This window comes from Phyllobates terribilis, unplaced genomic scaffold (genome assembly GCF_046119375.1).
Source record: "Phyllobates terribilis strain yellow unplaced genomic scaffold, ASM4611937v1 Scaffold_1__5_contigs__length_1240528914, whole genome shotgun sequence".
Lineage (NCBI taxonomy): Eukaryota > Metazoa > Chordata > Amphibia > Anura > Dendrobatidae > Phyllobates > Phyllobates terribilis.
Genome location: NW_027362761.1, coordinates 596,675,232 through 596,819,410, shown reverse-complemented (window position 1 = coordinate 596,819,410; position 144,179 = coordinate 596,675,232). Strand labels below are relative to the sequence as shown.

The 144,179-nt window shown below is 48.4% G+C and overlaps 1 protein-coding gene across 1 annotated transcript; it reads right to left on the bottom strand.

Moving 5' to 3' along the window:
- Positions 1–33,027: 33,027 nt before the first annotated feature.
- LOC141273325 (uncharacterized) lies at positions 33,028–111,124 on the bottom strand. The gene is made up of 7 exons (XM_073685029.1): positions 111,041–111,124; positions 47,711–47,859; positions 42,077–42,256; positions 41,872–41,995; positions 41,726–41,790; positions 41,409–41,511; positions 33,028–34,829 (listed from the first exon to the last, which is right to left on the bottom strand). The coding sequence occupies exons 2-7, from the start codon at positions 47,804–47,806 to the stop codon at positions 33,895–33,897; spliced, it is 1,503 nt and encodes a 500-aa protein (XP_073541130.1). The 5' UTR covers positions 47,807–47,859; positions 111,041–111,124; the 3' UTR covers positions 33,028–33,894.
- Positions 111,125–144,179: the final 33,055 nt, after the last annotated feature.

Below are 144,179 nucleotides of genomic sequence, written 5' to 3'. Positions count from 1 at the left end.
TTCAAAAGTTGAATATCTTAAAGAGACAGTACACTTTCATATAAAATGGCCGAAAATAACCTTGTACCATTACCCACTGCGATTACACCACAAAGACCCGAGTAAGATGAAAATAACCATTATTGACCACATTGTGGATAATGGACCAGAACGATTGAGTACACTTATAAAGAAAGAAAGTTTTTGGATGTACAAAATGGGCACTTTGTACCCTGAGGGTTTGAACCTTACGATTGAAAACACATCAAACCATTAAATCTGAGAAGGTTTAATGTTGTCCCTCTCATATCTTTCCCGGGTTGCCATCAGCCGTTTAATGATGGCTTGCGGGGCTTCCTGCACAGGATTATGGTATGGTATGACGTAGCATAGCAGGAGATTTGCTTGCCCTTTCGGGCTGGTATTTAGTTCATTTTTCCTATTGTCGTCAGTTACTTAGTTTACTGGAAGCATAGGTTCCGATCATGATAATGGATAGCATTGGGTTTTATGAGTTTTATAATAGTAGTGGGCAATTGTACAAGGTTATTTTCGGCTATTTTATATGAAAGTGTACTGTCTCTTTAAGAAACTTAACTTTTGAATTGGGGGTTGGTAATCGTAGTATAGCATTGTCAGGACACTCTGGTAAGGTTCCCAGGGTGTTTTTAAACATTTATGGGGTTTATAATCACAGTGGGTAATGGTACAAGGTTATTTTCGGCCATTTTATATGAAAGTGTACTGTCTCTTTAAGAAATTCAACTTTTGAATTGGGGGCTGGAAACTGCAGTATAGCATTGTCAGGACACTCTGGTAAGGTTCCCAGGGTGTTTTTAAACATTTATGGGGTTTATAATCGCAGTGGGTAATGGTACAAGGTTATTTTCGGCCATTTTATATGAAAGTGTACTGTCTCTTTAAGATATTCAACTTTTGAATTGGGGGCTGGAAACTGCAGTATAGCACTGTCAAGACACCCCAAGAAGGTCCCCAGGATGATTTTAATAATTTTTAATAGTTGGTAATAAATATATTTAAAAAAAAAGAAAAAAAAGAAAAAAAAAAGTTATTTATTTTTTTAAACACAAATAGGAAGTTTTTACTAAGAATTGTGATTTTAAGAATCCATGTAGGGATTTTTTAGTGCACAATGCTGTTTCCAGGGGAAATAAGAGGTTAAGAATGCATTATATGGAGTTTTTCAATGAAAGGGTTAATTGATTACAACACGTGGTCTAAATTATGTAAAATGCCACCCCTTTATAAAGCTGTCATTGTAACATTCCCCTTTACCCCACCTGATGAAGACGGCTTAGACCGTTGAAACGCGTTGTGGCAGTGGTATTGGAGGAAGAATAAAAGTCGGTTGCCATCTATTAAATTGTCCAGTATTCCTTTGGCGCTCCCTGAGACCGCTGCACCATTGTTTACTTGTGAAATATCTCCATACGGAGCCAAAGCGGCAGGAGCAGCCTGGTCTATTTGGATGTTTGAGGACCTGCGGTTATCCAGCCACCGGGTTAAACTACTGAGGACCTGCGGTGACGTGGTATCTGGTCCGGCAGGATCGTGTGACCACTTGAGGAGCACGGAGTTGCGAGGCAAACACCGACAGGACGGTACTACAAATAGAGGCGACCCGGAGCCTCATTAATCACACGCTTAATCTTGGTTGTGTAGACGTACACAACCATCACAGGTGAGTGTACTGGCACTTTTTGAAATTAATTAAACAGCCCTGTGAATCTACACATGCGCCCTTTCTTTTCTTTTCCATGTTTTGGTGGTCACCCCGTCTTATATCGGGGCTTCCTAAATCAGTGCATGCTGCACTTTGAACTCCAGGCACATCAGTTCTCCTCTGATCAGGCCAAGGTGGCATTCATCATGTCTCACCTCACCCGGGAGGCATTGGCATGGCTAAACCCTCTGTGGGAAAGAGGGGATCCCCTGGTATCCGATCTTCTGGCTTTCCTCACTGCCTTCCGGAAGGTCTTCAATGAGCCCGGACGAAAATCTTCTACTGCCTCCTCACTTCTCCGTCTCCGCCAAGGGAGTCTCACCGTGGGCCAGTATGCCATACGTTTCCGAACTCTCGCATCTGAGCTTGCCTGGAACAACGAGGCCCTGGTGTCCACCTTCTGGGAAGGTCTTTCCATTCGGATCAAGGATGAGCTAGCCGGTCGTGACATCCCTTCCACCCTGGACGACCTGATATCATTAGCTACCTAGATTGACATCCGTTTTCTGGAACGTACTAAGGAGACTACTGGGGAGAGAAGATTTCCGCGTCTCGCTCCTGAATTCCAAAAGCCTGCCTCTCAACCAGCAATTCCCCGGGCATGTTCGCCTGAGCCCATGCAAATTGACCAAACCAAGATGGTCAGGTCTCGCCAGGAGACACGCCGAGCCGAGGGGAGTTGCTTCTACTGTGGCAGTAAAGAGCATCTGATTCGTTCCTGCCCAGTGAGGCCGGGAAACTCCAGTGTCTAAGACCGCACGGGGAGGTCGTCCTAGGCAAGAGTAAATTCTCTCCGTCCTTGACTCTGTCTGTTTCTATTTCCAGTGGTGAGACAGGCTTCTTCAAGATTGCCCATCTGGATTCCGGAGCCACTGGGAATCTCATTCAACAGGCTCTTGTGAAGCGGTATCAGATTCCTACTGTACGTCTGGCTGAACCGTTGGCGGTTGCCTCCGTGGATGGGAGGCTTCTTCCGGAGACCATCTTACTCGTCAAAGAGCCTGTAACCCTTCAGGTGGGAATGCTGTACTCGGAGAGGATCTCCTTTCATGTGCTGTCCGGTCTCTCTCACCCCCTCTTGCTTGGTCTACCATGGTTAGAAAGACATGAGCCCGTCCTGAATTGGAGATCTGGTGAAGTGCTCCATTGGGGTCAGGAATGCCATGAGTCCTGTCTGGTTCCGGTTCGTCCAGCTCGACCCCCGTCTACTCCGGATGTCTTCAACAAAAAGGAAGCAGAGACACTACCACCTCATAGGCCGTATGATTGCCCCATCGACCTGGTACCTGGTGCTTCTCTTCCCCGCGGGCATATCTACCCCTTGTCGCTGGCTGAGACCTGGGCCATGTCTGAGTACATAGAGGAGAATCTTGCTAGGGGATTTATCTAGAAATCCACCTCTCCGGCTGGAGCAGGATTCTTCTTCATCAGGAAGAAAGACGGCTCCCTACTTCCCTGTATCGATTACAGGGGTCTTAACTATATTACCATCAAAAATAAGTACCCCCTGCCTCTCATCTCGGAGCAGTTTGACCGCCTTAAAGGCGTGAAGATCTTCACTAAGCTCGATCTTCGTGGGGCGTAGAATTTGATCCGGATCCGCCAGGGAGGCGAGTGGAAGATGGCATTCAACACCCAGGATGGTCACTACGAATACCGCATGATGCCCTTTGGTCTCTGTAATGCTCCAGCTGTCTGTAATGCTCCAGCTGGTTAACGACATCTTCCGTGATCTTCTGTATTCTTGCGTGGTGGTGTACCTGGAAGATACCTTGGTCTTCTCTCCAGATCTGCCCTCACACCGGAGGGATGTTCGTCAGGTTCTGCTAAGGCTCCGGCAGAATCGCCTATATGCTAAGTTCGAGAAATGCCTCTTTGAGCAGACCTCGCTACCGTTCCTGGGCTATATTATCTCTGAGACTGGTCTGCGTATGGATCCCGAGAAGGTCTCTGCCGTCTTAAAGTGGCCCCGACAGGAGGGGTTGAAGGCGATTCAGCGATTCCTGGGCTTCGCAAATTATTACCGCCTCTTCATTCCTCATTTCTCCTTCCGGACTGCTCCCATCTCCGCGCTCACCCGTAAAGGAGCAAATCCCAGGGAATGGATTTCCAAAGCGGAGGAGGCCTTCGTCTCCCTTAAACAAACCTTCTCCTCTGCTCCTTTGCTACACCATCCAGATTGCAACAAGCAGTTATTCCTGGAGGTCGATGCATCCTCCTCGGGAGTCGGAGCGGTGCTCACCCAGAAATCCTCGTCCGGGAGAACGGTAACCTGCGGCTTCTTCTCCAAGCTCTTCTCATCGTCCGAGCGCAAATACTCCTTAGGAGATCGTAAGCTGCTGGCCATCTAATTAGCACTGGAGGAGTAGCTCTACTTGCTGGAGGGGGCCTGCACCCAGTGGTCATCTACACTGACCACAAAAACCTCGCTTATTTACAGAATGCCCAAAGACTAAATCCGCGCCAGGCCAGGTGGTCTCTATTCTTTGCCCGATTCTGCTTCACTCTGCATTACCGCCCAGCGGACAAGAACATTAAAGCTGATGCTCTATCCCGCTCATTCCTGTCTTCCGACCAAGAGGAGTAGCCTCTACATATCATTGACCCCTCCAAAGTAATGACTGTGGCTCCATTTGACCTGTCTCATCTTCCACCCGGTAAGACCTTTGTAGCGGTTCCGGATCGTAAGAAGGTTCTACTCTGGGGCCATTCATCCAAACTAGCCGATCATGCTGGCCAGAGGAAGACCTTTCTGTTCATCGCCCGACATTACTGGTGGCCTTCCCTGCGCAAGGATGTTGCGGACTTCTTCGTCGCGGTTTGTTCCTCCTGTGCCCGTAACAAGGTTCCCAGGCACCTTCCATCCGGCCGTCTCCTTCCTCTTCCCGTGCCTTCCGCTTCATGGCAACATATTGCGATGGACTGCATTACGGATCTCCCTGTTTCTGCCGGTTGTACTGTCATTTGGGTCGTCACTGACTGCTTTTCTAAAATGGCCCACTTCATCCCTCTGCCTGGTCTTCCGTCTGCATCTGGGCTGGCTAAGGACTTCATCCATCTCATCTTCCGTCTTCACGGCCTACCCCTCCACATTGTGTCTGATCGAGGGGTTCAGTTCACTTCGCGCTTCTGGAGAGCTACGTGTAAGCTGCTAGATGTCTCCTTGGACTTCTCCTCTGCTTATCATCCACAGTCCAATGGTCAAGTGGAGCGTATCAACCGGATCCTTACCAGCTTTCATCGGCACTTTGTCAACGCTCACCATATCGATTGGGTGGAGCTCCTACCTTGGGCTGAGTTCTCCTACAACCATGAGAGCGAATCTTCTTCCAAGTCCCCGTTCTTTGTGGTCTACGGTCAACATCCCCGGATTCCGTTTCCCATTTCCTCTTCTGTGGACAACCCGGCCGCGGCGTCTCTGGTCAGCGAATTTTCCACTATTTGGGAGGACACTAGATCCGCACTTCTTCAATCCTCCGAGCGGATGAAGAAGCATGCTGATAAGAGACGTCTGGATCCACCTCAATTCCATCCGGGAGGCAAGGTTTGGCTCTCCTCCAAACACGTTCGTCTCAAAATACCGTCCTATAAGTTGGGCCCATGGTTCATCGGCCCATTTGAGATCCTCAAGCAAATCAACCCAGTAGCCTACAAGTTAAAACTCCCGTCCGCCTTACGGATTCCCAACTCCTTCCACGTATCTCTCCTCAAACCAGTTATGCTTAATTCTTTTTCCAACAATCCAGGTACCTCCCCAGCTCCGATCTCCGCTGAGGACGTCTATGAGGTAGAGAACATTCTGGCCACCAAGAGGGTAAGAGGAAAAACTTTTTTTGGGTGGATTGGAAGGGGTTTGGCCCAGAGAAGAGAACTTGGGAACCCAGGGAGAACATCCACGCCCCGCTTCTCCTTAAAAAAATTCTTGCTGGCCTGAAAAAGAGAGGGCGTACTGTAGCATCGGCATCTCTGCCTCCTGCCTGGCAGAGACGCCGTCCCCCTTACCGCCGCGGTCCTGCCCCGGCGTCTTCTGGCCTTCCTGCAGCTGCTGCTGGTGCACCCCGCTTCCCTGGCCCTGTGCTTAGGGCGCATGCGCGCTCCCGCCCTCTTAAAGGGGCCACGCGCGCCGTCCTAAGAAGACCTCGGCCAATGGCTGGAGGACTTCCCCTATAAAAGGCACCTCCTCCAATATGGAGGTGCCCGTGCTAGGTTGTTGCTCTGTATGCTAAACTCTGCTTCAGCCCACAGGTCCCGCTGCCTGTCTGATTACCAGTCTAGTCCGTCTGACTATCAGTCCAGTCTGCCAGCCTGATTACCAGTCCAGCCCGACTGTCTGTTTACAGCCCAGTCCGCTAGTCTGTCTATGGGCTTGGCCAGTCCGCTTATCCGGAGCCTCCACCTGCTACCTGTCTCTGCCTGCCAAGGACACACTCCAGCCCAACGGTCTGCCTCCGGTCAAACCCGCCAGTCTGTCAATAAGCTAGGCTAGCCTGCCTACTTGGAGTACTTGCCTGTTACCTGGAGGCTCCTGCCCACACCTGCCGTGCATACCTGACAGCCTACCTAGAGGCTCCCGCCCGTCACTCGCCGTGACCACCTGACAGCCTACCTAGAGGCTCCTGCTCGTCACTTGCCGTGACCACCTGACAGCCTACCTAGAGGCTCCTGCCTGCACCTGCCGTGTATACCTGACAGCCTACCTAGAGGCTCCTGCTAGTTTCCTGCCGTGTCTGCCAGCCCTTCTGCCTGGATCTCTCATCAGCCTGCCTGAAGTGCTCATCTGTTGTACCGGTCAGTCTCTGCCTTCTGACCCGTGGGAGTCACCTGCTCTCATACAAGGTCGGTCCCCAGAGTAGCACCTGGTCCCCCTGCTCGGTCCTTCCCTGGTCATGGAGTCGATTGAGCTGCCGTACGGTTTTGGTCGGTCCGAGTTGATAGCTAGTTACGCCCCTCTGGTCCCTCCTTGCACCGCAGCATAGAGGTTGCACCTTCCTGATCCTTAACATAGAGATGTGTCTGCTGCTAGAACTCTGCGTGGCATTGACCTGGTCTCTAATCTGAGCTGCTGTTAACCTGCGATTTCTGAGGCTGGTGACTCAGATAAACTTATCCTCAGAAGCAGAGGTGACTCTTGGTCTTCCTTTCCTGGGGCGGTCCTCATGTGAGCCAGTTTCTTTGTAACGCTTGATGGTTTTTGCAACTGCACTTGGGGACACTTTCAAAGTTTGCCCAATTTTTCGGATTGACTGACCTTCATTTCTTAAAGTAATGATGGCCACTCGTTTTTCTTTACTTAGCTGCTTTTTTCTTGCCATAATACAAATTCTAACAGTCTATTCAGTAGGACTATCAGTTGTGTATCCACCTGACTTCTGCACAACACAACTGATGGCCCCAACCCAATTTATAAGGCAAGAAATCCCACTTATTAAACCTGACAGGGCACACCTGTGAAGTGAAGACCATTTCCGGTGACTACCTCTTGAAGCTCATCAAGAGAATGCCAAGAGTGTGCAAAGCAGTCATCAAAGCAAAAGGTGGCTACTTTGAAGAACCTAGAATATAAGACATATTTTCAGTTGTTTCACACTTTTTTGTTAAGTATATAATTCCACATGTGTTAATTCATAGTTTTGATGCCTTCAGTGTGAGTGTACAGTTTTCATAGTCATGAAAATACAGAAAAATCTTTAAATGAGGTGTGTCCAAACTTTTGGTCTGTACTGTACATACAGAGACATGTTGTATGCACAGATCACGTTCATACACAGATCACATACATATACATACACTATAAAATACTTACCAGTCTCATCTTCTTCAGTTCTTCTAAACTCCCGCACAGTACAGGACCTCTGTGATGTGATGTCACCAAAGGTCCTTAAGCAGTCTCAACATCGGAAAATATATTGATAATGCAGATCTATCAATATAATTTTTTCTGTAGAAGCTGGAGGGCCGTGGGGAACTGGGAGCCCCGGGCAAATATCATCCCAGTCTGTGAGATGCATGTGGAGCGGATCTGTGTGTTAATTATATATTTTTATTTTAGAAATAATCTAATCAGTTACACTACATGGAAGAAAGTATGTGAACACATGTCTTAATCACTCAATTCCAATTTCTCATCTGGCCCCTTTGCCCTGGTGTATAACATTCAGTCCCATTGTGCCCCTGGTGATTACCATCCGGTCCAATTGCCCCTGTTCTGTAATATCCGGACCCATTGTTCCTGGAGTATAACATCACCCTCCATCTGTCCCCAGCTGAAACATACGTCCCTCTTCACCCTATTGCCCTGGGGTAAAACATCCGGGCCCATTGTCCCCGGTATATGACTTCCGGCCTCATTGTCCCCCGGTGTATAACTTCAGACCCATTGTCCACCCCGTGTGTAACATCTGGCCCCTGCCGGGAGCTTCATGGCCAAGCAGCTGTGCATGCAGCCGTACATCACCAAGCACGATACCGAGTGTCGGATGGAGTGGTGTTAAAACCGCCACCAGTGGACTCTGAAGGAGACGTGTTCTGTGCAGTGACGGATCGCACTTCTATATCTGCATCTGACGGACGAGTCTGGGATTGGTGTGATATGGAAAAATAATTCTGTAAAACCTACTCTATATATCTATCTATATAGATAAGCACCTCCCCCTGCACAGCTGCGATTATCTATAGTGTTAACAGGAAATCACTTATAGACTTTGTAGCCACAAAGGGGATACAGATTCCAGGCAGACTCCGAGAATGATTTATATAATGAAGTAGAAAAACTTTAGCTGCTACTGGCGAGAATAAATCAATTCTGCGGCTATAGAGTGAGAACTATTCTGAAAGGGTACTGTCTATGTACATGGGACTGTATCTATATTATCAATGACTATGTAAATAAGATGTACGTCACTCTGTATAAAAATATGGTGCCAGGATAGGATCCTACTCCATATACTAAGTGAAGAAAAAATCTGGCACTCACAGAGTTGCAGAAAAAAAATCAGATTTATTAGTAAAGCAATCCAAAAAACAGTGACGTTTCGGTCTAAAGGACCTTCTTCAGACAGATTGCACATGGTTCACTGCATGTAACAGCGCTGTGGGGAATAGAGGTTCAATGCCCATGACAAGAATAAAGATTGAACGTTAGCTGAATACACTGACAGAATGAAAGGAACTAATTGCCTCTGTGGGATCCCTGAGAAGGCCGCTGTATCACCAGGAGCCATGTTTGTAGGAATATACATGACCGGGTTACATTAGGTCATGCAGAATAAGGTTGTGATAAAGGAACCCACCCATAAACTTGTTTACAGAAACCAAGCACCTGCCGCTACGAACAGGTCCCATAAGCACACATGCATTTCTTCTCAGCGATACAATAATTACCATGTAATTTATTGGGGTGATATTTACTCTGCAAATTCAATTATGTTATACAGTTAAAAGATCCCCATAAAAGTTGCCTCATCGTTCCTCATGACTGTTAATCCTCCTGACACAGTACTAGATACAGTACTAGAATTTATTATAGACTTGCTAGTCCGACTTAGGACCAGTGACAACACTTTTGCTCATAGCAAAGAGAATTGCGCTTTTACCATGGAAACAGATGCTTTGTCTGCTCCTGTTTGTACAGGACGTATCTCAGCAAGCCTCTACTTTGAAGTTCTCTCAGACCTCCGGTCAGCATGCCTCTACTTTGAAGTTCTCTCAGACCTCCGGTCAGCATGCCTCTACTCTGAAGTTCTCTCAGATCTCCAGTCAGTATGCCTCTACTCTGAAGTTCTCTCACATCTCCGGTCAGCATGCCTCTACTCTGAAGTTCTCTCAGATCTCCGGTCAGCATGCCTCTACTCTGAAGTTCTCTCAGACCTTCGGTCAGCATGCCTTTACTCTGAAGTTCTCTCAGACCTCCGGTCAGCATGCTTCTACTCTGAAGTTCTCTCAGACCTTCGGTCAGCATGCCTTTACTCTGAAGTTCTCTCAGACCTCCGGTCAGCATGCTTCTACTCTGAAGTTCTCTCAGACCTTCGGTCAGCATGCCTTTACTCTGAAGTTCTCTCAGACCTCCAGTCAGCAAAGCCTCTACTCTGAAGTTCTCTCAGACCTCCGGTCAGCATGCCTCTACTCTGAAGTTCTCTCAGACCTCTGGTCAGCAAGCCTCTACTCTGAAGTTCTCTCAGACCTCCTGTCAGCATTCCTCTACTCTGAAGTTCTCTCAGACCTCTGGTCAGCATGCTTCTACTCTGAAGTTTCTCAGACCTCTGGTCAGCATGCCTCTATGCTGAATTTCTCTCAGACCTCTGGTCAGCATGCTTCTACTCTGAAGTTCTCTCAGATCTCTGGTCAGCATGCTTCTACTCTGAAGTTCTCTCAGACCTCTGGTCAGCATGCTTCTACTCTGAAGTTCTCTCAGACCTCCTGTCAGCATTCCTCTACTCTGAAGTTCTCTCAGACCTCCGGTCAGCATGCTTCTACTCTGAAGTTCTCTCAGACCTCTGGTCAGCATGCCTCTGCTCTGAAGTTCTCTCAGACCTCTGGTCAGCATGCTTCTACTCTGAAGTTTCTCAGACCTCTGGTCAGCATGCCTCTATGCTGAATTTCTCTCAGACCTCTGGTCAGCATGCTTCTACTCTGAAGTTCTCTCAGATCTCTGGTCAGCATGCTTCTACTCTGAAGTTCTCTCAGACCTCTGGTCAGCATGCTTCTACTCTGAAGTTCTCTCAGACCTCCTGTCAGCATTCCTCTACTCTGAAGTTCTCTCAGACCTCTGGTCAGCATGCTTCTACTCTGAAGTTTCTCAGACCTCTGGTCAGCATGCCTCTATGCTGAATTTCTCTCAGACCTCTGGTCAGCATGCTTCTACTCTGAAGTTCTCTCAGATCTCTGGTCAGCATGCTTCTACTCTGAAGTTCTCTCAGACCTCCGGTCAGCATGCTTCTACTCTGAAGTTCTCTCAGACCTCCTGTCAGCATTCCTCTACTCTGAAGTTCTCTCAGACCTCCGGTCAGCATGCTTCTACTCTGAAGTTCTCTCAGACCTCTGGTCAGCATGCCTCTGCTCTGAAGTTCTCTCAGACCTCTGGTCAGCATGCTTCTACTCTCAAGTTCTCTCAGATCTCCGGTCAGCATGCCTCTACTTTGAAGTTTTCTCAGACCTCTGGTCAGCATGCCTCTACTCTGAATTTCTCTCAGATCTCTGGTCAGCATGCCTCTGTTTTAAGGTTCTCTCAAATCTCCGGTCATCTGCATCAGCAGGTGAGCACAGATCCTAGTAGAAGGAAGGGTGTTCCCCCTTCAGACTTGGTCGGGGTAGCAATAGAAGACATTACTATGGGCATTTGGTGGCACCCAGAACCTTTTTTCCTTACCTGGCTGCTATTTCAGATGGCATGACACACTTCTCAAAACGAGTGATGACTGAATTGATGCAGCATCAATGCTATGTTGCTGGATTCACCTCAGTTGTAGTTACCTATTGGTAATCCTGCCTATCTTGACTAAAATTCAATGGTGGAAAAATTTGGAAAAGTTCCTTATAAACCAGGAGTCCTCAAACTTTTTAAACAGGGGGCCAGTTCACGGTCCCTCAGACCTTTGGAGGGCCGGAATATAGTTTTTTAAAAAAAACTATGAACAAATTCCTATGCACACTGCACATATCTTATTTTGTAGTAAAAAAAACAATACAGGAACAAATACAATATTTAAAATGAAGAACAAGTAAAGTTAAATCAACCGGTATTTCAATAGGTAGGTAACTGTACCCAATAGGCAGCATAGGTCCTCAATAGGCAGGTAAATGTCCCCAATAGGCAGGTAAATATCCCCAATAGGCAGGTAAATGTTCCCAATAGGCAGCATCGGTCCTCAATAGGCAGGTAAATATCCCCAATAGGCAGCATCGGTCCCCAATAGGCAGGTAAATGTCCCCAATAGGCAGGTAAATATCCCCAATAGGCAGCATAGGTCCCCAATAGGCAGGTAAATGTCCCCAATAGGCAGGTAAATGTCCCCAATAGGCAGGTAAATATCCCCAATAGGCAGGTAAATATCCCCAATAGGCAGGTAAATGTCCCCAATAGGCAGCATCGGTCCTCAATAGGCAGGTAAATATCCCCAATAGGCAGCATCGGTCCCCAATAGGCAGGTAAATGTCCCCAATAGGCAGGTAAATATCCCCAATAGGCAGCATAGGTCCCCAATAGGCAGGTAAATGTCCCCAATAGGCAGGTAAATGTCCCCAATAGGCTGGTAAATATCCCCAATAGGCAGCATAGGTCCTCAATGGGCAGGTAAATGTTCCCAATAGGCAGGCTGTTTCCCCCTTATAATGTCATATGCAGGCTGTTCCACCCCTTATAATGCCCCATGCAGGCTGTTCCCCCCTTATAATGCCCCATGCTGGATGCCACCCCCCATATACTGCCCCATGCAGCATGTCACCCCCCCATATAATGCCCCATGCAGCCTGTCACCCCCTCCATATTATACCCCATGCAGCATGTCACCCCCCCATATTATGCCCCATGCAGCATGTCACCCCTGCCCCATATTATGCCCCATGCAGGATGTCCCTTTCCCCCCATATAATGCCCCATGCAGGATGTCACCCCCCATATACTGCCCCATGCAGGATGTCACCCCCCATATAATGCCCCATGCAGGATATCACTCCCCTGTCTTTATAATGCCCCATGCAGCATGTCACCCCCCCATATAATGCCCCATGCAGCATGTCACCCCCCCATATAATGCCCCATGCAGCATATCACCCCCCCATATAATGCCCCATGCAGGATGTCACCCCCCATATCATGCCCCATGCAGGATGTCACCCCCCCCATATAATGCCCCATGCAGCATGTCACCCCCCCATATTATGCCCCATGCAGCATGTCACCCCCCCATATAATGCCACATGCAGCATGTCACCCCCCCATATAATGCCACATGCAGCATGTCACCCCCCCATATAATGCCACATGCAGCATGTCACCCCCCATATAATGCCCCATGCAGGATGTCACCCCCCATATCATGCCCCATGCAGGATGTCACCCCCCCCATATTATACCCCTTGCAGGATGTCACCCCCCCCATATAATGACCTATGCCTCCATACATTAAAAAAAAAAAATCTAATACTCACCTCTCTTCTCACCTGCTGCCGCTACTCTACTCTGGTCTGGACTCCAGCGTCGCGGCGGCGGCGTCCCGCTCTGCGCTGCCTGTGACGGCACTCGGGAGGGCGCGGTGTAAAGACGTCACCGCACCCTCTGACCTGAGACGTTACAGGAAGCGCAGAGCAGGAAGACAGCGGATCTGTGGAGGCACGGGGAGAGATAAGTATCCGCCTGCCGGGGCCCTGAGCAAGCGGGGGAGAAGGGTGGGCGCTAACACCGCTCTCCTCTCCTCCGCCCATAGCTCGGCGGGCCGGATGAAAGTCCTCCGCGGGCCGCAGTTTGAGGACCCCTGTTATAAACATTTGCCAAAAACACTGTCACAGATTGATTTAGTATAAAGTGTGAATGGCAGGAGTATGTGTGTGTGGAGGTTTTTCCAGGGTGGATACAAGTTACTGCAGAAACTGTTTGTAGATTTGGCGTACCAGAGGAAATTTATGGTGACCAAGCTACAGAAAATGCAGATATGGTAATTAGAGATTTGGATCTTTTCCAACCCATAGTAAGCGGTTAGTTTAAATGTCATAATTTCATTCTGAAAAACGAAATTACTAAGTCTGTGAACAAGCAGGATTAACAAAACTGGACTCAAGCTTTGAGCTTGGCACCGATATCTATGCAGCACAAACCCCGGGAACTTGTTCCATGCTGAGATAATAATCTTTTCTAAGACTGGATTGTATCTTACTCATAACTCAAAATTGTCATTGGCACGTAGAACTTTGACTGATTACATTGTGTAGTTATATTGTAATGCCGGTGTCCATGTATGCCCCCCCTCTTCCCTCCCAACAGGGCCGCCATTATGATCACTGCCCTGGCCACCCAGCTGCTTCCTCTGCTCCAGTTCCAATGTCCCTGGACCTGCGCACACCATGCAGATCTCCTGGCAGGGCGCTTAGGGTGGGCGCGTTCTCCCTGATAGCGTGGGCGCCCCTGATGTGCCTCTAGCCAATAGTTGGGAGGCACTTAGTATTTAAGGCACCTTCACCTGTTGGAAGGTGCCTGAGCAACTTTAGTACATTGTCAGTTTTTACTTTCTTCCATGTTGTTAGGTCTCTGAGTTCTTCCTGACTGAACCTGTACATGTACCTGACCTGCCAATACGTGAAACTGCCTTATCCGGTCCTGTCTTGTATAGTCCGGTGTTTGTTTTACTCCCAGACCCTATCTTTATTCTGCCTTCGTCTGGTGATTGGGTGTTGGTTAAAAAAACACCTGGATCTCAGCAGCTTAGATGGGAATCAGCTTACTGGGTACGCAACCTGATCAAGCCAAAAAACAAGACCACCTGGATCCAGCCCTCACACTGAAGAAAGGTGCGCACCCTCTCTACCCAAATACCTCCTCAGACTAGGAATCTGCTCTAAGGAAAATGTATTGAGAATAGTCAACCAGAGTTACTTAGATGAACACCTAGCCTGTTTATATAGAGAGCTAGCTAGGTGCACTAAAGCCTGCAGAGCTAGGATTTAACCCTAGCTGAAATTGCATTTTTCATTCATGAGCAGCCAGACCTTTGGACTATTCGTACCCAGGGAAAATATCCAATACACCTCCCTTTGTAATCATTTCTTTTTTATTTGTTTTACATCGGTTTTATGAATTTAAAATACCTGTTTTCAGGATCGGTGAAGGGTGTCACAGGGTTCGTTTTAAGGAAGGAAGAAGAGTGGGATTGTGTGCTTGAGGAAGGAGAGGAATCCCCGAAACTTTGGGAACATTACCATGTTCAGAAAAAATATTTCTTATACTGGAAATGAAAACTGACGTTTTATAAATGAAGCAGTGAAGAAAGTTCAAGTGTGTTTTACCGTTTTTCTATATTCGACACCACATGCAGTATACAGGATAATATATGATTGGCATATGATCAATTTGTTACTATAGAACAGCAGATATACTGTATACCATCTGATGTCACAGTCCGAAATAATGGGCATATTTCATAATCCAATCTATGTCATGCACCAGCCAATTTCATAGGAAGCCAGTTAATTTGTCTAAGAGGCATGCTGGGAGTTGTAGTTTTTTTGCAACCACTGGAAAGCGGTAAACAAAACAAATGAACATCATCTGTCCGGGCATTATGCAGGCATATACCAGTTTTTTACCACCAGAGGGCGACAGTAGTAACAAAATAATTGATACATTATATCTATTTTCTGATGCACTTTGGTTGTGAGTTGTGTATTATAAAGTGATATATATGGATCAGGAAAAAAATGTGCAAATTAATTATTGCTTACAGTGACAAATACAGTGTATAATGCAATACTTATATATTTGTGAGAGGGGTTTACTGGTGGTGAATAGAAATGCAGTTGTCAAACATTTAGGTAAAATCCAAAAAGAAAAGTAGGAATGCAGTCAAAGACTTGCAGAGGTTAAAAGTTTCACCAAGATGACACCATGATGGTAGGTGGGGGCGACATTACAGATTTTGTATTTTTGTATTGGCGACCAAGAGATACAAGTTACACCTGTGGGTGTTATGCACACGCCCGGGCTAAGCGGCGTGTGCGTGTGATTGGTAGTGATTCCACTGGACCGTGCCGGAGAGTGAATGCCTGGAGGGGCGTGACTAAGTATTCACCCGATCCGACCAGGGTCGCACGACGGCATACGACGCCAGTGCACCAAGGAGGAACCGAGCAGAGGGACCAGGTGCTACTCCAGGACAGACCCCGGACACGGCTGTTGACCCACACAGGGGAATACAGGAACAGGCTGGTAGGCTGGCACACAGACTGGTGGGTATAGGCAGGCACGACTGGTATGCAGGCAGGCGGGTACGCAGGCAGGGGGGTAAAGACAAGCACAGCTAGAGTGCAGACAGGGAGGCACTAGCAGGTAGGAACACAGGCGGGATAGGACCCAGTACACACCGGGACTCAGGAACAATACAGGCAGAGGGTTACAGGCAAGCACAGCTAGAGTGCAGACAAGGCTGAGCAGGGAGGACAGGGCTCTGTTCACACGGAACAGACAGGAAGGGAAAGACAGAGCCAGATACTCACACAGTACTTGCAGAGACAACAAGCAGGAGTTAGGTACGAGTTCAGACTCTGCAGAAAAAGGAAGGGAACGGACATAGAGGCAAAACAGGTAAAGGACAGGAGAGAGTTCAGACTGGAACTGAGTGTACGGAGGAGACCGACACTGCAGAGGGATACAGGAGCGGGTCTGGGAATACGGCCCCCAGAGAGGCGGAACGAACAGGCAAGGAGCGTGTTCAGACAGGTCAGAAAAGATACAGGAATGGGTCTAGGTAATCGGCCCCTAGAAGGCAGGAGGAACAGGCTAGGAGCGTGTTCAGACAGGTCAGACAAGATACAGGAACGGGTCTAGGTAATCGGCCCCTAGAAGGCAGGAGGAACAGGCTAGGAGCGTGTTCAGACAGGACAGACAAGAGAACACAGAAAGGACTCAGTTCAGACACGGGAACTAATACCGAAAAGCAGGAGACATACAGGACTCAGTTCAGACACGGGAGCTGATACCGAAAAGCAGGAGACATACAGGACTCAGTTCAGACACGGAAACTGATACAAAAAGCAGGAGACATACAGGACTAAGTTCAGACAGGCCTGGAAATACAGCCTCCAGGAAAGGCAGACAAGGAAACAAAGACGGGACCTGGCACCTTCAGAGTGCAAGCACACACTGAAGGAAAACACTATGCTCAGGCGGGATAGAAGGGAGCTGCTGAGCTATATACCAAGTGTCAGACAGCAATAGGCTGAGGACGCACAAGGGGTGTGACCCACAGCAGGTACAAAAGGCAGGAAGTGATCGGGCGCCGCCCTTAAGCAGCAGAAACAGACACAAACAGACAGCATGGAGGGAAGCCAGAGAGACATTCTGGACAGGAGATCAAGTGCGCCCTCTTGCACAGTGGGAGATGGACCACCATGCAAGGACGCCGCCAGGTATGTTACAGTACCTCCCCCCTTACGCCCCCTCTTCTTCAGGCCTGCCAGAATCTTCCGCAGGGAATTCGAGGACCAGTCGTTCACTGGGTTGGAGGGGGACAGAGACTTAAGGGTAATCTCTGCTTCGAGGTACATCTTGTCAAGCTCACAGGAAGAAATAGACGGGTTATCAGGTACATAATGAGGAAAAGTCACTGTCTCTTTGTTATCTGTTGGTATCCCGGAGGATTCAGGAAACAACTGGAGGTCCTCCGCCGGGTCAGAAGAGTGCAGAGGCTCAGAGAAAACAACTGCTTCAGAGTACACTAGGTCGGACTCACTGGAGGAAGCAGGCGAGGTATCGGGTACCGAGTATAGGAAAGTCACTGTCCATTCACCACCAGGTGGCACCCCGAAGGGTTCTGGAGACAGCTGGCGGTCCTCCGCCTGGTCAGAGGGGTGTAGAGACTCACGGGTAACCTCTGCTTCAGAGTACACTAGGTCGGACTCACTGGACGAAGCAAGCGAGGTATCAGATCCAGGATATAGGAAAGTCTCTGTCCATTCACCACCAGGTGGCACCCTGAAGGATTCTGAACACAACTGGAGGTCCTCCGCCTGGTCGGAGGGGTGTAGAGACTCAGGAGTAACCTCTGCTTCAGAGTACACTAAGTTGGACTCACTGGACGAAGCGAGCGAGGTATCAGGTACAGAGTATAGGAGAGTCTCTGTCCTTTCGCTACCAGGTAGCACCCCGAAGGGTTCAGGAGACAACTGGAGATCCTCCGCCTGGTCGGAGGGGTGTAGAGACTCGGAGGTAACTACCACTTTGGGGTACCCATTGTCAGGCTCACAGGACGAAGCGGACGAGGTATCAGGTACAGAGTATAGGAGAGTCTCTGTCCTTTCGTTACCAGGTAGCACCCCGAAGGGTTCAGGAGACAACTGGAGATCCTCCGCCTGGTCGGAGGGGTGTAGAGACTCGGAGGTAACTACCACTTTGGGGTACCCATTGTCAGGCTCACAGGACGAAGCGGACAAAGTATTGAGTACCGGGTGTAGAGAAGTCTCTCTCCATTTGTCATCGAGTGGTATCCCGGAGGATTCAGGAGGCAACAGGGGATCCTCCGCCAGGTAGTAGAGGTGCACAGACTCAGAGGTAACCACAGCTTTGGAGCATCCTTGGACATGCACACCGGTTAAAGAGAGAGAAGCATCTGATGCCGGGTGCAGGAAGTTCTCCTGTGTGGAGTCTGGATGGGCAGAAGTCTCTTCGGGCAGGAGAACTGGTGCACTACCCACGCACATTACCCATTGGGGTTTCTCCGGGATACAGGGAGATGAAGCTTCAGTAGGGACTTCAAGGTTGGGGTCAGGAGGTCTCAGGGAGGACAGACCCTGGCGTGACGGCTTGCCTCTACGTCTAGCACGTCTGGACTGCCTCTTGAGGTTGAGAGAAGTATTCCGGAAAGCGTAGTCACCCTGTGAGGATTCTGGGTGGGCAGTAGTCTCATTGGGCTGGAGGACTATTGCGCTACCCACACACATTACCCATCGGGGCTGCTCCGGGATATTGGGAGGTGAAGCTTCAGCAGGAGCCTCCGGGTTAGGATCATCGAAGACCATTAGAAAGGCCACCAGGAAGGCCATTAGGTCCCGGAGGATCGGATCCTGTGTTTCATATAGGGGGTTGATCCATTCCAAGGCATCACCCGCCAGGTAAGACATCATAAAGGCCACTTTAGCCCAATCGGAAGGAAAGTAGAGAGGGTAGGCCTTAAAGTGTAGCATGCATTGCTCCACAAATGCACGACACTGTCTTGGATCCCCATAGTAACGTGGCGGATCCGCAGGAACGAGAGCTGATAGATCCATCTGGACGGTGCGTAATTTCGCCTGGAACTCAGCTAAGAGAAAAAAAAATTTATTTATTTATTTTAATGCATATATTCGCTGGAAAACTTCTCAGAGGGCGAAGGCCGTGGGGCTCAACGGGAACCATGGCCTGAGCATGCTGTTATGCACACGCCCGGGCTAAGCGGCGTGTGCGTGTGATTGGTAGTGATTCCACTGGACCGTGCCGGAGAGTGAATGCCTGGAGGGGCGTGACTAAGTATTCACCCGATCCGACCAGGGTCGCACGACGGCATACGACGCCAGTGCACCAAGGAGGAACCGAGCAGAGGGACCAGGTGCTACTCCAGGACAGACCCCGGACACGGCTGTTGACCCACACAGGGGAATACAGGAACAGGCTGGTAGGCTGGCACACAGACTGGTGGGTATAGGCAGGCACGACTGGTATGCAGGCAGGCGGGTACGCAGGCAGGGGGGTAAAGACAAGCACAGCTAGAGTGCAGACAGGGAGGCACTAGCAGGTAGGAACACAGGCGGGATAGGACCCAGTACACACCGGGACTCAGGAACAATACAGGCAGAGGGTTACAGGCAAGCACAGCTAGAGTGCAGACAAGGCTGAGCAGGGAGGACAGGGCTCTGTTCACACGGAACAGACAGGAAGGGAAAGACAGAGCCAGATACTCACACAGTACTTGCAGAGACAACAAGCAGGAGTTAGGTACGAGTTCAGACTCTGCAGAAAAAGGAAGGGAACGGACATAGAGGCAAAACAGGTAAAGGACAGGAGAGAGTTCAGACTGGAACTGAGTGTACGGAGGAGACCGACACTGCAGAGGGATACAGGAGCGGGTCTGGGAATACGGCCCCCAGAGAGGCGGAACGAACAGGCAAGGAGCGTGTTCAGACAGGTCAGAAAAGATACAGGAATGGGTCTAGGTAATCGGCCCCTAGAAGGCAGGAGGAACAGGCTAGGAGCGTGTTCAGACAGGTCAGACAAGATACAGGAACGGGTCTAGGTAATCGGCCCCTAGAAGGCAGGAGGAACAGGCTAGGAGCGTGTTCAGACAGGACAGACAAGAGAACACAGAAAGGACTCAGTTCAGACACGGGAACTAATACCGAAAAGCAGGAGACATACAGGACTCAGTTCAGACACGGGAGCTGATACCGAAAAGCAGGAGACATACAGGACTCAGTTCAGACACGGAAACTGATACAAAAAGCAGGAGACATACAGGACTAAGTTCAGACAGGCCTGGAAATACAGCCTCCAGGAAAGGCAGACAAGGAAACAAAGACGGGACCTGGCACCTTCAGAGTGCAAGCACACACTGAAGGAAAACACTATGCTCAGGCGGGATAGAAGGGAGCTGCTGAGCTATATACCAAGTGACAGACAGCAATAGGCTGAGGACGCACAAGGGGTGTGACCCACAGCAGGTACAAAAGGCAGGAAGTGATCGGGCGCCGCCCTTAAGCAGCAGAAACAGACACAAACAGACAGCATGGAGGGAAGCCAGAGAGACATTCTGGACAGGAGATCAAGTGCGCCCTCTTGCACAGTGGGAGATGGACCACCATGCAAGGACGCCGCCAGGTATGTTACACTGGGGAAGAGGACTGATTACCAATGAAGTTCTTGCTCCCCAGCTTTTCTAGACTCCTGGTTGGTACATAGTCCAAGTCATACTTCTTATTTCTGTACAGCAAGGGCAATTCTCTATTCAGACCTCTAGCTATGCTGGCTGAATAGCCTGATGGGTGATGTAGTGACTGCTATGGTCAGATCAGAGGGGTAACGCAAAGCTCCTGTTACAAATTTTGCAGCACCATTTTCCTCCAAAACAATGAGCCATTAATAATACTGGTGTCTTCTGATGTGGCTGCAAAACCCTTTACACTCCTATCAGCACCCCCTGAAGAAGGCAGCGGCGAAACACGTGTAGGGGCTGATGCCACCACAGTGACAAGATGTTCTACAGGTATCAGATCTCTTGTGCTTGTGATTACTATGTTCATGTAGTAGCACTAGGCACTTTGTTACACTCCCTATAGACTTGTGGTTTATTTAATACTATAGGTATATATACTATATATACTATTTTTTCTCCATTGGAATATAGATACCAGACATATACTAATCTGTGTAGTGCATGTGCTATACTATGTGCACATATTTATTTTACTCATTTAGATAGAGCCATTAATTCCACAGTGCGTCACAGACATTATTGGCACTGTCCCCATTGGGGCTCACAATCTAAATTCCCTATCAGTATGTGTTTGGAGTGTGGGAGGAAACCAGAGAACCCGGAGGAAACCCACGCAAACACGGGGAGAACATACAAACTCCTTGCAGATGTTATCCTTGGTGGTAATTGGAACCCACAACCCTAGCGCTGCTTGTCCCCTTTCTGATTTCTTATTCTTTTGCATGTTTGTCACAATTAAATGTTTCAGATCACAAAACAAATTTAAATATTAGATAAAGATAACACAAGTGAACACAAAATGCAGTTTTTAAATGAAGGTCTTTATTATTAAGGGAAAAAGAAATCCAAACCTATATGGCCCTGTGTGAAAAAGTGATTGCCCCCTAAACCTAATAACTGGTTGAACCACCCTTAGCAGCAACAACTGCAATCAAGCGTTTGCGATAACTGTCAATGAGTCTTTTACAACGCTCTGGAGGTATTTTGGCCAGTCATATTTGCAAAATTGTTGTCATTCAGTCACATTGGAGGATTTCCGAGCATGAGCCGCCTTTTTAAGGTCATGCCACAGCATCTCAATCGGATTAAGGTCAGGACTTTGACTAGGCCACTCCCAAGTCTTAATTTTGTTTTTCTTAAGCCATTCAAAGGTGGACTTGCTGGTGTGTTTTGGATCATTGTCCTGATGCATAACCCAAGTGCGCTTCAGCTTAAAGTCACGACTCACGAACAGATGGCCGGACATTCTACTTCAGGATATTTTGGTAGACAGCAGATTTCATGGTTCCATTTACCACAGAAAGTCTTTCAGGTCCAGATGCAGCAAAACAGACCATTACACTACCACCACCATATTTTACTGTTGGTATGATGTTCCTTTTCTGAAATGCTGTCTTCCTTCCACGCCAGATTTAATGGGACATACACCTTCCAAAAAGTTCAACTTTTGTCTCATCAGTCCACAGAGTATTCTCCCAAAGGTCTTGGCGATCATCAATATGTTTTATGGCAAAAATGAGATGAGCCTTTATGTTCTTTTTGCTCAGCAGTGGTTTTGTCTTGGAACTCTGCCATGCATGCCATTTTTGCCCAGTCTCTTTCTTATGGTGGAGTCATGAACCCTGACCTTAACTGAGGTAAGTGATGCCTGCAGTTCTTTGGATATTGTTATTGGGTCTTATGTGACCTCTTGGATGAGTTGTCGCTGTGCTTTTGGGGTAATTTTGGTCGGCCGGCCACTCCTGGGAAGGTTCACCACTGTTCCATGTTTTTGCCATTTGTGGGTAATGGCTCTCACTGTGGTTTGCTGGAGTCCCAAAGCTTTAGGAATGGCTTTATAACCTTTTCCAGACTGATAGATCTCAATTAGTTTTTTTCTCATTTGTTCTTGAATTTCTTTGGATCGCAGCATGATGTCTAGCTTTTGAGGATCTTTTGGTGTACTTCACTTTCTCAGGCAGGTCCTATTTAAATGATTTTTTGATTGAGAACAGGTGTGACAGTAATCAGGCCTGTATGTGGCTAGGGAAATTGAAATCAACTTCCCAAAGATGTGATAAACCACAGGTAATATCCTTTTTATGAGGGAGGGTGTTATGCACACGCCCGGGCTAAGCGGCGTGTGCGTGTGATTGGTAGTGATTCCACTGGACCGTGCCGGAGAGTGAATGCCTGGAGGGGCGTGACTAAGTATTCACCCGATCCGACCAGGGTCGCACGACGGCATACGACGCCAGTGCACCAAGGAGGAACCGAGCAGAGGGACCAGGTGCTACTCCAGGACAGACCCCGGACACGGCTGTTGACCCACACAGGGGAATACAGGAACAGGCTGGTAGGCTGGCACACAGACTGGAGGGTATAGGCAGGCACGACTGGTATGCAGGCAGGCGGGTATGCAGGCAGGGGGGTAAAGGCAAGCACAGCTAGAGTGCAGACAGGAAGGCACTGGCAGGTAGGAACACAGGCGGGATAGGACCCAGTACACACCGGGACTCAGGAACAATACAGGCAGAGGGTTACAGGCAAGCACAGCTAGAGTGCAGACAAGGCTGAGCAGGGAAGACAGGGCTCTGTTCACACGGAACAGACAGGAAGGGAAAGACAGAGCCAGATACTCACACAGTACTTGCAGAGACAACAAGCAGGAGTTAGGTACGAGTTCAGACTCTGCAGAAAAAGGAAGGGAACGGACATAGAGGCAAAACAGGTAAAGGACAGGAGAGAGTTCAGACTGGAACTGAGTGTACGGAGGAGACCGACACTGCAGAGGGATACAGGAGCGGGTCTGGGAATACGGCCCCCAGAGAGGCGGAACGAACAGGCAAGGAGCGTGTTCAGACAGGACAGACCAGACACAGGAGCGGGTCTAGGAAATCGGCCACTAGAAGGCGGAACGAACAGGCAAGGAGCGTGTTCAGACAGGACAGACCAGACACAGGAGCGGGTCTAGGAAATCGGCCACTAAAAGGCGGAACGAACAGGCAAGGAGCGTGTTCACACAGGACAGACCAGACACAGGAGCGGGTCTAGGAAATCGGCCACTAGAAGGCGAGAGGAACAGGCTAGGAGCGAGTTCAGACAGGTCAGACAAGATACAGGAACGGGTCTAGGTAATCGGCCCCTAGAAGGCAGGAGGAACAGGCTAGGAGCGTGTTCAGACAAGACAGACAAGAGAACACAGAAAGGACTCAGTTCAGACACGGGAGCTGATACCGCAAAGCAGGAGACATACAGGACTCAGTTCAGACACGGGAACTGATACAAAAAGCAGGAGACAAGAGACGGGACCTGGCACCTTCAGAGTGCAAGCACACACTGAAGGAAACACTATGCTCAGGCAGGGATAGAAGGGAGCTGCTGAGCTATATACCAAGTGACAGACAGCAATAGGCTGAGGACGCACAAGGGGTGTGACCCACAGCAGGTACAAAAGGCAGGAAGTGATCGGGCGCCGCCCTTAAGCAGCAGAAACAGACACAAACAGACAGCATGGAGGGAAGCCAGAGAGACATTCTGGACAGGAGATCAAGTGCGCCCTCTTGCACAGTGGGAGATGGACCACCATGCAAGGACGCCGCCAGGTATGTTACAGAGGGTAATCATTTTTTCACACAGGGCCCTGTAGGTTTGGATTTCATTTTCACTTAATAATGAAGACCTTCATTTAAAAATGTGTAATCTTTGTCTAATATTTAAATTTGTTTTGTGATCTGAAATATTTAAGTGACAAACATGCAAAAGAATAAAAAATCAGGAAGGTGGCAATCACTTTTTCACACCACTGTATGTGCATATATGTACTGGACTGATCACATCTGGACCTGGCTACAGGTCACACATTACAATGAATGGCACTGTATATGACATATAATGTATGATGTCTTGTAGGCTCAGGAGCAGTCAGTGCAGGATGATTCTGTATACTGGTGTCTGAGGTCACTTTGAGGCTCACTGTGAGCTATTGCTGCAGCTTGAACTTTCCTGCCGAACGGGTGACTCTGATACTGCTACCTCCCACTGACAGTGCGACCCCGATCTATGTGGAAGTTGAAGCTGGTGCAATAAATCTCACCATGTCTCAGATTTAAAGTACAGTGCCAGAAGCTGTTTGCTAAAGCAGCAGACTGCTGGGTGGTCCAAAACTGCTGCTGATGGACGGACCAGCCTGGGGGAGGAAGGAGGGCCACTCGTACCACTGCACCTCACCCCCACCCCCTGGCCCGGTCTGCTCCTAGCGGCAAAGATTTTAATCCCCACACATTGGAAGTTTGAAAGCCAGCCCTCTTTTTGGAATGGAAACTCTAGGTTAAGCTAGTCTATAACTTAGAACAGACCTGGGCAAAGTGTGGCCTGCAGGCCACATCCGGCCCTTTGGCTGTTCCCATTCGGCCCGGACCGAGACAGTGGCTCATGTGCCGCACCGTGCCCTCACCCTCCTGTCCGCCGCCGCCCACTGTCACCGCTATGTGCATCCTTGGGATGCAGACTGTTAGAACCTTGCTGTTAGGTTTTTTTTCCTTTGCTGGTCACATGACCTTGTTGGCCTATTTAATCCTGCTCCGCCCTTCTGGCTTTGCTGGACTTCATTGTATATCTACTTTCTAGCTAGCCTGTGCTCTGTATCTAACTCTGTTAGTTTGCTTGGTCTACGGACCTCTAGGTTCTATCTATTTTGTTTGTTCGTCTGTCTGCTGCTATTTCTGTTAGGAGGTGTCCCATATTCCTCCCAGTCCTTAGTACTTGTAGGGATTCCCTCCCCAAATCTATAGGTCTCCGTACAGACTAGATTAGGACTTTAGCAGGTCTGATCGCAGGATCAGGTTCCCTGTTACATCGTAGGGATTCAGCTGAGTCTTATAGTAGGGACAGATCTCCTCTCTTTCCTTAGCTTTGGTAGCAGAACATAACAGTAAGTCCAGCCTGTAAATTCTCTAAGGAAAGATTTTTTTTTGTTCCATCATGGTGTCGGTTCAGGATTTGGCTAAACACCTGCAGGGACTCTCTCTGGAAGTGGCCGAGCTCCGTCAGCACGTGAGTAACTGTCCTGGAGCATATTTCTTGGAGCCTAAGGTATGTTTGCCGGATTTATTTTTTGGTGAACATCAAGAATTTTTTTCATTTAAAAATGCTTGCTTATTGTATTTTCGTTTGAGACCCAAGTCCTCTGGGGATGAATCCCAGCGCGTAGGGTTCATAATGTCACTTTTGCGCAAAGAGCCTCAGGAGTGGGCCTTTTCTTTGCAACCTAGTGATACATGCTTCAGATCAGTGGATAGTTTTTTTTCTGCTTTAGGACTATTATATGATGATCCTGACCGTGTGGCATCAGCTGAGACTGAGTTGAGACGTTTAAAACAAGGATCAGGTAATATGGAAAAATATTGTACACATTTTCGTCGTTGGTCCACTCAAACAGGGTGGAACGATTCTGCTCTGAAAAGTCTATTTCTTGCTGGGCTCAGTGAAAAGGTTAAAGACCTGCTAATTGCTTATCCTACACCTGAGGATTTGCAACAGGCTATGCAATTAGCTATACGGGTGGACAGAAGACTGCGTGCTAGGGTTAATGAGAGCAAATCCTCTGCTATGTCAGTTTCTGGTTATGATAATGTGTGTACTAACAGTGGTGAACCGATGGAGATTGGATCGGTGGCACCTCACTCTCAAGAAAAACACCGTCGTTTTTCAGAAGGCTTGTGTTTCTATTGTGGAAAATCTGGTCATTTGATTAAAGGCTGTGAGCTTCGTATGAAGAAAGAAAAAAAAATGGTCAGTCACGCCCGTATTGCCTGTTTAAATTCCAAGGGTATATTTTTAGCTGCTTCCACGATTGCTCAGGAAAAATTAATGGAATTTCGGGTGTTTGTTGATTGCGGGTCTACACTGAATGTTATTGATGGGGGATTCGTGGAAAAACTCAATTTAAAACCTGAACCTTTATCATCCCCCATTGCTGTGGTTTCTGTGGATGGCTCCCCTTTGAAGAATATTACTCTCAAGGTCAGTGAATTTCCTCTCACTATTAATGGTGTTCACCATGAGAAATTGGATTTGGTAGTGTTGAATAACTTGCCTTCTCCAGTAATATTGGGTTTGCCCTGGTTAAAATTTCACAATCCTGTACTGGATTGGTCTACCAGTGAAATTAAATCCTGGAGCCATAAATGTTATGACAAGTGTTGTAACGGGCGTATTGCAGCTTTGGATAGGGGAGAATTGCCTGTTCCTATTCAGGATTTTTGGAGAGTTTTTTCTGAGAAAGAATCGCAGGTTTTGCCTCCCCATAGAGACTATGATTGTTCTATTGAATTTGTCCCTGGAGCGACTCTTCCTAAAAGTCGTTTATTTAACCTTACTATTCCTGAGAGGAAGGCTTTGGAGGAATACATACAGACAAGTTTGGCCGCCGGTCACATTAGGCCCTCTAAGTCTCCTGTGGCGGTTGGATTTTTTTTTGTAAAAAAAAAGGACGGCGGTTTACGTCCTTGTCTGGATTTTCGTGAGATTAACAAAATTACGGTACGCAATCCTTACCCACTGCCATTGATTCCTGATCTGTTTAACCAGTTATTGGGGGCCAAGTGGTTCTCTAAAATTGACCTTAAGGGGGCATACAATCTGTTGCGCATGAAGGAGGGTGATGAATGGAAGACTGCTTTTAACACTCCTGTGGGTCATTTTGAGAATCTGGTTATGCCTTTTGGTCTTACTAATGCTCCTGCATTTTTTCAGAATCTGATTAATGACATCCTTAGACCTTTGATCGGTAAAAATGTGGTTGTGTATTTGGATGACATTTTGATTTATTCGCCAGATCTGGAGTCTCATTGGCGGAGCGTGCGTGAGGTATTACAGTTATTAATGGACAATTCGCTTTTTGCTAAGCTGAAGAAATGTGAGTTCGCTGTACAGAGAATTAGTTTTTTGGGCTACATTATCTCCAGCAAAGGTTTTGAGATGGATCCGGTTAAGGTTCAGGCTGTGCAGGAATGGCCTAGGCCTATTGGTTTGAAATCAATACAGAGGTTTTTGGGTTTCGCCAATTACTATAGAAAATTCATAAAAAATTTTTCTAGTATTGTCAAACCTCTGACTGATCTCACCAGGAAAGGTGCTGATGCGGTTCAGTGGTCTTCTGAGGCCATTGAAGCTTTTGTGTATCTCAAGGAGAGGTTCACCTCTGCTCCCATCCTTATGCAGCCTGATGTTACTAGGCCGTTTTTGGTTGAGGTTGATGCTTCCTCTGTGGGGGTTGGCGCAGTATTGTCTCAGGATAACGGGGATGGATTACATCCCTGTGCATTTTTTTCAAAAAAATTTTCGGAGACTGAATTGAATTACGATATTGGTAATCGGGAATTATTGGCTATTAAACTCGCATTTGAACACTGGCGCCACTTCTTGGAAGGTGCGGAATTTCCCGTTCAGGTTCTTACGGATCATAAAAATCTGATATATCTTGACGCTGCCAAGCGCCTGAATGCCCGTCAGGCTAGGTGGGCACTGTTTTTCTCGCGGTTTAATTTCTCCGTTACTTACATCCCTGGTACTAAGAATGTTAAGGCGGATGCCTTGTCTCGCAGTTTTTCTCCCATAGTCGGTGCTGAGAAAGAGGAAAACATTTTACAAGAAGGTGTTGTGATAGCTGCTTTAGACTCCGTTTTGGAAGATGAGATTCTTAAAGCTCAGGAGAATGCCCCATCTAACACTCCTCATGGGAGGTTGTTTGTGCCTAGGACCTTTAGGAGAGATTTGTTTGTTGAGTGTCACGAATCTCGGTTGGCAGGTCATCCCGGAATCTCTGAGACCAAGAGACTGGTGGGTCGCAGTTTTTGGTGGCCTGGATGGCAGAAGGAAGTCATTAAGTGGGTGCGCCAATGTACTATATGTGCTAGATCTAAGTCCTCACATACTCCTGCTGCGGGGTTGCTTTGTCCTTTGGAGGTCCCCAGTGCTCCTTGGACACATTTGGCTATGGACTTTATAACTGACCTTCCCCCCTCTGAGGGTTTTACTGTCATCTGGGTGGTCGTGGACCGTTTTAGCAAGATGTGTCACTTGGTTCCCTTCGTCAAACTGCCCTGCGCTAAAACTCTCGCTAAGGCCTTTGTCAAGGAAATTGTCAGACTTCATGGCGTTCCTACTGACATTGTTTCTGATAGGGGTCCTCAGTTCGTGGCTCGTTTTTGGCGTGCCTTTTGTGACAGGTTGGGAATTCATTTGTCGTTTTCGTCCGGATATCATCCTGAATCTAATGGCCAGACAGAAAGGAAAAACCAGGATGTTGAGCAGTTCTTGCGTTGTTTTGTGGCAGACAATCAAGAGGGGTGGTCTGAGTTTCTGCCACTTGCCGAATTTGCTCTGAACAATCATACATCTTCTTCTGCTGGTTGTTCGCCTTTTTTTTGTTGTTCTGGGAGACATCCGTCGTTTGGGTCGTTCTCCAAGTTGGGATCTGCCGTGCCTGAGGAGGAGAATTTTTCCGGTGATTTGGAAAGAGTTTGGACGGATGTGCGTGGTAATCTTCAGGAGGCCAACAGAAAATCTAAAGACTACTTTGATAGGAAACGACAGGAGGTTTTGTTCGCTGTTGGTGACATGGTTTGGTTGTCCTCTAGGAATCTGCGGTTGAGGATTCCTTCTAAGAAATTGGGTCCCAAGTTTGTAGGGCCCTTTAAGGTGCTTCAGGTTGTCAACCAATCTGCTGTTAGGTTGGAGGTTCCTACCTCCTGGAGAATTAATCCGGTCTTTCATGTCTCTCTGTTAAAAAAAGCTGTTGTGTCGGATGGTGACGCCTCTGCCTCTGTTCCTCCGGTGGTGGAGGACGGGGAATATGAAATTTCTCGCATCCTTGACTCTAGACGGTATAGAGGTAGTTTGCAGTATCTTGTGGCCTGGAAAGGTTTCGGACCCGAGGATAACTCTTGGGTGAGGTCAGATGATGTTTCCGCGTCCAGACTTATCAGAGCGTTTCACAGGAGATTTCCTGATAAGCCTGGTCCTAGGGGATCCGGAGGATCCTCTTAGAAGGGGGGGTACTGTTAGAACCTTGCTGTTAGGTTTTTTTTCCTTTGCTGGTCACATGACCTTGTTGGCCTATTTAATCCTGCTCCGCCCTTCTGGCTTTGCTGGACTTCATTGTATATCTACTTTCTAGCTAGCCTGTGCTCTGTATCTAACTCTGTTAGTTTGCTTGGTCTACGGACCTCTAGGTTCTATCTATTTTGTTTGTTCGTCTGTCTGCTGCTATTTCTGTTAGGAGGTGTCCCATATTCCTCCCAGTCCTTAGTACTTGTAGGGATTCCCTCCCCAAATCTATAGGTCTCCGTACAGACTAGATTAGGACTTTAGCAGGTCTGATCGCAGGATCAGGTTCCCTGTTACATCGTAGGGATTCAGCTGAGTCTTATAGTAGGGACAGATCTCCTCTCTTTCCTTAGCTTTGGTAGCAGAACATAACACAGACAGCGATGAATGCATTTGGTGGAAGATGGCGCTGCTGGCCCCTTCTTCCACCAATCATCGTGTGAGACAGCGTGTGAGACTGAGAGTCAGTGCACCAAAGACAGGAGTAGAGGCAGACCACTGGGGGAATGGGAGTGAGGTTAGTATGTGGTGGTTTTTTTTTTCATGTGTACAGGATGCTTGGTTGGACATGGGGAGGCTGTGGGGTTCTTATGCTGGATATGGGGAAGCTATGGGGCTCTCATGCTGAATATAGGCAGGCTATGGGGCTCTCATGCTGGACATGGGGGTCTATGGTGTTCTCATGCTGGACATGGGGAGGCTATGGGGTTCTCATGCTGGACATGGGGAGGCTATGTGGGGCACTCATGATGAACATGGGGAGGCTGTGGGGCTCTCATGCTGGACAGGGAGAGGCTATGTGGGGCTCTCATACTGTACATGGGGAGGCTATGTGGGACTCTCATGTTGGACATTGAGAGGCTATGTGGGGCTCTCATGCTGGACATGGGGAGGCTATGTGGGGCTATTATGCTGGACATGGGGAAGCTGTGGGGCTCCCATGCTAGAGATGGGGAGGCTATGTGTGGCTCTCATACTGTACATTGGGAGGCTGTGGAGCTCTCATGCTCGACTTGGGGAGGCTATGTGGGGATCTCATACCGGATGTGGGGAGGCTATGTGGGTCTCACATGATGGACATGGGGAGGCTATGTGGGGCTCTCATGTGCGACATGGGGAGGCTATGTGGGGCTCTCATGTGCGACATGGGGAGGCTATGTGGGGCTCTCATGCTGGACATGGGGTGGCTATGTGTGGCTCTCATGCTGTACATGGGGAGGCTATGGAGCTCTCATGCTCGACTTGGGGAGGCTATGTGGGGCTCTCATACTGGACATGGGGAGGCTATGTGGGGCTTACATGATGGACATGAGGAGGTTATGTGGGGCTCTCATGTTCGACATGGGGAGGTTATGAGGGGTTCTCATGCTGGACATGGGGAGGCTATGTGGGGCTCTCACCCTGGACATGGGGAGACTATGTGGGACTCTCATGCTGGACATGGGGAGGCTATGTGGGTCTCTCATGCTGGACATGGGGAGGCTATGTGGGGCTCTCATGACAGACATGGGGAGCCTATGTGGGGCTCTCATGCCGGACATGGGAAGGCTATGTGGGGCTCTCATGCTGGACATGGGGAAGCTATGTGGGGCTCTCATGCTGAACATGGGGAGGCTATGTGGGGCTCTCATGACAGACATGGGGAGCCTATGTGGGGCTCTCATGCCGGACATGGGAAGGCTATGTGGGGCTCTCATGCTGGACATGGGTAAGCTATGTGGGGCTCTCATGCTGAACATGGAGAGGCTATGTGGGGCTCTCATGCTGGACATGGGGAGGCTATGTGGGGCTCTCATGCTGGACATGGGGAGGTTATGTGGTGCTCTCACTCTGGACATGGGGAGGCTATGTGGGGCTCTCATGCCAGACATGGGGAGGCTATATGGGGCTCTCATGCCGGACGTGGGAAGGCTACGTGGGGCTCTCATGCTGGACATGGGAAGGCTATGTGGGGCTCTCATCATTGAAATGGTGAGGCTATGTGGGGCTCTCATGCAGGAGATGGGGAGGCTATATGGGGCTCTCATGCTGGACACTGGGAGGCTATGTGGGGCTCTCATGCTGGACATGTGGAGGCTATATTGGGCTCTCATGCTGGACATTGGGAAGCTATGTGGGACTCTCAGAGATGGGGAGGTTATATGGGGCTCTCAAGCTGGACATTGGAAGGTTATGTGGGGCACTCATGCTGGACATTGGGAGGCTATGTGGGGGTCTCATGCTGGATATTTGGAGGCTAAGGTGCTCTGTGCGGACTCAAAGGTATATAGAGGGATGTCAGCATATTTAATTCTGCTCAATATTAAGTTATACAATTAATATGTTAATATTAATATTGAGCAGAATTAATTTCAGCCTATTGGTTCGGCCTCCACAACAGTCACGGTCTCTCATGTGGGCCCTCTGGAAAATTAATTGCCCACCCTTGGCTTAGAAGAACTAGTGAGTTGGGTGGTTCAAGAGACATGCACAGTTTAATAAAGTTTAGTCACCTTTGTCTCTCTTAAAAAACATGGTAGTACCCTATAAATAGGCAAAAACTGGTCCTAATTAGAGAACACATGAAGCAACTGCACATAGTTAACCATATGAGATGGCTGATCCTGACATGATACCCTTCTAAAGAAATATAGTAGCAATAAGCGCTTCCTTTAATAAAAAAAGCTGGACAAGGTCTTCAAATCCTTGGAAATGAAGAAATGGGTCTTACATAGTTTGGTCTTTTCTTTGGTAACATACGGATGTGAAATCCGGACTGTAAGGCAGCTACTGGACATATAGTTGATGGGAGGTATGTGTCACAGAGATGGTTGTCATCTGTGATGTAATCCTGGAGTGTTGCTCTAGAGCACATAGCACTAAGAGGTTTGTTTGATGCATCCGGGACCAGGTTATGGGCAGCAATGAAATATGGGCAGGTCTGGCTGCCCACATACCTCATCTCTGGGTGTGGTTAAGAGGTTAAAATGGAGTCCTTTGTTTGACACATAGTCTGTGTATGGAGGGAGAAGGCCTCCCTTGTGTTGTTATCACCCCCAGACGAAGGCTTCAGCCGAAACGCGTGTCGGGGTGGGCGCCATCGCAGACCAGCTACATACCATCCACGTGTGAGTAAGCTCATTTTGCCACCATGATAGCTCCAGCTCATGAATATGTTTGTTTTTCCACGCAACACTAGCGTCTTTCTACCTAATGTATTTGGAGCCGTGCATGCTCTCAGGTTAATTGGGTGCTGTTTATGACGGTGTTCACATTTGTTCATATACTCTATTTACATATTCTACCTATATGGTAATAATTCTAATAAACATCAATATTGTGAACGGTGTCATGAGCTAGCACTATGGTGTTTAATCTGCATGGTATACTATATTTTTTTAAGATACATGAGTATTAACTGATATGCAGTATAAGCTTTTGAGCAAGGTATACATCAGTGCGCAGGAATTTTTTAAGCAAACAATGTAACTTTGGCTTTACTATTGATACGACAAATATATAATTGAGCATTTCCCACGTATGGGTCTGCTGTGGCGCCCTCTTGCTTGTGTGTTGTTTTTATTCCAATTCTTGTTCACGTATTACATTGTGTCAATCGTGTTATTTTGAACAAATAAAGTTTGTCTTTGTCATAATGGACCTGTATTCGAAGTTTTTTCTTGTTTTTTCTTGTGTTGTTAACTGCAGACTGAGCCAGTGTACTGGATGCTATCCAGCCTGTGTGCCCACAGGACTGGCTAACCAGAGATTCTGCCTAAAGGACTGTTTACTTTGTTTTGCCTGCACTAAAGGCTGTTTGTTTTCCTTTTGCTTATGCACAGTTTATGAGGTAATAAACAGACACGGACATTTAAATTAAAATGCTTCCTGTTTGCCTACCGACGCACCCAAGTGAGTAGAAACTCTACAGGACGATAAAGAAACAAGACAGAAAAAGAATCACCGCCTTTGAAATGTGATCCTTGAGAAGGATGTTATCAATACCATGGATGGCAAAAATAACGAATCAATTTTGGAACAAATGAAGCCAGACACGTCACTTGAAGCAAGGATCTCCAAGCTATGACTTGCCTACTTTGAGCATATCATAAAAAGAGAACAATCACTGGAGAAGGACATCATGGTTGGAAGAATAGAAGGAACAAGGAGAAGAGGAAGACCAGCAACCTGATGGCTTGATAGACTAATCGAGACAATCTATCGCTGACGTAAGAGACTCTTATGGACGCTGATTTCTGTCTCTCTCTTTATGGTTTTCTGATTTACTGCCATACAATATTGAATACCTTGATGTAATAAGTCAAAAAGTTGTTTTCTGCTGACATTTATTCATCAAGACTATGCTCAATGCGTCAGTTTCATATTTTGTTGTTCTGTGTTTATTAAGCTTGAAAGTCATTAAATTTATAAACAAGTTTAAAAAATAAGTGCCTTCTTCCTAATGTGACCCCTCTGATGTTCGAAAAGACTTGTTTTCCTTGTGAAGCATTTCCCACATTCTGAACATAAAAATGGCTTCTCCCCAGTGTGACTCTTCTCATGTTGAGCAAGGGTTGCTTTCCTTGAGAAACACTTCCCACATTCTGAACATGAAAATGGTTTCTCCCCAGTGTGAGTTTTATGATGTGCAATAAGTGTTGATTTCTGAGTAAAACACTTTCCACATTCTCGGCATGAGAATGGCTTCTCCCCTGTGTGAGTTCTTTGATGTTCAATAAGAGATGATTGAACGGTATAACGTTTCCCACATTCTGAGCAAGAAAACAGCTTCTCTCCTGTGTGAGTTATCTGATGTTTGACAAGATGTGTTTTTTGAGTAAAACATTTCCCACATTCTGAACATAAAAATGGCTTCACTCCTGTGTGAGTGTTTTGATGTTGAGCAAGATTTGATTTCCGAGCAAAACATTTCCCACATTCTGGACATAAGTATGGCTTCTCCCCTGTGTGAGTTTTTTGATGTTCTACAAGAGTCGATTGAACACTGTAACATTTCTCACATTGTGAACATGAATACGGCTTCTCCCCTGTGTGAATTCTCAGATGATTAACAAGATGTGATTTCTGACTGAAGCATTTTTCACATTCTGTGCATAAGTACGTCTTCTCCAATGCGCGAACTTTTCGATGAACACCTCTTCTGTGACTTTTGTTTTGCATATCACTCTTTGATGAATCATACGATAGGACCTGTTGTAAAGTATCAGATGGACTTTTACTGTAAAGGACTGAGAGTACATCTAGGAAAATGGCATTCTCTTCATATGTGTCTTTATCTTGTGGAACACCACGATCATCTGCTTTAATATCTGATGTTGGCAGATGTCCAGCTGAGCTCTTGGTACAGCCATCTGTCGAGAATAAAATGCATTTGACAATTGATGTTTATAAAAATTTCTGTATGAAAGATTTGAATCAATTTTCTAAGCATATAGTAAATTTCAATAAGCGGCCGATACAGAGTTGTCATTTATACCGTAGTCTTGCTAAGTGAAGGACCTGTTAGTCAGAATTATTAGGTGGTATCTGTCTCACACACTCCCTAACGGTGAAGGATAACGCCGTCCAAACTTCACAATATCTGGAATCTGCCAACAATCTAATGTGTATGGGGGGGCCTGATGACTCTCCTATGGCAGACGATGTCGGGGGGCCAAAAGGATTTACGATGGCCAATCCTTTTGTTCTCTGGGAGATAAGTCACTACCAGAGGAGTCTCTCTCTCAGAGAACACTGTAGCGCAGAGCAGAGTTGAGCAGTTCAGTGTATGGGGGGCTCAGAAGAAAAAGTTGTCGGCCTTACGATCATTTATCCAATAGCTATCTAATGCTGATTGTGAGGTTTACAATGCATGAAGGAAGAGCAGAATGGTAATGTACAAGAAGAAATGTATTTTCTTATTTAAAATTGACATAATATACTCTGGTCTTAATAAAATCCTGCTGGAATAAGATGCAAAAAGAGGAGCATACAAATTTGAAGCAATGTCCTCTATAGGCCATGACTGCCTTTCTCTGTACATTATCTACCTTAACCTACATAAAAAGAATATTTCATATAGAAAATGTCTTGCCATTTCCACAGCAAGATTCAGTTATGTTTTTCATGTGTAGGAAGCCACCAGACTCTACTCTACTAGCAGATATATGACAATTGCAGAAATGTTTGCAAAAAAATATGCTGCATATGAATTCACCTTTACAATCTCGATTGCTTGTGCAGGACCTTTCAAATTGGTTTGAAGGCATGTCGAATGAAGAGCTTGGCTAATGCCCATTGGAGATGTTCTGTACCTGCTCTATGCTTCAAAATTTATGAATCACTATCGTTTGGACAACTTTTCTCACGAGCTTTCAGACTTTGGGAAAAAAAGGAGTTCATGAAAAATTAGCAACTTTTTCCATCACTCTTTTCGCCCCCACATACACTTCTAATCAGATTTCAATGCCAGACAAAGACTGGAAGGAATAGAACTAAGCAACAGCATGTGTGAAAAAGACTTGGGTATACAGATAGATCACAGAGTGCACATGAGTCAACAGTGTGATGCAGCTGCAAAAAAGGAAAACACAATTCTGGGATGTATTAAGAGTAGTGATGGGCGAGCACTAAAATGCTCGGGTGCTCGATGCTCGGGTCGAGCACATTGGAATACTCGGGTGCTCGACCCAAGCAACGAGCCCAATGTAAGTCTATGTGAAACTCAAGCATTTTTCCGGCGGCCTGCCCGGCGGTCTGCAGAGGGCCTAAAAATTGCTCAAATCGATAGGAACAGTGCTCAAATGGCATGGGAACAGCATGGGGAAGACCCCTGGAAGCATTTCTGACTCCCAGGTCACTGCTGTCAACAACGTTGTCAGAGGTATTACGCCACCCTGGTGATATGGTGGTGGAGGATGAGGATGAGGAGAAGGAGGAGGACAATAGCCAAAATCAGGAAGCATATACCCATGTCTGGGTGTGAAGATGTGCATGGGAATACACCTCCCAAAAAAAGACACTGGATTTGAGTTTATGTTACGCTGCTATCATTCGGTGGTGTTGAGAAGTCTGGTCCAATCCAGCCCTTGTTCATTTTTATAAGAGTCAGCCTGTCAGCATTTTCAGTTGACAGGCGGATGCGCTTATCAGTTATAATTCCACCAGCGGCACTAAAACCCCGCTCTGATAAAACGCTGGCGGCAGGACAGGCCAGGACCTCCAAGGCGTAGAAAGCCAATTCATTCCACGTATCCAGCTTGGATACCCAATAATTTTAAGGCACAGAGGAATCACGGAGGACGTTGGTACGGTCGGCAAGGTACTCCCTCAGCATCTTCCCAAACTTTGCACTCCTCCTCAGGGCCTGTGCGATGGGAGGGGCTGAGAAAACTCTGTCAGAACTTTGACAGTGTTCCCCTGCCTCTGCTGGATTGGAGTTGTGTCTCTCTCGGCTGTACTCCTTGGTTTTCCAATGAACTGTGACCTCTGCCACCAGTGTTTTCAAATGGGAATTTTTTTTAATAGTTCCGCAACAAGGGCCTTCTGGTACTGCCCCATTTTTGTAGACCTGTCCGCCTCTGGAATAAGAGATATAAAGTTCTCCTTGTAGCGTGGGTCTAGAAGTGTCACCAACCGGTAATGACTGTCACCCAAAATTTTGAGAACGCGAGGGTCACGGGAAAGGCAGCGTAACATAAACTCAGCCATGCGTGCCAGACTGCTAACAGGGAAGACTTCCGTGTCCTCACCAAGAGGACGACTGACCATGGTCTACTTCTCCCCCTCCTCCTCCTCCCTGTCCTCAGGCCATCCATGCTGAACAGATGGTATGACAGTCGTGCAGGTAGTACCGTCTATAGTGCATGAAACTAGCTCCTGTTCTTCCTCCTCTTCCTCATTGTCACCCAATCCACGTTGGGATGAGATGAGGCTTGGTTGTGTGTAATCATCCTGTATGGTTCCTTGCTCCATCTCATCGTGCTCCGCCTGCAATGCATCCTCTTTGATTGTGAGCAGAGAGCGTTTCAGAAGACGGAGAAGCACAATGGTGATGCTAATTATGGCGTCATCGCCACTCACCATCTTGGTGGAGTCCTCAAAGTTTTGGAGGATGGTACAGATGTCTGACATCCATGTCCACTCCTGAGATCTTATGTGTGGAGTCTGAATACCGACAGCCTTGTTGATGCTGGTACTCAACAACTGCCCTCTTCTGCTCACAAATCCTTCCCAACATCTGCAGAGTTCCAATGCATGGGGACATCACACATCAGTTGGTGATCCGAAAGGTGCAAAAGCTGCTGAAGCATGGCAAGGGCGACGGAAGCTGTAGCTGACTTTCTAAAATGGGTACACAGGCGGCGTAATTTGACAAGCAGATCCGGAAGCTCCAAGTAGCTTTTGAGAAACCGCTGAACCACGAGGTTAAGCACATGGGCCAGGCATGGTACATATGTGAGCTCGCCTTGCCTCAGTGCCGCCACCAGGTTCCGGCCATTGTCATACACGACCATGCCTGGCTGTAGGTTCAGCGGTGTGAGCCACAGATCTGCCTGCTCTTTCAGAGCTGTTCACAGCTCTTCAGCATTATGCGGTTTGTCACCTAAGCATATCAGCTTCAGCACAGCCTGTTGCCACTTGGCCGAGGCAGTGCGGCAGTGCTTCCAGCTTGTGACTGATGTGGTCATTTCGGAGATGGAATCTGAAGAGGAGGAGGAGGCTGAGGAGGATGAGGTGCAGGAGCTGTAGACTGTGGGGTAACCCTGATTGACCTATGGCCTGCAATCCTAGGCGTCAGGAGGATGTGTTCTGTCCCAAGGTCCGACTGGGTCCCGGTTTCCACTATGTTACCCAGTGTGCCGTCAGATAGATGTACCGTCCCTGCCCAGAAGCACTTGTCCACGTGTCCGTGGAAGGTGGACTTTCCCTGTAACTGCATTGTTGAGGGCACGGCTAATGTTGTGGGACACATGCTTGTGTAATGCAGGGACGGAACACCGGGAGAAATAGAGGCGGCTGGGGACCGAGTACCAAGGGATGGCCGCCGCCATCAGGTTGCGGAAAGCTTCCGTCTCCACGAGCCTAAAAGGCAACATTTCGAGTGTCTGTGGGGCGCTGGCTGCGTATTTGCACTTGCGTTCCAAGGACTGGGGTAGGGACAACTGAACGCTGCACTGGAACAAGGACGTGTTTGCTGATGGTGCTAGTTGAGAGTGTGCAATGATAGGTGCAGGGCAGGAGGCATCTTCGCATGCACTATAGACAGGGGATTGACTTGCATGCACAACAGTGGAAGAAGCAATGATGCCACCTGCAGACACTGTTACTGGACCCTGGGGTTCGGCCCACAAAGTTGGGTGCTTTGCTGCCATATGCCTGATCATACTGGTGGTGGTCAGGATGGTAGTTTTGCTACCCCTGATGATGCTGGCTTGGCAGGTGGTGTAAATGGCCTTTTTGGGGTTATTGACAGAGTCTTTAAAAAACAATCAGACTCGGGAAGACCTAACAGTTGTACTGCCAACTTCCGTCGTGTTGGAGTTACGGGGAACGGTTGCCCGCCTTCTGTCTGCAGCCACCACACTGCTTCTTCCTGCCTGTTGGGGTGCTCAGCCTCCCTCCCCCTGTGTGCTGCTGTCCTCACTCTGCATGTCCTCCTGCCAGGTTGGGTAAGTTACTATATCATCCACCACCTCGTCTTCCACTTCCACACCCTGGTCCTCCTCCTGACTTTCTGGCAATTGTTTCTCATCATCGTCCACCTCTTGTGACACTTTCCCACCATCGCCTTTGTATGACCGTGGCTGCTCAAATACTTGGGCATCGCTACATGCAATCTCCTCTTGCCCCGCTTCAAGTGGACCAGGCGAGAGGCCCGAATCTATAAATGGAAAAGTGAACAGCTCTTCGGAGTGTCCAAGTGTGGGATCAGTTGTCTCTGGGCACTCGGCATGGTGGGAGGAAGGAGGATCAGGGTGAGGAATATGTGGTCCAGACTCACGGCTACTGAGACTTGACCGTGTGGAAGACAGGGTGGTGGCTAAGTGACTGGAAGCATTATCTGCTATCCAACCAACAACCAATAACCTTTTCACACTGCTCTGGGTTCAATAGTGGTGTGCTGCGGTCCCCTATTAATTGGGACAGGAAGGTCAAGCGAGAACATGTGGGTGTTTGTTGTGGCACAATTTCAGCTTGCCCACAGCCTCGGCCTCTGCATGCACCATCACCATCATGTCCAGTTCCCCATCCCTTGCCACGTGCCTTGCCCATTTTAAATGGAGGACAGTATCTTCCACGCTCACTACAAATGGCTGAATTTGGAGCGAACTTATATGTGATCCGTGTGACGGACAAACCACAATTTTAAATAGCTGGCCTGTAGGTAACTATTTTTAACAGCGCTGACCTCTTATCAATAAGTTCACTGACACACTGAAACAAAATTTCAATGGAGGCCAGAAATGGCAATATTTTCAGCGCAATTATATGTGATCCATGTGACGGACAAATCACAGTTTTAATTAGCTGGATTTTTAGCGCTGTAATATGGCAAGGACCTGGCTGTATTCTGCAGTGCCAACAAGCAAATGGTGCAGAAAAACGGTGTTCTCTGGATTGCTTTTTAAGCAAATAATGAGGATTAAGATCCAAAAAAAAATTATTCCTGGCCCCTGAGACCTGGGCCCATTTCTAGAAATATCTGTAAAAGCACCACCAGACAGAACTGGAATGGACCCTCTTGCTATGTGCACTGTAGTCTGCAATATACCCTGCCTGCCTAGAATTGATATCTCTGCAGCTGGATTAGTCCTCAGAAGGACTGTTAGTTGAGATTGATATGTGTCTCTAATATAGTCTGGTATACCTACACTAACTAGAAACAAGCAAATCTCTCCCTAGCTCAGCAGCACCTCTGTCTACACTGTCTGATTCCGGAGTGACTGTGATGAGCATGGCGGCGCCCGGTCTGATATAGACCTGATGACACTGTGCGGCCAGCCAATCACTGTAATGCCACAACCAACATGGCTGCGGCATTACAGTGTGTGGCAGACTATCCCTGCATGTTGATTGGCGCTCTAAAGAGCGACCAAACATGTGGGGAGGGGACCCGAGCTCCCGCCGAGCAACCCCGGAAATACTCGCCGAGCTTGTCGAGCACCGTGATGCTCGGGTGACTACCGAGTAGTGGCAAGCACGTTCGCTCGTCACTAATTAAGAGAAGTATAGAGTCTAGATCACGTAAAATAATTATACCCTTCTACTCCTACTTGGTCAGGCCTCATCTGGAATACTGTGTCCAGTACTGGGCACCACATTTTAAAAAAGACATTGAAAAACTGGAGCAAGTTCAGAGAAGAGTTACCAGGATGGTGAGTAGACTGCAAACTATGACCTACAAGGAACAGTTAAAGGATCTGGAAGAGGAGACTTAATAGCTGTCTACAAATATCTGAAGGGATGTCACAGTGTAGAGGGATCACCCTTATTCTCATTTTCACATGGAAACACGAGAATCAATGGAATGAAACTGAAAGGGAAAAGATACAGACTAGATATTAGAAAAAAACTTTTTGACAGTGAGGGTGATCAATGAGTGGAACAGGCGGCCATGAGAGGTGGTGACTTCTCCTTCAAAGGAAGTCTTCAAACAGAGACTGGATCTCTCTGAGATGGTTTAGTGACTCCTGCATTGAGCAGGGAGGTGGACCAGATGACCCTGGGGATCTTCTATGATTCTATGCAATAAAACAATAGCAGATAGAAGATAGAGTTCTTGTTTCTTTCATATACATATTCTGGCTGTACTTTGCAACCATATTTAATTTGTGTCTTGTCTGAATGAAGAATATATAACTAAAAATGAACAGAACACAAACAGTAAACACAGTCGGTGATTGAGAGGAATCTGTAACTTCTCTTCTTATTCCGCGGTCACCATTCACCTGGGCGGTTATCTGTAGGAGTCTCCTCTTTACACCGCTGATCGCCCCTCACATTTCTCTCTGGAGCATTAATATTGTTCAGATCTTTATCCGGATCCAAAAGCTGCAAAACAAATATTGTAAAAGTCCCCGATGATTGGAGAAGTCCCCGGGAATAATGGTGAGAAGATCCGGACATGTCTGTGGTCAGCTGTGATCCTGCCGTCTCCACCGCTCTCATTACACAAGTATAAAACATCTAATACTGGAGGAGAAGACAAGACTGAACACAAGGAGGTCACAGCCGTCTACACATCATAAGGGAGATCTCTATCTACCTGATGGTCCTGTGCAGGAGGAGGAGCGGGACATCTCTCTGGGGTTGTCCTCTTACTGGAGAGACCTGCAGGAGACACAGACAGGACTGACATCATTATTACATACAGAGAATTATAGGCCGTGTGGATTTAGTCCTGTCTATTACCTGGTGATGTGCGGGGCCGGTGCTCCTCCATCATCACCTCCTTGTACCGATCCTTGTGTCCTTCTAGATACTCCCACTCCTCCATGGAGAAATAGACCGTGACATCCTGACACCTTATAGGAACCTGACACACAATGATACCGTCATCACCCAGAATCCTCCAGTGCTGTCCTGTATAATGTCCCAGCATTCCCAGCAGTGTCACCTCTCCAGTCAGCAGCTCAATCATCTTGTTGGTGAGTTCTAGGATCTTCTGGTCATTGACGTCCTCATGTATCCAGGGGTGAGGTGGAGGCCCCGGGATTGGGCTCAGGGTTCCTCCCCGTCCTTCAGACACAGGGTCCTGACAGCGATCACTAGAGGTCTTCTTCACTACTGTGTAATCCTGAGTGTGCAGACATTAATAATATCACTACAGACATTTCCAGAGACCATCACCTCATATCACCTGTTATTCCCATAGATAATGATGTCATGTGATGACATCAGAACCTCTCACCTCTCCTGTCATGTCATCTGTTATTCCCATAATCTGGTGGCTAACGGACACATAGTTGATGGGAGGTATGTATCACAGAGATGGCTGTCCTCTGTGATGTAATCTGGAATGTTGCTCTAGTTCACGTAAGCACTAAGAGGACTGTTTGGTGCATCTGGGACTGGTTTACGGGTAGTTGGAGAGATGGGCGGGTCTAGCTACCCACATACCTCATCTCTGGGTGTGGTTAACCTATAAAATGGAGGCCGTTGTTTGGCACATGGTCTGTGTTTGGAGGGAGAAGGCCTCCTGTGTGTTGCTGTCTCCAGACTGAGCCAGTGAACTGGATGCTATCCAGCCTGTGTGCCCACAGGACTGGCTAACTAGAGACTTTGCCTAAAGGACTGCTTACTTTGTTTTGCCTGAACTAAAGGCTGTTTGTTTTCCTTTTGTTTTGAGCGGTTTATGAAGCAATAATCCAACATGAACATTTAAACGAAAATGCTTCCTGTTTGCCTCCCGATGCACCCAAGTGAATAGAAATCTCACAATTTGTGGAGAATGCTTGCAGCGCTCCCAGCAGTTACGTGTGACTGCTACAAGACGTACTGCATGTCCTGGGTGAAGTCTGCCACAAGCCAACAAGTGACGCCAGACAAAATGGAGGACCTGCTGAAACATTTAGTGCAGGTGCAGCAGGCACAACACCAGCAGCACCAGAAATTATTACAGCAGCAACAATTGGCGCAACAAGAGTCCACTAAGCTGCTGATGCAGCAGATCCAGGTCCAGAAGCAGCAGCAACAGGATCAGCATCGTCAACAACAGCAGCAGATCGAGTTATTTGCTGAGGCGATTCGTGGCACGGCGACAGCTCCGACAAGGTCAGTGGACGATTTTTCCATCCAGAAGGCGGTAAGGAGAGCCCTGCAGAAAATGACCCCTGGGGATGACATTGAGGCCTTCCTGACTGTGTTTGAAAGGGTAGCCGAGAGGGAGAAACTTCCGCCAGAGCAGTGGTGCTGGCCCCATACTTGACGGGGGAGCCCCATAAAGCTTACTATGACTTAGCTTTGCAGGACGCCAAGGAGTATGGCAAACTCAAAGCCAAAATTCTGGCGCACTTGGGGGTGACAATGACTGTCAGGTCGCAGCGGGTCCACTGCTGGGCGTATTACCGTGACAAACCCCCTCGCTTCCAAATGTTTGACCTTTTGCACCTGGTCCAAAAATGGCTGCAGCCAGAGTCCTCTATGCCCGCGCAGATGGTAGAGTGAGTAGTGATGGACCGGTTTGTTCATTCCCTGCAAGGCCAATACAGACTTGGGTTGCCCAGGGTGATCCCCGGAACGCTGATGAACTGATCGGACTGGTAGAGAGATAACAGGGGTTTGAGGTTTCCTTGGGAAGGCAGCCCACTCTATACTGGGGATCCCAAAAGGGGGCGGAGGCCCAAAAGGGGGTGGGGCATCCAAGGTCCAAAGAGGCGAGGGAGGTAATGCCCAAGGTCTCTACGGGTGATATCATTTGCTGGAAGTGCCACTGCCCAGGCTATATAGCCGCCCGCCTGTTGTCCCCTGACCCCCGAGCAAATGGACTGCAGCCTGGGACGCCGCTGTTCATACTATGCATATCCGGCCTGCAGTGTGAACTGTCCACCCAGCAAGGGGCCACAAGCTTGTCCTGTGAAGTTAAATGGCTGGCAGGTAACTGGACTGCTAGACTCCGGGCCACACTTCCTCTCCAACTGATCCCAGGGAAGAAGGTTGGCATACATGGTGATTCATGGTGATGCTAAAGACTACCCCGTAGCCAGAGTGATCATTGAAACAGCACACGGTACCGAGTCCCACAAGGTCGGTGTCGTCCAGGACTTGTTGCACCCCATTATTATAGGCCGGGACTTTTGTTTGTTTTGGGATCTGTGGGAGAAGGGTTCAGGGTTCTGTGTCTCAGATATGAAACCAGTTAACCCTGAAGAGGTATCACCACACCCAGAGTCAGACAGGTTTCACTTCTGCGTTCTTGTAGGGGATGAGAAGGTAGTGTCCCCGGAGACTGACATTCCTGAATTAGGGGTGACCAGCGAGAATTTTGTGTCCACCCAACATTGGGACCTAACTTTGAGGGAAGCCTTTAACAATGTTACTGTCATAAATGGTGTTGCACAGGAGCCGGGGGCTGACACAAGATTTCCCTATTTTATGTTGAGTGGGGAGTTCTTGTACCGGGTTACAAAAGTGAGGGAAGAGCTTGTAGAACAGTTATTGGTGCCGGGGCTGGAGGGTGTTGGACATGGCCCATTCACATGTCTTGGGTGGTCATTTGGGAGTGGAAAAAAAGCAGGAACAGATCGTGCAGAGGTTCTATTGGCCTGGATGTCACCAGGACATCTTAAAGTATTGCAGGTCCTGCCCTACGTGCCAGTTAACCACCCCCACCTCTCACTTTCGAAGTCCCCTCATGCCATTGCCCATTATTGAAGTGCCATTCGAGAGAACTGCTATGGACTTGGTCGGTCCCCTGGTTAGACCTGCTCATGGGCATCAATATATATTGGTCATCTTGGACTATGCCACCCCCTATCCTGAAGCGATCCCTCTGAGAAACTCCTCTGCCAAGAGTATAGCTCGCAAATTGGTCCATGTTTTCTCCCGGACAGGTTTACCAAGGGAGATCCTGACCGACCAGGGGACACGCTTTATGAGTAAGGTGATGAGGGAATTGTGTAAGGTTCTGCAAATCTCCCAACTGAGAACATCAGTATACCATCCTCAGACAGATGGCCTCATGGAGAGGTTCAACAAGACTCTGAAGAGTATGCTGAGGAAAGGACGGTAGAGTCTGGGACTACCTCCGGCCATATTTGTTGTTCTCTATCCGAGAGGTTCCACAGGCCTCTACTGGTTTCTCGCCATTTGAAATCCTGTATGGCCGACATCCACGGGGTCTCCTGGATGTAGCAAAGGAAACCTGGAAAGCTGAAGTCACGCCCAACAGTAGCGTCATCGAGCACATCGCCCTGATGCAGGAGAGGATTGCAAAGGTGATGCCCATCCTAAAAGAATATCTCCTCCAGGCACAAGAGGCTCAGGCCAGAGACTACAAACGGTCACCCAGAGTGCGGCAGTTCAATCCTGGTGACCGAGTCCTCATGCTAATTCCTACCATGGAGAGTAAATTCTTGGCCAAGTGGCAAGGGCCGTATGAGGTGGTGGAGAAGCTTGGTGAAGTGAACTATAAGATTCATCAACCAGGAAGACGTAAACCATACCAAATCTACCATGTCAATCTCATCAAGCCGTAGCAAGACAGAGAGACTGTTGAAACTCTCTGCTTGCTGGGCAAGCCAGAAGGCGAGGTTGGAGGAGTCGCAATAGTGGAGACGCTGTCGAAGGCCCAAAAAACAACAGTGTCGGGAACTGCTGCAGAAGAACAGGGACCTGTTCTCGGAATTGCCTGGGTGCACAAAGGTCATAGAACACGGGGTTCTGACGGAGTGACATGTGCAGGTGAACTTGAAGCCCTATTGAATTCCTGAGGCTCAACGAGAATTGATCTCCAAAGAAGTGAGCGTATGTTGAAACTTGGGGTCATTGAGGAATCCAAGAGCGGATGGTTGAGCCCTATTGTTCTGGTTCCAAAACTTGATGGCGAATGGAGATTCTGCAATGACTATAGGAAGTTGAATGAGGTCTCCAAATTCATTGCATATCCGATGCCGCGGGTCGATGAGTTGATCGAGAGACTTGGACCAGCAAAGTACATAATTACCTTGGATTTAACAAAGGGATATAGACAGATCCTCATGTCACAAGGAGCCAAGGAGAAGACTGCGTTTTCTACACTGGACTGATGCTTCCAATTTGTCCAGATGCCATTTGGACTGCAGGGGGCCCCTGCCACCTTCCAGAGAGCCATGAATCGAATCCTTATGCCCCATAAAAAATACGCCGCGGCATACCTGGGCAATATTGTAATCTTCAGCCCAGACTGGGAAATAAATCTGGAAAAGGTCCAGGCAGTGTTTGATGCTCTAAGGAAGGCGGGTTTTCAATAAATCCAAAAAAATGTGCCTTGAGGACAGAAGAATCTAAATACCTGGGATATGTAGTGGGTGGAGGCGAGATCAAACCCCAAATCGCTAAAGTGGAAGCAATCCAAACATGGCCGAGACCGCTGTCGAAGAAGCAAGTTAGAGCTTTTCTGGGAATCGTGGGATACTACAGGAGGTTCATCCCAAACTTCGCCATGATGGCCGCACCCCTGACTGACCTCCTTAAAGGGACAAAATCAGCCATAGCCAAGTGGACTGCAGAGGCGGAGACGGCTTTTCAAGAAATGAAAGTGTCTCTGTGTGGGCAACCAGTTCTGGTTGCCCCCAACTTCAAAAAGGAGTTTATACTCCAAACACATGCCTCAGATGTCGGGTTAGGAGCAGTCCTTTCCCAGGAGATACACGGGAAGGAGCACCCTGTTCTCTACCTGAGTAGGAAACTGTCCTCATGCGAGAAAAATTATTCTGTCATAAAAGGAGTGCTTGGCCATAAAATGGACGGTGGACACGTTACGGTACTATTTGTTAGGACGAAAGTTTAGATTGGTATCTGACCATGCCCCACTCAGATGGATGATGGAAAAAAAGGGAAAAATACTAGGGTCACCTGCTGGTTTAAGCCTTACAGGATTTCAACTTCCATGTAGAACATAAAGCAGGGAAGCTACATGGTAATGCCGATGCCCTCTCGAGAATCCCCTGTCTAGCAGTAGAAGGTTTCAAGCTTCAAGGCTTTAGGCAGAGGGGGGGTATGTAAGGTGGCTAACGAGATGGCTGTCCTCTGTGATGTTATCCGGAATGTTGCTCTAGTGCACGTAAGCACTAAGAGGACTGTTTGGTGCATCTGGGACTGGGTTACGAGTAGTTGGAGAGATGGGCGGATCTAGCTACCCACATACCTCATCTCTGGGTGTGCTTAACCTATAAAATGGAGGTTGTTGTTTGTCACATGGTCTGTGTTTGGAAGGAGAACGTCTCCTGTGTGCTGCTGTCTCCAGACTGAGCCAGTGAACTGAATGCTATCCAGCCTGTGTGTCCACAAGACTGGCTAACTAGAGACTTTGCCTAAAGGACTGCTTACTTTGTTTTACCTGAACTAAAGGCTGTTTGATTTCCTTTTGTTTTGAGCGGTTTATGAAGCAATAAACCGACATGGACATTTAAAAAAATGCTTCCTGTTTCCTCCCGACGCACCCATAGATAATGATGTCATGTGATGACATCAGAACCTTTCACCTATCCGGTCATATCATCTGTTATTCCCATAGATAATGATGTCATTTGGTGATATCAGAACCTCTCACCTCTCCAGTAAGCTGTAAGATTATCTCTAGGGTGAGATTTAATATCCTCTCCGCCATCTTCTTCCTCTCACTATCCATCCTTGGTGGGTGAACCATTATATTATTTCATATAGAAAGAAGCAACAGAGAGGATTGTACATTGCAAGAACCTGAATCGAAAAAAGATGAGCTAATATAAAAACACACACACGAAATATTATGGAAAAATTACAATCACTGGAGATAATAAGGGGAAAAATAAAATGTCAGTGTGGTATCTTCCTTTTAATGGAGTTGATGATAGATTGAACACAAAGGCAGCCCAATCGTACTGAGTATAACTATAATGGTAGAGAATTCTAGCACTTCTTTTCTTAAAGAAGCTCTCCTTCTCCTCCACATCCTCCTGCTCCCATCAAAGTTTTTATCCTCTTAATATATTGCACTCATCATATTATACTGCACTGTGTACTTACAATTGCTCAGTTTCCCTTTCTACCCAACTAATTCTTCTATTTTTGCTGCTCTACGTAGAAACAGAAAGTCTCTTGTCCCTGCATTTATCGTTCCGCTCTTCAACTCCTGACCCAGCTGCTCCCTCTCCCCTGCCATTGACTTTTGGCGTGACTGATGGTTCATACCAGAGAAACTGACCTTCTAACATCTCTGTGTAGTCTTCCACTCCCTGGGAAGTGGGTTATGCAAGAGAGCTTCATGTGGAACAGTCTGTAAGGGAGGAAGCTGCCATATAAAACAGTCTATGTGAGAAAGGAGTGGGCCATGGAGACCAGCCTATGGAAGGAAAGAGAAAGCATTGGGAACAGTCTGTGGGACAAAAAAGGAAGCAAGGGGAGCAGTCTGTGGGAGAAACGAGGAAGCATTGGGAGTAGTCTGTGGGGGAAAAGAGAGAGCATGGGGAGCAGTCTGTAGGAGAAAAGAGGAAGCAAGTGTAGCAATATATGGGAGAAAAAAGGAAGCAATAGGAGAAGTCTGTGGTAGAAAAAAGAAAGCCAGCGGAGCAGTCTGTGGGAGAAAAGAGGAAGATTGGCGAGCAATCTCTGGGTGAAAAAGTAAGCAATGGGAGAAATCTGTGGGAGAAAAGAGAAAGCCAGTGGAGTAGTCAATGGGAGAAAAGAGAAAGCATTGGGAGCAGTCTGTGGGAGAAAAGGGAAACAAGGGGAGCAGTCTGTGGGAGAAAAGAGCAAGAAAGGGGAGCAGTCTGTGGGAGAAAAGAGCAAGAAAGGGGAGCAGTCTGTGGGAGAAAAGAGCAAGAAAGGGGAGCAGTCTGTTGGAGATAAAAGGAAGCATGGAGAGTGGACTGTGAGAGAAAATAGGAAACATGGAGAGCAGTCAATAGTGAAAAAAAGGAAGAATGGGGACCAATCAGTGGGAATAAAGAGGATGCATGGGGAACAGTCTGTGGGGAAAAGAGGAAGTATGGAGAGCAGTCTGTAGGAGGAAAGAGGAAGCAAAGGTAGCAATATGTGGGAGAGAAAAAGGAAGCAATAGAAGTCTGTGGTAGAAAAAAGAAAGCCAGTGGAGCAGTCTATGGGAGAAAGGAGGAAGCATGGGGAGCAATCTGTGGGTGAAAAAAATAAACAAGGGGAGAAATGTGTGGGAGAAAAGAGAAAGCCTGTGAAGCAGTCAATGGGAGAAAAGAAAAAGCATTGGGAGCAGTCTGTGGGAGAAAAGAGGAAGTATGGAGAACAGTCTGTAGGAGAAAAGAGAAAGTATGGAGAACAGTCTGTAGGAGAAAAGAGGAAACAAGGGGAGCAATCTGTGGGAGAAAAGAGCAAGCAAGAGAAGCAGTCTTTAGAAGTTAAGAGGAAGTATGGAGAGTAGACTGTGGGAAAAAAAGAGGAAGCATGGAGAGCAGTCAATAGGGAAAAAAAGGAAGCATGGGGACCAATCAGTGGGAAAAAAGAGGATGTATGGGGAACTGTCTGTGGAAGAAAAGAGAAAGCATTGGGAGCAGTCTGCAGAACAAAAGAGGAAGCATGGGGAGCAGTCTGCAGGAAGAAAGAGGATGCAAGGGGAGCAGTCTGTGGTGGAAAAGTGAAAGCATGGGAAGCTGACTATTGGAGAAAAGTGGAAGCAAGGGGACCAGTTTGTGGGGGGAAAAAAAGCATGGGCAGCAGTCCGTGGAAGAAAAGAGGAAATATTTGGAGCAGTCTGTAGGAGAAAAGAGGAAGCATGGAGACCAACTGTGGGAGAAGAGAAGATTTAAGGGGAGCGGTCTGCATGAGAAAAAAGAAGCATTGGGAACAGTCTGTAGGAAAAAAGCTGAACTTTGAGAACAGTCTGTGGTAGAAAAAAAAAGCTCGGGGAACAGTCTATTGGAGAAAAGATGAAGCATGGGAAGCAATCTGTGGGAGAAAAGAGGAAACATGAAGAGCAACTCTGGGAGAAAAGAGGAATCATGGGGAGCAGGCTGTAGGAGAAAAAAAGGAGGCATGGGGGGCAGTCCCTGGGTGAAAAGAGGAAACATTGGGAGTTATCTGTAGGACAAAAAAGGAAGGATGGGAAGCAGTCTGTTGGAGAAAAAAGGAAGCATTGGGAACAGTCTGTGGGAGAAAAAAATGAAGCATTGGGAGCCATCTGTAGGAGAGAAAAATGTACCAAAAAAGTTACAAACTATGCATGGGGACCACCATTGATCTTAGAACATTGATCTGGAGTGCCCCATTTGAATAGAGCAATGGTCTTGCATGGACACCACTGCTCTATTCATTGTCTATGGGACTGCGGGAGATAGCCAAGTGCTATAGGGATAAAACAAAATACTCAGTGACAGCACTGACCCAACCAGTTGGAAAGTTGAGCTACATATAATAGTTTGGTGTGAGCTGCCCAGATCAATGCTTCTAGAAAAGTTCCGAGAGTGCGACAGGTGCCGGGGTTGAGGTAATAAGGAGGGACTGAGTATTGGAAGCAAGCATGCAAGAGACGAGATGTGACTGTTGTAAGGCAGCGCTAGACATCATGCTGGGAGACACTCGCTGCACCGGGTCAATTAAAGCACACCAGCCACGTTTTCCAGTATTTCACAATCCAGCAGTTTATTATACTTCACTACTGCTTATCACCGAGTCCAACTTAGTGGCTCGTCGACATACACATATAATGTCCAGGAGCCTTTCAAGTGGCAGACAGGCCCACTTGGCTCCAGTTACGGCTTTCATCAAAGTCACTTATAGCAACGTCCATATAATGCAGTGTTTTACCTTTGCCGGGTTTTAGCTGCTTCAGTCAGATTTGTTCTGCCACCACTGTGGCTTTACGGATTCCCAGATGGGGGTCTCCAGCCCTGGTACCTTAAAGGCTACTGGTATGTTTTCTCACCTAACATCCAGCCTCTGCCTTCCAGGACTCTTGCCTTCCAAGCCTCTGGCCCTCCAAGGCTACTGGTATCGCTTATACCTAAGGATCCAGCCTCTGCCTTTCAGGCTTCACCAGGCTTCACTAGGCCTCACTAAGCCTCTCCAGGCTAATGGTGTCCCACAAGGGAACAGGCCTTACGCCTTACACACCTGTCTCAAATCTACCACGGTTTATATATCCTCTAGTGCACAGACAGGACCTGTGCTGATGTCACAGTCATGTGATCAGACCTTCTGTGTGCACAGGACCTGTGCGATGTCACAGTCATGTGACCAGTCACCTGGTGGAGGTACATGGTCAGCCAAAACACACCCTGGACCATTACAGTAATGCCACAAGCCGCTGCATTACATATCCCCCCCCTCTGTTCAAACTTGTGGGGTTGAACACATAATATACACAATCACCTTATAAACCACAGTTCACACAGAGACCATGTACTTGACAATTGCGCTGCTCAGCCCCTGGAACATTAGTCATCGACATTAACCCATTCCTTAGGGACCTACCATCTGTCATTGTCACTGACTTCATCAAGTCACCTTTCCGGGTCCTAACCTTGTCAGACCTCCCCCGCTCCCAGAGGTCAGTCGTAACCTTGTCAGACCTCCCCCGCTCCCAGCGGTCAGTCATAACCTTGTCAGACCTCCCCCGCTCCCAGCGGTCCATACAGCAGTGTGACTCACACGCCCTGGTATCTAAGGTCCGGTTAGACTCCGTACTGTCCCATACTCTATTGGGTCGTTTGTATGGGCCTCTCAAACCTGAGTTACTGGAGGTCTCACTACATCTAAACCCACGCCCACTACTCTCAGGACATCTTGAAAGGTCCCTAACTTCAGCTGTAGCTGTTCTGTTATTTAGGGGGCCCTTTCTCTGTCTGGTCTCACAATTTCTAGACGGCTGCCATCTTCTGCTGCTCCGAAGATGCTGTCTTTCCACTCGCAGTCTAGCGAGATTCAACTGTTCTACCTCTCGCAGGTAGGTCAGTTGGTACTCCATCAGCATGCGTACATATGCAAGACTTTCTTCCGTTCCTACAGCGGAGAATGACACCATGCCGTCTTCATCTGGTATCCAGTCCTGACGATCACGTGTACTGCTTACTTTCACCACACCAGACTTCTTTACCATCATCTGCATGGCTCGGCCATTTCTCCCAATGAGCTTTCTCACGAGAACATGAGGCACTCGGATGACCTCTTCCCGCAGACTGTGAGCTTTTCTCATAAGCTCCAGTTGTCTAACTGCTTGTTCTGTCTTCAACCGGAGAAACCGCTTCGTCCGTATACATCGCCAGTGCATGACACTTAGGATCGCCACCCTCTTCACTGTGACTTCGGTTGTGGACAGGACTAGCAGCTGTTTAGCTTCTGAGGTCGAGTACACCTTACAGGCTCCCACGGCCTTCTTAAACTCTTCATACACGGACTCACTGGTGCATTCTTCTCTCAAATCCTCGGGTACATCTATGAGGCACTTGTACCGAAAGGTTTCTGTCTCACCAGTGGTCTCCAAACGATCATCTAGCTCAGGTTTCAGGGGCAACTGACTTTAAGCTTCTTCACCCTGTATGCTTCCCCTGAGCTGACTCACAGCTACAAATTCAAGAATTTTCGTCTTGACCACTTCCAATTCATATTTATCTTCTGTTAACACACTCTTAGCTCTCCTCAGGTCCACCTTCTCATGGTATAAAGGAGTAAGTACAACTTTTTTTTCCCTTTTCCTTCTCCAAGGAGGCCTCGTTCACTGAGTGATACTTTGCCAGGTGACCTTTGAGCTCGAAAACTTCTTCCTCTAGCTCTGCTACTCGCCTCTCAGCAGCCCATCTCTGAAGCTCTTCCTGCTTCAACTGCTCCTTTAACAGTAGAGTTCTCTCAGACCTCTCTGTCTCCCATGCGCCCACTCGGCTCTCAACAGCCAGTCTCTCAAGCTTCTCTTGCTTCAAATGGGCTTGTAGCAACTCCTTGAACTCCTTGATCTCGGCTTTTACATCCACCAAATCACCCAGGCTCGCATTATTCAAAGAGGCATTTGCTTCATACCTCCCTTCTCCAGTGGCCAACTCCTGGCCCTGGTCTGTGGCTTCTCCGATAGACTCCTCCATCTTTTTCCGCACAGCTTCCATCTTGCTGACTCTTTCCTTAAGGCACGTCTCTGTCCTCTGGAGATTATCACAGAACGTCTGCAGCTCCTTCACCTGAGCTTCCAGACCTGGGGTCTTTCAGCGGAGATCACCATTTTCATCATGGGTGTCCTGCAGAGTGGTCTCAACCACTTGGCGCATGTGCTCTGCATCCGCCTTATCATCCTCTAGTTTTTCTTTAACCCTGAGGAGATCCTCATAGTCTCTCTTATTTTGTTGCAGTTCCCCACTGCGTTCACCATATTCCTTCTTGGATTCACACAGCTCCCGGTTGAACTGTTCGTGCAGTCGTTCTAGGTTTTGTTCACGCCCAGAAACTTCATCCTGCAGCGCCTCCTTCTCAAGCTTCAACTGCAAAACCTCCTCTTTGGTTTTGCGGCGGTCCTCCTTAATTTCCTGGAACATTTCCTTCCTTCGATTAATTTCCTCGTTGCTTCCCTCCAGGTCTCGCTGTAAGTTCCTCACAACCTGGTATATTTTCTGCCGTTCAGACTCCAGGCTCCACTGGTCTGAGGACACGTTATCCAGGTTTTCCCATAGTTGCTGCACGTCACTCTGACACTGCTGCCTGATAGGCTCCAGCTCTTGGTCATGACTGGCCGCCTCCTCTTTCAGGGCTGTCAGATCCTGATCCTTCTGTCTCAGTACCGTACCGGAGGTTGCTACTGGCAACGTCACCTCCTCTTCTGCCTCTAAAGGAGGATCCACACTTGAAACAAAGGCACACAGTACTACATTTTCTTTATTTTCACTTGCAGTAAAGACTACAGGAGCAACCTTTTTGTGGCCCTTGCGCCGTCGACGACGAGAGGGGGACTTTTTCGCCTCGTCTAGCTCCTCCTGACTGAACTCTCCTTCTACTTTCATAGTGTCACCGTCAGCTACGGGGTCTGTGTCACTCCCCATGGTTTTGTGGACTAACAGGTCACCTCCCACTTTGACGTCAACCCCTTCTACTGGAGCTACCCCGTTATCAAAGGTCAAATTGTCATTTTTAGGCGGTACCAACCCACAACCAGTAACAAATTTTGGTTTTCTATACTCCATGCTCTTGTGAAAATCCGCCCCCTTTTGAGACTCCACCTCCTTTTGGACACCCACACCTGTAGGGGGAATTTTACAAAAAAAATCAACAATAGTCTTAGGACCCAGTTCACAACATCTCTTACCACCTCCCCGGGCACTCTGGAACAATCCTGTCGCCCCCGGAGAGTTCACAAAATGGTTCACTGCTGCCATTCTATACGGTGCCCACAGCATCTGCCGTTCCTGCACCATGTCCTGTAGACATTTCTCAAATACCTGCTGCGGTTTTAACTGGCACTTTACTCGCTCAATAGCTTCATTTTCTTTTGCTGCTCTGTTCACAGCCATCGCGGTACACCATTCACACTAGACACTTCACACCGCTCTCCCCGGAAAATTTTCGTGGCCCCGCCGAGCTACAGCAAACCAGGTTTGAGTGCGAGGACAATTTTCGTAACCACGCCGAGTTACAGCAAACCAGGTTTGAGTGCGAGGACAATTTTCGTAACCCAGCCGAGTTACAGCCAGATGCTTTAATTTTCGTGACCCCGCCGAGCCACAGCAAGATGCTTGTATCCACACTCGTCGTCCTGCGCCTTTGCCCCTAGCAACCGGGCTGCAGTTGCCCGCATTCTCCAACCACATGTAAGGCAGCGCTAGTCATCATGCTGGGGGACACTCGCTGCACCGGGTCAATTAAAGCACATCAGCCACGTTTTCCAGTATTTCACAATCCAGCAGTTTATTATACTTCACTACTGCTTATCACCGAGTCCAACTCAGTGGCTCGCCGACATACACATATAATGTCCAGGAGCCTTTCTAGTGGCAGACAGGCCCACTTGGCTCCAGTTACGGCCTTCAGCAAAGTCACTTATAGCAACGTACATAGAGGTACATGGTCGGCCAAAACACATCCTGGACCATTATAGTAATGCCGCAAGCCGCTACATTACACTGTTGAGCGGGATGTATTTTTGTAACAGCATGCATCTGAGCATTGTCAAGATTATCACAGCCCGGGAAGGTCATGCAGGACCGCCCGCCATGATCTCTTGAATGAACAGCTCTCTGTTGCCCCCTATTGTCTGGACAATTTCACGATTGGCCAATGATTAATGTAGGAGGCTGCAGGCTGTTTGCATTAACAGGCTAGTTATTGGAAAACTAACAGTGCACCTATGATATATACACCTCCGGATTCCAACACATGGAATATATGTATATACCCCAGTACGATCACTGCTAACTTCACGATAACCCAAGAAAGATTATTAGCTGCCACCACAAGTCGGGTTTTATACAGGCTGGCTGGACGCCTGGTTCTGGTGGCCTATGGCTTTGGGGTGCAATTTACAGAACACAAGTAACAGAACTATTCAATTTTATATTTAATCCAGAATGATAGGCAGTGTTTATAAAAATATACAAAATATTTTACAAAGGGGATGAAACAATAAATAATATACAGTTACATAAAATGAAAGGATAAAGCAAGAAAACTTACTAGACCTGATGCCACAGCAATGGCTTCAGATTTATGGAGGGAGGCTTCTCCAGAAAAAAGCAGACAGCACCTACAGTGAACTGTGCCTCTAAGTATTGACAAGCCGAAAAGTTGGCATTTGCCTTTTATTAGCTCCTGCAGAGTTGAACTTTTCAGTTTCAGAAAATTATGAGATTCCCTAAATTGACTATATCTTTGCTTCGGAAAGATATCGACATTATATTTTGTATCATTATTTTATCTTTACATAGAGACCACATATGCCAGGTGTAGCCTTTGTCTATCAGGTCCGTATTCAAGTGACATGATTCTGGTCTTCGTGCAGTGACTTAAAACTGTGCTTTGCATTCGCCACTTCATCACGTTTCCGAAAATATGATTTTCCTATCTATTGGATTGATGCAGTTCATGCAAGCCTCCTTTCTTACTTTTCTGGTGAGCAGACAAAGAAAATCCCAAATCTTTATGCTTCTAAATCTCTTATCTCGATCATAAATCTAATCCACATTCCTGAAGCCCTCACATCTGTTCAGCCATTGGAGTACCTATGGTTACCAAATTCCAAAGGAGAGTGTCAGCCACACAGAGGAGAGTGCAAGCTCTTTTCTCATCTCTGTAAGCCTTTTACTTTTCTCCATGACAAGCATCATAACTTATATGCAGTGGCATAACTAGAGTCCGATGGGCCCCAGTGCAAAATTTTAACTTGGATTCCCCCTGCATGTTGGTCAGATATATGGGCCCTTGTAGCATTCTAAATACTATACAGACATACTTATTTGCTACCCCTTTCATTATATAATGTACCCCATCCAGTACTAATGTCAGCCATTCTGGTATATATGTCCCGCATCCCGGTATAAATATCTCCCATCCTGGTATATACAGTATGTCCCCAATCCTGGTATATATGTCCCCCTTCTTGGTACATATGTCCCCCAGCCTGGTATACATGTCTCCCATCCTGGGCTCATCCTGTTATATATGTCTCCCGTCCTAGTATATATATCCACCTCCTGGTATATATGTTCCCAATCCTGGTATATATGTCCCATTTGTGGTATATATGTCTCCCATCCTGGGCCCCTTACTATCTGCGGCCGCATCCGCTCCTGTCCAAGCTGCAGCAACCTAAGCCGTGACGCACCAGACTACCAGTTATGTTCCTGGTTCCGGACCCTATCCGTCGGCTCTAACACATTATGACAGTGATCCTACTCTATGCCGTGGGTTCCTCAATCAAAGCACGCTGCACTTTGAACTCTTGGCACATCCGTTCGCTTCAGATTGTGCCAAAGTGGCATTCATCTTGTCCCATCTTACTGGCAAAGCTCTGGCGTGGCTCAATCCCCTATGGGAGAGAGGGGATCCTCTTGTCTCCAACCTCCAGACTTTCTTAGAAGCCTTCAGCAAGGTCTTTGATGAGCCTGGCCACGTTTCCTCAGCAGCATCCTCCCTCCTCAGATTGCGCCAGGGAAACCTCAAAATGGGCCAGTATGCCGTCTGATTGCGTACCCTGTCCGCCGAACTCGCCTGGAACAACGAGGCGCTGGTGGCCACCTTCTGGGAGGGCCTTTCTGGGAGAATTAAGGACGAGCTGTCTGGTTGTGATATTCCCACCTTGTTGGATGACCTGGTGTTCTTGGCTACCTGGATCGACATCAGGTTTCAGGAGCGCTCCAAGGAGGTGACCCACGAGAGAAAGATCAATGTGCTTGGTTGTTACCTTTCAAAGGCCAATCATGCCGCATACCTCAGCTTCGACACCCTCCTTTGAATCCATGCAAATCGGCCGGGTGAAGCTGGTCAAGCATGGTCAGGAGGTCCATCATGCCGAGGGGAGGCGTTTCTATTCCGGCAGTCCCGAACATTCAATCCGCTCCTGTCCTGAAATACTGGGAAACTCCAAAGTCTAGGGTCTGTTGGAGAGGCTACCCTGGGTGAGGACTAATCCTCTCCTCCAGTGACTCTGTCAGTATCCATTTCTGGTGGCAAGATCCCTTTTGTTGAATTGATTTATCTGGACTCTGGTTCCGTAGGAAATTTCATTCAACAGGCTGTTGTGGAGCGGTATCGGATCCCCATTCAATGTCTACAGAATCCTTTGGTGGTATTGTCCGTGGATGGGAAACCTCTATCTGAGACCATCCTTTTCGTTTCTGAGCCTGTGGAATTTCAGGTAGGAATGTTGCACTTGGAGAAGATCTCTCTTTATGTAATTTCAAGTCTGACCCATCCTCTGCTCCTGGGCCTGCCATGACTATGAAAACACAAGCCTGTCTGGGATTGGAGATCCGGAGAAGTACTCCGTTGGTGCCAAGCCTGTCTCAAGAGATGTTTTGTCCCCATTCATCCTGCATGACCTCTTGCTACTCCATCAAATTTACCTGGCTTGCCTCCCACTTATTGGACTTACTTGGATGTCTTTGATAAAAAGGAGGTGGAGACCACACAGGCCATATGATTGCCCAATAGACATCCTTCCTGGCTCTTCTCCTCCACGAGGCCATATCTACCCTCTGTCCCAGGTTGAGATCCAAGCTATGTCTGAATATATTAAAGAGAACCTAGCCAGGGGATTTATCCGAAAGTCATCCTCCCCGTCTGGAGCAAGATTCTTCTTGGTAAAGAAGAAGGACGGCTCACTATGTCCCTGCATTAACTATAGGGGTCTCAACCAGATAACGATAAAGAATAAATATCCTCTGCCCTCCCTATCTGTGCTGTTTGATCATCTCAAAGGTTCCAGAGTCTTCACTAAACTTGACCTGCGGGGGACGTATAACATGATCCGAATACGCCAGGGAGTCGAGTGGAAGACTGCCTTTAACACCTGGGATAGTCATTATGAGTATCGTGTAATGCTGTTTGGGCTCTGTAATGCCCCAGCAGTCTTACAAAACTGGTGAACGTAATCTTATATTGGTATTCTCTCCCGATCTGACAACACACTGGAGGGATGTGTCCACCAGATTCTGCAGAGACTGAGGAGGAACAGTTTGTACTCCAAGTTTGAAAAGTTCATCTTCAAGCAAATCTCTCTTCCATTCCTAGGGTACATCATCTCTGAGACAGGACTGAGGATGGATCACGAGAAGGTGTCTGCCGTCCTGAATTGGCCTCGTCCTGACAGTCTGAAAGCAATCAAGCGATGTCTCAGATTCGCTAATTACTACCGCCAGTTCATTCCGCATTTCTTCTTTCGGACCGCCCCAATCTCTGCCCTGATCCGCAAGGGAGCTAACGCTAGAGTGTGGACTCCGGAGACTGAAAGCACCTTTGTCTCCTTAAAACAGATCTTCCCCTCCGCTCTAGTTCTGCACCAACCTAACAATAATAAGCAATTCTTTTTGGAGGCCATATGGTGACCTTCTCCAAAGTCTTCTCGGTTCCAGAACGCGACTACTCGATGGCGATCGAGAACTGTTAGTGATTAAACTGGCTCTGTAGGAGTGGCGCTTTTTGATTGAAGGAGCAATGCATCCAGTAATTATTTACACTGACCACAAGAACTTAGCCTATCTGCAGTCTACACAGCGGCTAAATCCATGTCAAGCCAGGTGGCCTCTGTTCTTCGCCCGTTTTGATTTTATTCTTCATTTCCGGACGGCGGACAAGAACGTCAAGGCGGATGCACTTTCCAAGTCCTTTCTGTCTTCTAACCAGGAGGAAGAGTCTAAACACATCATTGAGTCCTTCAAAATGATAACTGTAGCTCCGATGGATTTGTCCCGAGTTCCATCAAGAAAGACCTTTGTGGCTGAACCAGACAGGAAGCTGGTCCTTCAGTGAGGTCACTCTTTTAAATTGGCTGGTCATGCTGGACAGAAGAAAAAGGGCTCTTCTAATTTTACGGCATTATTAGTGGCCTTCCCAAGGATATTGCGGATTTCGTCTTGGCATATCCCTTCTGTACCCAGAATAAGACTCCGAAACAGCTTCTGACTGGTCGGTTACTTCCTCTCACTGTACCATCAGCTCCCTGGCAGCACATTGCAATGGACTTCATTACCCATCTCCTAGAATCGGCCGGATGTACCGTTGTTTGGGTAGTTGTGCATCGCTTCTCTAAGATTGCCGAGAAGTTTATCCAACATATCTTCTGCCTACATGAGTTACCTCTCCATTTAGTCTCTGATAGAGGCGTACAGTTTACATCTCACTTCTGGAGAGCTACCTGCAAACTACTAAATGTCACCTTGGACTTCTCTTCAGCCTACCATCCACAATCCAATGGCCAGGTATAACGGGTCAATCAGATCCTAACCAACTTCCTATGGCATTTCGTCAATGCCCACCACAGTGACTGGGTCAGTCTCCTACCTTGGGCTGAATTTTCATACATCATCCATGTGAGTGAATCCTCAGCTAAATATCTGTTTTTCATTGTACAGTACAGACCAAAAGTTTGAACACACCTTCTTATTTAAAGATTTTTCTGTATTATCATGACTATGAAAATTGTACATTCACACCGAAGGCATCAAAACTATGAATTAACACATGTGGAATTATATACTTAACAAAAAAGTGTGAAACAACTGAAAATATGTCTTATATTCTAGGTTCTTCAAAGTAGCCACCTTTTGCTTTGATGACTGCTTTGCACACTCTTGGCATTCTCTTGATGAGCTTCAAGAGGTAGTCACCGGAAATGGTATTCACAACACAGATGTGCCCTGTCAGGTTTAATAAGTGGGATTTCTTGCCTTATGAATGGGGTTGGGACCATCAGTTGTGTTGTGCAGAAGTCTGGTGGATACAAAACTGATTGTCCTACTGAATAGACTATTAGAATTTGTATTATGGCAAGAAAAAAGCAGCTAAGTAAAGAAAAACGAGTGCCCATCATTACTTTAAGAAATGAAGGTCAGTCAGTGCGAAAAATTGGGCAAACTTTGAAAGTGTCCCCAAGTGCAGTTGCAAAAACCATCAAGCGCTACAAAGAAACTGGCTCACATGAGGACCCCCCAGGGAAGGAAGACCAAGAGTCACCTGTGCTTCTGAGGATAAGTTTATCCGAGTCACCAGCCTCAGAAATCGCAGGTTAACAGCAGCTCAGATTAGAGACCAGGTCAATGCCACACAGAGTTCTAGCAGCAGACACATCTCTTCAACAACTGTTAAGAGGAAACTTTGTGCAGCAGGCCTTCATGGTAAAATAGCTGCTAGGAAACCACTGCTAAGGACAGGCAACAAGCAGAAGAGACTTGTTTGGGCTAAAGAACACAAGGAATGGACATTAGACCAATGGAAATCTGTGATTTGGTCTGATGAGTCCAAATTTGAGATCTTTGGTTCCAACCACCGTGTCTTTGTGCGACGCAGAAAAGGTGAACGGATGGACTCTACATGCCTGGTTCCCACCGTGAAGCATGGAGGAGGAGGTGTGATGGTGTGGGGGTGCTTTGCTGGTGACACTGTTGGGGATTTATTCAAAATTGAAGGCATACTGAACCAGCATGGCTACCACAGCATCTTTCAGCGGCATGCTATTCCATCCTATTTGCGTTTAGTTGGACCATCATTTATTTTTCAACAGGACAATGACCCCAAACACACCTCCAGGCTGTGTAAGGGCTATTTGACCAAGAAGGAGAGTGATGGGGAGCTACGCCAGTTGACCTGGCCTCCACAGTCACCAGACCTGAACCCAATCAAGATGGTTTGGGGTGAGCTGGACCACAGAGTGAAGGAAAAAGGGCCAACAAGTGCTAAGCATCTCTGGGAACACCTTCAAGATTGTTGGAAGACCATTTCCGGTGACTACCTCTTGAAGCTCATCAAGAGAATGCCAAGAGTGTGCAAAGCAGTCATCAAAGCAAAAGGTGGCTACTTTGAAGAACCTAGAATATAAGACATATTTTCAGTTGTTTCACACTTTTTTGTTAAGTATATAATTCCACATGTGTCAATTCATAGTTTTGATGCCTTCAGTGTGAATGTACAATTTTCATAGTCAAGAAAATACAGAAAAATCTTTAAATGAGAAGGTGTGTCCAAACTTTTGGTCTGTACTGTATATCGTCAACACCCCAAAATCCCGTTCCCTGTGTCTACTACCATCAACATTCCTGAGGCTGAAGCTCTAATCAAGGGCTTCTCTAATATCTGGGAGGACACCAAGACTACATTAATGAAACCTTCTGAACAGACAAAGAGACACGCGGAAAAGAGATGTCTGGACCCGCCTATGTTTCCTCATGGGGATAAGGTTTGGCTTTTTTCAAAGTTTGTGCGTCTAAAGCTACATTTGCACGAGTTGTATCCTCACTTCATTAGTCCGTTCGAGGTTCTCAAACAGATTAATGCTGTAGCTTACAAGCTCAAACTCTCAGCCCCTTACGGATCCCCAATTCTTACCACTTGTCTCTCCTCAAGTCTGTTGTCTTCAGCTCCTTTTTCAAGGACCCAGGTAAAACTCCGGCTCCAGTCAGCTGTGAAGATGTTTTCGAGGTAGAGAATATTCTGGCCACAAAAAGGGTAAGAGGAGAACCCTTTTTTCTTGTGGATTGGAGGGGGTTCGGTCCTGAAGAGAGGTCGTGGGAGCCCAAGGAGAGCATCCATGCGGCCTTGAAGAAGAGGGGGCGTTAAGGGGGATGTAATGTAGCGTCGGTGTCCTTGCATGCTTCCTATTCTCCCCTCTCCCGGCAGGGACGCCGACTCACTCAAAGCCCTGGCCTCCTCCTGCTGCTTCCCTGGGTTTGAGCACGCCGGGCAGATCCCCTGGCATTGTGCTTAGGACGCACGCACGTGCATGCTTCCGGGCTCTTAAAGAGACAGCGTGTACCATCCGAAAGTGTCCCCGGCCTGTATACTAGCACTACCTGCCTGCTCCCATTGTCTGCCTGTATACCACCCGTTCCTGCCTACTCCTGTTGTGCCTGCCTGTATACCAGCCGTCCTTGTCAACACCTGCTGTTCCAGCTCTCTGCCCCTTTAAGGATCAGCTGCCATGTGTCCGAGGTCTGTCCTGGAGTAGCACCTGGCGTACATCTGGAGCCAGGTGTAACCCCACCATCAGGGGTTCTAACAAAGAGCCAGGTGTTCACCAAGTTACGCCACTCCTGGCTCTCCTCAGTCCACGTCACAGTGGTTCCACTACCATGGATGTTACACACATCCTGGTATATATATCCCCCATTCTGGTATATATGTCCCTCATCATGGGCTCATCCTGGTATATATGTCTCCCATCCTGGTATATATGTCCCCCATCCTGGTATATGTTCCCCTTCTTGGTATATACTGTATGTACCCAACCATGTTATATATGTCCCCTTTCTAGGTATACATGTCCCCCATCCTGGTATATATGTTTCCCAACCTGGTATATATGTCCCCCATCCTGGTATATATGTCCCCCATCTTGGGCCCATCCTAGTATATATGTCCCCCATCCTGATATATATGTCTCCCACCCTGGGCCCATCCTGGTATATATTATATATGTCCCCCATCCTGGTATATATGTCCCCCTTTCTGGTATATATGTCCCGGTCCTGGTATATATGTCACCTATCCTGGCATATATGTCCCCCATCCTGGGTCCATACTGGTATATATGTCCCCCATCCAGGTATCAATGTCCCCCTTTCTGGTATATATATATCCCCCATCCTGATATTTATGTCCCCCATCCTGGCATATATAGATCCCCCTTTCTGGTATATATATCCCCCATCCTGGTATATATGTTCCCCGTCCTGGTATATATGTTCCCATCCTGGTATATATGTCCCCATCCTGATATATATGTCTCCATCCTGGCATATATGTCCCTCATCCTGGGCCCATCCTGATATATATGTCCACAATTCTGGGTCCCTTCCTGGTATACAGTGGTGTGAAAAAAGTGTTTGCCCCCTTCCTGATTTCTTATTCTTTTGCATGTTTGTCACACTTAAATGTTTCAGATCACAAAACAAATTTAAATATTAGACAAAGATAATGTGGCGCCCTGCTGCGCATGGGTGCCACAGAACCCAGTAGGGTGCGTGGATGGACTTCTCCACAAGAGGCCCTCACACATTCACACACCTCCACCCTACCACCTCAGACCACCAGAGGGAGCCCTGATAGGGATATAAAAAGGGAGGGTGGAGCCAGGCAGCTCAGTCAGAGTGTTTAGTCTGAGAGTGTGCTGGCACTTAGACCAGTGAAGACGCAGCTCGTCTGCTGCTGAGTAGTGAGGGCCCCGAGTGTGGCCGACGGCAAGGAGGAAAGGAGAAAGGAGTTGAGGGGGCAGAGGAACGTACCAGGCTCACCCTGAAATATACACCGGACACTGGGTCCGCGCCTACAGGGACCCTTCATACCCAGTAGGGACCACCGGATACCTGGAGGACTACAAGTCCCAGGTCGAGCAACGCTGACTACTGTACCAGGGCTAGGAGTAACGGAGGCCCCAGCGTCCAGGGAGAGTGATCTCCAAGAGAAGGCCCTACCACCAGGTCAGCAGGTGCAAGAGAGAGAGAGAGAGACCGTAATAAAGCCAGGCCTAGCTCCAGGCAGGTCAGAAGCTTAGAAAGTGAAAGCAATGGATCAGGAGGCCCAATACCCACTCACTGGGGAGAGTCCAGAAGTGCACCCTGCGTGCGGAGTACCCTGGACCATACCTGCATCTACACCAGTAAAGGTACCGAAGTGAACCCCCGTGTGAGTGTCTGTCATTTCTCCCTGAACAGTCCTGGCCGTCTATCACCTGTTCCACCATTCATTCTCCCACGCTGCCCTGAGGCCCGCTCCACCTGTGGGGAGCCGTTCCATCATAAGCTGCCCTAACATCTGCCTCAGAGGACTGCTCCGCAGCGGCGGCTTCCTTTAGCCACATTCCACAGGTGGCGTCACGAACTTTACAAATCCCCTATAAATAATTCCCCCCTTTTGTTGACCGCCCTGGGCCACGGACCGGGCCAGCCACCGTGATATCCCCCACCGGCATCCAGAGACCCGGCTGCCGAGTACCCCACGGCCTTGGGGGCGCGTCAATAACACAAGTAAACACAACATGCAATTTTTAAATTAAGGTCTTTATTATTAAGGGAAAAAGAGATCCAAACCTAATGGGCCCTGTGTGAAAAAGTGATTTCCCCACCCTTAAAACATAAATTAACTGTGGTTTATCACATCTGTGGGAAGCTGAGTTCAATTTCCCTAGCCACATGCAGGCTTGATTACTGCCATACCTGTTCTCAATCAAGAAATCATTTAAATAGTCAAAAGATGGACATCCTGATGCGATCCAAAGAAATGCAGGAACAAAGTAATTGAGATCTATCAGTCTGGATAAGGTAATAAAGCCATTTCTAAAGCTTTGGGACTCAAGTGAACCACAGTGAGAACCATTATCCACAAATGGCAAAAACATTTGTGACTAGTGATCAGCGAGCACTAAAATGTACCCGAGTAACGAGTCCAATGTAAGTCAATGGGAAACTCAAGCATTTTTCCAGCATGCCCCCCGGACTGCAAGAGGCCTAAAAAGTGCTTAAATCAATGGGAATAGTGCTGAAATGACATGGGAACAGCATGGGGAAGACCCCTGGAAGCATCTCTGACTCCCAGGTCACTGCTGTGAACAATGTTGTCAGAGTATTACGCCAACGCCACTTTTACGGACTCACAATAAAACATACAAAAAAAGAAACGAAAATGGATTTTCCTGGAAAAAAATGTTAAGCAACATTCTTTCCAGGGTAATGACTTGCATATAAGGCAAAATAAATAACTCCCCCCCCCAAAAAAAAAATGCTCCTCCACGCCTTGGGCTATGTTCACACGTTGCGCTTTTTATGCATTTTTGCACTTTTGCATTGCTTTCAATGGTGAAAAATAGATTCACCGGTAAATGTCATTTTAGCATTTTACTACCTTATCTCGCCATGTGGTATGTGACATATGATCAGACACATCCATTTTCATTTATGAAGGAGGGACTCTGAAAGTCACAAAGCCTATTTTTATAGGGCCATCAGGCGGCCCTTACTATTGTTAAAGGGCCAGCAGTCGGCCCTCACTATAGTTAGAGGGCCATCAACTGGCTATGCTTTGTTATTCCTATTATTAAGGAGCGGGTTCCCTACACTGTTATTGCGTATGCAGTGCCTGCGCAAAATTTGGAAAAATCCCAATACCCCTTTGAACAGACATAGAGGAGGGCCTCATTTAAATTTTTTTGCCCATTATTAAGGAGCGGGTCTCCCATACTGGTAATGCCCATGCAGTGACTGCAAGGGCTGACAAAAAATTGGACGCACTCCAATACTCATTTGAAGAGACGTAGAGGAGGTCCTCATTAAAAAAAGTGTTACCATTGTTAAGGAGTGGGTCTCCTATACTGGTAATGCCCATGCACTAAGGCTGAAAAACATTTACCCCTGGGGGGTATACAGGAACATACTGTATAACATACAGAATGTTAGAGGTAGGCCTCTAAAAAAATTCCTAAGGGCATCATAATCACCCTTACAAAAAAATTATGTGGGTGTTGCATCACGGACACCCTGGTGATATGGTGGTGGAGGATGAGGAGAAGGAGAAGGACAACAGAAAATAGAAAAAATCAGGAGGCGTATACCCATGTCTGGGTGTGAAGAGGTGCATGGGAATAGACCCCCCCCCCCAAAAAAAGCCACTGGATTTGACTTTATGTTCTGCTGCTATCATCCGGTGGTGATGAGAAGTCTGGCCCAATCCAGCCCTTGTTCATATTGATAAGGGTCAACCTGTCAGCATTTTCAGTTGACAGGCAGATGCACCTATCAATTATAATACCCCCAACGGCACTAAAAACCTGCTCTGACAAAACGCTAGCGGCAGGGCAGACCAGGACCTCCAAGGCGTAGAAAGCCAGTTCTTGCCACATGTCCAGCTTGGATACCCAATAATCATAAGGCACATAGGAATCACAGAGGACGTTGGTACGGTCGGCAAGGTACTCCTTCAGCATCTTTCAAAACTTTTCCCTCCTTGTCAGAGTACCCCGCGCATCAGGGCCTGGGCGCTGGGAGGGTCTGAGAAAACTGTCCCACACCTTTGACAGTGTTCCCTTGCCTCTGCTGTGTCATATTTGTGTCTCCCTTGCCTGTACTCTTTGGTTGTCCAAAGAACTGTGACCTCTGCCGCCAGCGTCTTTAGATGGGAATTTTTTTAATAATTCTGCAACAAGGGCCTTCTGGTACTGCAATATTTTACTAGATCTCTCCGCCGCGGCCTGTCCTGCAAGGGAATAAGAGACATAAAGTTCTCCTTGTAGCGTGGGTCTAGAAGTGTGACCAACCAGAAATTACTGTCGGCCTAAATGCGTACAATGCTAGGGTCACAGGAAAGGCAGAGGAACATAAAGTCAGCCATGTGTGACAGCCTTCCCTGTCCTGGCCAAGAGGACGACTGTCCATGCTCTCCTCCTCATCCTCCTCCTCATTCTCCCTTTCTTCAGTCCATCCACACTGAATAGACGGTATGAATGTTGTGTGGGTAGTACCATCTGTAGAGCAGGAAATCAGCACCTGTTCCTCCTACTCCTCTTCTTCCTCCTCCTCATTAGCTCCCAATCCGCATTGGGATGAGATGAGGCTGAGCTGTGTGGCATCACCCTGTATGGTTCCTTGCTCCATCTCATTGTGCTGCGCCTGCAATGCCACATCTTTAATTGTGAGCAGCGAGCGTTTCAGAAGATAGGAAAGCGGGATGGTGATGCTAATTATGGCGTCATCACCGCTCACCATCTTGGTAGAGTCCTCAAAGTTTTAGAGGACGACACAAATGTCTGACATCCATGCCCACTCATCAGCTCTTATGTGTGGAGGCTGACCTGAATAACGACGGGCGTGGTGAAGCTAGTACTCAACAACTGCCCTCTGCTGCTCACAAATCCTTCCCAACATCTGCAACATTGAGTTCCAACGCATGGTGACATTGCACACCAGTCGGTGAGCTAGAAGCTGCAAACGCTGCTGAAGCACGCCGAGGGCGGCGGAAGCTGTAGGTGACTTTCAAAAATGGGCACACATGCAGCATACTTTGAAAAGCAGCTCAGGCAGATCCGGGTGGGTTTTGAGAAACCACTGAACCACTAATGTGACGATACAGAGTAAAATCTAAATTATGCCAGACATACTTTCTGATGGCAAGAGCAGCATTCCTTTATTTTTATGTTGACTCTTTAATTTATTTTCTTCTTTAGTTGATTAACACAGACTACTATTTGTATAACCCTGAATGTTATCTGCTCTTTGATTCTGAAACAATGATGTGTATTTACAAGAGCCCCTGTGACACCAACTATGTAAATAGATTATCTCAAACAGTAAATAGGTGAGCCCTGCACCTTTACCTCTGACATGTGATATACACACTAAGCTTTGGGGGAGGAGTGGGGGAGCAGTTCTGCCATTCAGGGGGCTGAGCCAGAGAAGCAGAAGGGACATGTGTTTTGTAAGAGTCCGACTTGAGACAGAGTCAGAAGAACTTTGGAAGGAGAATGGGAGACATCCTTCAGGAAAGTAGATGGATTGCATGGCATCTAAAGAGACAGAGATATGTATTCTACATGATTCTAGTCTAAGGGTACCGGCCCTGACTGGAAAGATTCGGATCTGCTCCATTAACCATCAGAGAGACATGGATACATTTTGGGGAGTCCAGGAGAGGACAAAGAAGTCACCTGCCCCATGGATATGTTGTTTTGGGGTTGCTAGGAGGGACCCACCGGTCGCCTAGAACCCATGCAGACATTTGAAGTTGCCAGGAGGGACCCACCGGTCACCTAGCCCCATGGAAACTCTCGGAGAGGACAGATTTGGACCCTCGGGTCTCCTGGTCTTGTACCTCGATGGACTGCTAGCTTCCTAAGCTTGCCGCTACCTCCTCTCTGTGGGGGTCCGCCAGAAGCGGGGGGCCACTGGTTGAGGTAGTCAGCCCTGCAAGTCTCCAAAGTCTCGGCTGTTCTATCCCAGGTGGGCGGAGCAGAAGGGTGAGACTGTGTAATGTTGTACCATCTTGGGCATTTGCTGGGACTGTTCTATGTGTTTATTGTCCTCTTTGTGGTTCAATAAAGTATTGCCACGCTGTTTTACCCTCACCCTGTGTTGTCTGTGTAGCGTTACGCCCATGGAAGACCCTGGGTCTTCACAACTAGGTTAAGCACATGGGCCAGGCATGTGTGAGGTTGCCTAGCTTCAGAGCCGCCACCAGGTTCCGGCCATTGTCACACATGACCATGCCTGGCAGTAGGTTCAGCGGTGACAACCACAGATCTGCCTGCTCTGTTACATCTGTCAACAACTCTTCAAAGGTGTGCGGTTGATCCCCTAAGCATATTAGCTTCAGCAGTGCCTATTGCCGCTTGGCCGAGGCAGTGCTGCAGTGTTTCCAGCTTCCGACTGATGTGGTAATTTCAGAGATGGAGGCTGAGGAGGTGCAGGAGCTGTAGAAAGTGGGGGCAACCCTGATTGACCCAGGGCCCGCAATCCTTGGCGTCGGGAGGACGTGTTCCATCCCAGGCTCTGACTGGGTCCAGGCTTCCACTATATTAACCCAGTGTGCCGTCAGCGAGATGTACCGTCCCTGGCCACAAGCACTTGTCCATGTGTCCGTGGTTAGGTGGACCTTCCCGGTAACTGTGTTGTTGAGGACACAGCTAATGTTCTGGGACACGTGCTTGTGTAGTGCGAGGACGGCTCACCGGCGAAATAGTGGCGGTTGGGGACCAAGTACCGAGGGACGGCCATCGCCATCAGATTGCGGAAAGATTCCGTCTCCACGAGCCTAAAAGGCAACATTTCAACTGTAAGCATTCGAGAAATGTGTGGGTATAGTAGTGTGGCCTGTGGGGCGTTGGCTGAGTATTTGCGCTTGCGTTCCAAGGACTGGGGTAGGGACAACTGAACGCTGTGCTGGGACAAGGACGTGGACAGTGACGGTTGCAAGTGTGTAACGACAGGTGTAGGGCGGGAGGCATCTTCGCCCGCATCATGGACAGGGGATTGACGTGCATGCACAACATGGGAACAAGCAGTGGTGTCACCCGCAGACACTGTTTCTGGACCCTGGCGTTTGGCCCACCTAATTGGGTGCTTTGCTGTCATGTGCCTGAGCATGCTAGTGGTGGTCAGGCTGGTAGTTTCGCTGCCCCTGCTGATTAAAAAAGAGCCAGACTCTGTAAGACCTAACAGCTGGACTGGCAACTTCCCTTGTGTTGGTGTTCCGGGGAACAGTTGCCTGCCTTGTGTCTGTGGCCACCCCACTGCTTATTCCTGCCTGTTGTGGTGGTACGCCTCCATCCCCCTGTGTGCTGCTGTCCTCGCTATGCATGTCACCTTGCCAGGTTGAGTCAGTGACTTCATAGTCCACCACCTCGTCTTCTACGTACGCACCCTGGGCCTCCTCCTCACTTGCTGGCAATTCATAGAATCATAGAATCATAGAATGGTAGAATTGGAAGGGACCTCCTGGGTCATCTGGTCCAACCCCCTGCTCAAAGCAGGATTCACTAGATCATCTCAGACAGATGTCTGTCCAGCCTCTGTTTGAAGACGTCCATTGAAGGGGAACTCACCACCTCTCGTGGCAGCCTGTTCCACTCATTAATCACCCTAACTGTCAAAAAGTTTTTTCTAATATCTAATCTGTGTCTCCTCCCATTTAGTTTCATCCCATTGCTTCTAGTCTTTCCTTGTGCAAATGAGAATAAAGATGATCCTTCTACAATGTGACAGCCCTTAACATATTTGTAGACAGCTATTAAGTCTCCTCTCAGTCTTCTTTTTTGCAAGCTAAACATTCCCAAATCCTGCAACCGTTCCTCATAGGACATGGTTTGCAGACCAGTCACCATTCTGGTCGCTCTTCTCTGAACTTGCTCCAGTTTGTCTATGTCTTTTTTAAAATGTGGTGCCCAAAACTGTACACAGTATTCCAGATGAGGTCTGACCAAAGAGGAGTAAAGACCGATAATGACTTCACGTGATCTAGACTATATGCTTCTGTTAATACATCCCAGAATTGTATTTGCCTTTTTTGCTGCTGCATCACACTGTTGACTCATGTTCAGTCTATGATCTATTAGTATACCTAAGTCTTTTTCACATGTGCTGTTGCTTAGCTCTATTCCTCCCATTCTGTATATGCTTTTTTCATTTTTATTGCCCAGATGTAGTACTTTGCATTTTTCCCTGTTAAAAACCATTCTGTTGGTTGCTGCCCACTGCTCCAGTTTATTTAGGTCTTTTTGAATCCTCTCTCTCTCTTCTCTAGTATTAGCTATCCCTCCTAGCTTTGTGTCATCAGCAAATTTAATCAGTTTACCCTCAATTCCTTCATCTAAATCATTGATAAAGATGTTGAACAATACAGGTCCCAGGACGGAGCCCTGTGGTACCCCACTTGAGACATTCATCCAGCTGGATGTGAAACCATTTACAACCACCCTTTGAGTCCGATCACTAAGCCAGTTATGAATCCACCTAACAGTTGCCTGGTCCATTGCATACTTGGTCATTTTTTCAATAAGGATGGTGTGAGATATTTTGTCAAATGCTTTGCTGAAGTCAAGATATACTATATCTACAGCATTTCCCTGATCCACCCAGTCAGTGATTCTGTCATAGAAGGAAATTAAGTTAGTCTAACATGACTTGTTAGTTACAAACCCATGCTGACTCTGGTTAATCACTTCATTCTTATCCATGTACTTACATACATGTTGTTTAATAATTTGTTCAAAGATCTTTCCTGGTATTGAAGTCAGACTCACCGGCCTATAGTTCCCTGGGTCCACCTTCTTCCCCTTTTTGAAGATAGGAACAACATTTGCTCTTCTCCAGTCTTCTGGGACTTCTCCTGTTCTCCAAGAATTTTCAAAGATTATGGAGAGTGGTTCTAAAATTTCTTCTACGATCTCCTTCAGTACTCTGGGGTGTAATTCATCTGGACCTGGAGACTTGAACTCATTTATGTTAGCTAAATATTCCCTCACAATCTTTCTGTTTACAGATAACTTGGATTCCTCTATTCCTTTAAAAGGACAGTGAAGATCAGTTGATGTTACATTTTCTTTCTGAGAGAAAACAGATGCAAAATAGGAATTAAAAAGTTCGGCCTTCTCAACATCCTCTCTTACCATTTCTCCATTTTCATCCTGTAAAAATCCTATAGCATCTTTGACTTTTCTTTTACTTTTGACATACCCCCAAAATCCTTTTTTATTGCTTTTGACATCACTTGCAAGCTTTAATTCATTGTCAGCTTTAGCTAACCTGATACGTGCCCTGCAGGATCTGCAGACTGCATTATAATCTTCTTTAGATATGCCTCCCTCTTTCCATTTAATAAACATTTCTTTCTTTCTTTTTAGCATGTGTTTAAGTTCTGTGTTCATCCATCCTGGTTTCCTTAAATGCTTCCCATTCTTCCTACTTTTCGGGATTGTTAACGATTGTGCTTTGAGAATCTCATTTTTAAAAATTTCCCATCCTTCCTGGACATTTTTGTCCTTAAGGACATCCAGCCATTGGATCCCTCCTATTCTCTTTCTGAGTCTCTTAAAATCTGCCTTTCTAAAATCTAACCTTGAAGTTTGAGTCTTCACATGTCTTCCTCCTCTAGTTATCCAAAATTCTATAATAGCATGATCGCTGCCTCCTAGGGTCCCAGCCACCTTTACCTCCTCAACCATTTCCTCCCTGTTTATAAGGATTAGATCCAAAGTAGCAGATCCCCTTGTTTTCTCCCCTACCTTTTGGAAGATAAAGTTGTCAGCAAGAGAGGATAAGAATTTGCTTGACCTGTTAGTTTTACTTGAGAGAGATTCCCAACAAATGTCTGGATAGTTGAAATCTCCCATGACCACTACGTCATATTTTTTGGAGAACTTGGTCATTTGATACATAAAGAGTTCATCCATATCTTCAGCTTGCCCAGGTGGCCTGTAGTAAATGCCTACAATGGTGTCCTTTCCATTGTTCTCTCCTTGTATTCTTACCCAAACAGTTTCCACAGAACTCCCAGTCTCTGAAGCTTCAATCTCTGTGCAGATATACGCTTTTCTAACATACAATGCAACACCTCCTCCTCGTTTATCAAGTCTGTTTCTTGCAGATAAGTTGTATCCTTTTAGCCTTTTATTCCAATCATGTGTATGGTCCCACCAAGTTTCAGTGATTCCAATGACATCATATTCCTTTTCCTGCATTAGTAGTTCCAATTCTCCTTGTTTGTTGCCCATGCTTTGTGCATTTGTATAAAAACATTTTAGTTTGTGATTGGTTTCTCTTCCTCCCATATTTTTATTATTTAAATTGTTTTGTCTTTGTTCTTCCTTTCCACTTCCAGTAGCAGAGATCTCAATAGTATTTGTCAGCTGTATGGCTTTTTCTGGCCTTTTGCTTCCCTTCCCACATTGTTCTAGTTTAAAGCTCTTCTGATGAGTGTAGCAAGGCGACTTCCAAATACATGTTTTCCAGTCTTCGTAAGGTGCACCCCATCTCTAGCAAGTAGTCCATCGTATAGGTAATTCATTCCGTGATCCAGAAATCCAAATCCTTGTTGACGGCACCATCGACGTAGCCAGTTGTTCAACTGTAGAATCTTATTCCACCTCATTGTTCCATGGCCATCCACTGGGAGGATGGATGAGAACACCACCTGCGCTCCCAATTCTTTCACTTTCTTGCCTAAGTCTTCAAAGTCACTGCAGATGGTTTCCAGGTCCTTTCTTGCGGTGTCATTTGTCCCCACATGTATTAGCAGGAATGGGTAGTGATCTGTAGGTCTGAAGAGTCTTGATATCCTGTCAGACACATCTTTAATTTTTGCTCCTGGAAGACAGCACATTTCTCTGGAGGTTATGTCTGGTCTGCAGATAGCGGCCTCTGTTCCTCTTAACAGGGAATCCCCCATGACCACCACTCTCCGTTTTTCCTTCACAACATTCTTCTTTCTCCATCCAGGAGGATTCTGAGGGCTTACAAGGTTATTCATTGCTGGCAAAGTCTTATTTTGCTGTATTTCTTCATGATTCTCCTGCGTGAGAGCCTGGTACTGGTTCCTGAGCAGTATGGGTGCTGACTGCCTCTCGATCCTCCTGCTTCTCTGGGTCACATGCTTCCATTCCTCTGTTTCGTCAGGTGCAGTTCGAATTTCTTCTCTTTCTGAATCATGAAGAGATAATTCTGCTCTGTCTAAGAACTCTTCACCTTCCTTAATGATTTTCAAGGTAGTTAACCTCTCTTCTAGATTTCGCAACTTTTCCTCCAACAGGGACACAAGCTTGCATTTCTGGCATGTGAAGTTTGGCTTTTCCACTGGCAAGTCTGTGAACATGTAGCAGGATATGCAGCTGACCAAATGGCTCCTGGACTCTTCCATGTTCTTATTGTTAATGTTCTGAAAACAGTGAAAAAAGCTTAAAAAAAAAGCTTCAAAATGGTTTTCCGATGTCCTCTTTTCAGCTCCAACAGCCAAAATCCAGTATTCTTTGAGCTCGCGGAGACTCTTCACTTACCCCAAAATGCAGTGGGAATATGCAAATTATCTCCTCAGGACTCCTCCCCTGGTCTACCGATGTCCTCTTTTCAGCTCCAACAGCCAAAATCCAGTGTTCTTTGAGCTCGCGGAGACTCTTCACTTACCCCAAAATGCAGTGGGAATATGCAAATTATCTCCTCAGGACTCCTCCCCTGGTCTACCGATGTCCTCTTTTCAGCTCCAACAGCCAAAATCCAGTGTTCTTTGAGCTCGCGGAGACTCTTCACTTACCCCAAAATGCAGTGGAAATATGCAAATTATCTCCTCAGGACTCCTCCCCTGGTCTACCGATGTCCTCTTTTCAGCTCCAACAGCCAAAATCCAGTGTTCTTTGAGCTCGCGGAGACTCTTCACTTACCCCAAAATGCAGTGGGAATATGCAAATTATCTCCTCAGGACTCCTCCCCTGGTCTAGCGATGTCCTCTTTTCAGCTCCAACAGCCAAAATCCAGTGTTCTTTGAGCTTGCGGAGACTCTTCACTTACCCCAAAATGCAGTGGGAATATGCAAATTATCTCCTCAGGACTCCTCCCCTGGTTTACCGATGTCCTCTTTTCAGCTCCAACAGCCAAAATCCAGTGTTCTTTGAGCTCGCGGAGACTCTTCACTTACCCCAAAATGCAGTGGGAATATGCAAATTATCTCCTCAGGACTCCTCCCCTGGTTTACCGATGTCCTCTTTTCAGCTCCAACAGCCAAAATCCAGTGTTCTTTGAGCTCGCGGAGACTCTTTACTTACCCCAAAATGGAGTGGGAATATGCAAATTATCTCCTCAGGACTCCTCCCCTGGTCTACCGATGTCCTCTTTTCAGCTCCAACAGCCAAAATCCAGTGTTCTTTGAGCTCGCGGAGACTCTTCACTTACCCCAAAATGCAGTGGGAATATGCAAATTATCTCCTCAGGACTCCTCCCCTGGTTGTGTCTCATCATCATCATCAACATCCACCTCTTGCGACAGTAATTGCACTTTCCCACGGTTGCCTTCGTGTGACCGTGGCTGCTTAAATTTTTGGGCATGGCTACATGCGATCTCCTCTTGCCCCACTTGAAGCTGGCTGGGCAAGAGGCCCTAATATATAAATGGAAAAGTGAACAGCTCTTCGGAGTGTCTAAGTGTGGGAACAGTTGTCTCTGGGCACTTAGCATGGTGGGGGGAAGGATGATCAGGGTGAGGAATATGTGGTCCAGACTCATGGCTACTGAGACTTGACTGTGTGGAAGACAGGGTGGTGGTTGTGGTGGCAAAGTAACTGGAAGCATTATCCAACCAACAACCTTTTCACACTGCTCTGGCTCCAAGAGTGATGTTCCGCGGCCCCTAGTAATTGGGACAGGGAGATAGTTCGACATGATGTTGGTGTTTGTTGTGCTCCCTCAGCAGTCACAGTTTCATTTTGCCCACGGCCTTGGCCTCTGCGTGCACCATCACCATCAGGTCCACTTCACCGTCCATTGCCATGCGCCTTTACCATCTTAAATGGAGTGTAATAGTTGGCCCGCTCCACAAAATGTCTGTATTATTACTGCAGTAATATGGGATCACGTCTGATGACCATGGTTTTAGGAAGTGGCCTTATAGATATGGTATTGGTCAGAGAGCAAGTGTGAATAGGTTCAACAAAACACAGATGGCTGACTTTAAATGGAGTGGAATATTTATCACGCTCCACAAAATGCTTCTATTATTACCGCAGTAATATGGGATCACGTCTGATGACCACGGTTTTAGGAAGTGGCCTTATACATATGGTATTGGTCAGCAACCAAGTGTGAATAGGTTAAAAAAACCACACATGGCTGACTTTAAATGGAGTGTAATATTAGGCACGATCCACAAAATGTCTGTATTATTACCGCAGTAATATGGGATCACGTCTGATGACCACGGTTTTAGGAAGTGGCCTTATACATATGGTATTGGTCAGCGACCAAGTGTGAATAGGTTCAACAAAACACAGCTGGCTGATTTAAATAGAGTGGAATATTTTGCACGCTCCAAAAATTGTCATGATTATTACAGCAGTAATATGGGATCACGTGTGATGATGGAAATGTTTCTCTGCTTATACAATACAGCAATGCGAATAAAATCAAAAAAATCTGCCTGTTTTCTGCCAACAAGCAAATGGAGCAGTAAAATAGAGTACTGTATTGCTTTTTAAGCAAATAATCAGGATTAAGAGCAAAACAAAAAAAAAGCCCTGATATACAGGGCTATGGATATCTGTAACAGCAGCAGACAGAACGTGCAATGGACCCTATAGTGCTGTATACACTGTCCACAAACCCAGCCTGCCTAACTCCTGCTATCACCCTCATCAGTAATATATGCAGCTGGATTAGTCCGCAGAAGGACTGTTAGTTTAGACGTATATAAAGCTCTGGAATACCTGACTAAAACAACCACCAATTCTGTTCCTCACTCAGCAACAGCTCTCCTTACTCTGCCTGTTTCCGGGGAACACTGTGACGAGCATAATGTCACAACCAACATGGCTATGGCATTACAGTGACTGGCAGGCAATCCCTGCATGTTAATTGGCTGTCTAAAGAGCGTCAAACATGCGGGAAGGGGACCCGAGCTCCCGCCCGAGCATCTCGAGCAGTGAGATGCTTGGGCGAGTACCGAGCAGTGGCGAGCACGCTCGCTCATCACTATTCGTGACCTCAAGCTGAAGCGCACTTGGGTTATGCTGCAGGACAATGATCCACAACACACCAGCAAGTCCACCTTTAAATGGCTTAAGAAAAACAAATTTAAGGCTTTGGAGTGGCCTAGTCAAAGTCCTGACTTTAATTCGATTGAGATGCTGCGGTATGACCTTAAAAAGGCAGTTTGTGCTCCAATGTGGCACAATTACAACAATTTTGCAAAGATGACTGGACCAAAATTCTTCCAGAGCGTTGTAAAAGACTCATTGCTAGTTATCGCAAATGCTTGATTGCAGTTGTTACTGCTAAGGGCCCAACCAGTTATTAGGTTTAGGAGGCAATCACTCTTTCACACAGGGCCCTGTAGGTTTGGATTTCTTTTTCCCTTAATAATAAAGACCTTCATTTAAAAACTGCATTTTGTGTTTACTTGTGTTATCTTTGTCTAACATTTAACCCTTTCACCCTGAAGCCATTTTCATCTTCCTGACCAAGCCCGTTTTTTTGAATTATGACCAGTGTCACGTTTATTTGTGAAAAAAAATCGGAAATTTGGCGAAAATGTTGAAAATGTTGCAATTTTCAAACTTTTAATTTTTATGCCCTTTTATCAGAGAGTTATGTCAGACAAAATAGTTAATAAAGCACATTTCACACGTGTCTACTTTACATCAGCACAATTTTTGTAACATACTTCTTTTGGTTAGAAAGTTAGAAGGGTTAAAAGTTGACCATCGATTTCTCATTTTTACAACAAAATGTACAAAACCATTTTTTGAGGAACCACATCACATTTTAAGTGAGTTTGAGGTGTCTATATGACAGAAAATGCCCAAAAGTGACTTCATTCTAAAATCTGCACCCCTCAAGGTGCTGAAAACCTCATTCAAGAAGTTTATTAACCCTTCAGGTGCTTCACAGGAATTAATGGAATGTGGAAGGAAAAAATAAACAATTAACTTTTTTTCACAATAATTTTCCTTTAGACCCAATTTTATTTTACTTTCACAAGGGTAACAGGAGAAAATGGACGCCAAAATGTGTTGTGCAATTTCTCCTAAGCCCACCGATACCCCATATTTGGGGGAAAACTACTGTTTGGGAGGACAGGAGGGCTTGGAAGGGAAGGAGCGCCATTTGATTTTTTGAAATTTGCTGGCATAATTAGCGGACGCCATGTCACGTTTGGAGAGCCCCTGATGTGCCTAAACAGTGGAACCCCCCCACAAGTGACACCATTCTGGAAACTAGACCCATCAGGGAACTTGTATAGATGTGTGGTGAGCACCTTGAACCCCCAGGTGCTTCACAGAAGTTTATAATGTTTAGCCACGAAAATAAAAAAAATCAAATTTTTTCCCATAAAAATGTTTTTCAGCCCAAAATTTTGCATTTTCACAAGGGTAACAGGAGAAATTTCACATGCAATTTATTGTGCAGTTTCTCCTGAGTACATTGATACCCCATATGTGGGGGAAAACTACTGCTTGGGTGCACGGCAGAGCTCGGAAGGGAAGGAGCACCATTTGAATTTTTGAATGTAAAATTTGCTGGAGCAATTAGCGGACGCCAATGTCGCATTTGGAAAGCCCTTGATGTGCCTAAACAGTGGAAACAAGTGACACCATTTTAGAAACTAGATCCTTCAGAGAGCTCATGCTTCTGGAGACATGCACCCATAAATTAGGCAGGCTCTCATCACTACAGAAATAACAAACATGTGGACGGTAAATGTGATTTAGATACACTGGGGCTCAGAATGGAGGTGGGCATTTGGATTTGGGAGTGCAGAATTTCCTGAATGTCTTTTGGGCAGAGAGGAGCCAAAGCGCTTTTACAGAGCCTTTGTACTATCAGTAACGTGGAAGCCCCCTATATTTCTGATAACAGTTGACGGACCTGGTTGGGGGCTTTTTTTGTGGATCGAGTTGAAGTTTTTATTGGGAACATTTTACGCAACATTTTGGATCACATTTATTCAGCGCTCTTATGCTGTGCACTTACTTTGGGGTTTCCATCTAAATCTCCGAATGACTTGACAGATGAAACCCCCGGGGGATCCGTTCACTATAATGAGGCAGCAGAGTTACTCTGGACTTTGTCTAGCCTCTGTTCAGCATTGTCCTTCTTTTCAGAAGTGCACAAAACTGTGGTCGACTGCACTTTTATGCGCGTCTAAAAAGACGGACACCTCCGGATCATAGGTCAGACAGCGTCTACAGTGTCTCCATCTGCCTCATTACAGGGAATCTTCTCCCCGGGGTTCTGTCTGAATCACATATTTCAGAGATTTACACGGAAACCCCGGCGTAAGAGCTCAGAGCAGAGCACAGGATAAATGTGCGCCGAGCTTTACTTTGATCTTTGGGAAGCAGAATGAACAAATTAACAGAAAGTGAATAATTGGTTTTATTTACTTTTTACGCCGTTCCTCGTGCGGTATAAGTGATTAGACGACTTTATTCTTCGGGTCGGTGCGATTACAGCGATACCAGATTTATATCGTGTTTTTATTGTTTTTTAATACTGTTCCACGTGTGGTAAAATGGATAAGGCAGCTTTATTCTTCAGCCAGTATGATTACAGCGATACCACATTTATATAGTTTCTTTATGTTTTGGCGCTTTTACACAATAAAAACTATTTTTTAGAAAAAATAATTATTTTTGCATCGCTTTATTCTGAGAGCTGTAACTTTTTTATTTTTCTGTTGTTGTAGCTGCATGGTAGCTTGTTTTTTGCGGGACAAGATGACGTTTTCAGCGGTACCATTTTTATTTACATTCGTCTTTTTGATCGCATTTTATTCCACTTTTTGTCTGGCGGTATCATGATAAAGCATAGTTTTTTGCCTGTTTTTTTTTTATTTATTTTTTAACAGTGTTCACTGAAGGGGATAACTAGTGGGACAGTTTTATAGGTTCGGGTGATACCAAATATGTGTATTTTTTTTGTTTTTTACATAAATAAATGTAGTTATTGTATTAATATATATATATATATATATATATATATATATATATATATATATTTCTATATATACACTGTGTTCCAAATTATTATGCAAATAATATTTTCTCAGATTTTCCCAAATTACCTATATGAATTGCAGTCATTGTAATTTTCCAGTCAAATAACTATTAGAGTACAATTGAAAGGTTTTTGTACAAACTGCCTATGATAACAGTATATTTAAAAAAAAAAAAAAAAACTCAAACTGCACTCAAAATGCATGTTCCAAATTATTATGCACAGCAGAGTTTTCAACCTTTTCATTTTAATAAAGAACAAAAAAATGGTCATTTTTGCAATTATAAGCATTAGCAGGTTATTACAAACTGAAATCAAACAGTTTTCAACTCAAAACTTTATTCTAGGTGATGTCACATTTGCACATAGGACCGCTTGTTCGAAAGGAGCTTCTGAACTCTCTCGTCCATTGAATTTGTCAGGTTTTGGATGGTTTCTGCTTTAATTGTTTTGCATGAGGACAGAATATCCTCCCAGAGCTGTTGCTTAGATGTGAACTGCCTCCCGCCATCATAGACACTCCTTTTGATGATGCTCCAGAGGTTCTCAATGGGGTTGAGGTCAGGGGAGCATGGGTGCCACACCATAAGTTTGTCCCCTTTTATGCCCACAGCAGCCAGAGATGCAGATGTGTTATGTGCAGCATGAGACTGGGCATTATCATGCATGAAATGATCTCGATGGTCCAGATGGATGGAGTGGAGGATGGCTGGTTGATGGACACCCCATGCAAACACGGCTACGGCGCTAACAAGGAGGAGGTGGAGTAATGTTTTGGGCTGGAATCATGGGGAGAGAGATTGTCGGCCCTTTTAGGATCCCTGAAGGGGTAAAGATGAACTCCATAATGTATGTTGAGTTTCTCAAACAGCACTTCTTTCCATGGTTCAAGAAGAAGAACCATGCATTCCGCAGCAAGATCATTTTCATGCATGATAATGCCCCGTCTCATGCTGCACATAACACATCTGCATCTCTGGCTGCTATGGGCATAAAAGGGGACAAACTTATGGTGTGGCCCCCATGCACCCCTGACCTCAACCCCATTGAGAACCTCTGGAGCATCATCAAAAGGAGTGTCTATGATGGCGGGAGGCAGTTCACATCTAAGCAACAGCTCTGGGAGGGAATTCTGTCCTCATGCAAAACAATTGAAGCAGAAACCATCCAAAACCTGACAAATTCAATGGACGAGAGAGTTCAGAAGCTCCTTTCGAACAAGCGGTCCTATGTGCAAATGTAACATCACCTAGAATAAAGTTTTGAGGTGAAAACTGTTTGATTTCAGTGTGTAATAACCTGCTAATGCTTAGAATTGCAAAAATGACCATTTTTTTGTTCTTTATTAAAATGAAAAGGTTGAAAACTCTGCTGTGCATAATAATTTGGAACATGCATTTTGAGTGCAGTGTGAGTGTTTTATTTTTTTAAAAATATACTGTTATCATAGGCAGCTTGTACAAAAACCTTTCAATTGTACTCTAATAGTTATTTGACTGGAAAATTACAATGACTGCAATTCATATAGGTAATTTGGGAAAATCTGAGAAAATATTATTTGCATAATAATTTGGAACACAGTGTATATATATATATATTTTTTTTTTTCACATTGTTCCAGGATGGGACATCAACTTTACACTGTCAGTTGCTGATCTGATACTCCGTAATGGCTCTGCTCTGCAGATCATCAGATCAGTGTCTGGCAGGCAGGAAGGAGGTGTGTCAGCTCCTGCTCTGAGCAGGCGCTGAAGGCCACCTTCCCTGAAGGACCCCGGGGCCACCTTAGGACTCGGGGTCACCATGGAGACCATCAGCTCAACGTGATCACATCAAGTTGTGCAAATGGGAGCAGACAAGAAGCCCACTCCCTCCGTGATGCCCTCTGATGTCTCTGTCACTATTGACAGTGGCATCACAAGGAGTTAAAGTCCCGCGATCGGTGCTAGCGACTATCGTGGGCGTTGCTGCGGGGCGTCAGCTCTCACATAGGGCCGACACCCGCACTCGATCGCGGCGTCACTCAGCGTGAGCCTACGCAATCATCTTGCTGTATATATACTCCTGTTTGTGGGAACACAGCTCCCACAGCGTAGTATATATACGCCGCATGTCGGGAAGGGGTTAAATTTGTTTTGTGATCGGAAACATTTAAGTGTGACAAACATGCAGAAGAATAAGAAATCAGGTAGGGGGGCAAATACTTTTTCACACCACCATCCCAGTTCTGGGTATATATTTTCCCCAACCTGGTATATGTTCCCAGTTCTGCATAAAAAAAAAAAAAAACAAGCTAAAAAACCCAAAACATTCTTCTCACCTTCCTCCATTCCCTCGACGTGCGGCGTTCTCTTCAGGGCCTGTGTGGGATGGTGGACTACCGACATTAGTGCCTTCTTCAGCTGGATGTGTGTCCCTTCACTGCAATACACACCGCCAACCAATCAGTGGTTGGCAGGTGACATCGGTGTGCCTGCTATGGTGACACATGACGTCATTGACATGAAATGCCAATGCCTGGCATGCTGACATCAGCGGCCGGCTTCTGATTGACTGGCGGTGTGCACTGCAGCGCAGGGAGCCGGAGAGTCCCTGCACTGCAATACACTTCAGCTGAATGTGCGTCATTGGTTGGTGGGCCCCCCTCCCGCACGGGACCCTCTGCGACCACTATCGTTAGGCCCCTGCTTGTACGCTCACTGTTATAAAACGTCATTTCCCACAGCAGCCTCTGGTCCCTCGTAATCACCATTCAGCTGCGTTAGTGCTGCTCTATTCCTGGAAAGGCCCCATGAATATTGTGCCAGAGGGGACGATATTCTCTACCAAACCCTGCAAAGGTTAATCCCTAATGACTGACATCCATTTCAGGAAGAACGGATGACTCAGATCTCAAGGTCTGGGTTTTATGGAGTACCAACGGTGTTTTCATGCGAACTGTGGGCCTACTGATGTCTGCATTGTTGGTGGTCCTATAAAGGCTTGACAACATTCATTTTACATTACTCAAGAATTGCAGTATATTGCACAGGTGACAGCAAAAATATGTAAAAAGGTATAAATACAAAAGTATTGAATAGATATTTTAATTATTTTAAAAACATTCGAGTTGAGCAAAAAAACTGGCAGGACTCTGGACCAGTGACCACGTCGGTCATCTGTGGTCTATGGATCAGAACTTTGCAAAACTCCTCCAGAACGGTTCACAAACTTTCATGCACCACTGTAGTGACAATTAATTTCATAATGCTAAGGTGTAAAAAACTATGTGCAATTATCATAAAAACACATAAAATAATGTTATTACATATATAAATTAGTATGAAATAGGCTATAAGAAGGCTGAGGAAGAGAAAATTCACAATGTGGGGATGGGACACGCCACACAAATAGCAAATTTATTACTTATTATTACAAGATAGCGGGACATGGACATTGTTACGGAGACCCTCTTTGTTTTAAGGAGAACTTTGGAATAGACAGCAAAGGGTCTTCACATTGCCAGTGAGATTCAAATTAAGATACTTCATCGATGAAGGAAGAGAGACAGAATACATGTGACATGCATTGTCAGCAGGTAGAGTCTTCTGGTGTGGCAACAAAGACTCACCATATTTATTAGCTAGACAGAACAGAACTTCATTGTTACATACAACTGAACAGAAAACCGAAATAGACTTATAAGTAACAAACACAATTCCCTTGGCCCAGCGTAAACCTTCTTGTCAAGGACTTCACAGGAAACAAGTATCTTAGTCAGACATTCCACAATGTAAAATCAGAAAACACTCAAGCAGACTTCAGACATAGCAAAAATATAATTTTTTTTTTTAATTACTAATGATATATAGATATTAAAAAATTAACCATAACAACTTGCACAAACAAAAACTCACCAGTGTAAAAAAGAAAGTGTGCAGAGGGTGGTAGATGCTTAAAGGACCTTGGATGATGAAGTGATGGCCGTGTGATCAGTCACATTCATGTGGAAAGAGTGAGATTCCTGGCGGGCTGCAATAGCAGTTTTACATAGTACTTTTACATATGATTATATGAAAATGTCCTCATGAACAGGAAATAAAAATCTTCTTTTTACCTCCGTGCTGGAGGGGACCAGCCGATCCCAGCACCTACGTCATCTGGATGTGAGTCTGAGGACGCACATTCAGCTGACGTGTATTATAGTGACTAGCCCAGGGGGATGGGGACGACTCGGTACCCGGGCCTTTGCCTGGCCTTGGGGATGTCGCGGTGGTCGGCTCCCGGGCCCGTACCCTGGGGTCAGCTTGTGAAAGGGTGGATATTTATGTTTATAAGTTCGTGACGCCACCTGTGGTGTCTGGTGAGAATCAACAACGCTGCGGCAGTCCGCTGAGGCCAGTGATAAGGCAGCTCGATGGTTTAGCTCCCCACAGGTGGAGCTAGGCCTCAGGGCAGTATATGGAGAGGGGGATGCAGGACAGGCGAGACGCAGCCGGGTCAGAGCAAGAACAGGGACAGACACGACAGTCACTTCAGTACCTTTTACTGGTGGTAATTCAGGCACATCCCGGAGCACTGTAGGGTGAAGGGTGCACGTCCGGATTCTCCCCAGTGAGCGGGTGTAGGGCTTCCTGTTTCTTGCCTCTCTGTAGTAAGTTTCTGACCTGCCTGGAGCTAGGCCTAACTTTGTCTCTGTTCTGCACCTGCTGACTTGGTGGTAGGGCCTTTTGTTGGAGATCACTCTCCCTATTCTTTGGGGTCTCCGTGATTCCGGACCCTGGTACGTATCAGCTTTTGGTTATCCTGGGACATGTAGTTCGCCAGGGGTTCCGGTTGTTTTCTACTGGTCATGAAGATCCATGTAGACTCGGACCCGGTGTCCGGTATACGCTTCTGGGGTGAGCTTGTAAAGCTCCTCTGCCCCCTATGTTACTTTCTCCCACTTGCCTTCGGCCCCGCTCAGGCCCTAACTAGGCTACACACACTGCAGCCGGGACGCTGCTCTTCTTCGCCGCTCTCAGAGTGTCAGCACGCCTTGGGCTCACTTACTTGAGCTCCTGAGTCTAGCTGGGCTCCACTGCAGACTGACCTCTCACTGGCCCATCTTCTGCAGGAACTCTCCAGAGAACCTCTCTCACGGACTGCTTTCAGACTAGGCTCTCTGTGCACTCCAGACTAGACTCTAAACAATTCAACTGCTCCACCTTCCCTATTTAATTCCCTAACGGGCTTCCTCTGGTGGTCTGAGGTGGAAGGTGGAGGTGTGTGTATGCTGTGGGGGCCTCTTGTGGAGTAATCCTTTAATGCACCCCCCCTAGGATCTGTGGCTCCCAGCGCAGCTGGGCGCCACATTAGTGTAGGGACCCACTGGCTCCAAGCGCTGCACTACAAGCCGCCTGCCAATCATAACCTGGCAGCTGACGTCGGAGTGTCAGGCATTGGCGTCTCATGGCAATGACGTCATGCACCATAGCAGGCACGCTGATGTCAGCTGCCAGCCTCTGATTGACCGGCAGCGTGTATTGAAGTGCAAGGAGCCAGAGAGTCCCTACTCTGCAATACACTGAAGTAGGTGCTGGGGTCGGCAGGCCCCCTTCCCACTCAGGCCCAGAAGAGGACAACGAAGAGGGCGTCACATGTCGAGGAAGCGGAGGAGGGTGAGAAGAATGGGGTTTTTTTGTTTGTTATTTTTTATGCAGAATGGGGAACATATATACCACAAAAGGGCCCAGGATGAGGGACATATATACCAGGATGGAAGACATATATACCAGGATGGGGGACATATATGTGGCACCCCAGGGGTCTGGTTGCCACAGTAATAGAAATATTATGTCTGAGAGCAAGTGGGAGGTTTCTCTGGTCAGGAGCCCTAAGCATGCAACACTGCCCGCCCAGACCTGGGAGGGGAGGAATCTGCCCTTATAAACTGGGTCTGGGGCGGGATTAGGTGAGACAGAGCCTGCAGAACAAGCAGAGCAGTCAGAGCCTGGAGAGGGAAAGTAAGAACCAGGAGCTCTGTAGGAACAGTAGCTGAATACCAGGGGCTGGAGCTGAGCAGAGTTCGCCCTGGTTGAAGACACTAATACCGGACACGGAGTCCGAGGCTGTGGGGACATCCAGGTCCAGCAGCAGAATCCAACCGGCAGGGGATTCCATGTCCTCTGGCCATAGAAGCCTGGAGGCACGGTCACAAGCAAGGGACCAGCAACGCCATTGTGAAGCGGAGGCTAACAGAAGGTCCCAAGTCACCGGCCATACGGGTGAGCACCACACGGTATACTCAGGGACGTGGGCTACTTCTACCCGCATAGAGCAAGGTAGCCAGGAAAGAGTGCAGATAGACGGGGAGGCCTACAACTCCACCTGGCCAGGGGGAGATCCTGCTTGCTCACAGACTGACCAGGCCCCTACTGCTAACCAGTACTCCTGGGAGGGTCTGCTTTATACCATCAGTAAAGACCCTGAATTGCACCACACGTCTCTGTGTTTCATCGCCGCACCAGCACCATTAGTACTGGGACGCTCGCACCATCACTCCCATCTTCCACACTAGATGCCCTGAGGCAATACTTCTCCCGTGGGGAGTTATTCCATATTCGGCTGCGCAAACAACATCAGCCTCAGCGGTCTGCAGCGCAGCGGCGGTCCCCACTGACCGCAATCCACGGGTGGCGTAGTCGGACACTTATTATAACACCAATAGACTGCCATTAGTTTGACCGCCCTGGGCACGGACCGGGTCACAGCCACGGAGGACTACAACCCCCAGCGATCCGGCTCCGGGTATCCCCTGCACAGCACAGGCCCAGGGGGCGCGTCAACTTTGGCGTAGTCGGCAGGATTTCGTGCCCGCAACCACCGGGTACTGCGTGCCTGAAAAAAAAAGACTTTTGTACTTACCTGTGGTGAAGTTTCCCGCCGTCCGGAGTCGTTTCCCGCCATCGGACGCCATCTTGGGTCGTTTCCCGCCATCTTCTGCCGTCTTCCTGCCATCCGCAGCCGCTTCCCGCCTTCGGACGCCATCTTCAGGACGCCGCGCGGGAAGAAGAGGGGCGTGGACGCCGAAAGCGCGCGAGATCCGAAGCTCCGCCCCACGCACCGACGCTGCGCGAGGTCCTGGAAGGGAGAAAGAGCGACGCTGACGTCATCGGAGGGCGACGCCAGGTCCTCGACCCCGACGATTGACTGCGGAGCCGCGGCCTACGGAAGAAGAGCATCGCAAGGTAGGCCACGGTCCGCTAGGGGGGAGGAGGATGTCGGATACCGAGGGGAGCTCCACCGCCACAGCCACCGCCAGCGCAACCGCTGCAGTGGTCATGCCGTTCACCATGCCCTATATCCCGGGGGCAACCTGGCTACCCCAGTACTCAGGGGAGTCACATACTCTAAGTGACTTTAGGGAAAGACTGGATAGCCTCTTCCAGGTATACCCCCTCACAGAAGAGCAAAAAGTGAGTATCCTGGTGGCCCAATTAATCGGGGCAGCCCAAAGGGAGGTAAAGTCCTGGTCACCTGGGAAGAAGAGGACTGTCAGAGAAATACTAGCCCGGCTGAAAGACACATTTGATACCCGCACCTCAGCCGAAATAAAGTTCAGATTTTACGGGTGCAAACAACGGGCTCATGAAAGTATAAGAGACTATGCTTTAAACCTACAAGAGGCCCTGAGAGCCATTAAGCAGGCAGACCCTGACAGCGTGGGGAATGAAGACAAACTGTTGACTGAACAATTTATTGAGGGTCTACTGTGCAATGCCCACCGAACCCAGTTGCGGGCAATGGCCTTACAGGACCCTGACCTGGACTTTGCACAGTTCAAGGACAGAGCCATCCGGGTGCTCCGAGAACCGGCACCAGGTGGCGCTGTGACCCACAGGCGCCCTGCTATCACTTATCACCAGGACGCGGCGCCCTTGTCTGCAGGGCCTGTGGGAGCTGATGCGCAGGCTTTGAACAATAACCCGGCTACAGACCTGCACCATCAGGTCCAAGAGCTGACTAAGAGTGTTGCCGCGCTAACCAGAACTGTGCAGTCTTTACAGGTCTCTTCTCCAGGAAAGATCCAGCTGGCATCCGGACCGGAGGACGTCCCGTGGCGCCGACTGAGGAGGACTCCACCGGCCAGAGGAAGACCCAGCGACAGATACAACGAGGACGGATGACCCATCTGCCGCCGCTGCAATCAACCCGGACATATGGCAAGGTACTGTCATTTAAATGGACACAACCTGGGGTAGAGGGCCAACCCCCAGGCATAAGATCATCAGGCCCATCGAACTGGCGTGACAAATACGTAGGGGGACGTCCGGTCTTGCCTGTGGTACTGGATGGCATTCCAATGAGTGCCCTACTAGACACTGGGTCACAGGTGACTACCATCCCGTACGTGCTCTTCAAGCGGTACTGGAATGACTCGGACATAACCCGCTACCTAGATGACGACCTGAGCATTATCGCCAGCAATGGTCAGCCCGTGCCACAGATAGGATTTAAGGAAGTGACCATCAAGGTCGGTAGAGTTAAACTGCCGGCACAAGGACTGATCATTGTGGACATTGACCGTCGCGAGAGTCACCCAAAGATAACCCTAGGTACTAACGTAATTGAAAACTGTCTTGCAGAGGTGATTCTTATTTTGCAACAGGTTGCCAAGAACGCCAGTTCCAGCCAGCAGCGTGTCCTCCAAAAAGAGATCCGGGCACTGATGAAACGGCAACAGGTGGAACTATCTGGTGGTGAGATAGGTAGCGTGAGAATGTGTGACCCGTTCCCTATTGCCATGCCCCCGAAAAGTGAGATGATGATTTGGTGCCGGGCAGCTATTGGTCTAAGAGGTAGAGACTACCAAGCAATGGTAGAACCCGTCTACTCAGACAGTAGGCCCACCATTTTGACAGCACGGGGGGGTGGTCGATGTACGCCATGGGAGGGTGCCCGTCCGCATCATAAATATCGGGGAGAGAGAAGTATACCTGCCCCGGTATGCCACGCTAGCCAAATTGTTCACCATCAACCAGAACTCTGTACAGGCCGTGGAACCCTTGCCTCCATCTCAACCAGAGGAAGGTAACGGCTCTAAGAAACCAATGGAGGACTGGTGTCAGCAACTGCATTTGGGTACTGACTCCACTCTCTCACACCAAAAACAGGGAGTCTATCGGGTGGTTCAAGAGTACGAGAGAGTGTTTAGTAAACACCCGCTAGACTTCGGGCGAGTAAAGGGGGTAGAACATCACATCCCCACAGGAGACCATCCTCCCATAAAGGAGAGATACCGACTCGTACCCGCTGCACACTATCAACACGCCAAGGGGATGCTAAAAGACATGAAGGAGGCTGGGGTAATTAGGGACAGCTGTAGCCCCTGGGCAGCCCCACTAGTCCTAGTGAAAAAGAAAGACAACACCATAAGAATGTGTGTAGACTACAGGAAGGTCAACCATATCACACACAAAGATGCGTACCCGTTACCAAGGATAGAAGAGTCCTTAGCTGCATTAAAATCTGCCAACTTCTTCTCTACTTTGGATCTCACTAGCGGGTACTGGCAGGTTCCTGTAGCAGAGGCGGACCGGGAGAAGACCGAATTCACCACCCCGATGGGACTCAGCGAATTTAACTGTATGCCGTTCGGGCTCTGCAACGCACCAGGAACCTTCCAACGGTTGATGGAATGCTGTCTGGGACACCGGAACTTCGAGACGGTCCTATTATACCTGGACGATGTCATCGTCTATTCCAAGACCTATGAGGACCATCTGGAACACCTGGCAGAAGTGTTTGAAGCCCTGGCAAACTATGGCCTAAAGGTAAAACCCTCAAAGTGTCATCTACTGAAGCCAAAGGTACAGTACCTCGGACACGTGGTGAGTGCTGACGGAGTGGCCCCCGATCCTGACAAGATCACCGTGATTAAGGACTGGCCAAGACCATCCAGCATAAAGGAAGTGCGGCAGTTCCTCGGGTTGGTAAGCTACTACCGAAGATTCATTCCCGGTTTTACCAAGAAGGCAGCTCCTATGCAGGACCTCCTGATAGGCCAGTCCAGGAAGGCCAAAAAACAGAAGCCACCCTTCAGATGGGAAAAGCTGGAAGAGGAGTCATTCCGCCAGCTGAAGATGGCCCTCATGGGGGATGAAATCCTGGCGTACCCTGATTACAGCCAGCCCTTTATCCTCCACACGGACGCAAGCAACATCGGGCTAGGAGCCGTACTGTCCCAGATCCAGCAGGGGAGAGAACGGGTAATTGCTTACGCCAGCCGAAAACTGCGACCCACGGAAAGAAACCCTGAGAATTACAGCTCGTTCAAGCTAGAGTTCCTGGCAGTGGTGTGGGCAGTAACCGAACGTTTCAAGCATTACCTTGCCTCTTCCAGGTTCACCGTGTACACGGACAACAACCCGTTGACACACCAGGACACTGCAAGACTGGGTGCCCTGGAGCAGAGATGGATGGCCCGCCTGTCCAATTTTGAGTTCACGATCAAATACCGGGCAGGACGCTCCTATACCAACACGGACGCCCTGTCCAGGATGCCAAACCTACCGGACGGAGGGGAAGATCCAGAAGAACTGGAAGAAGTCGAACTCCCTGCGTTCCACCGTCATGGGATTACCCAGTATTCCCACCGTGTGAGGGGCCAGCGATCCGCTACGTTCAATCCCTTACCCCACTACAACTGGGCGGAGACGTAAGACAGTGACCCCACAGTCCGTCTGGTGAAGGAGATGCTGACCCAGGCTGACGCCCGCCTGGACCCAGCCGCTCCGGAAGAGACCAAGCAACTGTGGACGGAAAAGAGCAGACTGTTTCTCTACAAGGAGAAGTTGTGCCGCAGAATGGTCAATTCCCGGACACATGAGCTGATCTGGCAGGTGGTGGTACCGAGACGGGACGCAGCTATGGTGCTGGAGGCCTACCACAATGGGGCAGGGCACTTCGGATGGAAGAAGCTGGAGTTCCTGCTGCGTGAACGGTTCTACTGGATAGGCATGAGAGGAGCCATTGAGAGGTGGTGTAGAGACTGTGGCCCGTGCAATCTAAGAAGAAGGGACCGTGCCAGCCAGAGGACTCCCCTGCAGCCCATCATCACCAGGCAGCCGCTGGAACTGGTCGCTCTGGACCATGTTAAACTGGCTCCAAGCAGAAGCGGGTATGTCTACGCCCTAACCATCGTGGATCATTACTCCCGGTTCCTGGTGGTGGTCCCTGTCAAAGACTTAACGGCTCAGACAGCAGCCAGAGCCTTCCAGCTGCACTTCTGCCGCCCACACGGGTACCCGGACCAAGTGCTGATGGACCAAGGGCCAGCCTTCGAAGCGGAGGTCTTCCAGGAGTTCTGCAACCTGCAAGAAGATAAGAACAACGCCCTATCACCTCCAAACCAATGGACTCTGCGAGAAGATGAACCAGGTGGTGATAGATCTGCTAAAAACATTGCCCCTGGAAGAACGCAGTTTGTGGCCTGAGAAACTGCCCGATCTGGTGGACCTGTATAACCACATCCCGGTAGGTTCCACCAACTGTACCCCGGCTTACCTAATGAGAGCAAGACCTGGTAAGCTGCCTGTTCACCTGGATATGGGAGTCCTGACACCCGAGGACACCTCGCCAGAAGCAGACTGGGATACAGAACGGCAGCAACAGTACCGGAAAGTACAGGAGAGCGTCGAGCGAAGTCTCTGTTAATCAAGAGAAAGGCAGGAGAGGACTTATAACCAACATGCTCCCGCTGTTCCCCTGGTACCTGGAGAACAGGTCTTGAAAAGAAAAAGGCGGCTCCATAAGTTGGACGACCAGTGGGAAAAGGACCCGTACACCGTACTGCCCTCAAGCCACAATAATCCAAAGGTGTACGTCATCAGCAAGGATGGAGGAGAGACCACAGCCACTGTCTCCAGAGACCACCTGAAAAAGTGCCCCGAGAAGTTGCAAAGCACGGATGAAGATCAATAAGACCCTCAACCCGTAGAGGAAAAGGAGGAAATGATCACCACCGTACTCGGAGACTTTCCCCGGTCCTGGACAAAGTAAACAACGCTATCGTGGTGCCCGTCCTCACCTTTCTCCAGCCAGCCCCTCAAGTGCCTACAGAAGACCAGGTAGAGCTGGAAGAGCAGCCGGCCCAGGAGGCAGAAGAGTCCACACCAGCAGCGCAGGAGGATCAACCCTCTGCTAGTAGTGAGCCTGCCGTGCCCCTAGTGAGCCAAAGAGTGCGCAGACAGCTGCCCAGCTTACCCATAACACCTCCTACACCCTGTAGTGCAGAACCAGTTAGTGAGCTCCGTAGGTCCACTAGAGTCACTAGAGGTCAGATGCCCGCTCTCTGGAGAATCTAAACTAATGCACTGTGAATTTATCTGTTTAACTGTTTATGGTTTTTGTTGTTGCCTGTTACCAATTATGTTTCTCAGTTACCCTGCAGATTTCTATGGACTAACAGGTTATAGACACTGGATAACCGGAACAATTCTTGTAGATAGTTGCACCTTGGTGCCTCTTGCGAAGACGGCCGCGGAAGAGAAAACCTGTCTGGCGTGGCCTCCTTGCGGCCCAAAGTAGTTAGTTTAGCCTTGCAGCCACGCCCAAGGCCAACGCAAGAGGATTGCTTTGGACAGGTCCCCTACTTCGCTTAAAGCTTCACCTTGGGTGACATGGACACCCTCTTGTTTCAAAAACTTCACCTTGGATGATATGGACACCCGGTTGCGGACACGCCGTGACCTTTAAAGAACTAAAGCTTCTTGTAAATATGTTATTGTATTATCGCTTATATCCTGTATTTATGTTTCTTTAAAAATGTGTTTAGTCCCGGAGTACTAAAATTTACTAGGGGGGAATGTGGCACCCCAGGGGTCTGGTTGCCACAGTAATAGAAATATTATGTCTGAGAGCAAGTGGGAGGTTTCTCTGGTCAGGAGCCCTAAGCATGCAACACTGCCCGCCCAGACCTGGGAGGGGAGGAATCTGCCCTTATAAACTGGGTCTGGGGCGGGATTAGGTGAGACAGAGCCTGCAGAACAAGCAGAGCAGTCAGAGCCTGGAGAGGGAAAGTAAGAACCAGGAGCTCTGTAGGAACAGTAGCTGAATACCAGGGGCTGGAGCTGAGCAGAGTTCGCCCTGGTTGAAGACACTAATACCGGACACGGAGTCCGAGGCTGTGGGGACATCCAGGTCCAGCAGCAGAATCCAACCGGCAGGGGATTCCATGTCTTCTGGCCATAGAAGCCTGGAGGCACGGTCACAAGCAAGGGACCAGCAACGCCATTGTGAAACAGAAGGTCCCAAGTCACCAGCCATACGGGTGAGCACCACAGGGTATACTCAGGGACGTGGGCTACTTCTACCCGCATAGAGCAAGGTAGCCAGGAAAGAGTGCAGATAGACGGGGAGGCCTACAACTCCACCTGGCCAGGGGGAGATCCTGCTTGCTCACAGACTGACCAGGCCCCTACTGCTAACCAGTACTCCCGGGAGGGTCGGCTTTATACCATCAGTAAAGACCCTTAACTGCACCACACGTCTCTGTGTTTCATCGCCGCACCAGCACTATTAGTACTGGGAAGCTCGCACCATCACTCCCATCTTCCACACTAGCTGCCCTGAGGCAATACTTCTCCCGTGGGGAGTTATTCCACACTCGGCTGCGCAAACAACATCAGCCTCAGCGGTCTGCAGCGCAGCGGCGGTCCCCACTGACCGCAATCCACGGGTGGCGTAGTCGGACATTGTTATTACCTAAGACTGCCACTGGTTTGACCGTCCTGGGCACGGACCGGGTCACCGCCACACTGAGACTACAACCCCCAGCGATCCGGCTCCGGGTATCCCCTGCACAACACAGGCCCAGGGGGCGCGTCATATATATACCAGGATGAGGGACATATATACCAGGATGGGGTATATATATATATATATACCAGGATGAGGGACATATATACCAGGATGCGGAACATATATACCAGGATGGAAGACATATATACCAGGATGGGGGACATGTATACCAAGATGGGGGACATGTATATGACTCGCCCCCTGGGCCGTGGGGCACGTGGAACCGGGCAATAGGGAGACGCTGGGAGTAGTAGTGGCGGCCCGGTCCCGCGGCTCAGGGTGGTCAGACCAATGGTAGTCTGCTACTGTACTTTAGATAATGTCCGACTACGCCACCCGTGGATTGCGGTTATTAGGAACCGCCGCTGCATGCAGACCGCTGGGGTTGATGAGGTGTGCAGCTGGGGTAGTGTGACTCCCCACGGGAAGAGTGCGGCCCCAGGGCAGTGTAGTGGATGGTGGGAGTGATGGTAGTGAGAGTCCCAGTAACGGTAGTGCTAGAGGCGCGAGGGAGCACACAGACAACAAGTTACAGTCCAGGGTCTTTACTCACAGTTAGTATCCAAGTCACTTCAGCTGGCAATGACTGCCCGAGCCGTGCTGCGTCCACCAGGTGAGGGGCTCGGTCAACTCCCAGGCAGCTCAGAAGTATGGCTCAGGACCCCCTTTAATCCTTTCTCTGGCCTGCCTCACCAGTGACCCACTTTTGTCCAGCTGCCGCGGACCTGCGCGAGTAAACGTGGGCCCCGTTCCCCGCTGTCCTATATGGTGCCTTCCTAGCAGGTTTGATGAGGTGCTGCACCAATAAATGGTCACAGCCTCCGGTCTTTGGCTGAGGGTTGTTTCTCCTCCACCAACTTGGGATCCGGTACCCTTAATCTGCCTGACCCTTCACCCTGGATTCTCGTGGGTTCTTTGGGTCCCTTCCACCTTCTTGTTCCTGAGCCCTTCTGTTTCTCTCTCTTTCTCTCTTCTCCTTCTTTCCTGTTCTGTCTTCTCCTCCTTCCCTTGGACTCTTCTCCAGGCCCACTTCTCCTTCTCCTCTCAGGCTCCGGCCTCTTCTCTAGGCCTGCCTCTGGAGCAGCACTCAGCCTGAGCTGCTGCTCCCTGTCAGCTCTCCTCTCAACCTCTCCTCACAGACTGAACACTGAACTAAGATGGTGCCCACCTTTTATACCTCCCTCTAGCCATGAGCCCAGGTGACCAGCAACCAATGGGCTCCTTCCTACGCTCAGGAACCAACCCCTATCGGCCCCTACAGCACTGGGTGTTCCACCCCCCTCCCCACTCCAGTCAGGGACATAGTCGGTCGTGCCTGCACTTCTGTCTAGTGGGAGCACCGTTGATCTGCCCCTCGGAAATGGGGTGTGTGTGCTGTATGCAGCTAACTGAGCCCTGGTCCATACTCCATCCTTACCTGGGAGTGAAATATCACACCTCTGGTCTGAGGTGCAATACCCCTGTAGCGGCCGAACCCTCGGGGCGCTACATATACCAGGATGGGGGACATATATACCAGGATGGGAGACATATATACCAGGATGGGGGATTTATATACCAGGATGGGGGACATATATACCAGGATGGGGGATATATATATACCAGAATGAGGGACATATATACCAGGATGCAGAACATATATACCAGGATAGAAGACATATATACCAGGATGGGGGACATGTATACCAGGATGGGGGACATGTATACCAGGATGGGGGACATATATACCAGATGGGGGATATATATACCAGGATGGGGGATATATATGCCAGGATGAGGGACATATATACCAGGATGGAAGACATATATACCAGGATGGGGGATATATATATATATCAGGAAGGGGGATATATATACCAGGATGAGGGACATATATACCAGGATGGGGGACATATATACCAGGATGAAAGACATATATACCAGAATGGGGGATATATATACCAGGATGGGGGATATATATACCAGGATGAGGGACATATATACCAGGATGGGGGATATATATACCAGGATGGGGGATATATATAACAGGATGAGGGACATATATATCAGGATGGGGGACATATATAACAGGATGGGAGACATATATAACAGGATGGGAGACATATATAACAGGAAGGGGGACATATATACCAGGATGAGCGGCATATATACCAGGATGAGGGACGTATATACAAGGAAGGGGGCATATATACTGTTATGCACACGCCCGGGCTAAGCGGCGTGTGCGTGTGATTGGTAGTGATTCCACTGGACCGTGCCGGAGAGTGAATGCCTGGAGGGGCGTGACTAAGTATTCACCCGATCCGACCAGGGTCGCACGACGGCATACGACGCCAGTGCACCAAGGAGGAACCGAGCAGAGGGACCAGGTGCTACTCCAGGACAGACCCCGGACACGGCTGTTGACCCACACAGGGGAATACAGGAACAGGCTGGTAGGCTGGCACACAGACTGGTGGGTATAGGCAGGCACGACTGGTATGCAGGCAGGCGGGTATGCAGGCAGGGGGGTAAAGGCAAGCACAGCTAGAGTGCAGACAGGGAGGCACTAGCAGGTAGGAACACAGGCGGGATAGGACCCAGTACACACCGGGACTCAGGAACAATACAGGCAGAGGGTTACAGGCAAGCACGGCTAGAGTGCAGACAAGGCTGAGCAGGGAGGACAGGGCTCTGTTCACACGGAACAGACAGGAAGGGAAAGACAGAGCCAGACACCCACAGGGTACTTGCAGTGAAGTAGCGAGTGGACCACAAACTCACAAACGGGAGTACAGAGACAACAAGCAGGAGTTAGGTACGAGTTCAGACTCTGCAGAAAAAGGAAGGGAACGGACATAGAGGCAAAACAGGTAAAGGATAGGAGAGAGTTCAGACTGGAACTGAGTGTACGGAGGAGACCGACACTGCAGCGGGATACAGGAGCGGGTCTGGGAATACGGCCCCCAGAGAGGCAGGACGAACAGGCAAGGAGCGTGTTCAGACAGGACAGACAAGATACAGGAGCGGGTCTAGGTAATCGGCCCCTAGAAGGCGGGAGGAACAGGCTAGGAGCGTGTTCAGACAGGACAGACAAGAGAACACAGAAAGGACTCAGTTCAGACACGGGAACTAATACCGAAAAGCAGGAGACATACAGGACTCAGTTCAGACACGGGAGCTGATACCGCAAAGCAGGAGACATACAGGACTCAGTTCAGACACGGGAGCTGATACCGCAAAGCAGGAGACATACAGGACACAGTTCAGACACGGGAACTGATACAAAAAGCAGGAGACAAGAGACGGGACCTGGCACCTTCAGAGTGCAAGCACACACTGAAGGAAACACTATGCTCAGGCAGGGATAGAAGGGAGCTGCTGAGCTATATACCAAGTGACAGACAGCAATAGGCTGAGGACGCACAAGGGGTGTGACCCACAGCAGGTACAAAAGGCAGGAAGTGATCGGGCGCCGCCCTTAAGCAGCAGAAACAGACACAAACAGACAGCATGGAGGGAAGCCAGAGAGACATTCTGGACAGGAGATCAAGTGCGCCCTCTTGCACAGTGGGAGATGGACCACCATGCAAGGACGCCGCCAGGTATGTTACAGTACCTCCCCCCTTACGCCCCCTCTTCTTCAGGCCTGCCAGAATCTTCCGCAGGGAATTCGAGGACCAGTCGTTCACTGGGTTGGAGGGGGACAGAGACTTAAGGGTAATCTCTGCTTCGAGGTACATCTTGTCAAGCTCACAGGAAGAAATAGACGGGTTATCAGGTACATAATGAGGAAAAGTCACTGTCTCTTTGTTATCTGGTGGTATCCCGGAGGATTCAGGAAACAACTGGAGGTCCTCCGCCGGGTCAGAAGAGTGCAGAGGCTCAGAGAAAACAACTACTTCAGAGTACACTAGGTCGGACTCACTGGAGGAAGCAGGCGAGGTATCGGGTACCGAGTATAGGAAAGTCTCTGTCCATTCACCACCAGGTGGCACCCCGAAGGGTTCTGGAGACAGCTGGCGGTCCTCCGCCTGGTCAGAGGGGTGTAGAGACTCACGGGTAACCTCTGCTTCAGAGTACACTAGGTCGGACTCACTGGAGGAAGCAGGCGAGGTATCGGGTACCGAGTATAGGAAAGTCTCTGTCCATTCACCACCAGGTGGCACCCCGAAGGGTTCTGGAGACAGCTGGCGGTCCTCCGCCTGGTCAGAGGGGTGTAGAGACTCACGGGTAACCTCTGCTTCAGAGTACTCTAGGTCGGACTCACTGGACGAAGCAAGCGAGGTATCAGATCCAGGATATAGGAAAGTCTCTGTCCATTCACCACCAGGTGGCACCCCGAAGGATTCTGAACACAACTGGAGGTCCTCCGCCTGGTCGGAGGGGTGTAGAGACTCAGGAGTAACCTCTGCTTCGGAGTACACTAGGTTGGACTCACTGGACGAAGCGAGCGAGGTATCAGGTACAGAGTATAGGAGAGTCTCTGTCCTTTCGCTACCAGGTAGCACCCCGAAGGGTTCAGGAGACAACTGGAGATCCTCCGCCTGGTCGGAGGGGTGTAGAGACTCGGAGGTAACTACCACTTTGGGGTACCCATTGTCAGGCTCACAGGACGAAGCGGACAAAGTATTGAGTACCGGGTGTAGAGAAGTCTCTCTCCATTTGTCATCGAGTGGTATCCCGGAGGGTTCAGGAGGCAACAGGGGATCCTCCGCCAGGTAGTAGAGGTGCACAGACTCTGAGGTAACCACAGCTTTGGAGCATCCTTGGACATGCACACCGGTTAAAGAGAAAGAAGCATCTGATGCCGGGTGCAGGAAGTTCTCCTGTGTGGAGTCTGGATGGGCAGAAGTCTCTTCGGGCAGGAGAACTGGTGCACTACCCACGCACATCACCCATTGGGGTTTCTCCGGGATACAGGGAGATGAAGCTTCAGTAGGGACTTCAAGGTTGGGGTCAGGAGGTCTCAGGGAGGACAGACCCTGGCGTGACGGCTTGCCTCTAAGTCTAGCACGTCTGGACTGCCTCTTGAGGTTGAGAGAAGTATTCCGGAAAGCGTAGTCACCCTGTGAGGATTCTGGGTGGGCAGTAGTCTCATTGGGCTGGAGGACTATTGCGCTACCCACACACATTACCCGTCGGGGCTGCTCCGGGATATTGGGGAGTGAAGCTTCAGCAGGGGCTTCAGAGTTAGGGTCCTCGAAGACCATACGAAAGGCCACCAGGAAGGCCTGCAGGTCAAGGATGACAGGATCCCATGCTTCCCATAGGGGGGTGACCCATTTCAAGGCATCACCCGCTAGGTAGTCAATCATAAAGGCCACTTTAGCCCAATCGGAAGGAAAATAGAGAGGGTAGGCCTTAAAGTGTAGCATGCATTGCTCCACAAATGCACGACACTGTCTTGGATCCCCATAGTAACGTGGCGGATCCGCAGGAACGAGAGCTGATAGATCCATCTGGACGGGTGCGTAATTCGCCTGGAACTCAGCTAAAGGGGGGAAAAAAAATTTATTTATTTATTTTAATGCATGTATTCGCTGGAAAAACTTCTCAAAGAGCGAAGGCCGTGGGGCTCAACGGGAACCATGGCCTGAGCATGCTGTTATGCACACGCCCGGGCTAAGCGGCGTGTGCGTGTGATTGGTAGTGATTCCACTGGACCGTGCCGGAGAGTGAATGCCTGGAGGGGCGTGACTAAGTATTCACCCGATCCGACCAGGGTCGCACGACGGCATACGACGCCAGTGCACCAAGGAGGAACCGAGCAGAGGGACCAGGTGCTACTCCAGGACAGACCCCGGACACGGCTGTTGACCCACACAGGGGAATACAGGAACAGGCTGGTAGGCTGGCACACAGACTGGTGGGTATAGGCAGGCACGACTGGTATGCAGGCAGGCGGGTATGCAGGCAGGGGGGTAAAGGCAAGCACAGCTAGAGTGCAGACAGGGAGGCACTAGCAGGTAGGAACACAGGCGGGATAGGACCCAGTACACACCGGGACTCAGGAACAATACAGGCAGAGGGTTACAGGCAAGCACGGCTAGAGTGCAGACAAGGCTGAGCAGGGAGGACAGGGCTCTGTTCACACGGAACAGACAGGAAGGGAAAGACAGAGCCAGACACCCACAGGGTACTTGCAGTGAAGTAGCGAGTGGACCACAAACTCACAAACGGGAGTACAGAGACAACAAGCAGGAGTTAGGTACGAGTTCAGACTCTGCAGAAAAAGGAAGGGAACGGACATAGAGGCAAAACAGGTAAAGGATAGGAGAGAGTTCAGACTGGAACTGAGTGTACGGAGGAGACCGACACTGCAGCGGGATACAGGAGCGGGTCTGGGAATACGGCCCCCAGAGAGGCAGGACGAACAGGCAAGGAGCGTGTTCAGACAGGACAGACAAGATACAGGAGCGGGTCTAGGTAATCGGCCCCTAGAAGGCGGGAGGAACAGGCTAGGAGCGTTTTCAGACAGGACAGACAAGAGAACACAGAAAGGACTCAGTTCAGACACGGGAACTAATACCGAAAAGCAGGAGACATACAGGACTCAGTTCAGACACGGGAGCTGATACCGCAAAGCAGGAGACATACAGGACTCAGTTCAGACACGGGAGCTGATACCGCAAAGCAGGAGACATACAGGACACAGTTCAGATACGGGAACTGATACAAAAAGCAGGAGACAAGAGACGGGACCTGGCACCTTCAGAGTGCAAGCACACACTGAAGGAAACACTATGCTCAGGCAGGGATAGAAGGGAGCTGCTGAGCTATATACCAAGTGACAGACAGCAATAGGCTGAGGACGCACAAGGGGTGTGACCCACAGCAGGTACAAAAGGCAGGAAGTGATCGGGCGCCGCCCTTAAGCAGCAGAAACAGACACAAACAGACAGCATGGAGGGAAGCCAGAGAGACATTCTGGACAGGAGATCAAGTGCGCCCTCTTGCACAGTGGGAGATGGACCACCATGCAAGGACGCCGCCAGGTATGTTACATATACCAGGATGAGGGGCATATATACCAGGATGAGGGACGTATATACAAGGAAGGGGGGCATATATAGCAGGATGAGGGTCATATATACCAGGATGAGGGACATATATACAAGAATGGGGGACATATATACCAAGATGGTGGACATATATACAAGGAAGGGGGACATATATACCAGCAAGGGGGACATATATACCAGAATCGGAGACATATATACAAGGATAGGGGACATATATACCAGGATAGAGGACATATATACCAGTATGGGGGATATATATATATCAGGATGATGGACATATATACCAGGATGGAAGACATATATACCAGGATGGGGGATATATATACCAGGATGAGGGACATATATACCAGGATGGAAGACATATATACCAAGATGGGGGACGTATATACCAGGATGAGGGACATATATACCAGGATGGGTAACATATATACTAGGATGGGGGACATATATATCAGGATGGGGGATATATATACCAGGATGAGGGATATATATATCAGGATGAGGGACATATATACCAGGATGGAAGACATATATCAAGGTATGGGGACATATATACCAGGATGAGGGTCATATATACCAGGATGGGGGACATATATACCAGTAAGGGGGACATATATACCAGGATGAGGAACATATATACCAGGATGGGGGGTATATATACAAGGAAGGGGGACATATATACCAAGATGAGAGACATATATACCAGGATGAGGGACATATATACAAGAATGGAGGACATATATACAAGTATGGGGGACATATATACCAGGAAGGGGGACATATATACCAGGAAGGGGGATATATATCAGGATGGGGGACATATATACAAGGATGTGGGACATATATACCAGGAAGGGGGACATATATACCAGAATGGGGGACATATATACAAGAATGGGGGACATATATACCAGGATGGGGGACATATATAACAGGATGAGGGACATATATATCAGGATGGGGAACATATATAACAGGATGGGAGACATATATAACAGGATGGGAGACATATATACCAGGATGGGTAACATATATACCAGTATGGGGGACATATATACCAGGATCGGGGATATATATACCAGGATGGAAGACATATATACCAAGATGGGGGACGTATATACCAGGATGAGGGCCATATATACCAGGAAGGGGGACATATATACCAGGATGAGGGGCATATAAACCAGAATGAGGGATGTATATACAAGGAAGGGGGGTATATATACCAGGATGAGGGGCATATATACCAGGATGAGGGACGTATATACAAGGAAGGGGGGCATATATACCAGGATGAGGGTCATATATACCAGGATGAGGCACATATATACAATAATGGGGGACATATATACAAGTATGGGGGACATATATACCAGGAAGGGGGACATATATATCAGGATGGGGGACATATATACCAGGAAGGGGGACATATATACCAGAATGGGGGACATATATACAAGAATGGGAGACATATATACCAAGATGGAGGACATATATACAATAATGGGGGCATATATACAAGGAAGGGGGACATATATACCAGCAAGGGGACATATATACCAGAATCTGAGACATATATACAAGGATAGGGGACATATATACCAGGATAAAGGACATATATACCAGGATGGGGGATATATATATCAGGATGAGGGACATATATACCAGGATGGAAGACATATATACCAGGATGGGGGATATATATACCAGGATGAGGGACATATATACCAGGATGGAAGACATATATACCAAGATGGGGGACGTATATACCAGGATGAGGGACATATATACCAGGAAGAGTAACATATATACTAGGATGGGGGACATATATACCAGGATGGTGGATATATATACCAGGATGAGGGATATATATACCAGGATGAGGGACATATATACCAGGATGGAAGACATATATCAAGATGGGGGACATATATACCAGCATGAGGGTCATATATACCAGGATGGGGGACATATATACCAGTAAGGGGGACATATATACCAAGATGAGGGACATATATACAAGAATGGAGGACATATATACAAGTATGGGGGACATATATACCAGGAAGGGGGACATATATACCAGGAAGGGGGATATATATATCAGGATGGGGGACATATATACAAGGATGTGGGACATATATACCAGGAAGGGGGACATATATACCAGAATGGGGGACATATATTCAAGAATGGGGGACATATATTCCAGGATGGGGGACATATATACAATAATGGGGGACATATATACAAGGATGGGGGACATATATACCAGGAAGGTGGACATATATACCAGAATTGGAGACATATATACAAGGATAGGGGACATATATACCAGGATAGAGGACATATATACCAGGATGGGGGTAATATATGTATACAAGGATGAGGGACATATATACCGGGATGGAAGACATATATATCAGGATGGGGGATATATATACCAGGATGAGGGACATATATACCAGGATGGAAGACATATATACCAAGATGGGGGACGTATATACCAGGATGAGGGACATATATACCCGGATGGGTAACATATATACTAGGATGGGGGACATATATACCAGGATGGTGGATATATATACCAGGATGAGGGATATATATACCAGGATGAGGGACATATATACCAGGATGGAAGACATATATCAAGATGGGGGACATATATACCAGCATGAGGGTCATATATACCAGGATGGAAGACATATATACCAGGATGGGGGATATATATACCAGGATGAGGGACATATATACCAGGATGGAAGACATATATACCAAGATGGGGGACGTATATACCAGGATGAGGGACATATATACCAGGAAGAGTAACATATATACTAGGATGAGGGACATATATACCGGGATGGAAGACATATATATCAGGATGGGGGATATATATACCAGGATGAGGGACATATATACCAGGATGGAAGACATATATACCAAGATGGGGGACGTATATACCAGGATGAGGGACATATATACCCGGATGGGTAACATACAGTCATATGAAAAAGTTTGGGCACCCCTATTAATCTTAAGCTTAATGTTTTATAAAACTTGGTGTTTTTGCAACAGCTATTTCAGTTTGATATATGTAATAACTGTTGGACACAGTAATGTTTCTGCCTTGAAATGAGGTTTATTGTGCTAACAGAAAATGTGCAATCTGCATTCAAACAAAATTTGACCGGTGCATAAGTATGGGCACCCTTATCATTTTCTTGTTTTAAATACTCCTGCCTACTTTTTACTGACTTACTAAAGCACTTTTTTTGGTTTTGTAACCTCATTGAGCTTTGAACTTTATAGCCAGGTGTATGCAATCATGAGTAAAGCTACTTAAAGTGGCCACTTGCAAGTTGTTCTCCTGTTTGAATCTCCTCTGAAGAGTGGCATCATGGGCTCCTCAAAACAACTGTCAAATGATCTGAAAACAAAGATTATTCAACATAGTTGTTCAGGGGAAGGATACAAAAAGCTGTCTCAGAGATTTAACCTGTCAGTTTCCACTGTGAGGAACATAGTAAGGAAATGGAAGAACATAGGGACAGTTCTTGTTAAGGCCAGAAGTGTCAGGACAAGAAAAACATCAGAAAGGCAGAGAAGAAGAATGGTGAGATCAGTCAAGGACAATCCTCAGACCACCTCCAGAGAGCTGCAGCATCAACTTGCTGCAGATGGTGTCACTGTGCATCGGTCAACTATACAACGCACTTTGCACAAGGAGAAGCTGTATGGGAGAGTGATGCGAAAGAAGCCATTTCTGCAAGTACGCACAAACAGAGTCGGCTGAGGTATGCAAAAGCACATTTGAAGAAGCCTATTTCTTTTTGGAAGAAGGTCCTGTGGACTGATGAAACCAAGATTGAGTTGTTTGGTCATACAAAAAGGCGTTATGCATGGTGGCAAAAAAACACAGCATTCCAAGAAAAACACTTGCTACCCACAGTAAAATTTGGTGGAGGTTCCATCATGCTTTGGGGCTGTGTGGTCAATGCCGGCACTGGGAATCTTGTTAAAGTTGAGGGACGCATGGATTCCACTCAGTATCAGCAGATTCTTGGCAATAGTGTTCAAGAATCAGTGATAAAGTTGAAGTTACGCAGTGGATGGATCTTTCAGCAAGACAATGATCCAAAACACCGCTCCAAATCTACTCAGGCATTCATGCAGAGGAACAATTACAATGTTCTGGAAAGGCCATCCCAGTCCCCAGACCTGAATATCATTGAACATCTGTGGGATCATTTGAAGAGGGCTGTCCATGCTCGGCGACCATCAAACTTAACTGAACTGGAATTGTTTTGTAAAGAGGAATGGTCAAAAATACCTTCATCCAGGATCCAGGAACTCATTAAAAGCTACAGGAAGCGACTAGAGGCTGTTATTTTTGCAAAAGGAGGATCTACTAAATATTAATGTCACTTTTCTGGTGAGGTGCCCATACTTATGCAACTGTCAAATTTTGTTTGAATGCAGATTGCACATTTTCTGTTAGTACAATAAACCTCATTTCAAGGCAGAAACATTACTGTATCCAACAGTTATTACATATATCAAACTGAAATAGCTGTTGCAAAAACACCAATTTTTATAAAACATTAAGCTTAAGATTAATAGGGGTGCCCAAACTTTTTCATATGACTGTATATACCGGGAAGGGGGATATATATATACCAGGATGAGGGACATATATACCAGGATGAGGGACATATATACAAGAATGGAGGACATATATACAAGTATGCGGGACATATATACCAGGAAGGTGGACATATATACCAGGAAGGGGGATATATATATCAGGATGGGGGACATATATACAAGGATGTGGGACATATATACCAGGAAGGGGACCATATATACCAGAATGGGGGACATATACAAGAATGGGGGACATATATTCCAGGATGGGGGACATATATACAATAATGGGGGACATATATACAAGGATGGGGGACATATATACCAGGAAGGGGGACATATATATCAGAATTGGAGACATATATACAAGGATAGGGGATATATATACCAGGATAGAGGACATATATACCAGGATGGGGGTAATATATATACCAGGATGAGGGACATATATACCAGGATGGAAGACATATATATATCAGGATGGGGGATATATATACCAGGATGAGGTACATATATACCAGGATGGAAGACATATATACCAAGATGGGGGACGTATATACCAGGATGGGTAACATATATACCAGGAAGGGGGACATATATACCAGGATGAGGGACATATATACCAGGATGAGGGACATATATACTAGGAAGGGGGACATATATACCAAGATGAGGGACATATATACCAGGATGAGGGACATATATACAAGAATGGGGGACATATATACAAGTATGGGGGACATATATACAAGTATGGGGGACATATATACCAGGAAAAGGGGCATATATACCAGGAAGTGGGACAGATATATCAGGATGGGGGACATATATACCAGGATGTGGGTCATATATACCAGGAAGGGAGACATATATACCAGAATAGGGGACATATATATAAGAATGGGGGACATATATACCAGGATGGGGACATATGTACCAGGAAGGGGGACATATATACAAAGATGGGGGACATATATACAAGGATGGGGGACATATGTACCAGGAAGGGGGACATATATACCAGAATTGGAGACATATATACAAGGATAGGGGACATATATACCAGGTTAGAGGACATATATACCAGGATGGGGGATATATATACCAGGATGAGGGACATATATACCAGGATGGAAGACATATATACCAGGATGGGGGATATATATACCAGGATGAGGGACATATATACCAGGATGGAAGACATATATACCAAGATGGGGGACGTATATACCAGGATGGGTAACATATATACCAGGATGGGGGACATATATACCAGGATGGAGGATATATACCAGGATGGGGGACATATATACCAGGATGGGGGACATATATATCAGGTTGAGGGACATATATTCCAGGATGGGGAACATATATACCAGGAAGGGGGACATATATACCAGGATGAGGGACATATATACAAGAATGGGGGACATATATACCAGGAAGGGGGACATTTATACAAGGAAGGGGGACATATATACAAGGAAGGGGGGACATATATACCAGGAAGGGGGACATATATACCAGGATCGGGGTCATATATACAATAATGGAGGACATATATACAAGGATGGGGGACATATATACCAGAATTGGAAACATATATACAAGGATATGGGACATATATACCAGGATAGAGGACATATATACCAGGATGAGGGACATATATAGCAGGATGAGGGACATATATACCAGGATGGGAGACATATATACAAGGATGGGGGACATATATACCAGGAAAGGGGACATATTTACCAGAATGAGGGACATATATACAAGGATGGGGGACATATATGCCAGGATGGGGGACATATATACAAGGATGGGGGACTTAGATACCAGGAAAGGGGACTTATATACCAGGAAGAGGGACATATATACCAGGATGAGGGACATATATACCAGGATGGGAGACATATATAAAAGGAAGGGAGACATATATACCAGGATGAGGAACATATACAGTATACCAGGATAAGGGACATATATACCAGGATGGGGGACATATATGCAAGGATGGGGGACATATATACCAGGAAAGGGGACATATATACCAGGAAGGGGGATAAATATATCAGGATGGAAGACATATATACAAGGATGCGGGACATATATACCAGGAAGGGGAACATATATACCAGGATGAGGGACATATATACCATGATGGGGGATATATATGTTGCGCCCCGAGGGTTCGGTCGCTACAGAGGTATTGCATCTCACCGAGAGGTGCGATATCTCACTTCCAGGTAAGGATGGAGTGTGGCTCAGGACCCTAACACCCACATGCACTACACCACATTTCCGGTGGGGCAGGGCAACAATGCTCCCAAGAGTGAGCAAAACTGTCCCTGATCCCTGGCTGGAGTGGGGGGAGGGAACACCTAGAAAGGGGGAACCCGATAGTGTGTGGGTGGGGAGAGTAGATCCTGGGTGCACTGGGTAGAAGATATATAAGGTGGGCACCACCTTAGATCAGAAGAGTTGCTGAGTTCAGTCAGAGGGAAGAAGTGACAGAGCAGGGCCTCTGTGGAGCTCTGCTCCGGAGGCGGGCCTAGCCTGTGAGGCCCAGCCAGGACTGAAAGAGCAAGGAAAAGTGGAGAGAGTGTTCAGTGAGAGGAGAAGACAGGGAACAGAGCCTCTGCATGAGCTCTGTTCCACAGGCAGGCCCTGTCAGGAGGCCTGAGCCTGGAGGAAGGAGAGGAAGAGAAAGGATCCAGGAGTGGAGTGAAGGGACCCCAGGGGTGCAGACTGGCCAGTCGCCACCGTACGCCCGCCGCTACCAGAGTAGGGGGGTCAGGCCAAGAAAGGGAGCCGGATCCCTCAGCTAGTGGAGGAGAGCAACTACCCTCAGCTAGAAACCGGAGGCTGTGGCATTGCACGTGTCACAGCCCCTCACATCACCCGTTAGGAAGGCACCATATAGGACCCAGGGAAACGGAACACACGTTTGCCTGCCAAGGCCCGAGGCAGCTGGACAGAAACGTGGTTAAGTTCCAAAGGTACCTGGGAGTTGGCCGAGCCCCTCACCTGGTGAGCACAGTACGACGTGGGCAGCCATTACCTGCAGAAGTGGCTTGGAGTGTAAAACTGTGAGTAAAGACCCTGGACTGTATCACTGGACTCTGAGTCATTACTGTTGCTCCCGCGCACCATCACCCCCATCATCTGCACTCACTGCCCTGAGGCTATACTCCTCCCGTGGGGAGTTATACTACTCTCTGCTGCGCACACATCAGTCTCAGCCGTCTGCTCCGCAGCGGCGGTTCTCAGTGACCGCAATCCTCGGGTGGCGTAGTCGGACATTTAAACATTAAAAACCAAATAAACAGATCCGCCACCGGTTTGACCACCCTGAGCCACGGGACCGGGTCGCCGCCACGGAGACTACAAACCCCCAGCATTACACAGAGACCCGGCTCTGGGTATTCCCTCACACACGGCCCAGGGGGCGCGTCATATATACTAGTAAGGGGGACATATATACCAGGATGGGGGCATATATACCAGAATTGGGGGCATATATACCAAGATGGGGGACATATATACCAGGATGGGGGGCATATATACCAGGATGGGGGATATATATATATCAGGATGCGGAACATTTATACAAAGATGGGAAACATATATACCAGGATGGGGATTTATATACCAGGATGGGAAACATACGTATATATCAGGATGCCGGTGGCAGCAGGAGTTGGGCGATACTTGGGCTGTCATAAAATGTTGGCGTTGAGTGGCGACCCCGCACTTTCCCATTGATTTCCCTGCGGTGGGACTCTGCTCAGTGCCAACATTTTCTGCCAGCCCAGGGCCCGCAGCCTTGCAGCGCTGGGACACCCCCTCCTCCCAGTGTCCATGCCTCCTGTGACCTCGCCCCACCGCACTTGCCACCCCACTCCTGGTAAGCTACTGTAAAATAGGACTATAAGACGCACCACCATTTTATTTAATGTTTTTATGGGTTTTTTTGCTCCCCAAAATTTGGGGTGCGTCTTATAGTTCGATGGATCTTATAGTCCGCCAAATACGGTATGTACCAGGGTGGGCTCAGAATTGGGGACATATATACTAGGATAGGGGAGATATATACCAAGAAGGGGCCCAGCATTGAGTACATATATACAAGGATGGGGGACAGAATGTATTATTTACATTCTATGACTAAAGGCTCTGGCCTGAAACGCGTCAGAACGTTCACTGTTTTTTTATTGGATGGATATTCATCTTTTTAAAGACATGAAATAAAGATTGCTAAATTTTATCAGCCGCTAGGATTCCATATTTTTCTCCAGTTCCTTTGAGCTATAAAATAGTTTTCACAGCTTCAGACCACATCATTACTTCTATAAAACAGCATTCCCAGTCTTAGAATGAATCATTACCGAGCTATAACTCAACTTTCCAACAATTAGCAGCAGTATCTGAAGCTATAATCATTAAACTGTAACTCAGCTTTCCCAGTGTCAGCAGCAGAATATGTAATCACACTGTGCCGTAACCCATTCTACCCATTGTGAGCTGCAGCTTTAAACATATCATCCATAACACAGCTTTTACAGTCTCAGAATGGATTATTACTAAGCTAGAACCTAACTTTCCAATGCTCTGCTACAATCTCAGAATGTATAATCAGTAAACTGTAACCCAGCTTTACCAGTGTCAGCAGAAGTTTTAGGGCAGGGTCACACCACTGTATTTTCTCTCATCTGAGAAAATCAGTACAATTATGCTGATCACACTGATCAGAGCGTGATCCGATCTTCTCAGATAAGGAGAAGATGAAACTTTTATTTTTTTTCTTCATCTTCTCCATTCTATCAATCCGTGAAAATTTGGACTGCACTCGGATGTCATCTGAGTGCAGTTCAATGTTTTCCATTGACTTGCACGGCTGAGTGTGATCCGATTTGCAGATGCAACTTGTGCATGCTGCGATTTATTCCTCGGACAGACTCGGTCCGAAAAAAAAAAAAAAATCGGATATGTGCACGGCCCCATAGAATCACATTGGTCCGAGTGCGATCCAGTGTTTTGTTGGACTGAAAGTACAGTCGTCTGCATGAGCCCTTAGAACATATCATAACTAAGCTGTGGCCCAGCTTTCCCAGTGTCAGAATGTGTAATCAGGCAGCAGATCCACAAAATATCACTGTCTTACAACATTATCACTGAGTTGTAACCCAGCTTTCCCATTCTCAGCAGCGGCCGCACAATCCGTCTCTGAGCTACAGCAATCACTCCCTAAAATGGGGAGCGTTTATGAAGATACTGAGATTATGTAACAATTTAAAGGAATTTATTTTCTTATTATTTAATTCTCTATATTTCAAGGCGAAACCTTTTTAAAGAAACATAAGATGAAATTCGGAAATTAAAGTGCATCATGCAAAGGTGCCAAATACGGCTTAAATACCATCCAAAACACATTGCAAAAATAGGGTAAAATTTGTAGATTGGCTAATACTAAGTGTCGGCAGTGTGCATCTTACAAATGAGAAAAAGAAAAAGGCTCCAAGGGTCCAAACAGAAGCTTCAGCAGTAACGATACAAGATGTTGTGTGTGCACATGGACGTATACAGATGGAAACTCACCAATATGACAAAGAGGAGGATGGACGGCGGATGCTAAATCCTACTGAGCAAAAGGACCTTTGGTGACGTCATAACTGTGAGATCAGTCACATGCGGGAGGAGTCAGATTCTGCACTCTGTGCTCTGCACACACACACAGCTCTGCTCTGCACACACACAGCTCTGCGCTGCACACACATACACACACATATACATATATATACAGACACTTCTGTACTATAAGCTTTACACAATCTCAGCTTCTCCAGCTTGATTTAGATACCAAGCTAGAAAATTTATGCTTTGCACAAATACACACGGCTCTGCATTGTATGATTTACACACACAGCTCTGCACTGTATGATTTACACACACAGCTCTGCACTGTATGATTTACACACACAGCTCTGCAATTCACACTTTATATAGATACGCACAGTAATTAATGCTTTATCACTGAGTTTTCTAACCCAGCTTTCCCAGTCTCAGAATATATCATCATTTATCTTTGACCCAACTTTCTCATTTTATACACCATTCTCAGCTTTCCCGGTGTCTTCAGAAGTCTCAAAACGTATCAGCCCTCAATTGTCAACTAAGTTTCCCTTGCAAGACACAGTAGATATTGTGATATGGTAGATATAGTGGTAGTATGGAGGAGGATGTGGAGGATGAGGAGAAGGAGAAGGAGGAGGACAAGAGCAAATTGACAAAATCAGGAAGCGCATACCCATGTCTGGGTGTGAAGACAGAGGTGCATGGGAATAGAGTTAGACCTCCCAAAAAAAGACTCTGGATTTGAGTTTATGTTACACTGCTATTATTCGGTGGTGTTGAGAATTCTGGCCCAATCTAGCTCTTGTTCATTTTTATAAGAGTCAGCCTGTCAGCATTATCAGTTGACAGGCGGATGCGCCTATCGTGCTATAATTCCACCGGCGGCACTAAAAACCTGCTCTGACAAAACGCTGGCGGCAGGGCAGGCCAGGACCTCCAAGGCGTAGAGAGCCAGTTCATTCCACGTATCCAGCTTGGATACCCAATAATTATAAGTCACAGAGGAATCACAGAGGACGTTGGTACGGTCGGCAAGGTACTCCCATACCATCTTCCGAAACTTTTCCCTCCTTGGGAGAATAGCCGGCGCCTCAGGGCCTGTACGATGGGGGGGGGGGGGGGGTCTAAGAAAACTGTCCCAGAACTTTGACAGTGTTCCCCTGCCTCTGCTGGATTGCATTTGTGTCTCTCTCGCCTGTACTCCTTGGTTGTCAAATGAACTGTGACCTCTGCCGCCCACGTTTTCAGATGGGAATTTTTTAAATAATTCCACAACAAGGGCCTTCTTGTACTGCACCATTTTATTAGACCTGTCCTGCAAGGGAATAAGAGACAGAAAGTTCTCCTTGTAGCGTGGGTCTAGAAGTGTCACCAACCAGTAATGACTGTCACCCACAATTTGGACAATGTGAGGGTCTTGGGAAAGGCATCGTATCATAAACTCAGCCATGTGTGCCAGACTACTAACAGGCAAGACTTCCGTGTCCTCACCAGGAGGATGACTGACCATGCTCTCCTCCTCCTCCTGCCTGTCCTCAGGCCATCCACAATGAACAGAGGGTATGACAGCTGTGCAGATAGTACCATCTATAGCAGGAAACTAGCTCCTGTTCTTCCTCCTCCTCATTGTCACTCAATCCATGTTGGGATGAGATGAGGCTAGGCTGTGTGGAATCACCCTGTATGGTTCCTTGCTCCATCTCATCGTGCTCCGCCTGCAATGCATCCTCTATGACTGTGAGCAGAGAGCGTTTCAGAAGACAGAGAAGCGGGATGGTGACACTAATTATGGCGTCATTGCCGCTCACCATCTTGGTGGAGTCCTCAAAGTTTTGGAGGATGGTACAGATGTCTGACATCCATGTCCACTCCTGAGGTATTATGTGTGGAGTCTGACCTGAATACTGACGACCTTGTTGATGCTGGTAGTCAACAACTGCCCGCTTCTGCTCACAAATCCTTCCCAACATCTGCAATGTAGAGTTCCAACGCGTGGGGACATCGCAGATTGGTCGGTGAGCTGGAAGCTGCAAACGCTGCTGAAGCACGGCAAGAGCAGTGGAAGCTGTAGCTGACTTTCTAAAATGGGCACACACGTGGCGTACTTTGACAAGCAGATCCAGCAGATCCGGATAGGTTTTGAGAAACCGCTGAACCACGAGGTTAAGCACATGGGCCAGGCATGGTATGTGTGTGAGCTCGCCTCGCCTCAGAGCCGCCACCAGGTTCCGGCCATTGTCACACACGACCATGCCTGGCTGTAGGGTTAGCGGTGTCAGCCACAGATCTGCCTGCTCTTTCAGAGCTGTCCACAACTCTTCAGCGTTGTGCGGTTTGTCACCTAAGCATATTAGCTTCAGCACAGCCTGTTGCCTTTTGGCCGAGGCAGTGCTTCCAGCTTACGACTGATGTGGTCATTTCGGAGATGGAGGCTGAAGAGGAGGAGGAGGAAGTGCAGGAGCTGTAGAATGTGGGGGCAACCCTTATTGACCCAGGGCCCGCAATCCTCGGCATTGGGAGGACGTGTTCCGTCCCAAGGTCCGACTGGGTCCCGGCTTCCACTATATTAACCCAGTGTGCCGTCAGCGAGATGTACCATCCCTGCCCACAAGCACTTGTCCACGTGTCCGTGGTTAGGTGGACTTTCCCAGTAACTGCGTTGTTGAGGGCATGGCTAATGTTGTGGGACACGTGCTTGTGTAATGAAGGGAAGGCACATCGGGAGAAATAGTGGCGGCTGGGGACCGAGTTCAGAGGTACGGCCACCGCCATCAGATTGCGGAAAGCTTCCGTCTCCACGAGCCTAAAAGGAAACATTTCGATCGCAAGCATTCGCGAAATGTGTGAATTTAGTATTGTGGCTGTGGGGCGTTGGCTGCGTATTTGCGCTTGTGTTCCAAGGACTGGGGTAGGGACAACTGAACGTTGCGCTGAGACAAGGACGTGGACGTGCTTGCTGATGGTGCTAGTTGAGAGTGTGCAACGACACGTGCAGGGCGGGAGGCATCTTTGCATGCGCCATGGACAGGGGATTGGCGTGCATGCACTGTTAGAACCTTGCTCTTAGGTTTTTTCCTTTGCTGGTCACATGACCTTGTTGGCCTATTTAATCCTGCTCCGCCCTTCTGGCTTTGCTGGACTTCATTGTATAACTACTTTCTAGCTAGCCTGTGCTCTGTATCTAACTCTGTTAGTTTGCTTGGTCTACGGACCTCTATGTTCTATATATTTTGTTTGTTCGTCTGTCTGCTACTATTTCTGTTAGGAGGTGTCCCATTTTCCTCCCAGTCCTTAGTACTTGTAGGGATTCCTTCCCCACATCTATAGGTCTCCGTACAGACTAGCTTAGGACTTTAGCAGGTCTGATCGCAGGATCAGGTTCCCTGTTACATCGTAGGGATTCAGCTGAGTTCTATCGTAGGGACAGATCTCCTTTCTTTCCTTAGCTCTGGTAGCAGAACATAACAGTAAGTCCAGCCTGCAAATTCTCTAAGGAAAGATTTTTCTGCTCCACCATGGTGTCGGTTCAGGATTTGGCTCATCGCCTGCAGGGACTCTCTCTGGAGGTGGCCGAGCTCCGTCAGCACGTGAGTAACTGTCCTGGAGCACATTTCTTGGAGCCTAAGGTATGTTTGCCGGATTTATTTTTTGGTGAACACCGAGAATTTTTTTCATTTAAAAATGCTTGCTTATTGTATTTTCGTTTGAGACCCAAGTCCTCTGGGGATGAATCCCAGCGCATAGGGTTCATTATGTCACTTTTGCGCAAAGAGCCTCAGGAGTGGGCCTTTTCTTTGCAACCTAGTGATACATGCTTCAGATCAGTGGATAGTTTTTTTTTCTGCTTTGGGACTATTATATGATGATCCTGACCGTGTCGCATCAGCTGAGACTGAGTTGAGACATTTGAAACAGGGATCAGGTAATGTGGAAAAATATTGTACTAATTTCCGTCGTTTGGGTCGTTCTCCAAGTTGGGATCTGCCGTGCCTGAGGAGGAGAATTTTTCCGGTGATTTGGAGAGAGTTTGGACGGATGTGCGTGGTAATCTTCAGGAGGCCAACAGAAAATCTAAAGACTACTTTGATAGGAAACGACAGGAGGTTTTGTTCGCTGTTGGTGACATGGTTTGGTTGTCCTCTAGGAATCTGCGGTTGAGGATTCCTTCTAAGAAATTGGGTCCCAAGTTTGTAGGGCCCTTTAAGGTGCTTCAGGTTGTCAACCAATCTGCTGTTAGGTTGGAGGTTCCTACCTCCTGGAGAATTAATCCGGTATTTCATGTCTCTCTGTTAAAAAAAGCTGTTGTGTCGGATGGTGACGCCTCTGCCTCTGTTCCTCCGGTGGTGGAGGACGGGGAATATGAAATTTCTCGCATCCTTAACTGTAGACGGTATAGAGGTAGTTTGCAGTATCTTGTGGCCTGGAAAGGTTTCGGACCCGAGGATAACTCTTGGGTGAGGTCAGATGATGTTTCCGCGTCCAGACTTATCAGAGCGTTTCACAGGAGATTTCCTGATAAGCCTGGTCCTAGGGGATCCGGAGGATCCTCTTAGAAGTGGGGGTACTGTTAGAACCTTGCTCTTAGGTTTTTTCCTTTGCTGGTCACATGACCTTGTTGGCCTATTTAATCCTGCTCTGCCCTTCTGGCTTTGCTGGACTTCATTGTATAACTACTTTCTAGCTAGCCTGTGCTCTGTATCTAACTCTGTTAGTTTGCTTGGTCTACTGACCTCTATGTTCTATATATTTTGTTTGTTCGTCTGTCTGCTACTATTTCTGTTAGGAGGTGTCCCATATTCCTCCCAGTCCTTAGTACTTGTAGGGATTCCTTCCCCACATCTATAGGTCTCCGTACAGACTAGCTTAGGACTTTAGCAGGTCTGATCGCAGGATCAGGTTCCCTGTTACATCGTAGGGATTCAGCTGAGTTCTATCGTAGGGACAGATCTCCTTTCTTTCCTTAGCTCTGGTAGCAGAACATAACATGCACAACAGCGGAAGAAGCAGTGGTGTCACCCGCAGACACTGTTTCTGGACCCTGGGGTTCGGCCCACTTAGTCGGGTGCTTTGCTGCCATGTGCTTGATCATGCTGGTGGTGGTCAGGCTGCTAGTTTTGCTACCCCTGCTGATGCTGGCCTGGCAGGTGGTGCAAATGGCCTTTTTGGGGTTATGTGCAGAGTCTTTAAAAAACAACCAGACTCGGGAAGACCTAACAGTTGTACTGGCAACTTCCGTCGTGTTGGCATTATGAGGAACGTTTTCCCGCCTTGTGTCTGCGGCCACCACACTGCTTCTTTCTGCCTGTTGTGGTACTACGTCTACTTCCCCCTATGTGCTGCTGTCCTCGCTCTGTATGTCCCCCTGCCAGGTTGGGTCAGTTCCTATATGATCCATCACCTCGTCTTCCATTTCCGCACCCTGGTCCTCCTCCTGACTTTCTGACAATTGTGTCTTATCATCATCATCCACCTCTTGTGACAGTAATTGCACTTTCCCACCGTTGCCTTCATGTGACCGTGGCTGCTCCAATATTTGGGCATCGCTACACGCATTCTCTTCTTGACTCGCTTGAAGCTGGCAGGGCGAGCGGCCTGAATCTACAAATGGAAAAGTGAACAGCTCTTCTGATTGTCCAAGTGTGGGATCAGTTGTCTCCGGGCACTCTGCATGGTGGGAGGAAGGAGGATAAGGGTGAGGAATATGTGGTCCAGACTCACAGCTACTGAGACTTGACCGTGTGAAAGACAGGGTGGTGGTGGTGGTGGCAAAGTGACTGGAAGCATTATCTGCTATCCAACCAACAACCTTTTGACACTGCTCTGGGTTCAATAGTGGTGTACTGCGTTCCCCTAGTAATTGGGACAAGAAGGTCGAGCGACAAGATGTGGGTGTTTATTGTGGCACAATTTCAGCTTGCCCGCAGCCACGTCCTCGGCTTCTGCATGCACCATCACCGTCACGTCCACTTCCCCGTCCCTTGCCACGCACCTTGCCCATTTTAAATGGAGGACAATACTTTCCACTTTCATGAGAAATGGCTGATTTTGGAATGCAATTGTATGTGATACGTCTGACAGAGAACCATGGTTTTAAATAGCAGGCCTGTAATTTACTAATATTATTCTACACAGAGACCTAGTGTGAATAGCTTGACCGACACACTGCAACGAAATGGAAGGCAGAAATGGTTGATTTTCGAACGCTGTTATATGTGTTATGGCTGACAGAAAACCACGGTTTTAAATAGCAGGCCTGTAATTTACTAATACTATTCTTCACAGTCACCTTGTGTGAATAGCTTTACCGACACACTGCCACAGAATTGAAAAGGAGGCCAATATTTTCCACGTTCAGTTCAAATTTCTGGATTTTTATCGCTGAAATATGGAACAGATCTGGCTTTAATCTGCAGTGCTAACAAGCAAATGGAGCAGAAAAATGGTGTACTCTGGATTGCTTTTTAAGCAAATAACCAGGATTAAGATAAAAAAAATTGCCCTGGCCCCTGATATCTGGGGCTATGTCTACAAATATCTGAAATTATTACAGCAGCAGACAGGACGTTCAATGGACCCTCTTGCACTATATGCACTGCAGTCTGCCACATACACTGCCTGCCGTCCTAACTCCTGCCTAGCACTGATATCTCTGCAGCTGGATAAGTCCTCAGAAGGACTGTTAGTTCAGATGGATATATACAGTATATATATGTTGTGGAATACCTATACTAACAGGACATTCAATGGACCCTCTTGTGCTGTATCATGCACTGCGGTCTGCCACATACCCTGCCTTCCTGCCTAACTCCTGCTATCTCCACTGAATATATGCAGCTGGATTAGTCCTCAGAAGGACTGTTAGTTCAGATGGATATATATATATATGTTGTGGAATACCTATACTAACGTTAAACAAGCAAATCTCTCCCTGACGCAGCGGCACCTCTCCCTATTCTGCCTGATTCCGGGGTAGACTGTGACGAGCATGGCGGCACCCGGTCTTATATAGACCTGATGATGCTGTACGGCCAGCCAATCACTGTAATGCCCACAACCAACATGGCTACGGCATTACAGTGCGTGGCAGGCAATCCCTGCAAGTTTATTGGCTCTCTAAAGAGCGCCTGGAAATACTTGCCGAGCTTGGACGAGTACCAAGCAGTGGCGAGCACATTCGCTCATCACTAGTAAGGAAAAATAGTTTAAAATTATTGTGATATCCACTTCCCAGGCTCCTTGTTATTTTACCCTGAAAATAATTGAAAGAGCTGGGATTAAACAGTCTCCGAAACAAACTTGATGGCATGTAAAGAAAGCCCAACCTGCTCAGAGTCAGCGGCGGCCTCAGAAAGTGTCATTGGTCTGAGTGTGATCCGATGTTTTGTCAGGTCGCACTCAGACCGAAAATATTAGGGTCTGCAACTGCCCTATCACTAAAATGTTTCCCAGCATTTCCAGCCTCCGGTGTTGTGGCGCCCCTGCGGGTTCAGTTGCCGCACAGGTACTGCATCTCACCCAGGGGTGTGGTATCTCACTCTCAGGTAAGGATTGAGTGCTGCCCTGGACCCTAACACCTGCATCCAACACTATACTACTCCAGACCAGCTGGAGGGGCAAGATGTATCGCGCTTCCTGCTGAGCCCTGACCCTGGTTGGAGTGGGGGGAACCAAAGTAGGGGGAACCATGTAGTGGGTGTGGGTGGAGGACGTAGATCAGGGGAGCACTTGTTAGAAGTGATATAAAAGAGGGAACCATCTTGGAAAGACAAGACAGTCAGAGAAGGAGAAGTAGTGGGAGCAGGAGCTCTGCAGGGGCGCTGCTCAGAGAAGGAGTAGGGCCTAGCAGAGAGGCCCAAGACTGAGAAGGAGAGAGGAGCAGGAGAAAGGCTCCAGGAACGGGAGAGGGATCCCAGGGGTACGGGCAGTGCTGGAGGCCACCCGTATGCCAAATCTGCCAGGCGGTAGAGGGATCAAGTCGCAGAGGGGACCGGCCCCTGACCAGTGAGAATTACAAAGTTCAACTGGAAACCGGAGGCTTCTGTTCTTTCAGGGTGCAGCTGCCACATCCACACTCAAGTCGCCAAAAAAGGTAACCACATAGGATTCAGGGAACTACAGGTTGCCCAGAAAGATCCGAGGATACTGGCTTGGGACATTATTTGGCGAGATGCAGGGCAAGAAGGGTGAGGGCCAGCGCAGGAAGACGGCTGAGAAGGTCATATAGAACGGGGTCCTGTCAGGCACTCTTGAAACACCTGGGAGTTTGCTGAACCCCTGCCTGGTGAACGCAGTGCAATGTGGGAGGCTGTAGTCTGGACAGTGCAACCTGAGGAACTTAACAACTGTGAGTAAACTCTGAAAGACTGCACCCCACTGCCTCTCTGAAGTTATTGCTGCGCCATCACCCCCTGCACTACACTGCACCACAACTGCAACAGCAACGACTAGAACATCTCAGCACGGCCCTGGAGCTAAGCTCTACCTGTGGAAAGCTAAACCAACTCTGCTGCATTTACACCAGCTCCAGAGGACCTGCTCCGCAGCTGCGGCTCTATATAGCCGCATACCACAGGTGGCGTCACAAACTGTATATAAAAACTATAAATCCAATGTAAATATTCCCCTTTTGATTGACCGCCCTGGGTCACGGACCGGGTCACCGCCACTGTGACATCTCCCCTAGCAACGACCGGCCCGGCAACCGAGTACCCCAAGGCCCAGGGGGCGCGTCAGTGTACTCTTACAATGAATCATTACTTAGCTACAAACAAGCTTTCCCAGTCTCAGCAGCGGATTCAGAAAGTCTCATCATTAAGCTATTACCCAGCTTTCGCAGTCTCAGCAGCAGTCTCGCATACATATGACTGAGCTGTAACCAGGGGTAGATTATAATGAGGGCAATATGGGCTACTGCTTAGTGCCCGTGGCCAGATTGCCCAAATCATAATATTTTTTACGCCACCATCAGCAACGCTTATTGCCAGGCAGGGAACGTTCCTGTTGCACCATCACCTTCTCTATGACATCATTGTGCCGGCTGCGTCATATGCCAAGTACGCCCTGGCCACAAGGGTAAAAAAGCTGAACTGCAGGGGATCACCTGGAGAAATAAGTCTTTTTTTTTCTTTAAGGTGAACTAATCGGGGGTGGAGGGTGGGAGATAGGATATTACACCATAATGAATTGGGGGGAATGTAATTATAATGAGCAGGGGGTGCACAATGGTGAGGGGTTGAGGACACAGCAGAGTGGCTAATTATAATTAACAGGGAGCAGAGTGGTTGATCATTCATTTATATTTGGATGGTGGGTTGCACAGTGGCTAATTACATATTAATGGTTGGTGCATGTCTGTATTCAAAGCTGCAGTGTGGGAAATTCAGGAAGCAAATGTATGTGTGTGTGTTGTAAGGTGGCTGCCGGACAGGTCGTGGACGGGAGGTATGTGTCCCCGAAGTGCCAGGCTTCAGTGATGTAGGACCCGGAGAAGCAGGCTCCAGCACACATAGTGCTGAGAGGAATTTAATGGGCCCGGATTACAGGGCCGGGTTTTACGAGCAGCTGAAAGAGCTGGGGGGGGGGCAGCGGCTCAGTTACCTCCAGTTCAGGTCTTGGAAGGCTGATTTAAGACAGCTGCGCCTGTCCCAGTCTGTCTGTGTGTGTTGGGCAAGGTGAGCAGACCTTGCATGTGCTCAGACTCTGCAGGAGGCAGAGAAAGGCACTTTGTTTAAACAGCTGAAGCCGTGCTGCATGGACTTGTTATTTTGAGCTTTGTTCTGTTATTCCTTTTTGTGCCAGGAAAAGGCTGTTATTTCTGTTTCCTCACTGGTGTATGGACACTAAATAAACCACCAGTTTGTTTGAACCTGCGGACTGCATCACTGTGTGAACCTGTGCCTACCTCCAACGCGGCTCAGTGAGTACAATACCCTACAGTGTGTACGTACAATATATATATTTATAATATATATATATATATTGCAGCAAAGTCAGGTAGGACTGGTTAATGCAATATTTGATTAGATGCACCTGCCTAGCTTTTTAACTATAACCAGGGCCTGTCACTAGGGTGTCAGTCTGCTGAATGAAGCAGAGTCGAGTGTGCTGCTGGTGAGTGTCCAGCCAAAATGTGAGCTGTGGCTGAGAGAGACAAGCCAGAGTCTCTCTCTGAATAGAGACTGCACAGGTCAGCTAGGAAAGCTGAGCAGTCTGTGTGTTGGAGCTGCAGAGAACCACGGGGAAGCTGCAGCCTGTTCAGTGTGAACTGTGCACGGAGTTGAACACTTCTGTTTGGTGTTGGAAGCTGCTGGAGCTCGGTCTGAAGGGAATACCAAGACTGGTGGGATCGGCTTCTTCTGTGTATAAAGTTTGCTCCAGGAGAAAGGGCTGTAATCTGTTCGGGTGAGCCTGCACTGACATAAATGTGCTGCTGAATGAACTGTTTATTTGCTGTGATACCTTTGCGCCAAGAAGAGGCTATTTTTTGGTTTTCAATCCTTTGAACTTTCATGAAAGTAATAAAACTGCACGTTTGGACCAAACCACATTGCCTGTGTGAATGCTACCTAATCCCTACCTGAGAATGGATCGTATATATACATATATATTATATATATATATATATATATATATATATATATATATATATATATATATATATATATATATATATATATATATATATATATATATATATATAGTATGTGACTTTTCATTTTCCGGGGCGCAGTAATCAGTGCGGCAAACTCTGCAGTGATCACATCACGACTTTAGGACATCAACAAGAAGGTCTGACTGGAAGTAGAAGAAACAAAGAAAATGGCTGTAAATCAAATGAGACATCATAGGCAAGTTACTGGAAGCAAATATTTATTCCATATCTGCATCGTACAAGGGTCCATTTACAGGGACAACCAATGATCGGTAAACCATTAGTGATCGGCGGTTGTTTAATAGCCTGTTGACACAGGTTGACGCGGAGCCGATGTGCACTGAGCCATCTGTAATAGGTTGCTCAGTGCACAGCGGCTGCATTGTTCTCAGCAGAGTCTTGTTTGCACAGCACAATGTTCTGCAGAGAATGTTGATCTTTTGTGCTTTGCTCGGTCATTGGGTGATTGGCAGCTTGTTTACACTGAAAGATTATATCTTAAGAACGCTTGTTCAATGATTATCTTTCAGCATAAATGTAGCTTTACTTGCAGAGAGATGATGGGAGTAATACTCTTGATGGCAAAAGAAACTACCTTACTATGTTATAGCTCGGTCCTTTAGTATATAGCAGGGGTCTCAAACTCGGCTGGGTATATGGGCCGCACATGGAAAAAAATTGAATTTGGGGGGCCGTATTCTTTGTTCAATGTGACATTTTTTTTGTATACACCTTTTGAACATTTTTGCGGTGTTTATTTCTTTGTAGCTTGGGTCGTTACGGATGTGGCGATAATAAACGTGCACTTTTTTATGTTTACTTTAGTTTACATATAAAACAGCATTTTTAGTGCCCAATATTTTTTCATGTTTTATTTTTTTGATTTTTACAATTTTGTTTCCCCCAATTGGCCACATACAGTAATATTGTCTTACAATTAGCATTATATAGTAATAATGGCAAACATCTTGTACTAATGTGCCCCATCCAGGTCCCCATCTTGTGGCTATGTGCCCCATCCAGGTCCCCATCTTGTGGCTATGTGCCCCATCCAGGTCCCCATCTTGTGGCTATGTGCCCCATCCAGGTCCCCATCTTGTGGCTATGTGCCCCATCCAGGTCCCCATCTTGTGGCTATGTGCCCCATCCAGATCCCCATCCTGAGGCTATGTGCCCCATCCAGGTCCCCATCCTGTGGCTATGTGCCCCATCCAGGTCCCCATCTTGTGGCTCTGTGCCCCATCCAGGTCTCCATCTTGTGGCTATGTGCCCCATCCAGGTCCGCATCCTGTGGCTATGTGCCCCATCCCGGTCCCCATCCTATGGCTATTTGCCCCATCCAGGTGCCCATCCTGTGGCTATGTGCCCCATCCAGGTCCCCATCTTGTGGCTATGTGCCCCATCCAGGTCCCCATCCTATGGCTATTTGCCCCACCCAGATCCCCATCTTGTGGCAATGTTCCCGATCCAGGTCCCAATCTTGTGGCTATGTGCCCCATCCTGGACCCCATCTTGTACTAATGTGCCTCATCCAGGTCCCCATATTGTGGCTATGTGCCCCATCCAGGTCCCCATCTTGAGGCTATGCAGCCCATCCAGATCCCCATCCTGTGGCTATGTGCCCCATCCAGGTCCCCATCCTGTGGCTATGTGCCCCATCTAGGTCCCCATCCTGTGGCTATGTGCCCCATCTAGGTCCCCATCCTGTGGCTATGTGCCCCATCCAGGTCCCCATCCTGTGGCTATGTGCCCCATCCAGGTCCCCATCCTGTGGCTATGTGCCCCATCCAGGTCCCCATCCTGTGGCTATGTGCCCCATCCAGGTCCCCATCCTGTGGCTATGTGCCCCATCCAGGTCCCCATCCTGTGGCTATGTGCCCCATCCAGGTCCCCATCCTGTGGCTATGTGCCCCATCCAGGTCCCCATCCTGTGGCTCTGTGCCCCATCCAGGTCCCCATCTTGTGGCTCTGTGCCCCATCCAGGTCCCCATCTTGTGGCTATGTGCCCCATCCAGGTCCCCATCCTGTGGCTATTTGCCCCATCCAGGTCCCCATCTTGTGGCTATGTGCCCCATCCAGGTCCCCATCTTGTGGCTCTGTGCCCCATCCAGGTCCCCATCTTGTGGCTATGTGCCCCATCCAGTTCCACATCTTGTGGCTATGTGCCCCATCCAGGTCCCCATCCTGTGGCTATTTGCCCCATGCAGGTCCCCATCTTGTGGTTATGTGCCCCATCCAGGTCCTCATCTTGTGGCTCTGTGCCCCATCCAGGTCCCCATCTTGTGGCTATGTGCCCCATCCAGGTCCCCATCTTGTGGCTATGTGCCCCATCCAGGTCCCCATCCTGTGGCTATTTTCCCCATCCAGGTCCCCATCTTGTGGCTATGTGCCCCATCCAGGTCCCCGTCCTGTGGCTATTTGCCCCATCCAGATCCCCATCTTGTGGCAATGTTCCCAATACAGGTCCCCATCTTGTGGCTATGTGCCCCATCCTGGACCCCATCTTGTACTAATGTGCCTCATCCAGGTCCCCATCTTGTGGCTATGTGCCCCATCCAGGTCCCCATCTTGTGGCTATGTAGCCCATCCAGATCCCCATCCTGTGGCTATGTGCCCCATCCAGGTCCCCATCTTGTGGCTATGTGCCCCATCCAGGTCCCCATCTTGTGGCTCTGTGCCCCATCCAGGTCCCCATCTTGTGGCTCTGTGCCCCATCCAGGTCCCCATCTTGTGGCTCTGTGTCCCATCCAGGTCCCCATCTTGTGGCTCTGTGCCGCATCCAGGTCCCCATCTTGTGGCTATGTGCCCCATCCAGGTCCCCATATTGTGGCTATGTGTCCCATCCAGGTCCCCATCTTGTGGCTCTGTGCCCCATCCAGGTCCCCATCTTGTGGCTCTGTGCCCCATCCAGGTCCCCATCTTGTGGCTATGTGCCCCATCCAGGTCCCCATCCTGTGGCTATTTGCCCCATCCAGGTCCCCATCTTGTACTAATGTGCCTCATCCAGGTCCCCATCTTGTGGCTATGTGCCCCATCCAGGTCCCCATCTTGTGGCTATGTAGCCCATCCAGATCCCGATCATGTGGTTATGTGCCACATCCAGCTCCCCATCCTGTGGCAATGTGCCCCATCCAGGTCCCCATCTTATGGCTATGTGCCCCATCTAGATCCCCATCTTGTGGCAATGATCCCGATCCAGGTCCCCATCTTGTGTCTATGTGCCCCATCTAGGTCCCCATCTTGTGGCTATGTAGCCCATCCAGATCCCCATCCTGTGGCTATGTGCCCCATCCAGGTCTCCATCCTGTGGCAATGTGCCCCATCCAGGTCCCCATCTTGTGGCTATGTACCCCATCCAGGTCCCCATCTTGTGGCTCTGTGCCCCATCCAGGTCCCCATCTTGTGGCTCTGTGCCCCATCCAGGTCCCCATCTTGTGGCTCTGTGCCCCATCCAGGTCCCCATCTTGTGGCTCTGTGCCCCATCCAGGTCCCCATCTTGTGGCTCTGTGCCCCATCCAGGTCCCCATCTTGTGCCTCTGTGCCCCATCCAGGTCCCCATCTTGTGCCTCTGTGCCCCATCCAGGTCCCCATCTTGTAGCTATGTACCCCATCCAGGTCCCCATCCTGTGGCTATGTGCCCCATCCAGGTCCCCATCTTGTGGCTATGTGCCCCATCCAGGTCCCCATCTTGTGGCTATGTGCCCCATCTAGGTCCCCATCTTGTGGCTCTGTGCCCCATCCAGGTCCCCATCTTGTTGCTATGTGCCCCATCCAGGTCCCCATCCTGTGGCTATGTGCCCCATCCAGGTCCCCATCCTGTGGCTATGTGCCCCATCCAGGTCCCCATCCTGTGGCTATGTGCCCCATCCAGGTCCCCATCCTGTGGCTATGTGCCCCATCCAGGTCCCCATCTTGTGGCTATGTGCCACATCCAGGTCCCCATTCTGTGGCTATGTGCCCCATCCAGGTCCCCATCCTGTGGCTCTGTGCCCCATCCAGGTCCCCATCTTGTGGCTCTGTGCCCCATCCAGGTCCCCATCTTGTGGCTATGTGCCCCATCCAGGTCCCCATCCTGTAGCTATGTGCCTCATCCAGGTCCCCATCTTGTGGCTATGTGCCCCATCCAGGTCCCCATCTTGTGGCTATGTGCCCCATCCAGGTCCCCATCCTGTGGCTCTGTGCCCCATCCAGGTCCCCATCTTGTGGCTCTGTGCCCCATCCAGGTCCCCATCTTGTGGCTATGTGCCCCATCCAGGTCCCCATCCTGTAGCTATGTGCCTCATCCAGGTCCCCATCTTGTGGCTATGTGCCCCATCCAGGTCCCCATCTTGTGGCTATGTGCCCCATCCAGGTCCCCATCTTGTGGCTATGTGCCCCATCCAGGTCCCCATCTTGTGGCTATGTGCCCCATCTAGGTCCCCATCTTGTGGCTCTGTGCCCCATCCAGGTCCCCATCTTGTGGCTATGTGCCCCATCCAGGTCCCCATCCTGTGGCTATGTGCCCCATCCAGGTCCCCATCCTGTGGCTATGTGCCCCATCCAGGTCCCCATCCTGTGGCTATGTGCCCCATCCAGGTCCCCATCCTGTGGCTATGTGCCCCATCCAGGTCCCCATCTTGTGGCTATGTGCCACATCCAGGTCCCCATTCTGTGGCTATGTGCCCCATCCAGGTCCCCATCCTGTGGCTCTGTGCCCCATCCAGGTCCCCATCTTGTGGCTCTGTGCCCCATCCAGGTCCCCATCTTGTGGCTATGTGCCCCATCCAGGTCCCCATCCTGTAGCTATGTGCCTCATCCAGGTCCCCATCTTGTGGCTATGTGCCCCATCCAGGTCCCCATCTTGTGGCTATGTGCCCCATCCAGGTCCCCATCTTGTGGCTCTGTGCCCCATCCAGGTCCCCATCTTGTGGCTCTGTGCCCCATCCAGGTCCCCATCATGTGGCTATGTGCCTCATCCAGGTCCCCATCTTGTGGCTATGTGCCCCCTGTGCTGTTCTTCACACACATAAAATAGAAAAAAAAGATGATTCTCGCCTGTCCTCCGTTCCCTCCTTTAGTATATAGGGTCTTCTCTTGTAATGTATAAGGTTGTCTCTTATTCCACAGGATCCCCTCCTATTATGTATAGCATCATCCCTTAGTATATAGGGTCTTCTCTTGTCATGTATAACGCTCTCATATTCCACAGGATTCCCTTATTATGTATATCAATGTCTCTTATTCAACAGGATCCCCTACTATTATGTATAGCGCCGTCCTTTAGTATATAGGGTCTTCTCTTGTAATGTATAACGCTGTCTCATATTCCATAGCATTCCCTCTTATTATGGAAGGGCTGTCCTTTAGTATATAGGATCTTCTCGTTATGTATAGCGCTGCATCAGATTCCACAGGATCCCCTTATTATGTAGATCGCTCTTATTCCACAGGTTCCCCTCTTATGTATAGCACCATTTCTTTTGTATACAGGGTCTTCTCTTGTTTTGTATAGTGCTGTCTCTTATTCCACAGGATCCCCCCCTTAGTATATAGGGTCTTCTCTTATCATGTATAGCGCTGTTTCTTATTCCACAGGGTCCCCTATTATGTATAGCTCTGTCCTTTAGTATATAGGGTCTTCTCTTGTTATGTATAGCGCTGTCTCATATTCCAAAGGATCTCTTATAATGTAAAGTGCCATGTCCCTTAGTATATAGGGTCTTCTCTTATCATGTATAGTGCTGTCTCTTATTCCCCAGGATCCCCCCTTATTATGTATAGCTCTGTCCATTACTATATAGGGTCTTCTCTTATCATGTATAGCGCTGTCTCTTATTCCACAGGATCCCCTATTATGTATAGCTCTGTCCTTTAGTATATAGGGTCTTCTCTTGTCATGTATATTACGCTCTCATATTCCACAGGATTCCCTTTTTATGTATATCAATGTCTTATTCCACAGGATCCCCTCCTATTATGTATAGCACCATCCCTTAGCATATAGGGTCTTCTCTTGTTATGTACAGGTGCATCTCACTAAATTATAATATCATCAAAAAGATAATTTATTTCAGTTCTTCAATGCAAAAAGTGAAACTCCTATATTATATAGAGTCATTACAAACAGAGGGATCTATTATATAGAGTCATTACACACAGAGGGATCTATTATATAGAGTCACTACACACAGAGGGATCTATTATATAGAGTCATTACACACAGAGGGATCTATTATATAGAGTCATTACACACAGAGGGATCTATTATATAGAGTCATTACACACAGAGTGATCTATTATATAGAGTCATTACACAGAGGGATCTATTATATAGAGTCATTACACACAGAGGGATCTATTGTATAGAGTCATTACACACAGAGGGATCTATTCTATAGAGTCATTACACACAGAGGGATCTATTATATAGAGTCATTACACACAGAGGGATCTATTATATAGTCATTACACACAGAGGGATCTATTATATAGAGTCATTACACACAGAGGGATCTATTATATAGAGTCATTACACACAGAGTGATCTATTTCAAGTGTTTATTTCTGTTAATGTTGATGATTATGGCTTACAGCCAATTAAAACACAAAAGTCATTATCTCAGTAAATGAAAATAATTAACAAAAAAACACCTGCAAAGGCTTCCTAAGCCTTTAAAAAGGTCCCTTAGTCTGTTTCAGTAGGCTCCACAATCATGGGGAAAACTGCTGACTTGACAGATGTCCAGAAGGCAGTCATTGACACACTCCACAAGGTCCCAGAGTTCCAATTTTTATTTAGAAATAAAGGTCCCAGAGCCTGGAGGGAGAGCGGAGAGGCCACAATCCAAGTTGCTTGAGGTCTAGTGTGAAGTTTCCACAATCAGTGATGGTTTGGGGGGCCATGTCATCTGCTGGTGGAGATCCACTGTGTTTTATCAAGACCAAAGTCAGCGCAGCCGTCTACCAGGACATTTTAGAGCACTTCATGCTTCCCTCTGCCGACAAGTTTTATGGAGATGGAAATGTCATTCTCCAGCAGGACTTGGCCCCTGTCCACACGGCCAAAAGTACCAATACCTGGTTTACACACAACAGTATCACTGTGCTTGATTGGCAGCAAACTCGCCTGACCTTAACCCCATAGAGAATCTATTATAGAGAATCTATGGGGTATTGTCAAGAGGAAGATGAGAGACCCCAGACCCAACAATGCTGACGAGCTAAAGGCTGCTATCAAAGCCACCTGGGCTTCCATAACTCCTCAGCAGCCACAGGCTGATCGCCTCCATGCCACATTGCCACATTGATGCAGTAATTAATGCAAAAGGAGCCCCGACCAAGTATTGAGGGCATTTACTGAACAGACATTTCAGTAGGACATTTCGGATTTTAAAATCATTTTTCAAGCTGGTGTTATAAAGTATTCTAATTTACTGAGATAATGACTTTTGTATTTTCATTGGCTGTAAGCCATAATCATCAACATTTCTATAAACACGTGAAATAGATCACTCTGTGTGTAAGAAATAGACATTCCTCCCATGTAATAAAGCTGTCAAACAGTTGCAAATCATGCACACGGGAGCGATTCAACCATATCACCGAGCAGCTGTAAATACTCGGAGCTCGGCCCGGGCGTACTCGGCGAAAGGGTTAATAGAACATACTCGCTCAACACTAATTCTAATTTAGTGAGATGCACCTGTATACTGCTCTCATATTTCACAGGATTCCCTTATGTATATCAATGTCTCTTATTCCACAGGATCCCCTCCTATTATGTATAGCGCCGTCCCTTAGTACATAGGGTCTTCTCTTATTATGTATGGCGCTGTCTCTTATTCCACAGGATCCCCTCCTATTATGTATAGCTCTGTCCTTTAGTATATAGGGTCTTCTCTTGTAATGTATAACGCTGTCTCATATTCCATAGCATTCCCTCTTATTATGGATAGCGCTGTCCTTTATTATATAGTATCTTCTCGTTATGTATAGCGAGGCATCAGATTCCACAGGATCCCCTTATTATGAATATCGCTGTCTCTTATTCCACAGGATCCCCTGTTATGTATAGCACCATTCCTTTGTATACAGGGTTCTCTCTTGTTTTGTATAGCACTGTCTCTTATTCCACAGGATCCCCTCCTATTATGTATAGTGCCGTCCCTTAGTACATAAGGTCTTCTCTTATTATGTATGGCGCTGTCTCTTATTCCACAGGATCCCCTCCTATTATGTATAGCTCTGTCCTTTATATAAGGTCTTCTCTTGTTATGTATAGCGCTGTCTCATATTCCACAGGATCCTCTCTTATTATGTATAGTGCTCTGTCCCTTTGTATATAGGGTCTTCTCTTGTTATGTATAGTGCTGTTTCTCATTCCCCAGGATCCCCTCTTATTATGTATAGCTCTGTCCCTTACTATATAGGGTCTTCTCTTATCATGTATAGCGCTCTCTTATTCCACAGGATCCACTATTATGTAAATCTCTGTCCTTTAGTATATAGGGTCTTCTCTTGTTATGTATAACGCTGTCTCATATTCCACAGGATTCCCTTATTATGTATATCAATGTCTCTTATTCCACAGGATCCCCTCTTATTATGGATAGCGCTGTTCTTTAGTATATAGGATCTTCTCATTATGTATAGCGCGCATCATATTCCACAGGATCCCCTTATGTATATCACGGCATCACATTTCACAGGATCCATTATGTATAGCTCTATCCTATAGTATATAGGGTCTTCTCTTGTTATGTATAGTGCTGTCTCTTATTCTCCAGGAACCCCTCTTATTATGTATAGCTCTGTCCCTTAGTATATAGGGTTTTCTGTTATTATGTACAGCGCTGTCTCATATTACACAGGATCAACTCTTTAAAAAAATTTGGTGCAGCACACTTAGCTGCCTCAATCCCCTTACATCTTCAGATTTCTAGAGATCACCTGTGTGCTAATCACACTCTTATTAACTTTTGATCAGAGCATGATCTGATTTTCTAGGATAAGGAGAAGATCGGAAAAAAATGTCTCCATCTTCTCCATTGCGTCAGTCTGTGGAAATTGCAGATGTCATCAAAGTGCAATTTGATTTTCTTTCCACGGAGTCATTGACTTGCATGGCCGAGTGCAATCTGATAATCTGATCCATCTCGTGCATGCTGGAGCACTATGTGGGGCTCATTATACTGTATGGAGCACTATGTGGGGCCATTATACTGTATGGAGTGTAACATACCTGGCGGCGTCCTTGCATAGTGGTCCATCTTCCACTGTGCAAGAGCGCACACTTGATCTCCAATCCAGAATGTCTCTCTGGCTTCCCTCCATGCTGTCTGTTTGCTTCTCTTTCTGCTGCTTAAGGGCGGCGCCCGATCACTTCCTGCTTTTTGTACCTGCTACAGGCACACCCCTTGTGCGTCCTCAGCCTATTGCTGTCTGTCACCTGGTATTTAAACCAGCAGCTCCAATTAACCCATGCCTGAGCATTGTGTTTCATTCAGTGTGCTCTTTCACTCTGAATGTGCCAGGTCCCCTTCTGTCTTCTCTTGTCTGCCTATGCTGGAGGCTGTATTTCTAGGCCTGTCTGAACACGCTCCTTGCCTGTTCGTTTCGCCTTCTAGGGGCCGCATACCTAGACCCGCTCCTGTATCTTGTCTGTCCTGTCTGAACACGCTCCTGGCCTGTTCCTCCCGCCTTCTAGGGGTTGCATACCTAGACCCGCTCCTGTATCTTGTCTGTCCTGTCTGAACACGCTCCTGGCCTGTTCCTCCCGCCTTCTAGGGGCTGCATACCTAGACCCGCTCCTGTATCTTGCTACTGTGTCTGTTCTTGTCTGTATATTCTTCTAGCCTGTTTCCTGTGTTTCCCTATGTCCGTACCTTTCCTTTTTCTGCAGAGTCTGAACTCGTACGTAACTCCTGCTTGTTGTCACTGTACTCCCGTTTGTGGTCCACTCGCTACTTCACTGCAAGTACCCTGTGGGTATCTGGTTCTGCCTTTCCCTTCCTGTCTGTTCCGTGTGAACAGAGCCCTGTCCCCCCTGCTCTGCTTTGCTCACCGCTCCGGCGGTTCTAGCCTGCTCTGCCTTGCTCACCGCTCCGGCGGTTCTAGTCTGCTCTGCCTTGCTCACCGCTCCGGCGGTTCTAGCCTACTCTGCCTTGCTCACCGCTCCGGCGGTTCTAGCCTGCTCTGCCTTGCTCACCGCCCAGGCGGCCTCGTCCTGCTCTACTCTTGCTCACCGCTCCAGACGGCCTCGTCCTGCTCTACTCTTGCTCACCGCTCCAGGCGGCCTCGTCCTGCTCTACTCTTGCTCACCGCTCCAGGCGGCCTCGTCCTGCTCTACTCTTGCTCACCGCTCCAGGCGGCCTCATCCTGCTCTACTCTTGCTCACCGCTCCAGGCGGCCTCGTCATGCTCTACTCTTGCTCACCGCTCCAGGCGGCCTCGTCCTGCTCTACTCTTGCTCACCGCTCCAGACGGCCTCGTCCTGCTCTACTCTTGCTCACCGCTCCAGGCGGCCTCGTCCTGCTCTGCTCTTGCTCACCGCTCCAGGCGGCCTCGTCCTGCCCTGCTCTTGCTCACCGCTCCAGGCGGCCTCGTCTTGCCCTGCTCTCGCTCACCGCTCCAGGCGGACTCGTCTTGCCCTGCTCTCGCTCACCGCTTCAGGTGGCCTCGTCTTGCCCTGCTCTCGCTCATCACTCTGGGCGGCCTTACTCTGCTGTGTTTGTCCGCCACATCTGTGGTTCTGTTCCTGAGTCCCAGTGTGCACTGGGTCCTATCCCGCCTGTGTTCCTACCTGCTAGTGCCTCTCTGTCTGCACTCTAACCGAGCTTTCCTGTACCCCCCTGCCTGCATACCCGCCTGCATACCAGTCGTGCCTGCCTATACCCACCAGTCTGTGTGCCTGCCTAACCTGTCTGTTCCTGTATTCCCCTGTGTGGGTCAACAGCCGTGTCCGGGGTCTGTCCTGGAGTAGCACCTGGTCCCTCTGTTCGGTTCCTCCTTGGTGCACTGGCGTCGTATGCCGTCGTGCGACCCTGGTCAGATCGGGTGAATACCTAGTTACGCCCCTCCAGGCATTCACTCTCCGGCACGGTCCAGTGGAATCACACGCCGCTCAGCCCGGGCGTGTGCATTACAGCATGCTCAGGCCATGGTTCCCGTTGAGCCCCACGGCCTTCGCTCTCTGAGACGTTTTCCAGCCAATACGTGCATTAAAAATGAATAATTTTTTTTTTCTCTAGCTGAGTTCCAGGCGAATTACGCACCCGTCCATATGGATCTATCAGCTCTCGTTCCTGCGGATCCGCCACGTTACTAAGGGGATCCAAGACAGAGTCGTGCATTTGTGGAGCAATGCATGCTACACTTCAAGTTCTACCCTCTTTGTTTTCCCACCGATCGGGTTAAGGTGGGATTCATGATGTCTTACCTAGCAGGTGATGCCTTGAATTGGATCACCCCCCTATGGGACGCACAGGATCCTATCGTCCTGGACATAATGGCCTTCCTGGTGGCCTTTCTAATGGTCTTCGATGATCCTAACCCGGAGGCTCCTGCTGAAGCTTCACTTCCCAATATCCCGGAGCAGCCCCGATGGGTAATGTGTGTGGGTAGCGCAATAGTCCTCCAGCCCAATGAGACTACTGCCCACCCAGAATCCTCACAGGGTGACTACGCTCTCCGGAATACTTCTCCCAACCTCAAGAGGCAGTCCAGACGTGCTAGACGTAGAGGCAAGCCATCACGCCAGGGTCTGTCCTCCCGACCCCAACCTTGTAGTCCCTGCCGAAGCTTTACTTCCCAGTATCCCAGAGCAGCCCCGACGGGTAATGTGTGTGGGTAGCGCAACAGTTCTCCTGCCCAAAGAGACTGCTGCCCACCCAGAATCCACACCGGAGGACCCCCTGTTGCCTCCTGAATCCCCCGGGATACCACTTGATGACAATTGGAGAGAGACTTCCCTATACTCTGCACCTGATACCTCGCCCGCTTCGTCCAGTGAGTCCGACCTAGTGTTCTCCGAAGCAGAGGTTACCCCCGAGTATCTACACCCCTCCGATCAGGCGGAGGATCTCCAGTTGTCTCCTGAACCCTTCGGGGTGCTACCTGGTAGCGAATGGACAGAGACTTTCCTATACTCGGTACCTGATACCTCGGCTGCTTCATCCAGTGAGTCCGACCTAGTGTACTCCGAAGCAGAGGTTACCCATGAGTCTCTTCACCCCTCCGACCTGGCGGAGGACCTCCAGTTGTCTCCTGAGCCCTTCGGGGTGCTACCTGGTAGCGAAAGGACAGAGACTCTCCTATACTCTGTACCTGATACCTCGCTCGCTTCGTCCAGTGAGTCCAACCTAGTGTACTCCGAAGCAGAGGTTACTCCCGAGTCTCTACACCCCTCCGACCAGGCGGAGGACCTCCAGTTGTCTCCAGAACCCTTCGGGGTGCCACCTGGTGGTGAATGGACAGAGACTTTCCTATATCCGGGATCTGATACCTCGCTCGCTTCGCCTAGTGAGTCTAACCTAGTGTACTCTGAAGCAGAGGTTATTCATGAGTCTCTACATCCCTCCGACCAGGCGGAGGACCTCCAGTTGTCTCCAGAACCCTTTGGGGTGCCACCTGGTGGTGAATGGACAGAGACTTACCTATACTCGGCACCCGATACCTCGCCTGCTTCGTCCAGTGAGTCCGACCTAGTGCACTCTGAAGCAGATGTTTTCCCCAAGCCTCTGCACTCTTCTGACCCGGCGGAGGACCTCCAGTTGTTTCCTGAATCCTCCGGGGTACCACCAGATAACAAAGAGTGACTTTTCCTCACCCTGTACCTGATAACCCGTCTATTTCTTCCTGTGAGCTTGACAAGATGTACCTCGAAGCAGAGATTACCCCCAAGTCTCTGCTCCCCTCCAACCCGGTGGAGGACTTCCAGTTGTCTCCTGTACCCTCTGGGGTGCCACCTGAAAGTATGTGGAGAGAGACTTCCTTGTGTGCTGTTCCTGGTACTCCACCCATTTCGTCTGTTGCTAAGGGTGGCTGGATGGGAGGTAGCATCCTAGCTACCCAGAGGAGACCAGTTTTTCCGGTGGACAGTGGAAGTGATCTCCTTGAAGTGAAGGATTGGCCCTCGAATTCCCTGCGGAACATTCTGGCAGGCCTGAAGAAGAGGGGGCGTAAGGGGGGGGTACTGTAACATACCTGGCGGCGTCCTTGCATAGTGGTCCATCTCCCACTGTGCAAGAGCATGCACTTGATCTCCAATCCAGAATGTCTCTCTGGCTTCCCTCCATGCTGTCTGTTTGCTTCTCTTTCTGCTGCTTAAGGGCGGCGCCCGATCACTTCCTGCTTTTTGTACCTGCTGCAGGCACACCCCTTGTGCATCCTCAGCCTATTGCTGTCTGTCACCTGGTATTTAAACCAGCTGCTCCAATTAACCCATGCCTGAGCATTGTGTTTCATTCAGTGTGCTCTTTCACTCTGAATGTGCCAGGTCCCCTTCTGTGTTTTGCTTGTCTGCCTATCCTGGAGGCTGTATTTCCAGGCCTGTCTGAACACGCTCCTTGCCTGTTCGTTTCGCCTTCTAGGGGCCGCATACCTAGACCCGCTCCTTTATCTTGTCTGTCCTGTCTGAACACGCTCCTGGCCTGTTCCTCCCACTTTCTAGGGGCTGCATACCTAGACCCGCTCCTGTATCTTGTCTGTCCTGTCTGAACACGCTCCTGGCCTGTTCCTCCCGCCTTCTAGGGGCTGCATACCTAGACCCACTCCTGTATCTTGCTACTGTGTCTGTTCTTGTCTGTATATTCTTCTAGCCTGTTTCCTGTGTTTCTCTATGTCCGTACCTTTTCCTTTTTCTGCAGAGTCTGAACTCGTACCTAACTCCTGCTCGTTGTCACTGTACTCCCATTTGTGAGTTTGTGGTCCACTCGCTACTTCACTGCAAGTACCCTGTGGATATCTGGTTCTGCCTTTCCCTTCCTGTCTGTTCCGTGTGAACAGAGCCCTGTCCCCCCTGCTCACCGCTCCGGCGGTTCTAGCCTGCTCTGCCTTGCTCACCGCTCGGGCGGTTCTAGCCTGCTCTGCCTTGCTCACCGCTCGGGCGGTTCTAGCCTGCTCTGCCTTGCTCACCGCTCCGGCGGTTCTAGCCTGCTCTGCCTTGCTCACCGCCCAGGCGGCCTCGTCCTGCTCTACTCTTGCTCACCGCTCCAGGCGGCCTCGTCCTGCTCTACTCTTGCTCACCGCTCCAGGCGGCCTCGTCCTGCTCTACTCTTGCTCACCGCTCCAGGCGGCCTCGTCCTGCTCTACTCTTGCTCACCGCTCCAGGCGGCCTCGTCCTGCTCTACTCTTGCTCACCGCTTCAGGCGGCCTCGTCCTGCCCTGCTCTCGCTCACCGCTTCAGGCGGCCTCGTCTTGCCCTGCTCTCGCTCACTGCTTCAGGCGGCCTAGTCTCGCCCTGCTCTTGCTCACCGCTTCAGGCGGCCTCGTCTTGCCCTGCTCTCACTCACCGCTTCAGGCGGCCTCGTCTTGCCCTGCTCTCGCTCACCACTCTGGGCGGCCTTACTCTGCTGTTTGTCCGCCACATCTGTGGTTCTGTTCCTGAGTCCCAGTGTGCACTGGGTCCTATCCCGCCTGTGTTCCTACCTGCTAGTGCCTGTCTGCACTCTAGCCGTGCTTGCCTGTACCCCCCTGCCTGCATACCCGCCTGCCTGCATACCAGTCATGCCTGCCTATACCCACCAGTCTGTGTGCCAGCCTAACCTGTCTGTTCCGGTATTCCCCTGTGTGGGTCCACAGCCGTGTCCGGGGTCTGTCCTGGAGTAGCACCTGGTCCCTCTGCTCGGTTCCTCCTTGGTGCACTGGCGTCGTATGCCGTCGTGCGACCCTGGTCGGATCGGGTGAATACCTAGTTACGCCCCTCCAGGCATTCACTCTCCGGCACGGTCCAGTGGAATCACACGCACACGCCGCTCAGCCCGGGCGTGTGCATTACATGGAGCACTATGTGGGGCTCATTATACTGTATGGAGCGCTATGTGGGGCTCATTATACTGTATGGAGCACTATGTGGGGCTCATTATACTGTATGGAGGAGTATGTGGGGCCATTATACTGTATGGAGGAGTATGTGGGGCCATTATACTGTATGGAGGAGTATGTGGGGCCCATTATACTGTATGGAGGGGTATGTGGGGCCATTATACTGTATGGAGGACTATATGGGGCCATTATACTGTATGGAGGACTACGTGGGGCCATTATACTGTATGGAGGACTACATGGGGCCCATTATACTGTATGGAGGACTAAGCGGGGCCCATTATACTGTATGGAGGACTACGTGGGGCCCATTATACTGTATGGAGGACTACGTGGGGCCCATTATACTGTATGGAGGACTACGTGGGGCCCATTATACTGTATGGAGGACTACGTGGGGCCCATTATACTGTATGGAAGACTACGTTGGGCCCATTATACTGTGTGGAGGACTATGTGGGGCCATTATACTGTATGGAGGACTATGTGGGGCCATTATGGCAGGCACTGCACTAAATAAGGAAAGTGCCTCTGACTGTGGTGCCCCTCCCCAGGCTGTGGCAATTGGTGGTCACCTCCACCGCCCCTTGCTGGCCAGACAGAAATGTGAAGTCCCCATAGGGACCAATCAAGTAAAAGGGACGGCCGTCACATGGGTATATAAACCTGGAGACGTCCCAACCTCCTTCGCTTCCCCTGTGGTCCTGGAATACAGTGTTGGCCAAAAGTATTGGCACCCCTGCAATTCTGTCAGATAATACTCAGTTTCTTCCTGAAAATGATTGCAATCACAAATTCTTTGGTATTATTATCTTCATTTAATTTGTCTTCAATGAAAAAACACAAAAAGAATTGTCCTAAAGCCAAATTGGATATAATTCCACACCAAACCTAAAAAAGGGGGTGGACAAAAGTATTGGCACTGTTTGAAAAATCATGTGATGCTTCTCTAATTCGTGTAATTAACAGCACCTGTAACTTACCTGTGGCACCTAACAGGTGTTGGCAATAACTAAATCACACTTGCAGCCAGTTAACATGGATTAAAGTTGACTCAACCTCTGTCCTGTGTCCTTGTGTGTACCACATTGAGCATGGAGAAAAGAAAGAAGACCAAAGAACTGTCTGAGGACTTGAGAAACCAAATTGTGAGGAAGCATGAGCAATCTCAAGGCTACAAGTCCATCTCCAAAGACCTGAATGTTCCTGTGTCTTCCGTGCGTAGTGTCATCAAGAAGTTTAAAGCCCATGGCACTGTGGCTAACCTCCCTAGATGTGGACGGAAAAGAAAAATTGACGAGAGATTTCAACGCAAGATTGTGCGGATGGTGGATAAAGAACCTCGACTAACATCCAAACAAGTTCAAGCTGCACTGCAGTCCGAGGGTACAACAGTGTCAACCCGTACTATCCGTCGGAGTCTGAATGAAAAGGGACTGTATGGTAAGATACCCAGGAAGACCCCACTTCTTACCCCGAGACATAAAAAAGCCAGGCTGGAGTTTGCCAAAACTTACCTGAGAAAGACTAAAACGTTTTGGAAGAATGTTGTCAGGTCAGATGAGACAAAAGTAGAGCTTTTTGGGAAAAAGCATCAACATAGAGTGTACAGGAAAAAAAAAGAGGCATTCAAAGAAAAGAACACGGTCCCTACAGTCAAACATGGCGGAGGTTCCCTGATGTTTTGGGGTTGCTTTGCTGCCTCTGGCACTGGACTGCTTGACCGTGTGCATGGCATTATGAAGTCTAAAGACTACCAACAAATTTTGCAGCATAATGTAGGGCCCAGTGTGAGAAAGCTGGGTCTCCCTCAGAGGTCATGGGTCTTCCAGCAGGACAATGACTCAAAACACACTTCCAAAAGCACTATAAAATGGTTTGAGAGAAAGCACTGGAGACTTCTAAGGTGGCCAGCAATGAGTCCAGACCTGAATCCCATAGAACACCTGTGGAGAGATCTCAAAATGGCAGTTTGGAGAAGGCACCCTTCAAATATCAGGGACCTGGAGCAGTTTACCAAAGAAGAATGGTCTACAATTCCAGCAGAGCATTGTAAGAAACTCATTGATGGTTACCGGAAGCGGTTGTTCGCAGTTATTTTGGCTAAAGGTTGTGCAACCAAGTATTAGGCTGAGGGTGCCAATACTTTTGTCCGGCCCTTTTTTGGAGTTTTGTGTGAAATGATCAATGATTTGATTTTTGCTTCATTCTCTTTTGTGTTTTTTCCTTGCAAGCAAATTAAATGAAGAGAATAATACCAAAGAATTTGTGATTGCAATCATTTTCAGGAAGAAGCTGAGTATTATCTGACAGAATTGCAGGGGTGCCAATACTTTTGGCCACCAATGTAGATGAGGAAACCAAATCAAAAATATAGAACAACAAGTACATCGACATATGGTCGCTCGTATCCGCTGACCAGCATACGATCGACAAAGAGAGAAAGATAGCCGACAGACCGTTTGAAAAGCATAGACAAAAGGTTGCAAAATCAGTGAGCAACTGGTTTCAAACGTTCTCTGTGCTGGGTTGCATTATGGGCCAAAAGCATCCGGAACGCTGTACGGAACTTTTCATGTACCAAGATACGGTGTATAACTCATACAAAGCCCATGGTGGTTCAACATAGTGGCGCTACGACTAAGAGTTACGTAGGTGGTTGGCCCTGCAACCACAGTTTGGCTGGGGGGTAAAAGCAACCGACATGTGACTGCGGCTGATGTTGTCACAAAAGCACCATCCCTTTCCAACAGTGGCTACTTGACAACCAACATCAGCAGGCCAAAATTCAGTGGTCGTACGTAGAACAGGTGTTATGTTCTGCAACTTAGAACTAAGGAATAGGAGGGAAAAGCTGTCCCTGCACTGAGACTCAGCTAAACCCTAAACTAGGGTGGGTGCCCTATTCCTTGAGAATAGCCCCACCGAAACTCCTGCACTGAACTCAAACGTAGACCTGTAGGAAGGGAAAGGGGTCCCTAAAAGATCTAAGGTCTGGGAGCAAAAAAAGGAGACCTCCTAACAGAAAAGTTAGTTGCAGAAACGAAGATTAAAGGGAACAAAACTGGTGGAACAAGAAGTCCCAGGATATCAGTTGTCCAAAGCACAAAGAACTTAACAAGGCAACTTAGCCAAAGTACGAGCGCAACAACACTGATGTCCAGAGGGTAATGGGAGACAGGTGCTGAGTAACAAAGAGTGCAGAGATCACGTGACCAAGACACCCAGCACCAGAGGAAAAGACTAGAAGCCAGCAAACCACAACAACATGGCCGATAGTAAAACAACATAGATTCTAACAGTACTCGACTCCGCACATTACACACTCGGCTCCGCTCATTACACACACGGCTCCGCTCCGCACATTACACACTCGACTCCGCTCCGCACATTACACGCTCGGCTCCGCACATTACACACTCGGCTCTGCTCCGCACATTACACACACGGCTCCGCTCCGCACATTACACACTCGCCTCCGCTCCGCACATTACAAGCTCGGCTCCGCACATTACACACAGGGCTCCGCTCCGCACAATACACACTCGGCTCCGCTCCGCACATTACACACTCGGCTCCGCTCCGCACATTACATGCTCGGCTCCGCTCCGCACATTACACGCTCGGCTCCGCACATTACACGCTCGGCTCCGCACATTACACGCTCGGCTCTGCTCCGCAGATTACACGCTCGGCTCCGCTCCGCACATTACACGCTCGGCTCCGCTACGCACATTACACGCTCGGCTCCGCACATTACACGCTCGGCTCCGCTCATTACACACTCGGCTCCGCACATTACACGCTCGGCTCCGCTCCGCACATTACACGCTCAGCTCCGCTCCGCACATTACACACTCGGCTCCGCTCCGCACATTACACGCTCGGCTCCGCTCCGCACATTACACGCTCGGCTCCGCTCCGCACATTACACGCTCGACTCCGCTCCGCACATTACACGCTCGGCTCCGCTCCGCACATTACACGCTCGGCTCCGCTCCGCACATTACACGCTCGGCTCCGCTCCGCACATTACACACTCGGCTCCGCACATTACACACTCGGCTCTGCTCCGCACATTACACGCTCCGCTCCGCACATTACACGCTCGGCTCCGCTCCGCACATTACACACTCGGCTCCGCTCCGCACATTACACACTCGGCTCCGCTCCGTACATTACACGCTCGGCTCCGCTCCGCACATTACACGCTCGGCTCCGCTCCGCACATTACACACTCGGCTCCGCTCCGCACATTACACACTCGGCTCCGCACATTACACACTCGGCTCCGCACATTACACACTCGGCTCCGCTCCGCACATTACACACTCGGCTCCGCACATTACACGCTCGGCTCCGCTCCGCACATTACACACTCGGCTCCGCTCCGCACATTACACACTCGGCTCCGCTCCGCACATTACACACTCGGCTCCGCTCCGCACATTACACACTCGGCTCCGCTCCGCATATTACACACTCGGCTCCGCACATTACACACTCGGCTCCGCTCCGCACATTACACACTCGGCTCCGCTCCGCACATTACACGCTCGGCTCCGCTCCGCACATTATACACTCGGCTCCGCTCCGCACATTACACACTCCGCTCCGCACATTACACACTCGGCTCTGCTCCGCACATTACACGCTCGGCTCCGCTCCGCACATTACACGCTCGGCTCCGCTCCGCACATTACACACTCGGCTCCGCTCCGCACATTACACACTCGGCTCCGCTCCGCACATTACACACTCGGCTCCGCTCCGCACATTACACGCTCGACTCCGCACATTACACGCTCGGCTCCGCTCCGCACATTACACACTCGGCTCCGCTCCGCACATTACACACTCGGCTCCGCACATTACACATTCGGCTCCGCTCCGCACATTACACACTCGGCTCCGCACATTACACACTCGGCTCCGCTCCGCACATTACACGCTCGGCTCCGCTCCGCACATTACACGCTCGGCTCCGCTCCGCACATTACACACTCGGCTCCGCTCCGCACATTACACACTCGGCTCCGCTCCGCATATTACACACTCGACTCCGCACATTACACACTCGGCTCCGCTCCGCACATTACACGCTCGGCTCCGCTCCGCACATTATACACTCGGCTCCGCTCCGCACATTACACACTCGGCTCCGCTCCGCACATTACACACTCCGCTCCGCACATTACACACTCGGCTCCGCTCCGCACATTACACACTCGGCTCCGCTCCGCACATTACACACTCGGCTCCGCTCCGCACATTACACACTCGGCTCCGCTCCGCACATTACACACTCGGCTCCGCTCCGCACATTACACACTCGGCTCCGCACATTACACACTCGGCTCCGCTCCGCACATTACACGCTCGGCTCCGCTCCGCACATTATACACTCGGCTCCGCTCCGCACATTACACACTCCGCTCCGCACATTACACACTCGGCTCCGCTCCGCACATTACACACTCGGCTCCGCTCCGCACATTACACACTCGGCTCCGCTCCGCACATTACACACTCGGCTCTGCTCCGCACATTACACACTCGGCTCCGCACATTACACACTCGGCTCCGCTCCGCACATTACACACTCCGCTCCGCTCCGCACATTACACACTCGGCTCTGCTCCGCACATTACACACTCGGCTCCGCACATTACACGCTCGGCTCCGCTCCGTACATTACACACTCGGCTCCGCTCCGCACATTACACACTCGGCTCCGCTCCGCAGATTACACACTCGGCTCCGCTCCGCACATTACACGCTCGGCTCCGCTCCGCACATTACACGCTCGGCTCCGCTCTGCACATTACACGCTCGGCTCCGCTCTGCACATTACACGCTCGGCTCTGCTCCGCACATTACACGCTCGGCTCCGCTCCACACATTACACGCTCGGCTCCGCTCCGCACATTACACACTCGGCTCCGCTCATTACACACTCGGCTCCGCACATTACACACTCGGCTCCGCTCCGCACATTACACACTCGGCTCCGCTCCGCTCATTACACACTCGGCTCCGCACATTACACACTCGGCTCCGCTCCGCACATTACACACTCGGCTCCGCTCCGCACATTACACACTCGGCTCCGCTCCGCACATTACACGCTCGGCTCCGCTCCGCACATTACACGCTCGGCTCCGCTCCGCACATTACACGCTCGGCTCCGCTCCGTACATTACACACTCGGCTCCGCTCCGCACATTACACACTCGGCTCCGCTCCGCAGATTACACACTCGGCTCCGCTCCGCACATTACACGCTCGGCTCCGCTCCGCACATTACACGCTCGGCTCCGCTCTGCACATTACACGCTCGGCTCTGCTCCGCACATTACACGCTCGGCTCCGCTCCACACATTACACGCTCGGCTCCGCTCCGCACATTACACACTCGGCTCCGCTCATTACACACTCGGCTCCGCACATTACACACTCGGCTCCGCTCCGCACATTACACACTCGGCTCTGCTCCGCTCATTACACACTCGGCTCCGCACATTACACACTCGGCTCCGCTCCGCACATTACACACTCGGCTCCGCTCCGCACATTACACACTCGGCTCCGCATATTACACACTCGGCTCTGCTCCGCACATTACACGCTCGGCTCTGCTCCACACATTACACACTCGGCTCCGCTCCGCACATTACACGCTCGGCTCCGCTCCGCTTATTACACACTCGGCTCCGCACATTACACACTCGGCTCCGCTCCGCACATTACACGCTCGGCTCCGCACATTACACGCTCGGCTCCGCTCCGCACATTACACGCTCGGCTCCGCTCCGCACATTACACACTCGGCTCTGCACATTACACACTCGGCTCTGCTCCGCACATTACACGCTCGGCTCCGCTCCGCACATTACACACTCGGCTCTGCACATTACACACTCGGCTCTGCTCCGCACATTACACACTCGGCTCCGCTCCGCACATTACACACTCGGCTCCGCACATTACACACTCGGCTCCGCTCCGCACATTACACACTCGGCTCCGCTCCGCACATTACACACTCGGCTCCGCATATTACACACTCGGCTCCGCTCCGCACATTACACACTCGGCTCTGCACATTACACACTCGGCTCTGCTCCGCACATTACACGCTCGGCTCCGCTCCGCACATTACACACTCGGCTCCGCTCCGCACATTACACACTCGGCTCCGCTCCGCACATTACACGCTCGGCTCCGCTCCGCACATTACACGCTCGGCTCCGCTCTGCACATTACACACTCGGCTCCGCTCCGCACATTACACACTCGGCTCCGCTCCGCACATTACACACTCGGCTCCGCACATTACACACTCGGCTCCGCTCCGCACATTACACACTCGGCTCTGCACATTACACACTCGGCTCTGCTCCGCACATTACACACTCGGCTCCGCTCCGCA

What these genes read in the sequence shown, in the direction of transcription:
- LOC141273325 (XM_073685029.1), bottom strand. Translation starts at nt 47,806, where the DNA reads ATGGTTCACCCACCAAGGATGGATAGTGAGAGGAAGAAGATGGCGGAG. An exon ending in TTGAGCTGCTGACTGGAGAG is followed by an intron (nt 41,996 to 42,076) that starts GTGACACTGCTG and finishes ATTGTGTGTCAG; the next exon opens with GTTCCTATAAGGTGTCAGGA. An exon ending in CTCCTGCACAGGACCATCAG is followed by an intron (nt 41,512 to 41,725) that starts GTAGATAGAGAT and finishes TTTGTTTTGCAG; the next exon opens with CTTTTGGATCCGGATAAAGA.